At 37.0% G+C, this 144,179-nt stretch overlaps 8 protein-coding genes, 1 long non-coding RNA gene and 1 other non-coding gene across 20 annotated transcripts; 8 read left to right on the top strand and 2 right to left on the bottom strand.

The window, feature by feature from the left end:
- The first annotated feature begins 8,004 nt into the window (after positions 1 to 8,004).
- Osi19 (osiris 19) lies at positions 8,005 to 9,848 on the top strand. Of its 2 annotated transcripts, none has more exons than XM_012696173.4 (3): positions 8,005 to 8,704; positions 8,788 to 9,198; positions 9,457 to 9,848. In XM_012696173.4, the coding sequence occupies exons 1-3, from the start codon at positions 8,489 to 8,491 to the stop codon at positions 9,598 to 9,600; spliced, it is 771 nt and encodes a 256-aa protein (XP_012551627.1). In that variant the 5' UTR covers positions 8,005 to 8,488; the 3' UTR covers positions 9,601 to 9,848. The 2 variants fall into 2 exon arrangements, with proteins under 2 accessions (XP_012551627.1, NP_001129362.1); NM_001135890.1 differs by having other exon boundaries at positions 8,452 to 8,704; positions 9,466 to 9,848.
- A 7,956-nt stretch (positions 9,849 to 17,804) lies between these two features.
- Positions 17,805 to 19,030, top strand: Osi20 (osiris 20). The gene is given in 3 exon segments (NM_001135887.1): positions 17,805 to 18,248; positions 18,321 to 18,509; positions 18,589 to 19,030. Coding segments are annotated over 3 exon segments (882 nt in total). The 5' UTR covers positions 17,805 to 17,854; the 3' UTR covers positions 18,888 to 19,030.
- Positions 19,031 to 29,721: 10,691 nt separating this feature from the next.
- Positions 29,722 to 69,522, bottom strand: LOC101741989 (equilibrative nucleoside transporter 2). The gene is made up of 10 exons (XM_004933007.5): positions 69,351 to 69,522; positions 65,660 to 65,820; positions 44,093 to 44,197; positions 40,970 to 41,210; positions 39,832 to 39,977; positions 37,697 to 37,926; positions 36,326 to 36,524; positions 34,802 to 34,917; positions 33,468 to 33,664; positions 29,722 to 33,081 (listed from the first exon to the last, which is right to left on the bottom strand). The coding sequence occupies exons 2-10, from the start codon at positions 65,751 to 65,753 to the stop codon at positions 32,946 to 32,948; spliced, it is 1,464 nt and encodes a 487-aa protein (XP_004933064.1). The 5' UTR covers positions 65,754 to 65,820; positions 69,351 to 69,522; the 3' UTR covers positions 29,722 to 32,945.
- Positions 69,523 to 71,019: 1,497 nt separating this feature from the next.
- Positions 71,020 to 83,673, top strand: LOC101741692 (zinc finger protein 37A). 4 transcript variants are annotated; one of them, XM_062676295.1, is made up of 3 exons: positions 71,020 to 71,178; positions 76,633 to 76,858; positions 77,560 to 83,673. In XM_062676295.1, the coding sequence occupies exon 3, from the start codon at positions 78,015 to 78,017 to the stop codon at positions 79,002 to 79,004; it is 990 nt and encodes a 329-aa protein (XP_062532279.1). In that variant the 5' UTR covers positions 71,020 to 71,178; positions 76,633 to 76,858; positions 77,560 to 78,014; the 3' UTR covers positions 79,005 to 83,673. The 4 variants fall into 4 exon arrangements, with proteins under 4 accessions (XP_062532279.1, XP_062532278.1, XP_062532276.1 ...); XM_062676294.1 differs by having other exon boundaries at positions 71,023 to 71,178; positions 82,146 to 83,673; XM_062676292.1 differs by lacking the exon at positions 71,020 to 71,178 and having other exon boundaries at positions 76,638 to 76,678; positions 82,146 to 83,673.
- A 6,041-nt stretch (positions 83,674 to 89,714) lies between these two features.
- Positions 89,715 to 92,899, top strand: LOC134201473 (uncharacterized). Of its 2 annotated transcripts, XR_009976795.1 has the most exons (4): positions 89,715 to 90,475; positions 90,652 to 90,723; positions 91,177 to 91,297; positions 91,389 to 92,899. It is a non-coding gene; the product is annotated as an uncharacterized LOC134201473 (long non-coding RNA). The 2 variants fall into 2 exon arrangements; XR_009976796.1 differs by lacking the exon at positions 89,715 to 90,475 and having other exon boundaries at positions 90,482 to 90,723.
- Positions 92,900 to 93,420: 521 nt separating this feature from the next.
- LOC101741549 (zinc finger protein 888) lies at positions 93,421 to 95,234 on the top strand. The gene has a single exon (XM_038020584.2). The coding sequence runs from the start codon at positions 93,421 to 93,423 to the stop codon at positions 94,480 to 94,482; it is 1,062 nt and encodes a 353-aa protein (XP_037876512.1). The 3' UTR covers positions 94,483 to 95,234.
- A 41-nt stretch (positions 95,235 to 95,275) lies between these two features.
- LOC101741410 (phosphatidylinositide phosphatase SAC2) lies at positions 95,276 to 120,465 on the bottom strand. 2 transcript variants are annotated; one of them, XM_004933003.5, is made up of 18 exons: positions 120,245 to 120,465; positions 119,702 to 120,075; positions 118,659 to 118,943; positions 118,240 to 118,424; positions 116,753 to 116,864; positions 114,858 to 114,930; positions 113,901 to 114,093; positions 112,445 to 112,610; positions 111,510 to 111,671; positions 110,681 to 110,751; positions 109,872 to 110,010; positions 108,050 to 108,177; positions 106,470 to 106,638; positions 105,515 to 105,677; positions 104,756 to 104,862; positions 103,999 to 104,122; positions 100,790 to 101,580; positions 95,276 to 99,920 (listed from the first exon to the last, which is right to left on the bottom strand). In XM_004933003.5, the coding sequence occupies exons 1-18, from the start codon at positions 120,339 to 120,341 to the stop codon at positions 99,819 to 99,821; spliced, it is 3,441 nt and encodes a 1,146-aa protein (XP_004933060.2). In that variant the 5' UTR covers positions 120,342 to 120,465; the 3' UTR covers positions 95,276 to 99,818. The 2 variants fall into 2 exon arrangements, with proteins under 2 accessions (XP_004933060.2, XP_012551651.2); XM_012696197.4 differs by having other exon boundaries at positions 109,887 to 110,010; positions 120,245 to 120,464.
- Positions 120,466 to 120,694: 229 nt separating this feature from the next.
- LOC101741184 (zinc finger protein 391) lies at positions 120,695 to 128,501 on the top strand. Of its 2 annotated transcripts, none has more exons than XM_004933002.5 (12): positions 120,695 to 120,965; positions 121,151 to 121,322; positions 121,501 to 121,668; positions 122,232 to 122,366; positions 122,943 to 123,028; positions 123,936 to 124,138; positions 124,795 to 124,890; positions 125,239 to 125,373; positions 125,637 to 125,747; positions 125,913 to 126,112; positions 126,425 to 126,501; positions 128,142 to 128,501. In XM_004933002.5, exons 1-12 carry the CDS (start codon positions 120,846 to 120,848, stop codon positions 128,178 to 128,180), a joined length of 1,542 nt encoding a protein of 513 aa, XP_004933059.2. In that variant the 5' UTR covers positions 120,695 to 120,845; the 3' UTR covers positions 128,181 to 128,501. The 2 variants fall into 2 exon arrangements, with proteins under 2 accessions (XP_004933059.2, XP_004933058.2); XM_004933001.5 differs by having other exon boundaries at positions 123,933 to 124,138.
- Positions 128,502 to 131,774: 3,273 nt separating this feature from the next.
- Positions 131,775 to 143,673, top strand: LOC101741034 (zinc finger protein 391). Of its 4 annotated transcripts, none has more exons than XM_012696199.4 (12): positions 131,775 to 131,970; positions 132,093 to 132,258; positions 132,464 to 132,658; positions 133,735 to 133,872; positions 134,439 to 134,500; positions 136,240 to 136,406; positions 137,088 to 137,183; positions 137,888 to 138,022; positions 138,774 to 138,884; positions 139,502 to 139,698; positions 140,686 to 140,783; positions 142,533 to 143,673. In XM_012696199.4, the coding sequence occupies exons 1-12, from the start codon at positions 131,851 to 131,853 to the stop codon at positions 142,572 to 142,574; spliced, it is 1,527 nt and encodes a 508-aa protein (XP_012551653.2). In that variant the 5' UTR covers positions 131,775 to 131,850; the 3' UTR covers positions 142,575 to 143,673. The 4 variants fall into 4 exon arrangements, with proteins under 4 accessions (XP_012551653.2, XP_062532280.1, XP_004933057.2 ...); XM_004933000.5 differs by having other exon boundaries at positions 131,777 to 131,970; positions 140,686 to 140,777; XM_038020685.2 differs by having other exon boundaries at positions 131,834 to 131,974.
- On the top strand, positions 134,673 to 134,745 carry TRNAR-ACG (transfer RNA arginine (anticodon ACG)). Its single transcript has one exon. It is a non-coding gene; the product is annotated as a tRNA-Arg (tRNA).
- Positions 143,674 to 144,179: the final 506 nt, after the last annotated feature.

Genomic DNA, 144,179 nt, shown 5'->3' with positions numbered 1-144,179 from the left:
ACCTAGAAGCACCGTTAGTGGATCGGGAGGATCCGAGATGACGTGTTTTGGGCGACGTCGACTGCTTTCCATTCTGTCCGCAGGATCGGGAATGTAGTTACCGGCGGCCACGATGAGAGGGTTCTCGTGTCGTGCCGCTTTATCGAAGTGGTACCTAAGCTGATAGCCTTGAGAGGTTATGTCAGCGTCGCCTTAACTAGTAGGTGAGCTCACAGGGCTCAAACCTGGTGACGTTGCTAACATGAACCCTAGTAAGAGCCGCGCTTCGCAGAATCTACTTGAAGACCCACTGAGAAGATCCGGCGAGAAACTGTGGGCTGTGTCTGAGGGTTGTACGCAAACGATCCCATTCCGTAAAAATATGAGCTAACTTTTACGTTAGCGAGAACGTTAAAAAACTCGCATTAAGCACACCTGTCCGGCCGCGGCCCGCGATCATACGAAAGTCGTCGACCCATCTAGATGTTTGACGACCGACGCTCTCCTTACCTGGAAGTATTCACGATCAAATCGCCAATTAATGTTTTAATGCAACTTAATAAAATTGAAGTTAATGCGTTCGCAAGCCCCGAAGGTGCACGAAAATTCAAATTATATGCATAATATATACGGATATATTTATGATCTAATTTATCTCATCACGAATTTGTTTAATTCTGAACTAGCTGACCCGGTAGACTTCGTAGTGCCTCAATCGATAAATAAAAGACCTAAGCTTTTGTATAAAATAAACTTGAAACAAACAAAAGGAATCCGTCCGACGGGGGACACATCAAAGGAAAAACAAAATTGTTATTTTTATTTAATTCCGAGCATTTTCATATTTATCCTACCTTTTAAACCTTCTCTGGACTTCCACAAATAATTCAAGACCAAAATTTGGCCAAATCGGTCCAGCCGTTCTCGAGTTTTAGCGAGACTAACGAACAGCAATTCATTTTTATATACATAGAATAATGTTTTTTTTTCCTATTGCTTAGATGGGTGGATGAGCTCACAGCCCACCTGGTGTTAAGTAGTAACTGGAGCCCATAGACATCTACAACGTAAATGCGCCACCCACCTTGAGATATAAGTTCTAAGGTCTCAAGTATAGTTACAACAGCTGCAGCACCCTTCAAACCGAAACGCATTACTGCTTCACGGCAGAAATAGGCAGGGGGGTGGTACCTACCCGCGCGGACTTACAAGAGGTCCTACCATCAGTAATTACGCAAATTATAATTTTGCGAGTTTGATTTTTATTGCACGATGTTATTCCTTCACCGTCGAAGTCAATCGTGAACATAATTTGTTGAGTACGTGTTTCATTAGAAAAATTGGTGCGTCGCTCAACATGAATGCACCGGACGTCTTATCCTTTAGGCCACGACGACTTCAAACTTGATGGTAAGCCGTTAACAATTGTGATTGAGGCAACAATTAAGAAAGCAATCAAGCTAATGTCTATATCTCCTTTCGTTTTCAAACCTCGTCGAAGAAATAAGCAAAGAGTACCGATAGAAGAAAAAAAAGTAGAGAAAAAAAAAAAAAAAAGGACGCAATTGGAGTAGAAAGAAAGAAGAAAGAAAGAAGGAAGAAAATCTTTATTCGCCAGAAATATAGTTTATAAGATATTATGGATATAGGACATAGTTTCATATATTTCGCCTGTTTAGGCATGCGAAAATTTAACTTATTTTTACATTAATTCTAACACAAAATTTACTAAATCTATATATTTTTACATTCAAAGGTCAAAGGTCACACAAAATTGGGCTAACTTTTACGCTATCGAGAACGTTAAAAACTCACACTAAGCACACTGCACTTTTCGCCTTTCATCTTCACCTTTGACTCCTTCAAACAACGCTGTCGAAGAGTATAGGCTCTTCCCCTAGCATTGCTGACGTCTATAAGCGATAGTAACCAATTACCATCCGGTGGGTCGTCGCTCGTCTGCCTACAATGGAAATTAAAAAAAACCTTCAAAATACATAAGTAATGTAATCTCTAATGTCTAATGTTTATCTAATGTTTAATCTAATGTTTTTGCCAACTAAACTACAGAACATCACGGGGCTTAAATATGTTATCACAGATTATCATGCTCACCTAAACACTTAATTGTAGCATTTGTGGGCCCACAAATTGTGGGTAATTCGTGAACCAAACGCTAGTAACTATAAATTTATATAAGCGCCATCTACTGTTAGTACTTTGAATTAAGTTTTCAGTTTGTTCTGACATGTGTGAAATCCGGCACCAAGATTAAGTCAAGTTTTACAGAAGGCCAATAGATGGCGTAGATCTAGAAAAACAATGTTGTTCTTGTGGACACAATAAAATTAATCTATTTCTTCCATAAGCAAAAACGAATTTGTTTAATACATGGAATAATATTGTATGAAATCTTTTAAAATAAAGCAAAATATGTATTGGACTGTTATCACTAAGAAGCATGATGTTTTAAAAATGCAACACAATTTTATGTTTCACTTAAGTTTATTACCACAGTTAATTTTTTTGCCGTTAATCGCCCAAAATATCCGGTCAAAAGTGACCTAACTGACAATCTAAGGCAAAGAACAGTGTCAAAATGCCTACTTAGTTTACGATCACCGTATTTATTATTCTACGAAAACAAACAAAGGGGGCTACAAAGAACATCATTATGTTAGAAGACAATATGGCAGATTAATCCGCATGCTGCACATTGCTATCACCAAATAATGGAGTTATCGGAATGCACTCCAGCAACCACTTACCACTAGATAGGACTTCAATAGGTTGCTAATCTGCGCCAATAAAAAACATGACTAAAAGAAAAACAAAACCGATTCTTTTAGCTTTCTCTAATTCCTTACTAAAAAACCCTTAGATTTTTAAAGATATAAAAGAAAAGGCAAACGGAGGAAGCTCATGTGGCATGTGTGTTTGCTGTCGAACTACTGATAACATAAACGTTTAAAACAATATGTAAGTCAAGTAGTCATTAATAGTCATTAATTTCTTACATTACATTATTTATTAAGTCATTAATAAGTATACAGCCGCCCAGGCGCCCGTACGGCAATGTTATAATAGAAGAAATCCCCTGTAATTTCAATTATTTTGGTGCCCAATAAGAGCTTGAGCGTACTCTTTCTATTAAGCGAATCCTCAATCTAAAGCAAAATAAGCTCACAAACGCGGTTATTTTACTCCGTAAATCAGAATAACTGCGTTTACATTACGTGCAGTATAAAAACGGATTTTCAATCAAATTTTTTTTCGTTCATTTCTATAAAAAATCCTATGCACACGCACCGATTTCGCATACGGAAAAAGGTCCCTCACACCTGATATTTTACTGAGTAATGATCTTAGAAATCCACAGGTAATATTAGTTGTTTGCCCTCTAAGTCCTACTCAACGACGCCCACGATAAATATCTCAGTGCAACCTTGACCGACAAACTATTTGTTTGCATAGATAAAATGAACAAAGTCCTTATTTTAAGGTGGCCTATGCAAAAACCAAAAAACGAAAATTGTATAAAGATAAAAATATAATCGTCAGGAACGAATTTTCTTGTACCGAGACCATTTGAACACGTTTTAATCGACTCTAGTGATGATATTGATTTCCTGTACTCAATAATTCTTATTGTTACCGAAAAGACTATTCAAATGTTTGCAGAAAAATGGTACCGGTTAGGTTGTTTCTTTGCGTTGCGCTATGTCCATGAGCTATGATGACCGCTTATGATCACGTATTAAGCTTTAAGGGAAAAAAAATACAAATCTAAGTAATTTATTTGAAAGGTTACCATCATATTTATCATTATAAAAACCACATTTTTACACGTATATTTATTACACAAAAGAGCTTACAATATAATCAATTCTCGTCCAAATTATCAATACACTTAATGTTAGTATCATTTGTATCAACAATAGTTCCCACTTCATCATTTCCAACCGTTGCCTCGTTTGCTTCTTCAGAATTGAACACAACCGAGCTATCTTTTGAACTAATTTCATTTTCATCCATATCTCTACTGACATTGCGTGCTATATCCAATTCACTTTTCAACCTCTGTATAGATTGCACAACTTCACTTTGAAAATTCATATTCAACTTGTACAGCTGTTCCGAATGTTCTTTCTCTCTTCTCAAATCGTTTCTCAGATGTGTTTCTTTATATTTTTCGTACTCCGTCGCGATTCGGACTTTAGATTCGTAAACGTGCTGTACCATTGTAACTAATTTAAACAATTTTTCAATGACCTTTTCTTTGACTTCATTCGACATGCTAGGGTCAGATTCGAGATCTGTTTTAGCGTCCAGAGCCAAATCGTTCGCGGACGAAGGGAATCCAAGTAAAGAGGAACTGGATCTATTTGCGTTGCTAGTTTTAGGCACGGAAGACGCGTTACCAGTTTTATTCGTATTGTTATCTTTCACTACGTTTTTAGGGGAAAACGATCCATGAGTGACCACCTCAGTAAATACACCCGAGCAAGGCTTTTTCGCTTGATACTCAGCTGTTTTTTTAGTCACCTTTTTAATGAGCTCACTCTGTTTACACTTCTGCTCTTCATAATTTGATTTTTGTAATACTTCTTCATGAGTTACGATGCTGTCTGTATCTGCTGTTTTAGCTTGGAAAGGACTGCCTTTCCTATTACTGAAATTCGTGACGGTCAACTTCGACATTTCCTTACGCGGTAACACGAGCGTATATGGCGATGAAAACTTTTCAGGTCACCGAACTAAATTCTTCACTGACACTGATTCTGTCCACTCCGCGTGCAATCAGTGATGGAACTAAGCGTTCGGTTATATCAAATATCGAATGGTTGTCCTTTGAGCGCCAAGTGTGGGTTTCGCTCCATAGTTTTGGTCTGTCAATGTATCCTAGGCGTGGTAATGAATTTATAATGTTTTAAATACAGTAATGTCGGTCCGAATGCGCTTAGCGTTGCGAACAACGTAAATATTACAGCCAAATGTGCGATCATTGTGTCCACATTTCTGTATTAATCAGCGGTGACGCTTCTTTGGTGAGATCATAGTATGTTTAACCATAGGAAATTTGTCACACTACATTCTCTTAAATATCAGTTATAAATTGCGCAATATATATATTTAACATCAAAATAAATATTCTGTGTAATATTATATAATTTTTTTATTTTATTGCTTAGTTGGATGGACGAGATCACAGCCCACCTGGTACTGAAGCCCATAGACATCTACAGCGTAAATGCGCCACCCACCTTGAGATATAAGTCCTAAGGTATCAGTATAGTTACAACGGCCCTACCCTTCAGACCGAAACGCATTACTACTTCACGGCAGAAATAGGCGGGGCGGTGGTACCTACCCGCGCGGACTCACAAGAGGTCCTACCACCAGTAATTACGCAAATTATAATTTTTGCGGGTTTGATTTTTATTACACGATGCTATTCCTTCACCGTGGAAGTCAATCGTGAACATTTCTTTCTGGTCGTTCCCTCAATGCTGAGGATCGTGACTGTATGTCAATCTTCTCCACTCGGTCCGGTTCTGCGCCATATGTACCGCTCCCCATATCTGGCCTCCAGTCACCTCCTTGAGTTGGTCAATCCATCTAGCTGGCGCTCTTCATTATGAACATTTGTTGAGTACGTATTTCATTACAAAATTTGGTACCCGCCTGAGGGATTCGAACACCGGTGCATCGCTCAACACGAATGCATCGGACGTCTTATCTGTTAGGCCACGACGACTATTACTATTATACAAGTATAATACAAATAAATGATAATAAAATTTATTTATTTCTCCCTTAAAGTTTTAGAAATACAAAGCATAGTTGCCTCAGCTTAGAGTAAACTTTTGAAACAGCTGGAGTCTGTACGAGCTTCAAAGACTTGTATTACAAATCACCAAGCTCCAAGGCCAACCTTTTCCAATACCAATTATTCTATAAGAATCACAGACACAATCACAAAACAAGTCAGTCGGGTGTCGGGAGTACAAGATCTTTCAGTTGGTGAGCCTTTAATATCTTCAACCACCGAGTCCCACATATACCTTGATCAATAAAGCTAGGTAAAATGTTTATATATATTAGAAATAAAAAAGGGCCCAAGATAGGATAGATAGGAACCCTAAGGTACACCCATTTTCAACACGGTGCCTGAAGATCTATTACCTTTTACATCTACTGTTTGTATCCTTCCCCATAAATAGGAAGTAATAAGTTCCAATGCACCATCCCTAATACTATAGTGATGTAGTTACCTCACCAATGTCTCATGTTCAACAGAGTCAAATGCTTTGGATAAGTCACAGAAAACTCCAAGACAATCATGCGACTCCTCCCAAGATTGAAAGATATTTTTGATTAGATAATCACCTGCATCAGTTGCAGAACGACCCCTGGTAAGCCCGAATTGTTTATTATGAAGCAGGTTATTTGAATTGAAATGTTCTAAAATTTGTGTCAAAATTTATTTTTTTAAAGATTTTACTCAACGTAGGGAGTACTGAAATAGGTCTATAGTTAGAGGGGTCATCAGTACTACCAGATTTAAAAAGAGAAATCACTTTACTATGTTTCATTAAGTCAGGAAATACACCACACCTAATACAATCATTAAAAATACTAACAAGATGAGGAGCAACAATGTATATTACAGACTTCAAAACCTTTCTAATAATATTTCTCGTTCCTAATAAAATCTGTAGTGAGGATCAATATCAACGCCATTGTAATCTCAGCACAGCACACAGCAATGGGAGCCCCATTTTTGTGCGAGAAATAAAGGGGAACTCATATATATATACCTAACGACTGTGTACATTGCAAAATTCAAATTCCTACGCGAACATCATAAAATACTTGTTGCAACTCATTAATGTATAATTAATGGATTCGATTGTAAATGATCACTTTCACCCCGGCGGAACTGTACTGAGAATGGGCATCGATTTGTATTCCATCGCGGAACGTATTGCCGGATCAATAATAATAGTTATAGCAAAGAATTTGTACCACTTTTATGTTGGCGTCTTTGCACAGTTTCAATGATCGCCTTAACTTAAGTCGGAATGTGATTGTCTGATAGAAGTACCATTAATTTTGTGGACTTTTACTCTAACTTCATCTAATGCTTTTAGTAATGCGTTTCGGCTTGAAGGCTAGAGCAGCCGTTGTAGGTACTCTTAAAACTGAGACCTAGAATTTATGTCTCGAGATAGGTGGCGGCATTTACATCTCTTACTGGAATTTACATCACGGCATTTACATATCTTGGTGGTGGTAGGAACTCTTGTGAGTCCGCACGGGCAGGTACCACCACCCCGCCCATTTCTGCCGGGAAGCAGTAGTGCGTTTCGTTAACGTTGTAGATGTCTATGGGCTCCAGTAACCACTTAACACCAGGTGGGCTGTGAGCTCGGCCATCCATACAAGCGCTAAAAAATTTTTTTTTTTTAAAAAATGTCGGTTGTTACATCCAATGCCCCTTAGATTTCAACCTCACATCTCAAAGTGGATTTACCGTTTACCACCAAGGGTCCACGAAGTCGTTTATAAGCACCGAGGTGTGTGAAATAGAAGTGGAGAGCCGAAGACTGGACCCAGTACTGTGGACTACAAAAGGCCTATGTCGCGCAGTGGACAGCTCTGGGCTAACGATGATGATGATGATGATAATAGTCACTAAACCTCGCACTATAGAGTATCCACCTGACGTCCAGCGTACCAATACATTATCGGTTACATCAGTACAATACTTGTTTCACCCTCAACAATCCAGACTAACAGTTGACTCCACACCGATACAAAATTAGAACTAGAAAACAAAATTTAAACCTATAGATTCGAATACTACACGGTCCAATTCATACATTTTACTGAATTTTATTTCACAAAATGACGGAAGTGACCTTGACACGCAACGATATTTGTACTATAACAATTCAATCATAAACTGAAGCGATGATGTTATCTCCCAAGATACAAGTTCAACGATTTCATGATAAACGCGATTTGGTATGCAGAAGCGTGCGTACGCCAAGTTCGTTCCTCCATATCAAACAGTCTACTCGTTTCGAACGTATCGCATCTCGCTCCGACATACGGCCATCACTCTTAAGCGGAAAAGGGACAAACCATCTGGATCACAACTCCTAGAATCAGGGTACGGTGTCACAAACAACAGAAAAGGCGTTACCGCTTATCGTTTCTAAAACGCCTTAACAGCGAAAGACGATGCTGAGACTTGAGTCCTTTTAGAATCGACATTTCAAAAAGGATTCATATCAAATAGCTTTCCCTTACACTTGGATAGTGTGCATGCCAAAAGGACGCAACCGCCCGTTCGTCGCGTACCAAGAGAGACAATGCGTACCGGAACTGCACAATACGTGCTGAATTTGAAATAGCTGTATAAAAACCGAGGGGACCTTAGCGAAACTATCAGAAACTATCCATCCATCGTTCAATCAACACCAGTAGGAATCAGAAAAAAATGGTGTCCAGTAAAGTGGTGTGTTTGGTCGCCCTCGCCCTCTTCGGGAGCGTGGCAGCGCAACCAGCCAAGGATGCCTTCTGGAAGGGAACCCCTATGGACAGCATGGTCGAGGAGATGAGGTCCGGCTGCGCCGAAGGATCCGACCCAACTGCCTGCATCAAATACAAGGTCATGTCGCTACTGGACTCCATTTTCAAGAAGGACACTTTCCAGGTATACTGATTCCGCCCACGTACAATCCTCAAATAAAATCATGTACGGTTTTATGACGTTCTAATTCGCTGATTCTTTTGTAGATCTCTGATGTTGTCGAAGTGACGAAGAACGGCGCTGGCAACGACGTGACTGGCCGATCCACTGGCGACTTCTTCGACGGGGTCGAGAACTACATTCAGTCCCACGACGTGACCTTCAAGCTGCCAATCGCCGACACTCAGATCACCGTCAGCCCGAGGAACCTTGACAACGACGAGTTGACCCTCAACGTCAAGTTCAACAAGGAAGGCGCTCGTTCAGTTGGAGAAGCACGCAAAGCTAAGCTCAAGAAGATCATCGTCCCCATCCTGGTGTTCGTTCTGCTCAAGGCCATGACCCTCATCCCATTGGCTATCGGTGTCCTCGGTCTGAAGGCTTGGAACGCTCTTCAGCTGTCTTTCTTCTCCTTCGTTGTCTCCGTGGCTCTGGCTATCTTCCAGCTTTGCAAGAAGGTGAGTTAATTTTTTAAACACAAACTTATTTCAACAACAAAACCATTCTTAACTGTTGACATCACTAAATTTATTTATCCTATCAGGTTTTCTCCTTAACTATACCGCACGTGTTGCACTAAACGCTTAGAAACTCAAAAGCACCCTATATTGCACTTTACGTTTTTAATTTTACAAAATTTCATCATCGGTTCCTTATAGGAGCCGCCAATGTGGACTAACCTATCAGTTTTAATATCCATAAGTCTAATATTGTAGTTTACCCAGATCGCGGCCGACAACTCGCACCCTCAAATCGCTGCCCACGGTCCTTGGGACGCCGCCTACGCAGCAACCCGCCACAGGAGGGAGACTGAACCCCAGGAGCTCGCCCAAGAAATGGCATACAACGCTTACCATTAGACCGAAAACACGAACCAAAACCATCGATCTTCCATCCCGAAACCGTCCGCAACTGACGCTGTAAAAAAATTCAGTCTCAACTGCGAACGGTGCAAGACCAGACCAAAAAGGTTTCGATAGAAGCCGTTACCGTGTAAATATTATTTAAATGCGACTTATTTATTTAAAATAATTATGCATGTGTGACTGTGTGATTGTGATGTATGACCGTTATTTATTTTTTATTTTTAATAAAATCATTAATGAAACATGTGTTTTATATAACTCGATACCCGGATAGCAATTGTACCTTCCTATTTGCTAAAAACCTCGAGGGGTTATGCTACCTTCACCGAACTTTCTTTCAAATGTAATTCATTCATTGCTGAGCTTTACTACGAATGATGAATAGAACATTCCAGTATTTTCCTTTAACTACGGAGCGTTTGAAACGGCAGGCTATTTTCTGTTTTTTTATTTCGCCACCTAAAATGTATTACAGTGAAATTGAGGTGATTAGGTTTCTATAGGACACATTTTAAACACTTTCTCGTTGGCTAAATGAGAATGTTTCGCATTCGTTTTCCGATCATGTACAGATCAGCTTTCTATATTGTGTGCTTAGTTTGGACAATTGACGGTAGATTGTCAACGAAACATAATTATTAACACTACGGATGATACCACTAGCTACCTTAGTGCATTGAACGTGTCAAACAGCGTAATTCATTTCAAATATTAAGCTAAAATAAACAATATTTTAATTCATAGCTAAATAAATTTCACATAGCTTTTTATGGGTGGAAAACACTATGAATAATATTAATAAATGGATGTTTGGAAGTAGGTATACCTGAGCTAAGATGTTGAAAGCTAAGTATATACTTAATTGATCAGATCTTTAATACTATTCAGGCCATAATTTCCCACATTATCCTAAATTTCAAGATTCGTTCAAAAACACAACCGAAAAACTCTAATATAATTTTCTAAATGCAGTCATTACACCAAAATGGTCGAATACTTATTACAACACAAGCTCCTTATTCGCGCTTCCTTCAATAGCGTTTTCACTATTCGCGGATTTAAAAAATTCGACCTAATTCCTAGATTCGCGGCTAAAGATTTCTTTATTCGCGTATCTATCTAATCGGTACATCGGTACATACACATTGATAAAAAGAATTCCAATATGTAGGTATTCAACCGAATTTCCTTGGTAAACGCCAAATATACTAATACAAAAGAAAAATAGACCTTATTACAACCAGACTCAAACCTAGAAACGTACCCCTAAGTATAATCCCATATATGTAAATTACCATTACATAGTCATTCAGAGTTTCTGTACTCACGTCATATTTACAGAAGATATACAACGCGAATAAAGAGCTTTTACGGTATTTTAATTCATAAGCGATTCCAAAAAAGTAGAAAGTTATGTGTTCGATTTTTTTTAAATTTAGGTAGGTATGTTTACGGTATTTTCCGTCCCTTGTATACTATGTATAAAGGTTCAGAAAAAAAAAAAAAAAATCGGTGTAAAGGTATCATACTTCGAGTTTTAGGTCTGGGTTCTGTTCTGGTATCTACTGATAACTTTTTCTGGGAAACTTTTACTACAACATAACCTTTAACCCAAAATATAATTCAGCTTAATACGAGCTTAATAGTTTAATAGTGGGTACCAGGATGTTTGTTTTATGTCTACTTATTCACTGGTAGCCTATGGGGCTATTCCAGATACTCGCCGATGGGTAAGTGAGCTCACAAGCACAACCTGAGAGAATTTGCTAACACTGGCCCTAGCAAGAGTAGTGCTTCACAGAATCTACTACCGGATCGGAATCGCGACTCACAGAGACAATCCGGTAATAACTTCAGTCTATGGGTTATGTTGAAAGTCGAATCCTTCGTTGTATTCGACGATTTCAATAAAACCGGTGACGGGAGACCTGTGCTTGAAGGGACTAAAAGCAACAAGAGTGGATCCAGCGGATACGACAAGACGTTTCAGTGACGGCGGCTCTGCGTTTCCCCGTCGCCTGGGTCAGATATGTAATTAGCCGCGGCCACAATAAGAGGGTTATCGTGTCGCGCCGCTTTTTCAAATTAGAGTTCTGATGCTTCTTTAGACACATATCGTTTTGCAAAGAACGAACTAATGTTGATAATGACAGTAAAAAATCGCTAAATTGAGCCGTAAAATCGGACTTTGTCAGCGCATATTCTAAAATAAGAGTAGGTGTCAAGTGTCAATCATAAAATTATTAAAGCTGAAGCCCAGTATACTCCTAATTAGCATTCAACAGCTGTGCCAAGGATACGATTGGCAGCATACCTTCTTTACCCCGGTGACCCACTCGTTGACACATTATTACGGATCCGCATACCATAACTACCAAGTTATACGGAGTTGTGTAGTGGGATTATATTAACTTATTAATGAAACCTTAAAATGCTGTATGGTATTTTGTTCTTCACAACGTGAGCAAGCCAGGGTACTTATTTAATTTCATATATTGTTCATTCTCAATCCACTATCCAGAGGTTTCGACTCCTAATTACTCCGGCAATTAGTCTGCACCACGGTCCTATGTTTTTTTTTGCTTCGCTGCAATCCAGCTGAAATGTCTAAGTAATTATAAAAGTTAAGTGGGAGAGAGCAGAGTCTAAAACCTGCCACTGTTTATCAAATGAATCAGAAAAAAAACTTAATTTATTTAAGAACTTGAAGATTTTTGTTGATTTTTTTGTATTTGCTTGAAGTTTTTTTTTGATTGGAGGATGACTGGTGGCCCGAAGGCCTTTCCAGTTTCACCAGGACAGGTGGGCGAGCAAAGGCTCAGCCAGGAGGGGTGGAATTTGCTAACAGCTGTCCGAGCGCCTCCGAAGGAGACCTAACAACTCAAGAGCAGCTGCTTCACGAATGAATCTCCTGCGAGAAACTCAGCGGGCTGATGCATGGGTTAGGTTGCACATCGAACTCTTTGCCGAGTTCGACGAGTATGGGTTTTTTTTTATTGCTTAGATGGGTGGACGAGCTCACAGCCCACCTAATGTTAAGTGGTTACTGGATCCCATAGACATCTACGACGTAAATGCACCACCCACCTTGAGATATAAGTTCTAAGGTCTCAAGTATAGTTACATGGAGTATTTGCGTGAAGTTCAACGTGATAGACACTTCATTCACACATAAGTCAAAGTATATTAATAACTATTAAGATTATTAAAAACGAATATCCCCAAAAAGTTATCCTTGAAAAAAAAAGCAGTTAATCTTTTTCTTTTATCATAAGTTTCGTGACATAGTTCAAAGACCTTTTAAATGCAGTCACGCCATTATTTATTTTAAGGTTAATTCACCAATTTGTAGTGTTGTATCGAGGCCGTTATAAGCGTCTTATTTGTAAACACATTTCGAATGCAGACTTCAAATAGAAGTTTAATATAACTGTTACTTGTCCATGAATGATGTTCTAAATAAAATAAAAAACTGCTTCGTGAAAATTATTATAGTAAGAAAAAAAACTTTTTTTGTCTAAAATATAATAGGTTGATTGACTTAGTGATTTTTTTTTTAATTCTAGAAACAGACCTGGTACTTCGTTTTCATAAATTCCATAGACAATATGACTTCATTTCCTATTGTAAAACATCTTGTAAGCTGAGGACAGTCTTAATTGAGGCAGTCAGCGCAAAAGTGTCCTAAGCTTGTCATAGTTAGTTTTTACACTGCGTTGTAGGCAAAAACAATACGCGCCTAAATAATGTTTACAAACCCATATGTTCTCTATGGATGAAACTAGGGATAGGCCTGTTTTGCATCAAAATTTATAATGTTATAAGCGCGAATATGAAAAATTGTGGGTTAGGCCACTTTTACGCTGGAGTCATGGTCCAGGCGGCTGGCCGATCCTCCGGCTGGTCGTAGGACCGTCGAGGCGATTCGCCCGATTCTTGTGGATTGGGTGAATCGTGACAGAGGACGCCTCACTTTCCGGCTCACGCAGGTGCTCACTGGGCATGGTTGCTTCGGTGAGTTCCTGCACTGGATCGGAGCCGAGCCGACGGCAGAGTGTTACCATTGTGGTTGCGACTTGGACACGGCGGAGCACACGCTCGTTGCCTGCCCCGCATGGGAGGGGTGGCGCCGTGTCCTTGTCGCAAAAATAGGAAACGACTTGTCGTTGCCGAGTGTTGTGGCATCGATGCTCGGTAATGACGAGTCGTGGAAGGCGATGCTCGACTTCTGCGAGTGCACCATCTTGCAGAAGGAGGCGGCGGGGCGCGTCAGAGACGCACAAGCCCGCCGCCGTCGAGCGGGGGCCAGGGAGGCGGATCTCGCCCTAGCCCTGGCCCTCTAAGTGTTTCGGGTCTCCCTCGTATGTCGGTCTGGGGCCCGGCGAAGGGGGCCTAAGAAGACGACGTGCAAGCTGCTCTGCACGCGTTTTACGCAAGAGCATCCGGATGATGGAAGGCCGGCTATCCTCGACCCACGCTGGTTCTGACCCAGCGGGGTATTTCGTAGGATAACCTATTCAAACCGGCGCCATCGAGGCGGGCTTCGGACAGCCTGCCGACCGAGAGGGCTGGTGGTCGTGGCGCCGACGATCGCTGGCCCGGCGTCCCGAGGGGGAGGGTGATGGGAGAGATGTGCTCCGCACTAAACGCTTCACTCTCCTCCCCTTGCCTTTTCATGAGTTCTGTCTCATGCGAGGGTTGGACGTTGGTTGTTGAGCGACAGGAGGTTTTAGTCGGTTCGACTCCGACATGCCCCACCCTCCATCCCCAGTGGAGGGTGGGAGTCCGGCGATTTCCTCCTGACAAAAAAAAAAAAAAGGCCACTTTTACACTGGCGGTCTCAATTACGAAGTTAAAAAGGACTCTCCTAGGTAGGTACCTTTCACCGTGATCCCTAATGGTGACAAAGAAGAAAAAAATGATGTAATAAAATAAGATACGAGTTATAACGACTTATCCAAATTCTAGTTTATTTTTGTCGTTATCCCTTCTAAATTTATTAGTTCTTTTCAACGGACGTTTGACTTCTAATCGTCTCTTAAAATGATGCAATGCATTTTTTCAATATTTATTTAATTAGTCTAAACTTAGTTCAATTTAAATCATAATTAATCAATATCAATAAATATTGAATTAAATTCAGTCGCTGTGACCCAGTTACTATCACAAAGGACTCTTTATAACCTTTGTATACACGGGCTCCCATTTAAATTTTACACGAAATTCATTCAACACATAACCTAAAACAAAATCAATAATTAAATCGAACGGAAGTGAAACAAAAAATTTCACAATCCGGACATGGCCACGATGCAAATGTGAGAGCGCGGGCCGCATGCCCGATAGCTACCACCCTTATTGCATAAGTCACCGCCAATATAACACGCGGACTCTTTGCTAATTCAAAAAGATTTTCACTTTTCGTCGTAATGATGTAAGATGTTATTCTTTTTGTCTTGTTTCTGTTACCAATGATGGTGAAGTAATCGAATTAATTTATCAGTTAAAATAAATTAAGCGGTCCTAGAGCCCATTAAACCTTCAAACCAGACTTCAAACTAATCCAACTGTACTAATTAAGACATGCACTAACTTTGCATTACACATTTCAATTATTTAATATATTTTGATATTATAATAACTTCAAGTGTGTTTATCATTTTAATTTACTGCCTCTCTTTGGTTTACAAGATGTATAGGTACACCATTCCCAAATACGAAAACAGTCGGTAGTGCCTAACTAGGCAAAGGCTAATAATAATAACTATTGATTGCTACTATAAGAGGCGAGCTGAGATCTTTTATTCTCGTCCAGAGCGTATTTACTCTGGGGCCAAGAAGGCCATAACCCAGGGTAGCTGGCTCTGAGGGGCGGCACAACTGACGCAAGCCGCACATCCTTGCGCGGGTTTTGTTTCGGCTTTATGAACCGGAAATTAAAATAATAAAAACTACTAAACAAAACTCGTTTTCTTTTAAGATTAATAGACTATAAATAGTATTTTAGTATTTTCATTAATTACCATCATTCTCAGTTCACAATAAAACGCTGCAGGATTTTTATTAGGTAACTAGCTGACCCAGCAAACTTCGTAGTGCCTAAACTTAAGCCCTTGTATAAAATAAACTTAAAACAAACAAAAGAAATCCATCCGACGGGGGACACATCAAAGGAAAAACAAAATTGTTATTTTTATGTAATTTCGGGCATTTTCTTATCTACCATTTAAACCTTCTCTGGACTTCCACAAATAATTCAAGACCAAAACAGAGCGGCAAACCATTTAGGCACAGGGCATTGAATCATAAGATACTCTACTAATCGAAACAGACAACAATACATAAACTTGTATTGGCCGACATTGATCTATTATTGTTAAGAAATCCCTATACCTACTATCAGTATATTTAATTAATAAGCCAGTTACATTATAAAAATCTTCCGAAATCCATCGTTACGTCACAATTGCGTCCAAATTCAAACGGTTGACGTCAATATCTGCATATTACCAAATACTAATTGTAAACAATGGGAATACGTTAACAGAATGATCCTCGAAAACGTGCCACTTCATTTGTATGTACGCTGAGACGAGTGAGAGCATTACAAAGATACACATAGAATTGTAATAGATTTATTCAATGATTTATTGAATTCGTTCACACATTTGTGGAATGTGACGGTGAGGTTTTTTATTTTGTAGATAAGAATATTTGGGCATTTTATTAATAAAAATGGACATTGTTTGCTTATACTTCAGATCAAACCCTGAAGACCGACCACGTTCACTAAGCGCCCGTTGGATTAGCGATTTGACCATAGAACTTGAAGGGTTAATGAAGTCTTCGTGGCTTAAAGGATAAGACTCCATATACATTTTATTGTTCAAATACCTTGTTCGGATCCCGCAGATTTTTCTAATAAAATACGTACCTAACACATCATCATGATTGACTGAATGACTTCAACAATAAAGCAATAACATCGTCTACTAAAAATCAAACCGGCAAAATATATAATTTGCGCTATCATGGGTACCACCACCTATTTCTGCCGCGAAGTATGTACTGATGCGTGAGAACAATATATACCTATCGTTCCTACTACCTATATATCGTTCACCGGGATGTCAGTGAATCCACTGAAGACAGGAAAATAAACTAGACTAGGTCTATGTTTAATTAATTAGAATCAATTTAATCTCTAGATATTTGTGCAACGTTCTGTGTTCGTAATATTTTAATTAATACTAGTGATCCCGCAGTAGTCGAAATTCGACTATAATATAATTAATTGAAATTGTAAGTTTGTACACTATTATGATTCTATTTTCAAAGATTATTATACTTCTATAATAACAAATTTCGCCAAGACTACACTATAGAAAAATATTAATAAAGACAAACAATATTTGAGTCGTCTATTATCAAAGGTGGCAATCTGTGCATTTGGACAAAAAAATGTTATTGATATGTCAATACAGATTGATTTGAATATAATCGTCTCCTTCAAAGAATACGGTTCAAAACCTGCATTAAATAAAGGTTAATAGTTAACCTAATAGTTAACCTGTTATTTAACTAAGATGTCGTTCCGAAGAGTTTTGTGACTGCCAATGGAATACAAAGTCAATAATTCGTTTTTCTGATTTACCAATATTGTTCAAAAGTCAGATTGCCGGCTTTGATAATAGACGACTCATTTAATCTATTCTCAATTTGACCACAGACGTCAGGAACAAAAGTTTGACAATAAATAAATAGTATGCATGCGTGTGTGCGTCAAATACATGGAAGTGTGTGTAATGTTTTTTTTATTGATTTAATGTATTTTTTAAGCATAATTTAAAAAAATATTAACATTCCGCACTCCTTCTCTATATTCTCTCTAAGTGTGGGAAATTTCCTCCGTCCGCGCAATTTTCGTAAAAAGGGATACAAAGTTTTTCCTTCACTTATTAATAATATAGATTATTGATATATATATTATATTGAATAAGTATTTTACTGCGGAAATACGTAAGTCTCATCGAGCTGGACTTTCTTTATACGAAAATAAATAGTTCGCCAACTCGCCAAGTAAGATTGCAATTTGCATTCCGAGCACGAGTGTCGCCCGCGTGCCTTGCCACCCGAAGGACCACATATATAAACCAAGCCCATTGAAAAATTTAATCATTGTTGCACCATTAACCGGCCGGGTCGAACGTTTAATTAACCTTATCTAATGACAAAGTGATTAACGAAAATGAAACGCGTGTGCATCCTCTTAGCTTCGGTCGCCATCGCGACCTCCTACTCCATTAAGGACAACGAAATCGAACTGCCGAGGCTACGGACGAGTGATGATTTGCTGGACAGTGTTATCAGTGATTGTTCCGAAGCCGGATCGCCCATGGCATGCCTCAAAGTGAAAGTTCTATCATATCTGGACAACAAAGTCGGTGTAGGATCGGAAACGGGGAGGGCATTGGACGAGACAAACATCGACAAAGTCATCTATGATCGGGTGGCGAGGATTTTGGACACCAACGAATTCAAGTTTAAACTGCCGGAGTTTATGTTCCAAAACGCGGAGGTCTCTTACAGAGCCGACAGGGGATTCGATATTGAATTCCCTGAGAACAACGAGAACGGTGAAGGTATTATAAATAATATTAACTGAAGACAAATCGTTTCGAGAATTTGTTTAACTTTAAATTTTACTCTTGCAGCTCGTGGCCTCTTAAAGAAGAAGCTACTGCTTCCCGTCCTGCTGCTCTTGAAGCTTAAAATGAAAGCTATCATGCCGATCCTGGTTTCGATCATCGGTATCAAGGCTATCAAAGCTCTGATCCTCAGTAAGCTGGCCATCACTTTGGTCGTTGGATTCTTGGTTTACAATCTTCTCTTGAAGAAAGGAGGTAATCAAACACATCAAAACGACCACTAGCATTATTTAAATTTTGTGTAACATAAGACTAATATGATTTATCTGTTTAGGTATGCCAATGATGATGGCTCCGACTGAAGCCCCTCCTGCGCCTCAGTACGGCCCGCCGGCATCCCAATACGGGCCTCCAGCTTCGACCCCAGCAGCGCCCCAGGATTCTTATAGCCCGCAATGGGAGCCTGCAAGCTCTGGACCTTATGCCAGAGTATGGGACCCCTCGCAGCTGGCTTACAGCTCGTACTACCCCGGTGACTCAAGTTCCTCTGCATCAGCGAACCAATCGCCAAGCTACTCGAACGTCGCCTCCATCTCATCATCATCATCGTCATCATCAGCTCCCACCTATTAATCCAAATACCTCATTTAAAATACCCATCGGACTGTCTTGTACATAGCACGCACGTAACTAGGATAATTAGTTTATTTATTTGACGATTATTTATTATTATTTATTGAACACAAATAAAATAAAAAAACTGTTGTCTTTTTAATCATCGAATTATTTTTCGTATAAACCCTATTAAATGCTCATCCGTCCATAGCAAAAGTTTGAGAAATGATTGAAACGTAATTGGTCAAACTACACAAACTGGCGTGTGACCGTAAATTTAAATGAGAATAACACTAAATAAGATATTTTTTATTGCTTAGATAGGTGGACGAGCTCACAGCCCACCTGGTGTTAAGTGGTTACTGGAGCCCATAGACATCTACAATGTAAATGCGCCACCCACCTTGAGATATAAGTTCTAAGGTATTAAGTATAGTTACAGCGGCTGCCCCAAACTTCAAACCGAAACGCATTACTACTTAACGGCCGAATGGCAGGGTGGTGGTACCTACCCGCGCGGACTCAGCTTCTACTTCGGTAGGCAGCGGCTTGGCTCTGCCCCTGGCATTGCTGAAGTCCATGGGCAACGGTAACCACTCACCATCAGGTGGGCCGTATGCTCGTCTGCCTACAAGGGCAATAAAAAATAAAAAAACCTACCTACCACCAGTAAAATATAGAATATAATAAAAACGCGAAGTAGATAAATAAATCTATTCTAGATCAGCTTCGCATCTGAATCAGGCTCTCATCAATCTACTATCAGAGGATCCTCAGGTATTTCGGTCACATTGCCCGCCGACCATCAGATAGCTTGGACAAAGTGATCGTGACGGGCAAAGTAGAAGGAAAGAGACCCCGCGGCCGATCACCTAGCCGTTGGTGTGGCCCAATAACCACCCTAACTGGGCTGACAATCGCAACCGCCCTACGAGAAGTTGACGACCGAACGAGATGGAAACAGCTCACGAGACAGGCCAAGCTTAAGTTTCAGGGACACGACCTTCAGTAATGAAGAAAGCGACGAAGAAGAAGAGCTAAAAATAGAAAAAAAAATCAATAGGTAAATAAAAGTTATTAAAAAAATATATTGTAAGAATGCTTAGTGGGTATCAATAATATATCAAATACATCCGTATCGATATAAAATTTACGATCACTGCACGGTATTCCACTTTCACATAACACGTAGTATCTACATAACAATATTATTTAGTATTCATAAAAGAAAATCATACGTGAAGCCGACCTAAAATGAACTCCATGAATATTGGGGTCGGTTTTCACTCCTTTTTTGTAAATGTGTCGATAATTTCACATTCCATTTATACATAGATTCACGCGCAACGCCCGATGCTCCAAAGAGGAAGCTTCGTAAAGTCCTTAGAGGCCAAAATGATTTACACTAATATACTTATGTTTTATTGTCACCAGTCAGAAACTTGACTCAAGTTTGTCGCTTGTCTCTCATGGTACTTCAGTCGATTGCCATTTGGAAGTCCTAGTTAAGTTAGGTTAGCTTTGTACTCTTCTTCCCTCTCGGCGCCGTGCCGCCGCCGTCGAGCCGGGGTTCGGAGGAGGGCGTTTGTCCAGCTCCAGCCCCTATGAGGAGGCAGTCTCCTCCCGGTGATGGTCACGGGGCGACCTAAGGGGGTTGAGGCTGCGCCGCACGCTACCGTCACTCTAGCGCGCTGGCACCAGGAGGACGGGACGGCGCGTCGGCGGCTGCGGACTGCGATGCGGTCCGCATTTTCGTCGTCGCTGTCGTCGCCGAACATACTGTTGAAGAGCAACCCGGTCGGCGGTGTATCGCGTTCCGACCCGGCAGGCTGGTTCTGGCCCAGCGGGGTATCCTGGAACACCAGCGGCACCGCCCGGGCGGCCTGGTAGGGCCGCCGTACCGCGGAGACCGACGTCGTTGGTCGTCGACTATCGCCTCGACGACCCGTCGGTCGGGCGTCCTCGGGGTGGCGCCGCGTGTCTGGTTGTAGTGTTGACCGCGGGAACCCCCCTACTCTGAACGGGTTCTGACCCCGGACGGAGATCGGACGTCGGGTGTAAGAGTGCAGGGGAGTCGTTTAGTGGGTGGGCCCTAAAATCCTTGGGCCCGCGATCTGCTCTCAACACCTGCAGATCGTTGAGTCTCACATACCCCGCGCGCCCCCTAGGCGCGGGGACCTCGTAGGAGGTTCGGCCCCCGGCCCGAAAAAAAAAAAAAAAAAAAAAAAAAAAAAAAAAAAAAAAAAAAAAAAAAAAAGGTTAGCTTTGTACCCCGGGCGGCCTGTTAGGGCCGCCGTACCGCGGAGACCGACGTCGTTGACCGTCGACTATCGCCTCGACGACCCGTCGGTCGGGCGTCCTGGGGATGGCGCGGCCGCGTGTTGACCGCGGGAAACCCCCTACTCTGACCGGGTTTTGACCCCGGACGGAGATCGGACGTCGGGTGTAAGAGTGCAGGGGAGTCGTTTAGTGGGTAGGGCCCTAAAATTCCTTGGGCCCGCGATCTGCTCCCAACACCTTGCAGATCGTCATGTCCCACATACCAAGCGCGCCCCGTAGGCTAGGGGACCTATTATAGTAAGAGTTTCGGCCCCAGGCCTAAAAAAAAAAGAAAAAGCTTTGTACGAGCGATGGCTTCATTCAACACTACTGAATTTCGGCCATAAGTAATTCACGTTATGCCTTAAAAATATTTGTATTTAAATCCTGACAAAGCGAGTCAATTAATACCTAATTTTACCACGTAAACCTTATAAACTTAGGACCTATATTAATTTACCTAGTCAGAGCCATAAATTCTGTCACATGTTCAATATAAAATAATTGAAACAAGTTTATTCATTATGTAACCATTCATATACCAAAATGAACTTAACAAAACATAGATTCTTATGACACTAAAGTTTATTCAAAATGACCTCCGTGATTTTGAATACAGGCCTTCAATCTGCGCGGCCAGTCGTCTATCGCAGTACGAACGAGGTCCATGTCAATATCAGCTTCTGCCTTAATCAAGGATGTCTTGAGTGACTCCAAATTGGGATGAGGCTTTGAGCACGCCTTTTCCTCCAAATGTTGCCATATCTTGTAATCTAACGGATTCAAATCTAGACTGGAGGAGGGCCAGTCTTCGTGCCGGATGAAGTCGATTTCACGCGCCGCCAGCCAGTCTTGTGTGCTCTTCGCTCTATGAGCTGGCGCCGAATCTTGTTGGTATACCCAGTGCCTGTTATTGAACATGGTATGAGAAACAGGTTCCACAAGGTTCGTCAGGACTGTATTTTGATACACAACTGCATTCGTTTTTACACCTTTCTCACAAAAATGTACCTCTGTTAAGCCCCAATAAGAAACTCCCAACCATACTATGAGCGAGGATGGAAAATGACCTCGTTGGACACGCGGAATACGGTTGCTCGCTTCTTCACTACTGTGTGCGTACACCTTATCATTTTGTTTGTTGTAGCTCTCTTCTACGGTAAGAATTTTTTCATCCGAAAAAAGAATTTCCCGATATTTTTTTCCCGCGTACCGCTTCAACAAAGCGCGGCATCTCTTCAGTTTCAGGTCCATTAGACGAGCATTCAAACGATGTCCTGTTTTTCTTCGATATGCCCGAAGCCCTAAGTCTTTATTTAACACCCTTTTCACCGTGGTTCTGCTTAACCCCATCTGAAGGGCCAACAGTTTCTGATTACGTTTGGGATTTCTTTGAATTCGCGCCTTCACAGCTTTTATCACTGCTGGAGTCCTAACAGACCGAGGGCGACCACTTCTTGACCTGTCATCTACACTAGAGTCTTCATTGTATCGTTTGATGGTACGATAAACGAATCATTTGGTTATATTAAAAATTTTCAGTATGTTAAAAATTTGAATTGGCGCGTAACCGCAACGATGCAACGCAATAACTGCAACACGGTCTTCTTTAAGCGTCCACTCCATATTTAAAAATGAGTAAAATTCTAAAAGTATACGTTTTTATTTTCATGAACAATTCGAAATTCGAATTCAATAAACTTTTTTGTGGCCAGCATTCTAAAAGAAAAGTTTTTACTGTGTGACAATACTTATGACCTGACTAGTTATATGCATCGTGATTTCCCGATCTTCGAACATCTAAAGCAAAAAGAGGGCGCACAATTTGTAGCAAAAACTTTAATGACTTTCTAGTCATTAATATAATAATAATATAATATTAATATAATAATAATATAAGTGGTGTAGTTAATATAATAATACTAGCTGACCCAGCAAACGTTGTTTTGCCATATTAAGATTTCTAGGGAATTTCTAGTGTAGACAAAAAAAACTAACTTATTGTAAGTGTGTAAGGATGTGGTAAATGAGTGAAAGAAGCATGTAGGCGTTGTGAACGATGAGGGAATATAAAAATAACAAAACCTCATTCAACCACGTAATGCCTCATTATAACAAAAAAAAATTGTCCAAAAAATAAAAAATAAATGTTAGGGGTGGACAACCCTTATCACTTAGGGGTATGAAAAATAGATAATAGCCGATTCTCAGACCTACTGAACATGCATATAAAATCGGACAACCCGCTTCAGAGGTGTATCTAACATTGTGACACCAGGCGGCGGGGCGAGTGAGGGAAAGCTCTCCTCACTACGCAGAAACCCGCCGCCGCCGAGCAGGGGGTCGGGACCGGGGTCGTATCCGTGACCTGGCCCCCTAAGAGCTAGGGGTCCCACCCGTTTTGTGCGGGGAGAGATCCAGACGTGGGGTGGCGTGCTTTGCACGCTCACCCGCAGTAGGAAGCCGGGTGATGGTAGACCGCGTTCCCCCGACCGCTCTGGGGGAAGGTGTAACGCGGCGCCATCAAAACGGGCTCTCGGCCCGCTGAACGAGGGAACCGGTGGTCGTGTCGCTGGCGGCCGCCGGTCCGGCGTCCGTGGGACGGTGGGATGGATGTAATGTGCTCTGCGTCAACCCTGTCCCGCCGTTTCAATAGCCCCAACTGCGCTCCGGCCCGGTCCGAGGTAGGGCGCCGGTTGTGAGCGGCAGGAGTTTTTAGTGAGGTTCAACTCCCACATACCCCACCTGCCGCGCGGGTGGGGATCCGGCGATTTTCTCCTGTGGAAAAAAAAAAAAAAAACATTGTGACACCAGAATTTTATATATAAGATTAACAAATAAAAAATAAGGGTTGATCGTAGAGGGGTGAAAATTAAGGTTTGTATGTATTTTTGTATGCTGTATCATAAAAAAATAAAAACAAAAATTTTTGGATAAAAAATAAAAATAAAATTTTTTTGGGGTGGACCACCCTTAACATTTAGGGGAATGAAAACCAATTCAACAACAATGTTGTTTGATTCTTCACTCTGGCCGAAATGCACGCTAAGATTCGCGAAAATCGGTCGAGCCGTTTCGGAGGAGTTCAATCACGCACACCGTGACACGAGAATATTATATATTAGATGTAGGTACACCAAATATATTATACCTAACTATACTTGAGACCTTAGAACTTATATCTCAAGATGGGTGGCGAATTTACGTTGTAGATGTCTATGGGCTCCAGTAACCACTTAACACCAGGTGGGCTATGAGCTCTACAACCCATCTAAGCAATAAAAAAATAATAATAAAAAGTGGCGCTGCTGAAAACCAACCTGAGACGAATTAGAAATCTTGATTGCATAGGAGTTCATTTTACTAAGCCTTTACGCACATTATTGGCACGCACCATTCGCATGGTTACGGATTTCAGGAACCGACTCTATATTCAAAGTTTACCGAGACCTATTGCTAGCCAGATTTATCTGTGACAAAATAAAGGCTCTGTCCCTACCGTGATGCTCTTCGAGTTCTTCGTGACGTAAGAGAATATGCTGTCAATTCCATTTTCAAATTATTAAAACAAAGATTAACTCAATTGAATCGCATTTTCCCTTCCTTCTTTTTCGTTTTATTTGTGACGTCACTAACTATCCGGGAGTAATCGGACGTAAATTCCAAATCTTCAGCCTAGCTTTTGAATTTTTTTATATACCTAACCGAGTATGAACACTGAGCATTCATTGAAGTTATGAATATATAATATTCGCAAGGCCGTATGGCCGTTGTTAGTGGAATCACAGTTCATTCTCGTCCATATATCACCCGGACAAGTCACTTTGTTTCCTTATCTATTCGCTGGTAAGTAATTAAATGTATATATAGCTATTCTGGCTACGCTCTGGCTAGTAGATGAGCTTACGGGGTTCAACCAGAGAGTGTGCTAACACTGGTCCTAACAAGAGCAGTGTTTCGCAGAACTTACCGCACCAGATCGGAAACGCGACCCACTGAAAAGAACCGGCGAGAAACTCAGTGGGTTATGTCTATGGGCTAGTCCGCAAGTCAAACTCTTCGTAGTAATCTAATAGATCACGAGGACGGTGACGGCTTAGGTCAGATATGTATTTAGCGGCGGCCACGACAAGAGAGTTATCGGACCTTAAATAAGATGTGTGGAGACGAAATCACGGAGACACATATTTTTTTTATTGCTTAGATGGGTGGATGACCTCACAGCCCACCTGGTGTTAAGTGGTTACTGGAGCCCATAGACATCTACAACGTAAATGCGCAACCCACCTTGAGATATAAGTTCTAAGGTCTCAAGTACAGTTACATAGGCTGCCCCATCCTTCAATTCGAAACGCATTACTGCTTCACTGCAGAAATAGGCGGGGTGGTGGTACCTACCCGTGCGGACTAACAAGAGGTCCTACCACCAGTAAAAATTGTGTTGGGAAACTTAAAATGAGAAACGATTTCGTGTTAAATTTCTTTATTTCAGTTCATTAATATTATATCAGGTAAACGGGCGTTACATTCGATATACATACTTCATAATAATATGATAATGTGGAAAAGTGGAAAAATACTAGCTTGTAGGATATAAATTTGCTAATTATTGTCACGAGTGGATGTTGATTCTGTGCAAGAGCACTGTTCAAATACAAAAAAAAGAGATTTAAAAACTTACTCTATCAGCTTTTAGTTCAAATGTGCATCATCTCTCATAATTTGAATACAGGGCTTATTATATTAAAATTACTCAATGAACCTTTTAAATTTTACCCATTTTTTTTCGATCGTGTTAAATTTCTGGAAGCTATTTTTTTTATATTATTTTGCAATTTATCATATTATAATATAAGCAGTTATTAAATTTAATCAAATTGCATTAACATTTGATGCACTTCTGACCTGATATTTAGCTAATTTACTTTCGCAGAAGTAAAAAGCTATTAATGACTTAAGATTTCATATTCTTAATCACCGTATTACAACATTTCGTGTTTCATACTTATCTCAATACAAGATCATCTATTCTAGTGAAGTATAACAATATCATGTATTAATTTATTGTACTCTAAGGTGCAACAGCGTAATAACTTTAAAAAAGGGATTCAATATCTAATTAGTTACATAGGTATAAAAGTTTTGTAAATAGGTCAATATGCAAATTAAAAATGAGGAAATATTCCAGTAAATATGCGGAAATTGTGAAAAATAATAATTGTCGAATAAGGCGCTATCGATACCTTTATCTGAGATAATTTACCCAACCACTTGGTAAGAGTATTCAAGAGTATCTTACAGAGAAAAAAAAATTATTTATTTATTTATTCCACACACTGAACGAAGAACCGAATGAACGAAGTCAATATCTCAATTGCAATGTAATTATGTTTTTTTTTTCATCCATCTGTCTATGCAATAAATAATAATAAAAAAACTGACATCAAATATAAATGTCAAAACGTTAGTCCGAAAAAGCGAACACTTTTCCATGAATTACTTTTAATAATTAGATAGAACAACTTCCTAACAGAGGGCTTTAGTCTGTATTTAGATATTACCTACCCACTATAACTTCGAACAGGTTCTTGCGGAACACCCTGTATACAAGCCAAGAAAAAATCCCAGTCTCTTCATTGATAAGCGAAGACGAAAAAGTACAACATTTTATTCAATATATATCTACAGGTTTTTAATGCTACAAGGCAATGTTATACCAGAAATCACTCGTTATGTGTGTATTAAAATTAAATGATGCTATAACCAAAATACTAATAATAAATATAGGCTTTGATATAAGAGAAATAACTGAATGTATAATGTAATGATGTTACGAGGTATGACTATCTACAGATGGGAAAGTTAAAGCTATTATTTCACAGCCTTCGACTAAGGAGTGCTCCAATATACATTTTTATGTAATCTATTTAAAGAATCTCATTTGATTTTAGTGCATAAAGTACTATAAAAGGTGGAGATTAAAGTTAAGACATTTCTTTAGCAAGTGCACATTGAATACATAACGACAATATTTATATATAATATACGTGTGTAATAATATATGTACATTCAGTGTCTTAATCTAAGTATCCACCATGGTATGTATAATATTATGTTCCGAACAATTTAAGTAGAGGGAACTTTTCGTCTTAGCCCCAACAAACAGAATCTGATGGATTATCGTGTAAAGCCGGGTATCCACTAAACGCAATTTTTTTTTTCGTGTTGAAAGTGGAGACGCTTCCTCAACTCGAGGCACGCCGCGATACGAGGCAAATTCGTCGCCGCGAACCGAGCCATATTTTGTCGGTTTCTTTGCCGTGCTCAAAGGAGCCTCACTCCGAGCCAAATATATTAAGTGTAAGTATAATCTATGGTCCGAGCCGTGCATTTGCTGAAGACGGGCGTGTCCCCTCGGATCGCAATGGACAACGCGACTGCTATTAACCTGATAAAATTATATGAGCGCTCACTTTCATGTCGCGCTCTATTCCGGAATAATTATTTTATCCACAATCGTATCCTATTTTGTACAGCATTTTGTTGCTCCCTCTTTTTTATTATTATTTTAAGCAACAGCTACTTGACGCGCGTCTGCTGCCATCGCGTTTTGGCTTTAAACCTTAAGTGTATAATCTATGCTTTAAACTGCCGGATCAAGCTGAGGCGACTCGCCTCTAGTGGACACCCGGCTTAAGGTGTATTGATTACGCTTAAATCTCGACATTAGATACCAATTATAGTCTTAAAATTTTCGTAAATAACGTTGCTTATAAGAACGCTGCACACGGTTCAAAATATTATATATTGGATAATTTATACATTTTTTATATTTTCACCTTGAACCCTTAGCTTTAGAATTTTTTTTAACGTATTTTTATTTTTATTTTATTTCGATCGATAATAAAATGCATTCAATAAGTGATTAACGGCAACGATACATTTCAATAGATATTTTTTTATTGGATACGTACATATATTGAAATATTACAAATCTTAATAACTATTTCAGTAAATAAATCTATTACACCTAATAAATCTCTTGCATATAGCGTTTATTGTCTTGATTAACGGTGATATTACAACTTTACTATTTATTAGATCCAAGGAAATATATGAGTATAAGAATCGGTAATATCATAAACTTTTTTTTAACAATGAAGCGTATCTGCTTTTCAGGATTCACCTATAAGATTAAAACCTAAAGGTCGATACTAAATAAAAAATGTTCTTCGTCGTCTTTGATTCCAAAAGATGAACAAATTTTGAAATATTGAGACGACAAAAATACGTCTCAAAACTGTTTTAGGTTTTGAAGAGGAAACCGCGTCAGTATGTAATACAGATAGCCGTAAAAGTTTAAAGCTGAATATTTAGTTTTAATTCATACTTTTCATCTTTCTAAGCAGATTTTTAAACTTTATTGTTACATTCGAAATATATTTTAATAATTTATATCAACATTTGGACTTATACGATTCAGTAACTTACAATTTACTTTAAGTAAATCAAATATAAAACTCAAAAAAAACATTAAGAGAACATGAAATAAAATTCGTGGTACCGTTACGTTTTTCTATCGATTGATAATATTAAAACAATTCATTGTACTTACCCACGTTCTTATTAATTAAATGTCTACAATTCAAGAATTATTTATATTTTATCGTATGATTGAATGTCGGATAAGGCACCGGGGTATCTACACGATTCACGAGTGAACTAAAGAGGTTCCCATCCAAATTCCAATGACAAGCAATAGGCCAGAGGTGCGTAAACTTTTTTCGACTTCGACCTATTTAGTAGAGTTTTTTTGGCGAACCCCTGGATAGTGTAGATAAATATATTAGTGTGGTGGCGAGTGTAGGTAGATACATATATTACAAGCTGCTAAAGCGACTACGAAATATAAAAATTGGCACCCCCCAACAACTTTCTGGCGTCCCCTACAGGGATCTCGACCCCTAGTTTGCGCATTACTCCAGTAAGCAATCTAAATGTAATAACGAAACAATACGAAAAATTATATACAGTAATCTCTAATACGAGAATAAGAATCAATTTCGAGAATTTATGTTCCGGTAACTAACCTTTAAGCCAAGTCTTATTTCTTCTTATTTTCTGTTAAATGAAAAATGATATGCCGCCAAATAAGATGAACTTGATTAATTTGAGACTAATAAATTGAGGTGAAATTAAGTCACAGTAAACTTGGGTTACTTACTGAAGCCTTTTTAGTGGACTTTTTGGAAGAACCCGAAAAGCTACTTCCAGCTGCTTAGCTTCTTTTTCCCAAATTTGTGCACTTTCGCAGATGCTAAGCAGTTAATAAACGGCAAGCAAAAACCAAATAAATTATATTCGTGTGAAATTTTTCGAGACAATCTCTATCTCGCTGACATCAACTTACATCCAGGACAAAATGTAATTCATTAGACTAAAATTAGCTTTTAAATATAAAGCATCGATTACGCTCTACACCATCTATTCACATCACTACAAGGGAGGGAGAAAAAAGAAAAAAAAAGCAAAATAAAAACATTCCTCTATTTAATAAATAAAAGTAAACAAATGCTGAGTGAGGAGAAACAAAATCGTTCAAAGGTGAACAAAAATTTGGCTTGCGTCATGAACACACGTTTTTAACACTAGAAAAAAAAACCCACGAATGCGTCTTCAAATGCTAAAATATAAACAGTATCATTCATTGGGAAATATTTTTTGTTACGGAAAACGGTTCGTTTTCAACTTAATACGGAACTATTTCGTAGTCATACCTAGACATAATTAAACCTACTTAAACGGTTAAGTCTCGCAGTTTTTTTTTTCTATAACTGGGAACAAATCATGGACGACGGCCATCCGACACCAATTTAGGATGCCCTGCGTTATGGGTAGCAGAGACTGATAAACATACTTAAATACACATGTTTCAACATATTCATATATAAATAATAAATAAAAACACGTGTGGCACTCGGGGACAGCCGCGGTAAAGCTATTGCAAAGCATTTTTTATTAACTTATGCAATTAGTATTAGACAATAATAATTTAATATTAAAACAATAATAAAAATAAGACCACTCTATCTTTATAAACATTAAATGTCCCCTTCACACTCATAAGCTAGACCCCGTGAGAGAGAGATGGGCAAACTTTTCATGATGCTCATGCAGTGCGACGTCACGCCGCGCGCTTATTTACAAACACTACACCAGCGCAACGTGTGAATGTGTTGAACGCGAGATACATAGTAGGCGTAGTGGGGGTGTCAGGTTATTATCGTTACGGAATTTCTTGATTCAGTCGCCACGCTCAAAGCCCGCGATAAATGCTATGCAATAGCTTAATAAACACAACAAAGAGTAAAGCTATCTATCACACGAATGTTTGTTTGTATATTTAGGTTGATTAATTTAAATATGGTTTGAAAATGTGCAGTTTGCAATGACAACGCGTACTACCAGAGCACTCAGCGGGTCGCGATTCCTATCATTATTCATCATTCCGGTAGTAGATTCATTGGCGATGCAGTTACTATTGAGTTTTTAGGTCTACTATGGAGGCGCTCGGGCAGCTGTTAGCAAATCCCACCCCTCCTGGCTGAGCCTTTGCTCGACTAGGCCTCTGGGCCTCCAGTAAGCCCTCAAACATAAAACAAATATTACCTCACATATCTCCTACACTATCGATTTATACCTACAGTTCCCTTCTATAAATATAGTTTAATTTTAGCATTTGTAACGCATTACACAATTAACAAATAAGAACCCGTCATAATCGACTAAACTGTTGTTTACAATATCGATATCGATATGAATTGATGGTAGTTTGAAGAATCGATTTTTTTTTGTTGTAGTAGAAACCTTAAACAAAATTATCGAATATATACGATTAATAGGATGAACTAAAGAGATCGAATTTTAATTTTGTTATACATAATAATATATCGTCCATAAATTTAGTTTAGCAGCACGTATGTAGTTACTAAATACTTAACAATGCAACAAATTTATATCGATATCGATATCGATAAAATGACTTTCTAAATTAATGTTACGTTTACATAAAAAGTTATTTTAAATTAATTCAAAGAATTCACTAGCAGAATATTAGTCGCCTCAGTCTGTTAAATCTACAATACGATAAACAATATTCTTTCGATATCAAAATTTGGACAAGTCAGTATACTAAATAAAATCACGTCCAATACCTGATTTCAGATTACTGTTGCACTCAAGGATATAGGAAAGTTAGCATATTTTTAATTAGTAAAGTAATCAATTTTACGGCAAAAATTAGCATAATTTTACTTAAACTTTTAAAATTGTAACAAATTTATAAAACACTTAAACAATGACATGTTTCAAGATAAATTTGGAGATACTACAGTATTTAAATTTTAATAAAAAATTATTTTCAAAGAAATAGCTATTTAAATTGCTTACTAACTCGGATTAACTGTTTTTTTGTTTTATGATAAATAATATTAAATTTAATCAATTTTTAATATAAATATCTTTATCAGACATTCCAATTTGAATTTTTTTTGCAAAAATACAAATAAATATAATCCGATAAAAATCAACATGAGTACATTTATGTAACGTTTAATGTAAAATTTTACGTAGTAGGATAACAAGCTGTATTACTACGTCGATAATGATCATTTTCAGTTTTCTGATAAACATGAATATGTCTTATTTCGTTTTTTCAAAACACTAAATGTATTAATTTAGACTCACAATGGTGAGGCAAAAGTTTTGCTTGTCATTTTGTAGTGTCAGTCTAGTCTTAAGAAGCGAAATTCGAAAGGTTGTCATGATTTAAGAAATAAATAGTCAATTATTGAGAAAATTTTGAACAGAAATTTGTTTAAATCAAAGGCACTGATAAAACATTTTAAATAATGAAATGTTGCATTCCTTACTTTTAATTAAAAAGAAAATAATTACGATTATACATTCCTTATCTCATAACAAAGGTACATTTTGAAAGCTAACGAAATAAGATTGATTTTAATTCAATATGCAATTGCAATTACTTGAAACAAACAAGAACAACCATACTTAAAAAATTATATATATGTAACATACTAATGTACATTTTATTAATTTGGTTTTAAATGCTGTTTTCGTTACAAAGGTTTTTCTATGTTGATATTTTTATACACAACATAACGTTCAGCATTTTCTGTCTAAAAAGTATTTGAATATAATCTATTTTAATATCTTTCATCATTTTTGTCAATCATAAATTATTCTAGTAAAAAAAAAATACAAATTACTAATTGTCATTATTACATGCAAGTTAACCATTGTATCAATAAACTTTATAAAAACTTAAAACATATCAATGATTCCACTTTAATCATACAACATCTCACAATCTTCACACGCAACTCTCAAATAATGCAGTGTCTCAAAACTGCACTCGATTTTACACTTTCACAATTCGCGATATAAGTCACAAATTGCATTACGTTGATCTTCAAACACAATAACAATATTTCTCAATAATTTCAACGATCGATATCAACTGTAAACACTTTATGGTAAGTCACAAATTTCACTGCACTAACGATTCGGACACCGAGCACAGTGAGTCTCGATGTTTGTAATAATCTTTGAAACACACCAAGCAAAATTGCACTTTGACAGCTTTGTATCAGGGTACAAATTCCAGCGGCCCAGAGTTCAGAGGCCGAACCAATCGGCGGGCAGGGTCCAGCGGTAGTTGGCGTCCGTGAACATGTGCTAGATGCTCTTCCATAAGTCCATGGTGACGACGAGCGGACACAACCAGCTGAAGGTGATCCCCGACACGATGCCGGTGACGAGCATGGCGCCGCCCACCATGCCCGCAGTGGACGCGTGCTCCGGGGACACCGTGCTGCAACACAACACAGATCACACTCGCATTCCGCTTACGACATTACTTACAGATAAATTTAATTTTTTTTTATTGCTTAGACCGGTGGACGAGTTCACAGCCCACCCGGTGTTAAGTGGTTACTGGAGCCCATAGACATATACAACGTAAATGCGCCACCCACTTTGAGATATAAGTTCTAAGGTCTCAAGTATAGTTACGACGGCTGCCCCACTCTTCAAACCGAAACGCATTACTGCTTCACGACAGAAGTAGGCGGGGCGGTGGTACCTACCCGTATGGATTCACAAGAGGTCCTACCACCAGTAATTACGCAAATTATAATTTTGCGGGTTTGATTTTTATTACACGAGTTCCCCTGCACTCCGCTAGGGGTGTGAACTTACCCGCTGACGTACATCATCCCCAGGCTGCTGCCGTGGCCCGAGCTCCAGCCGAACAGCACGGCGATGAGCCAGTAGGCCCAGTCCGCGCGGACGAGCACGGGCAGCGTGCGCGTCAGCGGCTTGTAGTTGCACACGAAGTACAGCGGGATGAACAGGAACCGTAACGACGTGAACAGCGCCAGCCAACGTTTGTTAGGCTAGAAACAGAGGTTACAACATTAAATTATCTACACCATGTAACACCAGAAAATTTCCTTTCATTTAATTTAAACTTTTTTTTAAATTAACGCCATCTAGCGTTTCTACGTGGCGTAGTGTGGAGAATCCGATACCTTATTTTTTTAAGGTTCGCTCACTCGACACTGCATGTCGTGACTGTGCGTGATACTATAAAGCTGAAGAGTTTGTTTGTTTGTTTGAACGCGCTAATCTCAGGAACTACTGGTCCGATTTGAAAAATTATTTCAGTGTTAGATTTATTGGGGAGAAGGCCTTCAGAAGTTTCGGGTTACACCGACCATCAAGTGATAAAACGATTTGAACAATACAATTGAGACTTCGACCTTAGGCCTCAAGATGTGTGGCCGCATCCACCTTGCAAAACATATGGTCTCTGGTATATTATGTGTTTAATGAATATATGTATTATAATATTAATATTTTTATTTCGAAGCATTAGTCCATAGTTGCAAAATAAAAATAATGGGAATTATCATTTTTAATGCAAGGCAAGAAAAGTGGCAAGTGTCAGTAATGCACATTTTAAAATCTTGACTAAATGGGCCATTTTAAAAAAAAAACAATATTTAAAAACATAAACAAAATCCTATTTGTTTTTTTTTGCTTAGTTAGGTGGACGAGTTTACGATCCCCCTGGTGCTATGGTAGTTAGCAGAGACCATAGACATAAGTAACGTAATGTTGCCAGTGTTGCCAGTGTTGCCACCCACCTTGACAGCTGCCGCAGCCTTCAAGTTGCTTCACGGCATAAATAGTCAGGGCAGTGGTACCGTTCTTTTATTATTTTTTTGTTGCTTATATGGGTGGACGAACTCACAGCCTACCTGGTGTTAACTGGTTACTGGAGCCCATAGACATATGCAACGTAAATGCGCCACCCATCTTGAGACATAAGTTGGAAAGTCTCAAGTATAGTTACAACGGCTGCCCCACCCTTCAAACCGAAACGTATTACTGCTTCACGGCAGAAATAGGCAGGGCGGTGGCACCTACCCAGGCAGGTTCGCGAGACGCCCCACCACCGGCATTACGTGTATCCTCACAAATTGTAGCAGATACTGTAGATATTGTAGTAGATAGTAGTAGATACTCACAAATTGCCAGAGGCTGGCGGTGATGTTCCCCAGCATGGCGGTCACGTTGAACGTTATAAAGCACGTGATCGAAACGAAATTTTTACCGAGAAATCCCGGAGTCACTGGATCAATTTCTGGTGACAGAAAAAAAACAACAAATCTATACTAATAATATATAAATCTACTTTTTTTTCCCTACCTATGCTGATAGCCTTCAGAGGCTATTTCAGCTTCACCCTAACGTGTGTAGGTGAGCTCACGGGGCTCACCAACCCACTGAGTATCTCGCCGGATCTTCTCAGTGGGTCGCGTTTCCGATCCGGTGGTAGATTCTGCGAAGCACGACTCTTGCTAGGGTTAGCTTTAGCAACGTCGTCAGGTTCGAGCCCCGTGAGCTCACCTACTAGTTAAGGTTCCGCTGATATAGCCTCCCAAGGCTATCAACTTAGGTAGGAAAAAAGGGGCTCAAACCGGAGTGTTGCTAACACTGACCCTAGCAAGAGCAGTGCTTCGCAGAATCTACCACCGGATCGGAAACGCGACCCACTGAGAAAATCTGGCGAGATACTCAGTGGGCTTAAATCTACAGTAGTTTTTACGGATGTTCCGTTATAACTACTGAACCATGCGTCCGATTGACTTGAAACTTGGTATCCATGAAGAAAATACATGTACTTAATGGATAGGTTAATATTTATATGCGTGTTGTACTCCCTACACCAGTTGCGGTTATATTAATGATGAGAATCTTTGTGGGGGTGAGAAATAATAATGTTAATTTTAAATGCCCAGCGAAGCGGACGGATACAGCTAGTAATATTATATAACTATTCGCAGTGGATTTATGATTCACACTTGTACAACATTTTGACTAGCTGATCACTCGAATTCATTAAACTTGACAAATTTTCATGACTGTCACGGACTAGTTATGAATGGAATGATCGTTTCTTTAAGTGACTACTGATATGTTGATGATATATTACTCTCTGCACTACAATTATTGGGAATTTATCGAAAATAACTGTACATCTCATTGATGGCGGTAGAGTGTATGGTGATTGCATATCAGTCCCATCGGTCTAGCAGATAGTGACGCACCTCGGTATGAAGCGAGTTAGTTCTAATTCAAGACGATTTAGTTTCGGAGCAATTCACGTTATGCCTTCGAAATAAGGTAATAAATTTTGTATATATATGATGATGAGCTCGATGGCTAGACGAGCTCACGGCTTACCCGGTGTTAAGTGGTAACCGGAGCCCATAGACATCTACAACGTAAATGCCGGCACCCACCTCGAGGCATGAGTTCTAAGGTCTCAGTTTTTACAGTAAATTTTTATATTATCTAGGAAGTCTATTATAACACAGTTCTACTCTCTAAGTCGAACCCTATGATTGTATGGGCAGGCTCGCGACATTGACCAGTGTGGGTGATCGCATTACACTTCATCTCCATACAACAAAGACTGCGAGAGCTTAGAATAGGCACACAGATAACGAATTAAGCATAAAAATATAGTTTGTCTCTTTCTAACCCACCCGAATGCAAGCCGGGGTAGATCGCGAGCGTCACAAAGAAGGTAACGAATATGTTGTAGAGCTGAACCCAGGATTGCGCGAAGATCGTTCCGTACGGTATGCTCCTCTTGTTCGGACTCGAATTCTGATCGGTGGCTGCGAGGGCAGGGTTCACTCGCATCGTCCTCTCTTGCAGAGTATCGTGATAACGATAAAACCTCTGTAATTAAATAATATCGATAAGAAAAACGTTTCATGATTGAGACTCATCTCAAATTGAATACGAACATCGAATCGTTGGTCTAAAAAAAAAAATTATCTGTCACTGTCACTTTTTGGCGGGAACGCGAGAAGCAAACTTTTGTCAATTGTATTTATTTTGTTAATTTAGTTTTTCTTCGAGTAAATTGTAGGATTCGACGTCTGGATGCATTGTTGTTATGTTTGTTCTGGTCTCGTCCTTAACACAGGAAAATACTATTTAGAACGTTTTATGTGAAAGATCCTTGCAACTATAGAGGGAATCATCTATATGTACTGTATGTACGATTTAATATATTTCTTTGGTATAAAACCTTTGCTTCCTAAACAGATATTTATTTGTCTAAAGCACTTTCTATATATTTAATTGACTAAAGTTGACTCATAGCCCAACTGTGCTAATACCACCATACGATAGACACGAGATCAAGAAATTCCTAGATTTAAAGAGGTAATTTTTAAGGGATTTCATGACCTGGTAACTAAGACCTTTAGGTCAAGTCTTATTTTAATTTTAATGAAAACTTTCTTGTATGAAAAATGATAATAATATTATGAAATGAAATGAAGTTGATTAATATGAAACATAGCATGAAATCGAAATGAAATGAAAACGGAATGTAATGAACTGAAATGAGATGTTATGAGATGAAATATAATCTCAGTAAAATGGAGGTCATTTACTGAGACGTTTTTCAGTGGACTTTTTGAAGGATCCCAAGAAGTTACGTCCAGCGGCTTTGTTTTATTTTGCCACATTTATGCACTTTCACAGATACTAAGCAGTTAATAAACCACCGTTATTACACATTTAAACCTGAAGAAACACTAAATAGAAAAAATAAAACGTCGCGTTCCCGCAAAAAGTCTTAAAGAGGTAATAAATAAGTCCTTAACCAATTAAAATTCATGGTCACACTTGTGGCGGGTAGCCATCATACAACGCAAGATATTTGACAGATGCCTGAATCTCGCTTACGACATTTTCAAGATAAGTTCGCATATATATAATATACAAGTTCCGAACAACAAAATTCGGACCGTCGGTCCACCTAGCAATATCACCAGCTCGGTGGAAGATCTATTCTTTCGTCGTAAGCCTACACACTAATCAGAGTATTTGTTACTTACATTAAGCGGCAATGCGAAATACGTGTCGAAGCATATGAGAAGAACGAACATTCCAGCGATGAAGTAATATATGGCGGATGTACGTATGTTGCCGAACATGTCAGAAGCCCACTGCAGTATCGCGACCAGGGTTCCACATATATTGGAGCCCAGGACCACGGCACCGGTATATTTGGGCGGGAGCTTCGCGGCCAGACCGTAAACTGAATTTTGGAACACCGCGTTGAATGCTGAAAGAATATGATTCGATTTAAAACGCCCGTTTTTTTTTAACTTTTGTTATGAGCCCTTTGAGCGTAAACCGTGGATAAATCGACTGTCTATTAATGCGTATAAATTCCGAAGCGTCGGAATAAAGACTATTTGGCCGTTTATACCTGTACGAACGTGTCGTTTTTATTAAGTTCATAAGATTAATAAAAAAATATTGCTGTGAATTTAGCATTGATTTTAGTACTTTTTTTAAGTTAAAGTATTTTTAAATAAGGTACTTTTTTTTCAAAAATCCTTAATTCGATTTCGGTGAAATATGTGTTAAAATAAGCCCAGCACTAGAAGGGTTAAAGTTTAAGAATAACGGCATCTATAGACGTCGAAACGTGAATGTTGCCAGTAATTGCCGATTCGACGATCGCAACGCACTAGTAGATTGTATTTATTGTCTCAGAGAAGGCTGTTGCCCCAGTTCGAGGACGCGGCTGCGTGGCACAAGAACCCTCTCGTCGTGACCGCTTCAAATTATACCCAGAAGACGAGGCAACACACAGCCGGCGTCGCCCTAAGCATTTCAGTTTGGATCCTCCCCCGATCTTAGTGCTTTTAAGTATTCCTAGCACCGATAACCCACAGACACAACCGACTGCCTTTCTCGCCAGATCTTCTCATATGATTGTCTTTATTGTTCGGTTACGCATCAACTTCACATTGTTTGGGTAGGTATGCTAACTAAAATTATTGTCGCGATTATTTGATGCACATAGACTTAGGGATGAATTCCCCGTGTGTTTTATTATAGCTTTTTTTTCCTACCTACGCTAATAGTCTAGAGAGATCATATCAGCGTAACCTTAACTAGTAGGTGAGCTCATGGGGCTCAAACCTGACGATGTTGCTAACACGAATCCTAGCAAGAACCGTGCTTCGCAGAATCTAACACCGGATCGGAAACGCGACCCACTGAGAAGATCCGGCGAGAGACTCATCGGGCTGTGTCTGTGGGTTAATTTACTCTCCGAGCCCTTCGTCGCATGCGACGGGTTCGAGGAGAACGATGATCGGTGCTTGGGGTACCTAAAAGCACCGATAGCGGATCGGGAGGATTCAAAATAAAGTAGGATTATAGCATTACTATTCGCACTCGTTGTAATACGTCAACATACACTTATGTAATGTTACCACTGCATTGGGTTGGGAGGTCCGGGGGAGCGAGATCCCAACATTTGCTGCAATTCATCAAGATTGCTTACCGTTCTTTTTTTTCCCTACCTATTCGCTGGTAGCTTCAAGAGGCTATTCCAACTACGTCCGGACGGGTAGGTGAGCTCACGGGCTCAAACTGAGAGAATATGCTAACACTAGCCCTAGCAAAGAGCAGTGCTTCGCTGAATCTAACGCCGGATCGAAATCGCAGCTCACTGATAGGATCCGGCGAGAAACTCAATGGCGACGATGGTTTCGCGTTGCTGCGTCGGTTTGGTCGGATACCTATGCCTCATGTGTACTGTACTACTTAATATATTTCTTTGGTATCAACAGATATTCATACTTACCAGTACTTTCCATATATTTGAATTGATTAAAATTAACAGACAGACAGACTCATAGCCCAACTGTGCCTATAGACACAAACCACTGAGTTTCTCGACGGATCTTCTCAGTGGGTCGCGTTTCCGTTCCGGTGGTAGATTCCGCGAAGCACTGCTCTTGCTAGTGCCAGTGTTAGTAACACTCCGGTTTGAGCCCCGTGAGCTTACCTACATATTAGGGCGAAGCTGAAATAGTCTTTCAAGGCTATCAGCATAGGTAGGAATATTTTTTTTACCATAGACATAACGTTATCAAGAAAGTCCTAGGCTTAAAGAGGTCCTAGATTTAAAGATTAGTCCTTAACGAATTAAAATTCCTTTTTTGCTTACCGTTCAAAAAGAACACGGATGCTATTGTGAGTCCGAAGAATGTCAGTGTCCATTCGGTGCTGTCCACCATCGCCAATATCACGGTGAAGACAAATATGCACACTTCAATACACAATGACCAAACTATCCTCGTGGTTAAATTCCCGCTGAAATGCAATGCACAAATAAATACATACTAGTGGTCCCGCAGTAGTCGAAATTCGACTATAATTAATTGGAATTGTAAGTTTTTACACTATTATGATTGTAGTTTATACTTCTATAGTCACAAATTTCGCCAAGACTACACTATAAAAAACATTAACAAAGACAAACCATATTCTATTCTCAATTTGACAACAGACGTCAAGAACAAAAGTTTGACAATAAATAGTATGCATGCGTGTGTGCGTCAAATACATGGTATGTAGTGTGTGTTATGTTTTCTTTATTGAATTAATGTATCTTTTATGCATTATTTAAAAAAAATATTAGCATTGTGCACTTCTTCTCTATATTCTCTATAAGTCTGGAAAATTTCGTACTCCTCCGTCCGCGCAATTTTCGTAAAAAGGGATACAAAGTTTTAGCTTCACGTATTAATATATACATATTTTTATTGTCATTATATAATTTCAAACGATTCAGTTCTAACTCAGTGAGTCAGTAAAAGTTGTTTTAAATTAAATCCGCGACTCAGTAAAACAAATCAAAATCTTATATTTTTATTATCAGTAGTAGTAAAAATGTAATTTAAAGTAAGTCGTCGTGGCCTAAAGGATAAGACGTCCGGTGCAATCGTATCTAGCGATGCAACGGTGTTCGAATCCCGCAGGCGGGTACCTGACTTTCACGTTGAAGGAATAACATCGTGTAATAAAAATCAAACCCGCAAAATCATAATTTGCGTGGTGGTAGAACCTCTTGGGGGTCCGCACAGGTAGGTATCACTACTCCGCCTATTTCTGCCGTGAAACAGTAATGCGTTTCGGTTTGAATGGTGGGACAGCCTTTGTAACTATACCTTAGAACTTATATACCTCAAGGTGGGTGGCGTTGTAGATGTATATGGGTTCCAGTAACCACTTAACTAACACCAGGTCGACTGTGAACTCGTCCACCCATCTAAACAATAAAAAATAAAAAAAAATTAACATACCCCAATTGGAAAAATATATTAAACCAGCTGAACAGCAAATTCGGTATCTGACTCGCCCAGCCGATGTACGTGAGGAAGTTCTCGGACAAGGCCGGCTCCGAGGCGAGTTTGTACGTCTCAAAGTACGCTTTCGCTGTTATGAACATGTTCCAGGCGGTCAGCGTTCCCAAGCCGTGAAGCACCAACGTCAGATAAATGAGGTTCCATTTATCTTTCGGCGGAGTCAGGTCCATTGCTATACCTAAAAAAATTATTAAATGTAGTACAGGACTTTTTGGCGGGAACGCGAGGAGCTAAGTTGTGGGATTTGTTTTATTTTGTCTATTTAACGTTTCTTCAGTTTTAAATGTGTAATAACGGTGGCTTATTAACTGTTGAATATCTGTGAAAGTGAAAAAATGTGGGAAAATGAAACAAAGCCGCTGGGTGCTAGCTTCTCGGGATCCTTTAAAAAGCCCATTGAAAAAGTCTCAGTAGTAAGTAAATAACCACCATTTTACTGAGACTATCTTTCATCCCATATCATCTCATTTCATTTAATTTCATCTCAGTTGATTAATGCCTCAAATTAATCATCTTCATTTCATTTTGCTCCATATTATCATTTTTCATAAAATTAACTATATAAATTAAAATAAATAATAGTTTAAAAAAACTTAAAAAATACGCTTTTAAGTATGCCAAATTTCGAGTTAATCCGACGTTTTGAAGGGGTCAAAATCATGTTCAAAGATTCCGTTACATACTAACATACATACGTCTGAAGCTAATAAAAGCGTATTAAATAAGACGACCTAAAGGTTTAGTTACCAGGTCATAAAATCCCTTAAAAAATTAAAATCTAGTACATATATTTTTACCGCTAAACGAAGGTTTAGCGGTCGCGGGCTCTTGAGCTATACAATCCAATCAAATATGCAAGAGTGAGAGAAGCAGTTGATTATAGGGCAGAGAATGCAGGGAAAGCGCTCCAGGAGACAGACGGATTCCAATACGATAATGAACACAAGATCAAATGAAGACAAATCATACATAATCACAATCCTCATTAGTGAGGGAACGATAAAGAAGAAGCAAATTATCTGGCGCCACATTAGTGACCCCGATATGTGGTCTATATAAAAACAACTACTGGTGAGGTGGTAGGACCTCTTGTGAGTCCGCACGGGTAGGTACCACCGCCCTGCCTATTTCTGCCGTGAAGCAGTAATGCGTTTCGGTTTGAAGGGTGGGGCAGCCGTTGTAACTATACTTGAGACCTTAGAACTTATATCTCAAGGTGGGTGGCGCATTTACGTTGTGGATGTCTATGAGCTCCAGTAACTACTTAACATAAAAGCCGAATATTCGCTATCCTACTACGATTCACGTGATATCAATCCACCTTGAGACATACGAACACAATAATTCATCCTACCTCCAGTAATTGTTCGCAGTGAACTTAAGATTCACATAACCGGATTCAAACGCGGAGACGTCGCTTAGTTATGACAACTATATAAACGGCTATGTGTTCTAGATTCCTGGACAGCTTGACCGAACAGGATCTAAAGCCGTTTAATCTCCCAGCTTATTTACTAATGCACATACTTTCAAGCTTATCGTATTCATTGTGAACCAACCACCGGAGCCCATATTTGTGAAAACTCCTTGAAGAAACTAACGCTTATTTAATCTGACAATTAATTTCATACTTCGTTACAATTTAGATGTATAAGATATTTTTACAAATTAAATATATACGACTTATATTCAATTAAGAATTATATTTTGGTAGGCAGCGGCTTGGCTCTGCCCCTGGCATCGCTGCAGTCCATGGGCGACGATAACCACTCACCATCAGGTGGGCCGTACGCTCGTCTGCTTACAAGGGCAATAAAAATAAATAAAAAATAAAATGTATAAAAAATATTAATTAAATCCAATAAAAAAAAACGATTCATTCTATCTACTCTCTATCTATCTTTCATCACAATAATTTCGCAATTTAATTATGTAATTTCGTACTTAATAAGAAAATACTAAAATCAAAAACTGTAGCAAGACTTAGGTGCACACAAATTTATTGATGAAACCTGCATGTGTTTTAGTAGAGCGCCTCGTTATACCCACATTGTTATAATGTGATCAGCAGTCATACAAAACCGAGAACACAGCGTTGAGTGGGAAGAGTGACTTCAAATGCGTTGACATACGGTTTATATATATGCTACGAAACGTGAAATTTTTGTTAGCGCGATTCAGGTTTTATGAAGTTTCTAAAAAAATTATAATACTTAGAAAGAGAAAACTATTCTATAAGTGTTTCAGGACATATCTAGATAGATATTAAATAAAAAGATTGCTGAAAAAAATATTAAATCACTACAGAAATCGATTTCTAACAGTTTCTGAAGATACGGCATGCAAGCGGAAGGAGAGGGGAGAACACTTATCATAGTTTGCTATTTCCATAGTACTACACAATTTGCCTCGATATAAAATGTATTTAAACTATGACGAACATTATTTTCTTATTACTTTTCTTGCGTGTATATTTTATAAAAATGTTCTTTTTTTCTTACTATAATGTATCTTTAGACATTTTAGTATTCAACTTTTTTTCTTTTTCTTTTCTACCTAAACTGATGGTCATATCAGCGTCACCGGGCTAGTACGTGAGCTCACGGGGCTCAAACCTAATGACGTTGCTAACACGAACCCTAACAAGAGCCGTGTTTCGCAGAATCTACCACCGGATCGGAAACGCGACCCACTGAGAAGATCCGGCGTGATACCCAGTGAGCTGTGTCTGTAGATTTATTTACTCGCCGAGCCCTTCGTCGCAAGCGACGGGTTCGACGAGAACGATGACCGGACTATTCAACAATTTCGAAGGCGGTTCATTCACAATGTTCCAGCGACATGTCAATCTCAACCAATCTATAGTGTATGCGGTAGATCTCGTGTTGTCATATAAAACAAAAACAGAATAATTAAAGGTTCACTCTTCAAAGTCGGTTCACACTTTTCTTACATTCGGACCTACCTGACCGCGTTCCGATTGATAAACAAATAAATAAATAAAAGATCTATCGAGGCAAGTCGTGTTACCCGTTTATAAGATATTTCACGCGCGATTACCTTTCAAGTTGAGCGTGTCATTGGGCAGGTTCGTGGCCTCCCAAGCGGGTGTCAGTTTCACCGGCTCGTTACGTAGGAACGGAGCCTTCTCGCCATCCTCCCAGCCTGTCGACAAAACCAACATGAATGCTCACGACAACTCGTTCTAAAATAGAGAGACTACCGACAACCGTGATATAGGTTTCGATGCACCAGAAAATAAAAGTAGAAGATCGAGGGGTGAAAAGCTATTGAGTGACATTTTTGCAACTTTACACTAGAATCATTTCAAGTTTAAAATTTGAAAAAAATATTAAAACAAAAAAAAACTTCTTCAGATCTTACAATGGAGTTAGCTTCATTGAACTTTAATTAAAAACGCCGACCTGTTCATGCTAATACCAAATAAAACGCACCTTTAATTTTCAAAGATAAAGGTTGCGTAATAAGCGAAATTTTATTGAAATAGCCTTCCACTTCTCGATATAATATTTCCTCGCCTATTTAGTATCGGTCAGGTATTTGGAATGAGACAAGCGTTATTTTAGTTAAAAAGAACGTGATGATGCCAATGACTACGGTCTTGTGATGAGGAGAAGTCGTATAACCCTCAAAGTAAGGGCCGGGGTCGCAAACACCTACCTTCAGACAGACTATTATTGAGAGACATCCTCTGGTCTAACTGTCAGATGTACAATCTTGACCGCAAACTTTGCACGCAATTAATTAATATAGGTATGATAGAAAAAGTATATTAATAAAATAATAACATTAAGAAAACAAAGTTTTTTTTAGAGTTTTTTTGTGGGTATTGCGTTACGCGGTTGCAGGCAAAGCTGGCCATTTATTTTGAAGCTTCAAAATCGTCACCTATGATTTTTAAGTTGACAACAATTTCCCCAAATCGACAAACGACGACAATTTCCCCAAATCCAACCCTGATCACTGAACTTAATTCGACAACATAACTCGGCAATTGAATATATAAGTGTTATTATTTTCAGAATGAAGATAAGCAAATATCTAATCATTTGCTAAATGTGGTATCTGTTCTATGTATCTGTTCTTGGTAGGCAGCGGCTTGGCTCTGCCCCTGGCATTGCTGACGTCCATGAGCGACGGTGACCACTTACCATCAGGTGGGCCGTATGCTCGTCTGCCTACAAAGGCAATAAAAAAAAATAAAAAAATTATCTGATCGGTTATCTGATGGTACACAGAAAGATTTGTGATACAAGCGTTGCCTATAGCCGACCAGAACAATGCCGTGACATTTTTTTGATGCAGCCCCCACGTTTTGTGTTTTTGCTGTCTTCTTCAAATTAACAGCAACGCAGAACTTAAGTGCGAGAAAGACTAAATTCGCAGTCAAAAAACACTTTTAAATTTTAATTTGTAGATTGAACAGCTTCGCCAATCGATATAAATGTAAGTGCTCTCAATAATTTAAAAGAAATCTCTGAAAACCGTGTTCCATTTAAAAAAATGGCCAAACCAAGTGTAAACTGTAATACCAAATATTAAAAAGCGTATAAAACTCGTGGTAGTCGTGTTTTTACTATGCGTCTTCAACTTAACTTATCTGTTTAGTGGCACTGTAGTAATTCTGTAATAAATTATGCCCGAATTCTTAGCTAGTTTTTGTGACATTTAAGAGATCCTTAAAAACAAATGTGTTTTATAAAAATAAAATTTGTTTCTACAAATTATTTCTTTGGAAATAGTGTTATAATAATATCGAAAAGATCAAATTTTCAGTATAAACAATTTAACTTTCTAAGAAATAAATAGGCTTCCAAAAATCAAGAAACTCATTTCCCGTTTATGTTATCATTTATGCGGTATCTACTTCTTTACTTAGTATTTTCTGTTAGTACTCATTTTCTTATTGCAACTAGGTATTTAATCCGCAAACAAACCGTAACCAACTAGAATTTTGTCCTTTAATTATTGTGGCATTATAATGTTCGTAAAAAAAACAATTAAATCCAAAAGCCAAATGCCCAGACCAATCCGACGGGAATCGAATCCGAAGCCCGGTTCAGTAGTCAAGGTCACTGACCACTCGCACGCGACGAGGCGATCGGACGTGCTTGAACATTGAACGTATGCGCTTGAACTCAAAACACCGATTTGTATATTGTTTAACTGATTAATTGTACATTTCAACATCACGTAATATCTATATATTAATACGTGAAGCAAAAACTTTGTATCCCTTTTTACGAAAATTGCGCAGACGGAGGAGTATGAAATTTCCCACACTTATAGAGAATATAGAGAAGTGCAGAATTCTAATATTTAAAAAAAAAAAATTGATTAAAAATACATTAAATCAATAAAGAAAACATTACACACACTACATACCATGTATTTGACGCACACACACATATACTCTTTGTTTATTGTTAAACTTTTGCTAATGCTTAAAGTCTGTAGTCAAATTGAGAATAGGTTAATATTGTTTATCTTTAATATTACGAGTATTTGTTTATAGTGTATTCTTAGCGAAATCTGTAACAATAGAACCATAATAATGTCGAAACTTATAATTTCAATTAATTATAGTCGAATTTCGACTACTGCGGGATCACTAGTCTGATTAATTGCACGTTTCAACATCACATAATATCTAGATTTTTTTTTTTATTGCTTAGGTGGGTGGACGAGGTCACAGCCCACCTGATATTAAGGGGTTACTGGAGCCCATAGACATCTACAACGTAAATGCGCCATCCACCTTGAGATATAAGTTCTAAGGTCTCAGTATAGTTACAACGGCTACCCCACCCTTCAAACCGAAACGCATTACTGCTTCACGGCAGAAATAGGCGGGGCGGTGGTACCTACCCGTGCGGACTCACAAGAGGTCCAACCACCAGTAAAAACAAAATTTCGTGGCTGTGGAGTTAAACACATAATAAGTACGCATATAATGTTGTTAGTCTTTAATATTAGTAGATTAATCGTAAGTAACCTCTGAAGATTGAAATGAATCATGTATGTAAAGAACCGGATTCTTTTGCTAGTCGGGATGATGTAATGTTAACGAGTTACAGTACCGTAAAAGAATTTAGAAAAAAAAATTGATTTCCAAGGTTTTTTTTTAAATTGTGTATATAGTTGGACGAGCTCACAGCCCACTTGGTGTTAAGAGGTTAACGGAAGCCCATTAACATCTACAATGTAAATGCGCCACCCACCTTGAGATATAAGTTCTAAGGTCTCAGTATAGTTACAACGGCTGCCCCACCCTTCAAGCCGAAGCGCATTACTGCTTCACGGCAGAAATAGCCGAGGTGGTACCTACCCGTGCGGACTCACAAGAGGTCCTACCACCAGTAATTAACCAAATTATAATTTTGCGGGTTTTCATTACACGATGTTATTCCTTCACCGTGGAAGTCAATCGTGAACATTTTTTAAGTACGTATTTCATTAGAAAAATTTGTAACCCGCCCGCGGGCGGTATTCGAACACCGTTGCATCGCTACATACGGATGCACCGGACGTCTTATCCTTTAGGCCACGACGACTTAATCACTTTTGACAAATAGTAACTTATCAAATAGTTTTTACTAGAGTAGAATAACTGTTTTGTGCTCCCAAAATATTGTATTACGAATGATATATCTAGGTGTGAAAGGCTCTATCTATGGTATAAGCGGCTTTTTTACAACTTTACAGAAGATCCGTTTAAAGTTTAAAATTTGGAAAAAATATCATAATATAAAAACTTATTCAGATATTACAGCGAACTATTGCTTAAAACAAATAGCCTGTCACCTCTCGAATGATGCTCAGAGTACAAACAAAATCTTCCAGGCACATTTAAATATAATAGAAGATACAAAAAAAACAATGAAAGCACTAGTATTTCCTTACGTTTTCACAAGTAAGAACACTTATACAGTCCAATGTTTAATATGTAACCGTTTAAAATTCAAATTACACTTTTCGCCATTGCGAATCGAATACAAATTTTCAATTTAATTTCGTATATTGAATTAAATAAAAATAACACAGCACAGCTTATTCACTGCCTCGTTGTTTCATTCGACAGCATTAAACTTATCGGACTACTACAGTTAAAAATTTCTTCAAGTAAACGAACAATACATTTGTTATCGTCAGATTATAAGGGGCGAGTTAAGTTTTTATGTTTATTCTTTATCGCTTACAAATTGGTTCGTGTGGTGCAACAACCAAAACGGTTAAAGTTGGAAATTGGAGAAGCAGATAACATCTTTGATAATGTTTTTATGTTGCTCGTATTGAATGTTTTCACGAAATTGTTATTTATTCTTATATATAATATTAAATGTAACACATTGCACGAAGGTCTTTGTGTGCATATTACTGATGTGGTAGGACCTCTTGTGAGACCACGCGGGTAGGTACCACCACCCTGCCTATTTCTGCCGTGAAGCACTAATGCGTTTCGGTTTGAAGGGTAGGGCAACCGTTGTAGCTATACTTGAGACCTTAGAACTTATATCTCAAGGTGGGTGGCGCATTTACATTGTAAATGTTTATGGGCTTTAGTAACCACTTAACACCAGGTGGGCTGTGAGCTCATCCACCCATCTTTGCAATAAAAAAATCATTAATTGGAAAATACATTGATAATATTGTCAAATTAGTAATTGCTTCGTCAGATGACCGAAACGTTGCTAAATATTCATCTATTAATTAAAATTAAATATAATCTGAGAAACTCTAAAATAGTATAAACAATAAAATAACATAGAAAACATGTCGGTATTCTATACCGACCAGAAGCAATTCTATTAGAGTTAAAAATTTAATTTAGTTCTCTCATTATCGTACACTATCCTTAACACTAATTATGTAAAACAAAAAGGATTTTGTTTTACATAATTAGTGAAGATAAACGTTGAAGGAATTTAACTAACTAGTGGTCGCCCGGTAGTCGAAATTCGACTATAATTAATTGAAATTATAAGTTTGTACACTATTATGATTCTATTTTCAAAAACTATTATACTTCTATAATCACAAATTTCGCCAAGACTACACTATAGAAAAATATTAATAAAGACAAACAATATTTAATCTATTCTCAATTTGACCACAGACGTCAAGAACAAAAGTTTGACAATAAATAAATAGTATGCATGCGTGTGTGCGTCAAATACATGGTAGTGTGTGTAACGTTTTTATTTATTTTTATTTAATGTATTTTTTAGGCATAATTTAAAAAAATATTAGCATTCTGCACTCCTTCTCTATATTCTCTATAAGTGTGGGAAATTTCATGCTCCTCCGTCCGCGCAATTTTCGTTAAATGGGATACAAAGTTTTTACTTCACGTTTTAATATATAGATAAGTATACAGAAATTAGTTATACAGAAATAATTAACAATTTAGCGATGATTTAATTACATACGAACATTAAACGAGTCGTCTATTATCAAAGGTGGCAATCTGTGCATTTGGACAATTTTTTTTTATTGATATGTCAATACAGATTGATTTGAATATAATCGTCTCCTTCAAAGAATACGGTTCAAAACCTGTATTAAATAAAGGTTAATACTTGACCTGTTATTTATCTAAGATGTCGTTCAGAAGAGTTTTGTGACTGCCAATGGAATACAAAGTCAATAATTCGTTTTTCTGATTTACCAATAATTGTCCAAAAGTCACATTGCCGGCTTTGATAATAGTCGACTCAAATATTAGATTTCTCATAACATTAGATTTCTCAGAATATAACTATCGTCATTAACGATGTAATAAGTGTCGGGGTGTAAGTTGGTTACAAAGTCCCTGACTTACAGATGACCTCTTGCAACTCGTCCTCTTTTTAGCGACACTATAAAATATACATTTTTGCTATATTTGCTTTTATACATGATATAAATACGCAACATCAAATACTATTAAAATCAACCAAACTAAATTGCACAGATATACGGCAACATCTAGCTTTCTCTTTCGCACGCATAGATACTACTAGTGTTTACGTCATAAAACAATTATGTGCCACAATAATACAGATTAAATACTTAGTCTGGCCATAAATACTGTTTCAATTAAAAATAAACAAAATATTACATTTGAATTTGGAATCTGTCATTTTTATATGAAACATCTAGCTTTCTCTTTCGCACGCATAGATGCTACTAGTGTGTACGTCATAAAACAATTATGTGCCACAATAATACAGATTAAATATGTACTTAGTCTGGCCATAAATACTGTTACAATTAAAAATAAACAAAATATTACATTTGAATTTGGAATCTGTCATTTTTATATGATTGCTCATTGAGTTTTCTCATTTTGGCGCCAATACATTGTACAATATTTTGCGATATTCAAATGGAGTGGGGTGATAAAGAGAACCGAATCGCTGTGATTGCATTACACAAAGTAGGTATGGAGCCAAATGCAATTTTTAAAACTCTCAATACACTTGATATTAGTAAAATGTTTGTGTACCGGGCTATTAATAGGTGCAATGAGACCTCCTCTGTTTGTGACATAAAAAGATCTAGCCGTCCACATAGGGTTCGTTAGAAAAAGGTGGTCAAAGCAATAAGGGAAAGAATTCGAAGAAATCCTGTCCGAAAGCAAAATATTTTATCTCGGGAGATGAAGATAGCACCTAGAACCATGACGCGTATTTTAAAAGATGATTTAGGACTTGCAGCCTATAAGAGACGTACTGGTCATTTCTTAACTGATAATTTAAAAGAGAATAGGGTGGTAAAATCGAAACAACTACTGAAGCGGTACGCAAAGGGAGGCCATAGAAAATTTTTGTTTACGGATGAGAAATTTTTTACAATTGAGCAACATTTTAACAAACAAAATGACCGTATTTATGCTCAAAGCTCTAAGGAAGCTTCCCAATTAGTCGACAGAGTGCAACGTGGGCACTATCCGACTTCAGTGATGGTTTGGTGGGGTATTAGCTATGGAGGAGTGACTGAGCCATACTTTTGTGAAAAAGGTATCAAAACAACGGCACAAGTGTATCAAGATACCATTCTTGAGAAGGTAGTGAAGCCCCTTAACAACACCATGTTCAATCAGTTCATCAGAGCTGAAGACTGGCCGTCGTCTAGTCCCGATCTTAATTCGCTGGATTATGATTTATGGTCAGTTTTATAGAGTACGGCTTGCTCTAAACGCCATGATAATTTGGGGTCCTTAAAACAATCCGTACGATTGGCAGTGAAAAATTATCCCATGGAAAGAGTGCGTGCTTCTATTGATAATTGGCCTCAACGTTTAAAGGACTGTATTGCAGCCAATGGAGACCACTTCGAATAAGCTTTTTATACTTTAAATTGTTTTATATTTATATATTAAACTAACACACTATAAAAGTAATAAATGTTATTTGCAATCGAATTTTGTTTATTTTTAATTGTAACAGTATTTATGGCCAGACTAAGTAGTTTAAATTTTTTACTATATAGTCCCCACGTGCCGAACACGAATGCGTATTAATAAATAGAATACTTCTAGACAGTTTTTTAAGATATACGATAAGATATATAATAGTAAACGACGCAAATGGATGGTCGGCAATTTAAGTAAATACAAAAAGTTGGCAACCTAAAAATCTAAAAATCTAAATCTAAGGAGCTAGAACATACTGCCCAAGATCGATGTAAATGGAAGGATTTGATTCGAGCCCTACTACACCCACCCCAGCAGATGGTAATAGGAAAAAAGAAGAAGAATCCTAAAAATCCTATACCTAGGCTAGATTTTTCTCTGTAAATAACATCAAATGTTTCCTATTACTTTCAAATAGACCGTCACAGATTCTCACATTGCCTAAAAATCAACTTAATTAGTATCTGTATAAATCAATGTTTTATGAAAACTCAACATGATCGGTTATAGATACTTAAATGAATTTACAATGTATTGTAGAAAAAAAACCTATGCAATTTGCAATTATGCCAGACATAAATCCTACTGACAAGAGCTAACCTAGTTGGGTACACAAATTAATCATACAATAACAATAGCAGGATATGATAGCAAACTTTCATCATCATCATCATCGGCCTGCGGCAGTCCACTGCTGGTCATAGGCTTCCCCCAAAGCTTACCACTGAACCTAATCTTTGGTTCGGACTGGCCAAAACTGGATATGTAGAACCGAAAACCGAACCGACCGCAAATTTTAATCTAACAAAACTTTGTAGAAATATTTCCTAATTACTTCCTTGGGACAACGTCTTGTCTTGAACTTTCATGTAATTTGTCACAAAGATAACACGTTGGTCTTAGCCAGGATCAACAGTTTTCGGTACCCTCTTATCTTGCCAGTGCAATAGCCCGTCATCGATAAAATTACGAGATTGAACCTCGAGATGGCACCCAATAAGTTCTAGGTCCTGGGTTTTAGGGACCTGGACGGATATCCCTATGAAAGTCCGAATGCAGTACTACGGCCTTTCCCGCCCCAAACAGATAATAACAGCCAGCTCACAGAGTCGAAAATAACCCAACTAATCGAGCAAAGAGAATAAGCACCAACGGCCTAAAAGCTGTTGAAAATTGGTAATGATTGAGACTGCTAATGATCCAATATACTTCATTCAACGTTGAATTATAATAACAGCATAATTTTATAATGTCCATATGTTATCCATTTACCATTATGATTACTTGCAACACACCACTTGAACTATACGGGAGGTATTTAAGATAACATTCCATTACACGTGTTTCAATATTGAACATTCATTACCACTAAATTATTATTATTATTATTATACGCAAATTACACAGCTGTGGTTTACATAATTATACATTTTGTCACACATTGTATCTAAACTATTACTATTTAGGCAGCATATTATGAGACCACACGGACGGGCACATAACATTTTACCTATATCTACTTTGATAATCGTGCGTTCCGTCTTGAACGATACATGCCATAACCTTAAAAAAAATAACCTGTGAAGTAGTACCGAAATAATAATAATAGAAATAGCAAACAGCATGAACGAGATTGAAGTATCTGGTTTATTATTTGACTTCAAGCCGGAAAGTTTGATGGCTTCGCGACAGAAAGAGCCCTTGTTATAATACCTGCTTACGTACATACAGACTTCTGGTATTCCGAATAACAGTAAACATTTGCGGATCTTTTAGAATTGTGACATTACCCACTGAGTTTCAGATAGAATCTTCTCAGTGGATCGCGTTTCCGATCCGGTGGTAGATTCTGCAAAGGACTGCTTTTGCTAGAGCTAATGTTAGCAAATTCTCTAAGGTTGAGCCCGTGAGCTCACCTACCAGACCACGCGAAACTGGAATAGCCCCATAGGCTACCAGCGAATAGGAAGGTGAAAAAACGTATTCAATATTTTTAGGCACTTTCAAAAAATCATTCTTCGAATTGTAATACTTGTGACGTCACGTTATGATTTATAAATCCGCACCCTAATTATATAATACCTTTAGATTTTCCTGGCCCCCGTGTGTCTAGATTAAATTTCGAATCATGCCATTAAAAATAAATCAACTTGAGAACACTTTTACAATCTGGTAGAAGTCATTCCTTATATTACACGTATAATGTGTAATACAGTCCATAGGAAGTAGCAATCAAGTTAATTGGGTTATCGCAAAGCATTGTTGTCCCAAGGTAAGTAAGTAGGTACGTGCTTATCTGAGGCAAGTGCAGCTATTGCCTAAACTAACAAAAAAAACCGCTACGCTATCAACCTACATCTTCAAGAAAAACGTTAATGTAAGCTAATTTGAATGTTGAAATACTTTTTTTTAGAATCGATTCGATAGATTATATTTGGAATCGTGTTGTTTGAACGTGTTTGAAGCTATGCCTGTTACTCCCACGTGGTGGAGCGTCACCATATTTTGTTCCTACGCATTATCATAAATATTTATTAAGAGTTGAGGAACCGGTAAATGTGAAAGAGTTTTTAGATAGTTACCTAATTCGGATAGTTCGAGTCTTAATTGAGTTATGTGTTAGCACTTCAAAATCGAATTCTAAAAAAAGTTAATTTAATTTGCTTTTCCATTGTATATTCTTCGAATAGACCGGTCTCTACATTCGCTTTCCTATTCAGTTTTATTTTATTTTTAGTGACACGGATAAAGTTAGAGAAACGCAAAAGAAGGTTTAATTTTTCATGTTGTAATTATGTGCGTACTGGCCTCAAATTTTATTTAAAAAAAAGTTCCAGATTATTTCTTTTAATTGCGTTATTACATCCGACGATGTTTCAAACATTATTATCTTGATTTTGTTTCAATTTTCGGGACCAAAGAACCAAACTTCTGTTCATTTCTGTTCGTGGTTTTATGAGAAGTCAGATGATGGCAAGAATAAATATTCATACTCAGTGGCTGCAGCATCATCGAAAAATGTACGTATGGTGGGCGATCTGTTGTAGTATGCGCCGCATACTGTGCGGAGATATCTCTATGGGAGCAATTACGAAACTTTACGATATGTGTATCTTACGCATCTTAAAAACATATTGCGGGAAGAATGGAATGCAATTTCTCAATATTTTATTAATACGATCAGGAGTGTGTATGGCAAAGATTAGAAGAAGTATTTCGAAAAACTAAAGGAGTAACAGATTTTTTGTATTTTGGTTGTTTGTTTTTTCGACGTTAACAAACTTCCAATCCAACTTACAACGTATAACCAAAATCCAAATTCAGCATTTTACTAATATGTATAAATAAAGCTACAAATATCTATTTCGTTTTATACACAATTTCCTGTTACGTTCCACTAAATTAGTCCTTGACCTTATTAGTATTGTAGCTAATAACTACCCGCCTCCTATTCAATCTGCGAGAAAGTTAATTTATTTATCATGCCAATTTACGCAAAACTGATTTACTTTGAATTGTGATGTCTATTGATTCCGATTAACCCTTAACATGAAGTGGGGAGTGAGCAACCAATTTCGTGCAATAAGAACTTTAAAAAAATACGATCCTTGAAGGCTCTACGGATCTACGACTAAGTGCCCTAAATTAACAAGTTTGGAGAATAGGAGCATCAAATAATAATGTTTGTTTGATGCTCAATAAGCACTCGGCCTAATGTAAAGCTATAATACCATTTATAAAATAATTTACATTCTACATTGCTTTCTTGACCACACAACAGATATATTGAACGCTTGTGCCCAAGCTTGAACCTGTCACAATATGTAAGTGGCACGTAGTCCATATGTACAATCCATATTATTATTCATGTAAAAGTCGTATATATCTATTTGATTCCCAACGTCTTTCACATAATAGCTGCCTTATCAAAACCACAACTTTCCTACCGAAGATTTTATAATTAGATCCGAATACTTTACCGAGGCTCGTTGTACTGCAGAGACTTTGGTCATACAAACTTTCCCTTATTTCGCTAACCAACGATTCCGCTGGCCTTTTCTATTGTTAGAACAGAATTACTTGAGGTATTGATTGACCAACTTTTATGGCTGAAAGGGCGCCTCCTGAACAAGTTTTAGCTCTCCAATACAATAAAGATCGTTCACACAATGATTCCGAATCTTTGTTCTTTTGACAATGTCACTTACACCTTTTCATTATCGACCGTAGAGCTTTATAAAGATAAAAACTCTTCAATAACAAGATGTCAAATTTTATATTTGATTCTCTCAATAACTATTTATAAAAAAAAGAATTTATAGCTTATAACATAATACACAGAAGATTGGTTCATAGCTCTAATGAAGTTTTTTCTCCTACCTATTTGCCCGTAGCCTAAGGAGCTATTCCAGCCACGCTTACTGGTAGGTGAACTCACGGGCCATACCTCAATTTGCCAACACTGGCCCTAGCAAGAGCAGTACCTCGCAGAATCTACAAATGGATCGGAATCGCGACCCACTGAGCAAATCGGCGAGATACTCAGCGAGTTGTGTGGGTTGGTTCACACCTCGCAACTCTTCGTCGTGATCGACGAGTTCGATGAGGATAATGACCGGTGCTAGAAGAGCCTAAAAGCATCAAGACCTGATCCGATAGGACATGTATCGGGAGACGGCGGTTCTACGTTACCGTTAAGTGGATAAAGTAGACCACATCGCTCACGTCATCCATCCGCTTCAAAACATTAAGACAGTCGAATACTTAATTTAAAATTCTACGAAAAACAAAGAGTACAACAAACAAGCAATGTAGAGGCATACATTAAAAAGAATTTAAATGCTTAAATACGAAACAATCGTCATTGTTCGCATCGATATAAAATGAATTGAAATGAACCCTTGTGATTCGTTTCAATGCTCTGCAACCGCATTCGCACTTTTGCAATTCAAATAGCCTTCACGGATTTAGTTCTTTGTTCGAACTTAACCGACTATACCGACAAAACATGAACGAAAAATAATCCAGCCGAGTTGCTTATAATGAGGTCGACATATTATTAAATCGCATTACATCACGTACCATCTGGTTCTGGAATAAACTTTCCTCCTGGATGTTCACCGAACATATGACATGTCACAGCCAAACAAATAAAAAAAATTATCTTAGCGGTCTTAACAGTACGTGTCCCGTGTTACTTGTATGGTTAATGTTTTTTTTAGATGTGCAAACGAGCTCACGTCCCTTCTGGTGTTAAATAACATGCGTGGCCCATAGACATTAACAACGTAAATATAGCTACCCAACTTCAGACATGAGTTCTAGTCTAAGTTTCCAAGTTCAACAACAGCTGCCTCACCCTTCAAACCGAAAGAATTACTGCTTTACAACAAAGCTCCGTACCTACCCGTGCCGTCACACATTATGCCCTACCAGTAAGTAGTAAAAAATAATGTGCGCAAATTTATTTATTTTTATTACCAGAACGGTTAACCCACCTTGCAAACTGGAACGCAAAACACTATAGAAATACGTTATAAAAAGACAGGTGGTATCAACCCCTGTCACGGGCAAAGATCGGGCGTCGGGCCAGAGTGCAAAGGCTTCGTTTTGTAGGTGAGGCTTTAACATATTTGGCTATAAAGTCCAATATTCTGTGCGCTTCCTAGGCGCGGAAACGTTGTAAGAGGTTTGGTACCGGCGAAAAAATAAATTGGCGATATTAATTTTTTTTTGGCCTTTCCAGTTTCACCAGGACATGTGGGCGAGCAAAAGGCTCAGCCAGGACGGGTGGTATTAGCTAACAGCTGCCCGAACGCCTCCGAAGGAGACCTAACAACACAAGAGCGGTGGCTTTGCGAATGAGAAGGCGACATCTACCCGCATCTAATGTACGTACTATAACGCCCAACCTTTGTATTTCAGACATTCCATTTTATTATTATTCACACTCTTATTTATTTACGGTAAGAGTCAAATTATTCTGTCTCCTTTTTTTTTATTACCGTCTACTAAGGTAACGGTAACGGACGAGCACACGGTCCACCTGATGGTGAGTATTTGGCAGAGCCAATCCGCTGCCTAGCACTAAGCCTGCGAAAGCCACTTGAAAATCCGTTCAATAACTTTGGAGATCGCGCGAACAAAAAAACAAGCAAACAAAAAGCAATCGCCGGTTTATATTTTATTACTTTACTCTAGTTACCTACTTTATATTTTTATTGCTTTTCTTGAATATACAGATACACCGGGTTCTACTATTTTATTACACGTATATTGATAGATTATTACATGCTATTCTTGCTTGATTCAATGGCAAACATTCTTCCGGGCTACTTCACGCTATTTTCCATTTCTCGTTAGTTGCAGTATAATATCATTTTGCTATCGAATTCTTGCTTTACCTAGTTTTGATGTATACTTGTAGGCAGTCCTAAGGGACTTAAAATGCTTCAAGGTTTTTTTTTTTTCCTACCTATGCTGATAGCCTTGAGAGGCTATTTCAGCTTCACCCTAACATGTACGTGAGCTCACGGGGCTCAAACCAGAAGCGTTACTAACACTGGCCCTAGCAAGAGCAATGCTTCGCAGAATCTACCACCGGATCGGAAACGCGACCCACTGGCAAGATCCAGCGAGAAACTCAGTGGGCTGTGTCTATGGGTTTATTCGCTCGTCGAGGCATTCGTCGCAAGCGACGGGTTCGACGAGGACGGTGACCGGTGCTTGTGGTGCCTAAAAGCACCGTTAATGGATTGGGAGGATCCGTAACGACGTGAAGGATTGATATCACTGGAACGTCGAAGCAATAAAACGTTTAGTCCTAAATGTAGAATAGCTATTCTAATACATTTGATACTTCGACTTTTTAGCTAGGCTTGGGGGTGGGATTTATCTTATAACGTCTATGGATTTCCGTAACAGCTTAACTCCAGATGCATCTGCTGGTATTCGTTAATAATAAAAAAATATGCAAATGAACTTAGTTGAGTTCATGGGCATTGACAATAAAACAGTGAAACCTTAAATTAATCCTTATCTTTGTTACTGTTAAGCCTAAGTGACACACAGTAGTCCCATTATAGTAAAATCGCGTGTAGTAATTGGACAATTCTACGAATTTTGTTACGTAGCATCGAGTTGATTGTGTAAGTGTGATGAATGATAAAGTGTCAGAGAGCGAATTAAATAACATCGACCTCCGTTGGACTGGACATTGAACGGGTCAAGTAGCTAAACGCGTTGACTATACATATAGCTGATCAAAGATAGAACTATGCAAATAAACATAAACATTTAAAAAATAAAGAAAATATTTGAGAAAAAAACAAAAAAAAACCCGCCGAGTTTGTTTCGCCGGTTCTTCTCAGGACTGTGGCTCTTTTTGGAACCGGTGGTAAAGTTAACATTGTTATTTATATTTCGACATTCAACAAGTGTGTTTTGCTGACATCTAAGTTAAAATAAACGATTTTGAATTTGAATTTGTAACATACTATTAACATAATTTTTGACGAAGCATGTTGCTGATAACTTTATTTCTGTAATCTGACGAAGCATGTTGCGGATAATAACATGTACTTTTAGGTTAGGAATATTGTGTTCTTTTTTTTTTATAATAAATTAATTATGATTTTTTATTATTATTTTTGAATTGATCGTGCTCTATGTTCTACACTCGGCGGCAGATAGGAACAAATGACGTAGAGTGATCCACAATAAACTCTTGTTGCGAGGAGGTGATCACGATCCTCAGCATCGAGGAAACCGAAGCGAGGAGGAGGAGACCGTTTTCTAAGAATTTGCCAATCGTTTCCCAAAGTTACAACTTTATTCAGTTTTCATTGGCACTTCGAAGGTTTCTGGCAAAGCAGCAACAATACACATTACAAGCTAAAAATAAATTTTATGATATCTTATTCGAAATAATAGCTCGTCATACACCTTTGACCTCGTATAAATATAAAACTTACCCTGTTTGGTTTAGTAAGCCCCTAATTAATTGTATAATAAACAAAAACAAATATCATAAAATGTAAAAAAAATATTGGAAATCCACGTGGTTATGATGTGTTTTCCATGTTACGGAATCGCTGCAAAATGTTGACCAATGAGTGCTATAAATATATAATCGATTTAAAGTCGATTCTATTAATGGGTAGACAGGAAATGGACCTCTCATTATTTCTCAACTTTCAAACTATCTGTAACGTCATTAGGAGTCAAAACAATCGATAAGTTAATCATAGATCACACAGTAATACGATAATCTACGATAAGCATTACATTAATGTGAGTGACACGCGGTGAGTGCTAGGATTTAATCTAATTAGGATTCAATATAACTACGTTGTAGAATGTTGTTATTGGTGTCCGATTGCCTATCTGTTGTTTCAGACGGAGCCAGTTGTAGTTGTCAAGCAATGTAATCAATGCAGGTCAATTGATAATTTTTTTTTTTTATATAATATCAATTTGTGTATTCAATTCGAGAGAAAATTTATTAACACATCAATTTGCAGTTTGTCAACACATTCTGGACGATATCCATGAATAACGGTTTAGTAGATAGTGAAAAAAGTAATTTTAATTTTGTCTACGGCTCGGGACAGTATTATGGTAGCAGTATTAAATGTTGCTGTGAATCAAACTTGCTCATAAGTTTTTAAAGTAATGTGAATATCGTAATTTAGGCAACGCACTGGCGCCATGGCGTCGCTGGTGACCGTGGGCGGCGGTGAATCACTTACCATCAGGTGACCCGTCTTGCTCGTTTGCCTCTTAGCTGTTATAAAAATAAAATAAAAAACCATGACTTATCTCTATATATATAAAAATGAATTGCTGTTCGTTAGTCTCGGCTGAACCGATTTGGCTAATTTTGGTTTTGAATTATTTGTGGAAGTCCAGAGAAGGTTTAAAAGGAAGATAAATATGAATATGCTCGGAATTAAATAAAAATAACAATTTTGTTTTTCCTTTGATGTGTTCCCCGTCGGTCTTTTATTTATCGATTGAGGCACCACGAAGTCTGCCGGGTCAGCTAGTACTCGTAATAAAAAAAACGAAAGTATCCAATGTATTTCTAACTCTACTAAGTAATTTCGGAGGAAGTTTTTTTTTAAACGGTTTTGTCGGTAAATAATAACAAAGTTACTCGATTTCCGGTCAAGATTAATCAATTAAACGTGATTAACATAATTTAAAATCAATCTCAAAGAACAAAAAACAAAAACACTTTATTCGTACAATGTGAAACCCCAATGAATAGAGGTGATGCTTTAGACAACAATAAACCAGCCCCAGTATAACCGACCACGAATGATATTATCATAAACACATACCGCAATACGATACCATTGTTTTACGACAACAGTCCGTATGCGAACGGATGAGCGAGCAAGCTTATTAATTATCTATACTATAATATTATAAAGAGGAAAGATTTGTTTGTTTGTATTGAATAGGCTCCGAAACTACTGGACCGATTTGAAAAATTCTTTCACTGTTTGGAAGCTACACTATTCCCGAGTGAAATAGGATATAATCTTTTTTGGAAAAAATTAGGGATCCTTACTAAAAATCCAATAATGTAACCCAAGGTGTAAAAAATTACCTAAAATATTCGTTACATCTCGTGCCCTGCAAAAACTATTGATTTTTTTGCTGACCCGAGAGGAGCCGGAGCGGGCCGCTAGTTATTCGAATATACATATTTACTCTCGTTATAAAATACAGGTCTAATTACTCGATACGCTTGAACGTTTATCGTATAGCTACGATAACACAATATTAACATATTATTACACGATGCCATTCCTTCACCGAGGAAGTCATTCGTGAGCATACGTTAAGTAAATAATCCTAAAAAAGAAACAGAAAGGAAAATTATTACTGAGCAATTGGGATACAAATTTAAAAAGTGCAAGAACGCCCGTGGGGTCTTAATACTAAAACCCGATAACGCTATATTCTAATGTACCTATGTATAATATATTGTTAAAAACAAGAAATGCAAAGTAAAATCTAACAAACATTTGTTTACATTTTTAAAGTCATAGCATGTAAAGGTGGGTGGCGCCTTTACGTTGTGGATGTCTATGGGCTCCAGTAACCACTTAACACCAGGTGGGCTGTGAGCTCGTCTACCCATCTAAACAATAAAAAATAAATTAAAAAAAAGAATCCTTTTTTCAGACTGTACCTAAGCGGCAGTGTGACGTAATCGATGCGAGGTGCAAACTTAGCTTGGTCGAGTTGTACGTATTTAATTGAAAAAATTGTAATTGCCTGTGGGATTCGAACATAGTTGCATCGTTCAAAACGAATGCACCGGACGTCTTATCCTTTAGGCCACGACGACTTATAAAACTTTGGTTAGTTGTAGATAAAACCACATCCAAAAGTCTCCTACCTCAAAGTAATATCCAACTTACGTCCCAAGGTCACATTTTATATCTCGAGGAACGACATTATCATAAACTAGTTGGGTCTGTCTACGCTAACAAATTATCGACCAAACAATATTTGTTTAGTACAAACGTTCAATGTTATGTCATCCTTTTTATTCAAATTTAACTTCAATAAGTTACTCATCCGCGAACAATAATGTACCCGTAGTCTATTATAACAATGCCTATGATTTTTGATAGAGCACATTTAAATTTTACTCTCTAATTTCTAATTAATTTCTTTATCATAAATTGAAATTAAGTTCTTATCTATACAATAATATTAATACGTCAAGCAAAAACTTTGTACCCCTTTTTACGAAAATTGCGCGGACGGAGGAGTATGTATGAAATTTCTCACACTTATAGCGAATATAAAGAAGGAGTGCACTATGCTAATATATTTTTTTAATAATGCATAAAAGATACATTAAATCAATAAAGAAAACATTACACACACTACCATGTATTTGACACACGCACGCATGCATACTATTTGCTTATTGTCAAACTTTTCTTATTGCATAAAGTCTATGGTCAAATTGAGAATAGATTAAATATTGTTTGTCTTTGTTAATATTTGTCTAAAGTGTAGTCTTGGCGAAATCTGTGATTATAGAAGTATAATAAATAATCTTTGACAATAGAACCATAATAATGTTCAAGCTTATAATTTTAATTAATTATTTGAATTTCGACTACTGCGGGACCACTAGTTTTTATTAAATATGTATATTATTATGTAGAATATATTCTGAATATGCCATGGAACTTTTGGATCTCTACGACAAAAGGAAGATCTACCGAGCTGGTAATATTGGTCGGTAGACCGACGGTTGACAAATGTTATTCGGAACTTGTATATAAGCAAGCTTATCTTGAAAATGTGGTAAGCGAAATTCAAGCATCTGTTCCGTATTTTGGGTTGTATGATGGCCACCCGCCACAAACTCTTTGGGGAACAAGGCTTGCTTCGTAAACAGTGATATTGAAAAAAAATTACCTAAACGACTCTACTTACTCAATAGACAATCCTAAAAATACTATCTATAGAAATTTTGAATAATTTCAGGAATATCGGATCGGATTTATCGGAGTCTATCCATATATAGTCTCTAAAAACTAAAGCACTGTTCTCACCCAAAACACTTATAGGAAATAAAAATATGGTGATAAAAATTTATATTTAAATAACACTGCTATATACATACTTTCATTTTGCAAGTGACATTAGTGGTCACTTAAATCTAATCTATCATTCGGTGTCGAGACCCTTGGTCCGTGGGGTCCTAGCGCTATAAGCCTTTTTAAGGAAATAGCAAAAAGGTTAGTCGACATCACAGGAGACAGAAGAGCTGGCAGCTACCTCGAACAAAGAATTAGTCTAGATATTCAAAGGGGGAACGCTGCCAGTATCTTCGGAACCTTGCCTAAGGGGACTCCTTTTAATAATATATTTTATGTAGTTATTATATGATATTTTTTAAGATTTTTACTTTTAGGTTTATTGTTCTAGTATATATTTTTTAATTTCTGTAATTAAATATACATTTAAACATATAAGTCTTGCATAGAGATAAATAAAACTAATCTAATCTTAACCTTAACCTTAAATCTAATGTAGCATGGTCGGAAACAAGTACTAATAAGGCCTGCCGTTCCCGGTAGACTTACAAAAAGATAAAAAAATTGAGTGTGTGAACCCTTACACCTCGAAATTGTTAAGCCATGTTATAATTTGTTTTACTTAATGAATCATGACGTATTTTATTAAACCTTTCCAATTACTGTAACAAAAACATACTCACTTATTGTTCGATAGTGGGTACTTCTCGAAGCTGTCAAGAACAGTAAATCTAGTGAGTGTCTAATATATTTTTTTTCTTTTTATCCTCATTACATTTTATGTAACAACGCCTACGTCACGATGTGCGATCGAAATAATTTGAATAGATGAATACATAATGTGATTGGCAGATTTGTTTATTGCACTAAAAAGACTTTTCGTAAAAATAGCACAGATATACTGTTAACATTTAGTCTCCATAACATTAAAAACACGAAAAAAAAATAACAGGTACTATTTACATAGTTTAAAATTGTTATTTTTGTGTTTTTAAAATCTTTAAAGGAGTTATATAGATAAAAGTTTTAAAAGAAACCGGAAAGTATGTGTTACGGCCAGTGATAAATTAGTTTTTTTTTTTTATTAGCCTGGGTAGTAAGTAGCCTAGTATGTCGCAGCCCAACGGACATGGGCCGGTTGTCGGAGTTTTTCATAACGTGCTTATCGTCATCCACATGAGACCATAGATGAAAGTTTCATATGCATTGGGAGCACAACTATCCATCGTTCAGAACGAAAAGCGTGACTACTTGGCGGAAAAATAAGTACAACAGCAGTACCAACCGATGCGTGATAACACGCCCTACCACTGCGAAGCTACAATACTAATACAGTAAAAGCTGCTTATTTGCGGGTATATCTAATATATAAAATTCTCGTGTCCCAATGTTAATTACAATACTCCTCTGAAACGGTTTGACAGATTTTTATGAAATTTTGTATGCATGTTCAGTAGGTCTGAGAATCGGCTACTATTTACTTTTCATACACTTAAGTGATAAGAGTTGTCCGCCCCTAACATTTATTTTTTATTTTTTGGACATTTTTTTTTGTTATAAAGAGGCATTATGTGGTTGAATGAGGTTTTGTTATTTTTATATTCCTACATCGTTCACAGCGCTACATGCCTCACTCATTTCACTCATTCACCATATCCTTACACGCTTACAATAAGTTAGTTTTTTTTTCTTACACTAGATTTTCCCTGGAAATCTTATATATGGCAAAACAACGTTTGCCGGGTCAGCTAGTGTTCCATAAATGTGTCGCAAATACAGAAATCGTGAATGTGGAAAAGCGCGTTTACAAATAATATTCGGTTGGATATCTACATATTGGAATCATTTTTATTAATATGCATGTATGGATATACCGATTAGGTATGCGAATAAATAAATCTTTAGCCGCAAATCTAGGAATTGAGTCGCATTTTTTTCATCCGCGAATAGTGAAAACGTGAATGAAGGAAGCACAAATAATTAACTTTTACTGTACTGATTATTTATTACAGATTAGTTTAAACCATAAACCAAAAACCTATTTATATTTTATAGTAAGAATTAAGCATTTCTTACTAAGTGATATTAATTTTTTTAACACCTCATTTTTCACGTGAAAATAAATCACTTTAACCAGTTATTATAAAATCAACGGATCAATAGAGATGTGTGTTTTAAATCGATTAATCAGAGCCGAATAATTTATATTAGAAACTCCCGCCTTAGCTTCGGTAATTTATGTTCGGAAAAAACCTTCAATATCACCTGGGATCAAAGAAGGATGATCAAAAATCATATTATAATAATATAATATGTGTATAAAAAATGTTGAACAAAAATATAGTTTATTTCTTTACCCGAAGGTTCACAGATTAGTGTGTGGAAACAAACAAGAATGGTTGTCCATTTGTAAAATTTATCATATAATAGAGTATTTAACAATTAGCAACAATTAGCAACAATTAGCAACAGTTAGCAAATAATTGTTAATTATAATTTTTGATTTATCACATTAACCGTAACATATACATTAAAACTTGAGTTTTTCTTTTAACTCGCAAAATACGGAAAGAAAAATGAAAAAAACAAAAAGAAATTAAACGTAAGTAATTTTTTAAAGTTCTTTATACTCACGTCCAGTCCGCTGGCCGGGCATGACGATGGCGCTCCTCTGGTCATGTCTTAGGAGGCTCTCGGCCTCCGCCCCACCTTGATGGCTCATCTCCATGTTTCCGACGTTGGCCTATATCATAAATGTGATACGGACATCTGTGCAAGGCACCGGCTTCGGAGTTCTGGCAACAAAAGTTAGACTTATAACAGTGGTCATTTGAATTGTATTTTTGGAAATAGGTCTTCGGGGCAGACGACGATATGTTATGTCGATTTATTTCGAAACGTTTCAGTGATTAGCATTCAATTATACTTGAATTTAGACTTTTTGTTTTTAAATTATTTTTGTGAATTTTATTTGACGTCTCTCTACGTCTGATTCTCCACTTACTTCTACTATTCACGCTACCGATTTTGATACGGTTTTCGGTCGTAAAACGAGCAATAAATGAGGAAGATCAGTGTTTAAATTTAAATAATCTGTGACCACAACGATAATTGTGTCCGAAAACTGCTTTCGTAGTCTTACATTGCTTTTTTCCCTACCTATGCTGATAGCCTTGAGAGGCTATTTCAGCTTCGCCGTAACATGTAGGTGAGCTCACGGGGCTCAAGCCGGAGTGTTGCTAACAATGGGCCTAGCAAGAGCAGTGCTTCGCAGAATCTACCACCGGATCGGACACACGACCCACTGAGAAGATCCGGCGAGAAACTCAGTGGGCTGTGTCTATGGGTTAATTCGCTCGTCGAGCCCTTCGTTGCAAGTGACGGGTTCGACGAGGACGGTGTCCGATGCTTGAGGTACCTAAAAGCATCGTTAATGGATCGGCAGGATCCGTAATAACATGTTTTGGGCGCCGTCGACTATTTACCATTCGGAGTTACATGGCTAGTGCTGGCCCAATCTTAAGAAAAAGCGTAGTCAACGCAGAGCGAATCTGTGGTCAGATAGCTAGTTTATTACAATAACACATGATATATGATTGATATAAAAATAAAGTTCACGTGTGAGCAATGCCTCGGATTGTTTTGTTAAGAATTAGCACTGATACATAGTTACGACGCAGAAGCATCACCCTAAAAGAGCGAAGAAATTTCAAATTTAGATTGTATAAAAAAACCTGTCTATATTGTTTTACATAACATTACAAGCTTATAAATTACACAAAATATTTATCTATGCACATAATCCGCCATCCCTTTATCTTGTACTACTGTTTATCGTTGGTAACAAGATAGCATTGTTATGTAGGTAAGTAACTAAATTATATTTTACCAGTTTGATTTCCACTTTATCTCATTGTTGTTTATATTTCAAGATAATAGCACGGAATATGGAGCGATGTTACGCTCGGATCTTGTGGAATGCACTGCTCAGTCGCATATTTGTAACATTCAACATAAATACTATACTATAGTTGAACCACCAAAATTCGGAATCATATATTAATGATATTATGTAAAATGCATTGTTTAGTATTTGTGGATTAAATCTATACTAATATTATAAAGCTGAAGAGTTTGTTTGAACGCGCTAATCCCAGGAACTACTGGTCCGATTTGAAAAATTATTTCAGTATTAGATAGCCCATTTATTGAGGAAGGCTATATAACATCACGCTATGACCAATACAAGCAGAGCACTAATAAGGAATGTTTCAAAATCGGGGTTTTTTTTCCCTTTTGAGAGCTTCCGCTGCGTGCGCTGCAGAAACGGTTAAAGTTTCGCTAAAAAAATGTATGACAGAATTATTTCCCTTTAAAAGATCTAAAAAAAAAGTCCGCGACACCATATGTCTATATGTTAAGGTTGGCTCACTATAACGTTTTTTATTCTAACCGAATTTGTTCTAAAATAAAGCATTATTTGTGTGAACTATTCCACGCGGAAGTCGCGGCCAAAAGCTAGTATAATATATTTCCATGATTAGACAGAAGGCATCAGGTGAGCCACTCAACCCACCAAAGTTCGATGCCCTCGTAAAGCCAAAAATGGCGGGACGTATTTAGGTGAAAAAAATATTAGAATACAAAAATCTTGTTTTACGTATTCCCTAGCGAGTTGATTCTGTGGAGCTGATAGGCAACGACCAAATCAAAGATCGGCCGATAAGGCGGGTCGAATTTAAGGAGTAAAATGACATTTTACAGAATTTGATGTTCAGTCTACAGCATGAAGCATGAATACCACCGCATAACTCGAGACGTAAGGTCGAATTTTAAATTCAGTTGCATATCGACTGTCACCCCTACAAGGCGGCACAAATTATCAGGACGATGATACCAACCAATGCGAATTTACATCACGCCCTAATTCCGCAAATTTATTTTGCCACCCCGCCCCAAATTCAAGTATGCCGATATACATTCACAATGGAATATGAATGAATTGGAATTTATATCCGCGGAAGCGCTTACGTATCGCTTTTTTGAATCGTAAACAGTTCAAACCAAAGAAGCTCTGTATTTGTGGGCTCTCACTTTAATAGGACTATTGGCCAAACTATATTGGCCTCTTGCATTCTATGACTTTCCTATTTTATTCCAGGTGAGCAGCCATCACCTTGGTATGAGTCTGAGGGAAAAACTGACTAACAATTTCTCTTATATACTGAATCGGTCTGAATTCATATTTTCACAACCTGAGCCGTAAGCTAAATGCAAATTTGATTCCGGAAAAATGGGAGTACTCAACAAAGCAAAGCAGAACACTGTCCTGATGTGAATCGAAACAGAGATTCATGCTTTACAATGTTGTGGTCTAGCCTTATATGAGAAATTACTGCTATTGGGTATACTTTCAGATACTATCATTTGACTTGACCCATACCACCAAGGCAATGCACTCCTCTCATTAGTGTTTCCAAAGCACTGTGACAATTCCTTATTCAAATGAATTCAATGAATTCCAGTCACATCTTGAATTTTTTTATATTAATTATCTTTTATCATCACACATCAAAAATAATTAAGTACTATATTTAGTAAATATGGATCATGGCTTGTTAGTTTTTGGCAAGCCGTACTAGTCTTTAGTCTCTAGACCGAACTAGAGACAGGATGATCCAACTATAAAATTCAGAGACATGTATGTATAAGGTTTCTGTGTGATACGTCTTTTTGTCAGATATCTTGATCTCTACTTTAATTTTAAAAGTTAATTACAACATGAACATTTTTTTTTTTTTATTTATTGCTTAGATGGGTGGACGAGCTCACAGCCTACCTGGTGTTAAGTGGTTACTGGAGCCCATAGACATCTACAACGTAAATGCCACCACCCACCTTGAGATATTAGTTCTAAATGTCAGTTTATAGTAATTGTTAAATAATGAAAATATTTAGGCAAGAATTATTTTTTTACCTTTGTTTAAATATTGGATTGATTCCATTTTGTATGGAAAAATATTGAAATGATATTTCCATTCCTGGACTTCATACATTCATACTGTATTAAATAGTTTTAATAAAAACCATTTTAACTGCAAATATTAGGTAGGTACCTATTTGTAATGTTAAAAATTGGTTTTTGCACACTATACATTATAACTATGTAAGTAATATGATTATTGTCCAAAAGAGCTAAGAGTAAGCTTTTTAAGAATCGTATGTTAAGCTTTTATTACAAAGGATTATGAATTGAAAACTAACTATATATATTTTCGGAAACGTGCTTCGTTCAACGCGTGGTTACCATTTACTTATCACTTACCGTCCTAATTTTACTGTGTCCTAAATAAACTTTTCAAGAAATCTATTAAGTTTTCACTATACACAAACTTTTTACTATTAATAACTACACTTTTATTTTTAAAGGGTTAAGCACGTCCAACACGCGCGCGTCTCAATGTTTCCTTAACACTTGTGATTTATATCATTCATTTCATTGTAGTAAGTTTATTATCTATGTTCATTGTGTGATTGTGTGAATGTATTTTTTAGTTTCACAGACTATATAAGGATTACAGAGTATACAGAAATATAATAGTCTAATAACCGTGTTATTTATTAGTACTCATTGGTTTATCTTAATATATTAATTTGACTCTAATAAATATGTTAACTAAAAATAATAACCGATATTCTGATAGGGATGCCGATTTACATTAAGATCGAGATCGAAAACATTTCTTAGAAATCTTTTTGAAGTAAGTCAAGTTTTGATTTACGTGATAAATACGAGTTAATAATTTACGTCACACAACACTTGATTAATCAGGATTTAATCGATACAAATTTCAAAAACATCAATACCAGTATAGATGTCGTCGTAGCTTAAAGGATGAGACGTCCGGTTTATTTGTATCAAACGAGGCAACGCAACGGTGTTCGAATCCCCAGGCGGTACCAATTTTTCTAATGAAAGACGTAGTTAATAAACGTTCACAACTGACTTCCACGTAAAGGAATAACATCGTATAATGAAAATTAAGCCCGCAAAAATATAATTTGCGTAGTTACTGGTGGTAGGACATTTTGTGAGTCCGCGCAGTACCACCACCCTGCTTATTTCTGTCGTGAACTATAATGCGTTTCGGTTTGAGGAGTGGGACAGCCGTTGTACTGTTACAACAAGGACCTTTACTTTATCTGTCGTGATAGGTTAAATATAATATCGAGGTTGTAATTTATTTATTTCTTATTTTAATTATATAATATGTATTTATGTAATAATTTTTGTGTTTGATTGAATTCAATTCACCTAATTTTTTGGATGTGAAACATCTATAGCCGCACGTAAAACCGATTTCTGGCGTGGCGACGCATGCCGTGGCGACGCGTCACCACGCTACATGATGGTATATATATACAGTCTATATGCAGTAGTGTGTACGGTGTGGCGACGCGTCGCCATGTGCAATCGACTGTGCGATTCTCTCCCACTCGATCCGGCGTTATGCCATCTTTCTCGCTTCACTGAGCTCGGATACCTATAGTGTATACTCCGTAGTGTATAGTGTTGTTTACTACAGTACACATAACCTGTGTTTTACTTCAAAACAAATTATTTTTTCGTAATATTTTCTTTTATCATTATGACATATTTAGTTACTATCACAATCTTATCTTTTCTGCATATTACTTTTACAAAATAATGTCGATGTTTCACATCTGCCAGGCGTCCCGTGACTGCTCACATTTTTTTTTACAATTCATTTGTCGATATTAATTGTTTATAAATTTATAATAATGCGTTCTAGACGAAAAAAAACCAGATCGAATCATAAATTTTTACTGTCTAAAATCGATTTCCAGACTACCTGAAATCGATTTCAGTTAAATTAAGTAGGTATTTGAAAAATCAATCTCAAATTACCATTCAATAATATGATTATTAAGGGTATAATCTATGCTTTGTTTGTTGAAGTTGAAATTTGAGGACTTTTTGGCGGGAGCGCGAGGAGTGAAGTTGTGTGATTTGTTTTAATTTGTCTAGTTAGTGTTTCTTCAGGTTCAAATGTGTAATAACGGTGGTTTATTAACTATTTAATATCTGTGAAAGTGCACAAATGTGGGAAAATGAAGCAAAGCCACTAAACGTAACTTCTCGGCATCTTCCAAAAAGTCCACTGAAAAAGTCTCAGTAAATGACCACCATTTTACTGAGATTATATTTCATCCCATATCATCTTATCTCATTACATTTAATTTCATCCCAGTTGATTAATGTCCCAAATTCTTCATTTCATTTCACTGCATATTACCATTTTTCATAAAAATATCCCATATCACATCATCTTATCTCATTTCAATTCATTTCATTTCATGCCGTGCCATGTTTCATATTAAATTGTCATATTTCATAAAAATATACATATAAAAGATTAGGCTGTATGCTATGATATCTTTGCCTTTCCATTTGGCAAAATAAAACTACTACTACTCTTTACAGATTCTGAAATGTATGTTTAATATTCGCAATTATCATCAAAGAATCGAAATAAGTAAATAATAAGTAACAAATAATAAAATAAGTAATAAAGTAGGTTCGTCATTTTAAAGTGAAATTTGCATTGTACTGTAATTTCAGTTTTTAAAAATGTTGGCATTATTTTATCAAATGAAAATGGCTCATCGTCAATCCAACCGAATGGATGTAGATTTTATCGATTACTATCGTAAAATCCAACGGAACTTTAGTACAACAAAAGACAATCTCGCTTCGAAATGCAGAATTTGCTTAAATTCGGGCTGTGTACTAATCACAGACAACGATAACACTAAACAACTGTTGGAGACCCTACAAGTTTTAGGCGATATAAATATAGATGAAGAAAAGGCATGGCCCAAATATTTGTGCGAAATGTGCTATAAATTTTTAATGATAGTAATCGAATTTAGAAACGTCGCAAAACAGTCATTAGAAATATTAAAACTACCAGTCAAAGAAGAGATATTTGAAACACAAGAATTAAATATTTTTAATGATGCTAATGACAATCACAATAATGATGCTGAACAATGGTCCCACGAACAAGCCCCCGCTTGTGAAGAAAACCCCCCAAAGAAAACAGGAATGAAGTTTTCACAAAAAATAACATGCAAAGTATGTAGTAAAGTAGTCACGAAATCATATTACAGAGACCACATGACTATGCATGATCCTGATCATAAAAAGTATGTTTGTGATAAATGTGGAAAATCATTCCGATTACGATGTGCATATCACAATCACAATCGTAGACACACAAATGACTTCTCATATAAATGTCAATTTTGTCCTTATAGGGGTCGATATCCAGAATTACTCAAAACACATTTAAGAACACATACTGGAGAATACCAATTTATGTGTACTGAATGTCCTGCTCGTTTTTTGTTTAAAAGTAACTTAAATACTCACATGTTTAAGCATAAAATACCACAATTTAAATGTGACGGGTGCAAGAGAGCTTTCCACTCAAAATTATTGTTACAGAGACATTATCAAGCTGATCATGTGGGTATAAAAAATCATGTATGCAACATTTGTGGGAAGGCTTTTGGTTACCGAAACGCTATGATGAAACACCAAAGACGTGTTCATAAAAGAGAGAAAATGCTTCACGGACGAATGCCATCTTATTTGATGGCTGTGCATGACAATGCTGAACAGAATTTTGATTGAAATTTTTTTCAATGTAATATGATATATTAAACTTCCTGATACCAATAATTTCTGTCTGTTTTTAAAGAAATTATTAAATTAATTTAAACTCACTGAATGCTGTTTCAGGGTGGTAATTGCCATTGGGTTTCTTTGTATTTAACATTACATATCTCATAGGTTCCCCTAAACAGAATTCTTTAAAATGACAGGGACACGGTCAAGCTGTTGAGAATTAATAAAAACTATTTGAATCTTGTTTGAGGAAGGACACCAGTGCTCAGAAAAAAACACCATGGTGCGTGTTCATTACAAAGTTGAACATTGTGTAAAGATTTCTGGGAAAGCACTATTAATAAATTTTGCTCCGATAGGAGTCTGTGAAACTTAAAAGATAATAAAGGGATTATCTTTATTAATTGCTCAAAGCACTCCCTGTCCTCATTTTAAGTGTATTTGTTATTTATGGATGGCATTTTCTGTGATAATATCTTATTCATCCTGTTTTTTGTTTTTGTTTTATTGCTTAGATGTGCGGGTGAGCTCACAGCCCACCTGACGTTGACGTTAACGGAGCCCGTTGACATGAACTCTGACATGTAAGCAATCTCACAGGGGTTCAAACTGAGAGAACTTGCCAACACTATCCCTAGCAAGATCTGTCTTTTGCTTAACCTACCACCGAATCGGAATCGCGATTCACTGAGAAAATCCGGTAAGCAACTCAGTGGGTTGTGTCTATGAGATAGGTTGCAAGTCGAACCTTTTTTTTTTCGGGCCGGCGGCCTAACCTACGAGGTCCCCGCGCCTAGGGGGCGCGCGGGGTATGTGGGACTCGATGATTTGCAAGGTGTTGGAAGCAGACCGCGGGCCCAAGGAATTTTAGGGCCCACCCACTAAACGACTCCCCTGCACTCTTACACCCGACGTCCGATCTCCGTTCGGGGTCAAAACCCGGTCAGAGTAGGGGAGTTCCCGCAGTCAACACTACAACCAGACACGCGGCGCCACCCCGAGGACGCCCGACCGACGGGTCGTTGAGGCGATAGTCTACGACCAACGACGTTGTTCTTCGCGGTACGGCGGCCCTACCAGGCCGGCCGGGCGATGCCGCTGGGCCAGAACCAGCCTGCCGGATCGGAACGCGATACACCGCCGACCGGGTTGCTCTTCCACAGTATGTTCGGCGTCGACAGCGACGACGAAAATGCGGACCGCATCGCAGTCCGCAGCCGCCGACGCGTCGTCCCGTCCTTCTGGTGCCAGCGCGCTAGAGTAACGGTAGCGTGCGGCGCAGTCTTAACCCCCTTAGGTCGCCCCGTGACCATCACCGGGAGGAGACTGCCTGAAAGTCGAATCAAACTCAACTCGATAAGACGGTAACGGTGCTTGGAGAGCCTAAAAGCACCGATAGTGGATCGGGAGGGTCCGATAGGACACGTTTTGGAAGTTGACAGCGGCTTTGCGTCGCCCCGTCGCATGGGTGGAATATATGTAGATGCGACCACGATAAGAGGGTCATCTTGTTGTGCAATTTTTTCCAAGAACCCGTCTGACGCTGTCCTCATATCGTATCGATTCCAATTGGAGGACGTCGTGATAATCTACATTCCTCACATAGAACTGAGCTGGGACGGCTGGTCTGCAGAAACGGGATTGGAAGACCTGGAAAGGGCTTATGCGGGCCGCGTGATCGAACGGGTGATAGTCATGGATCGTTTGGAACCTATGTCTGCGGAGGGACTTCGCTTCTCTCTGTATTTTGTACCGTAAGTTCCATGGGGAATACTCCGATGAATTGTTTGAGACGATCCCATCATATCGTTTTTACCATCGCACCGCCCGCTCCATGACATGCCCTTCAAACGAGGCTTGTGGAGAGTACTTAACCGTGGGCAACGGCTTGGCTCTGCCGCTGGCGTTGCTGAAGTCCATGGGCGACGGCAACCACTCACCGTTAGGTGAGTCTTAAGTTCGTCTGTCTACAAGGGCAATAAAAAAAACAACGCTTGCATAAAGTCATGACTGAACGTATGTAAGTTTTGTAGTGTCACCTTATTAATAGGTGTCAATTTACTTCGTAAAAATGATCCAATTACTAAATACAGTCAAACCTGGGTAAGTGAGAACTGGATAAGTAAGAAAACTCTATAAGTGAGAGTAATAGCAAGGACCCGTCATTTTAAGCTCCCAAAACCTCTATTAGCGAGAAACAGAAACCTCTGTAAGAGAGTCGTTTTTTCCTCATGGATCTCCGTAAGTGAGACTGCTACCTATCTATACCTCTATAAGCGACAGCCGAGCTTTATTTATTTATTTATATTATTTAGGAGGAACAAGTGACAAAACAAATTACAAATTTAACATTGCTATTTTATGACTCATTTTTAACTTTCGTGGAACTTCCTATCATTGTTTTTGTATTGTTTTCTCGTGAATATTGAACCTATTTTATTTCGTGGAACTAAATAACGTTGTTATTTTATCGTATTCTTTTATCGCATTATTTTCGAATGGACACGTGTGCCTTTTTTTATGATTGAAGGATTACTGGTGGCCCGGAGGCCTTTCCAGTTTCACCAGGACAGGTGGGCAAGCAAATGCTCAGCCAGGAGGGGTGGGATTTGCTAACAGCTACCCGAGCGCCTCCGAAGGAGACCTAACAGCTCAAGAGCAGCTGCTTCGCGAATGAATCTACTACCGGATCGGAATCGCGACCCGCTGAGAAGATCCGGCGAGAAATTCAGCGAGCTGATTAATGGGTTAGGTTACATGGCGAACTCCTTGTCGAGTTCGACGAGTACGGTTACCGGGGTCCCTAAGCCTGCTCCTAGTGTTAGAGCTAAAGGCGTCTAAAGCAAAGGTTATTGGATCTGATGGATCCGTAAGGACGTGTCTAGGGCGTCGACGGTGACTGGCTCCTGCGTGATCAGGATTCGGGGAGTAGTCAGCGGCGGCAACGATAAGGCGATTATCATGACGCATAGCCTTATCGAAGTACCGTTCCGACGCTGACTTCATGTATTTCTGGATAGATTCCGAGGCCCAGGTCGTCGTACACGACGACAGTTCAGTTGACCTACAGGTCAACGTTCCTCACGAACCACGGAGCTCCGACGGCTAACCTGCAAAAGCGGGACTGTAGAGATTGGAGGGTGTCTATGTGTGTGCGGGCCGCGTGAGCGAACACCATACTCGCGTAAGTCATGACGGGCCTTATGCAAGTTTTGTAAAGTGTCACCTTGTTCCGAAGGGACATTTTACTCCGCTTACAGATCATAGGGTAAAGTTTACCGAGAATAAACGCGGCACGGTCACGGACTGATTTTATATGCGGGCGGAATGTCATCGATGCATCCAGGGTAACGCCCAGGTACTTGACCTTCCTGGCCCAGGGTATGGGTTGTCTAAAGAGAGTAATCGGGGGTGACACGTGTGCCTGTGTACCGTCCTGTTTGTCGGACTTACTCAGTTTATTGTTAATCAATTGTGAAGGAAAGTTCTGTTCTGCATCATGTAAAAACGGAATATTAAAGTACTGTCATTAAAGTCATAAACTTAAAATAGTGAATGCATTTGAATGCGGAAAATCGCGAATCGAAATTCAGAGGGAGCATTAGCGAGAAACTCGGGTTAGTAAGAAACCTCTATAAGTGAGAATGAGATTGAACTCTCGCTTATCCAGCTTTGACTGTATATACACTGCTAAATGAAAAATGATAAGAATGAGATGAATTTGATTAATTTGAGACGGAATGAAATTAAATAAGACGAGATGAGAAGGAATAAAATGTCTTAGCCTAGGTGACTGAGACTTTGTCAGTAGAATTTTTGGAAGAACCCCCAGGAGCTACGTCTAGCATTATGATAAACCCATCAATGATCCGCGGTTCTTTTTTGTATGAAGGGAGAATTACTGGTGGCCCGGAGGTCTTCCATTTTCACCAGGACAGGTGGGTGATCAAAGGTTCAGCCAAGTAGGGTGGAATTTGCTAACACCTGACCGAGCGCCTACGAAGGAGACCTAATAGTTCAAGGGCAGCTGCTTCGTGAACTGCCGGTGAGACTCAGCGGGCGCAGTGGAGTTCTCTCGCGAAAATGGTATACTTTGAAATTGATATATACTCTGACTGGTGAGTATTGTGGGTGTCACGTGTTTTTTCCGTGTAGTAAAATTGAATACATTAGCCATCTTTTTAATTGAATTACCTACTTTTTTAATATAGAGTGAAGCCAACAGCGTAGATATCGTATAAGAAAAAATGTAATTCCCTCACAGTAAACTAAAGAAATATACAATTCGAAACACATCCTGGGATTAACTTCATTTCGAATATTTATGCTTATTTTGAGATAACGGTTGTAAAAAATGTTTGGTAAATACGTATAACGATGAAAAAACGCTAGATACAACAACAAAAACAAAGATAAAATAACTAGGTACGGTACCTATTCACACGTTGTGATTACTACTTGCTCTGCCTGTTCACTTAACTTGACAAGTTGACACCTCGCGTTCCCGCCAAAAAGTCATAATTACAGAGACAATCGGTACCTGTACCCACTACCTACATCATTGATCCATTGATTGTTATGCCGGCCACTGACATGCGCGCAAATATTCGTACATTGTACGAATGTTTGCGCGCATGTGAAAGGCCGTCAAACATTAATTCGCAAACCTAGCGGCTGTGCAAATGGGTTCGCATACTCAATTTGCGAACCCGTTTGCGCTTCCTCCTACACTTGTTTACGAATGTCTCACGAATTTCTCCTTCTTTTTAATTCGTCAATAGAACATTGAAAAGAAAAAGATTTTTGAATTCTTTCCCAGACATCACTAACAGCCATGCTGTTTTTATGGGATTTCTTTTGATGAAGATACGCTACACAGTAGACGTCACGAACTATGAAAATGGCGATACGTCCGTTACCTTCGCAATCGTCGGCGCAACCAAATATATTAAGTGTATAATCTATGGGCGCAACTGGGCAAGCCAATGTGTGGGAGACTACGCGAAAGTTCGAGGTTCGCGCGCTTTGATGTCTGTTAAAAAACCGACACAGCTTGGAAAACCACGAATGCAGCGAAAATTTTGCATAATCATTCGCAAATGTCGTCCTACACGTCTTGCGGGTTTGCGTATTCGTGCGCATGTGAGTGACCGGTGTTACACGCTCAGAGAAGTCAGAGATGTGGAACGTTTCCAAAACGAAGTAGATAACTAACTACTAAGTAAATAGTTTAAAAAGAAAACAGTGAGGTACCTATTATAGAAAGTACACCTAATGTCTTCATATATATTCTTAAAATTACTAAGGAAGAAACGTAATGTCAAATTATCCCAAAAAGAAAGGCAGAATTCGCAATCACCTTCGAACTCTGTACATGGCGACAATATCTGCAGAATTTGCCTTAAGGAGGGATATCAATATATTTTTTCTAGTAAAAATACCTTTAATATACAAGACGCGATAAAAACAATAACAGGTATCGAAATATGCGAAACTGATTCCTATCCCAAATGTGTTTGTAGCAACTGCTTTGCCCTTCTCCAAGGAGCTGTTAAATTCCGAAACACTGCTATTGACTCTGATAAACTTCTTCATCAAGCAGTAACAGCAGACTTCCAAATCGATAATGCAAACGATGAGGATAGTAACCAATCAGAAGAAATGCCGCTTGTTGCATATAAGGAGAAAAAAAAACTAAGAATCCAATGTAATCTCTGTAAAGCGATAATCAGATCTGACTCATACCAAAAACATTTGATGCGGCATCAGTCAGCAACTCACTTCGTATGTGAAGTGTGTGGCAAACTATATCGGAAAGACAACCTGATCAGACACTTACAGTTACACAGTGATTATTTACCACATGTGTGCCAAATATGTCCATACCGAGGCAGATTCTATGAGTCATTAAAAATACATTTACGTACCCACAGTGGTGACAAGCCTTTTTCCTGTGACAAGTGTAGTCTAAGATTTTTGACACGAAGCAACCTCAACAGGCATCTTCTGACTCATAAAAAAGAAAAACCCTTTAAATGCTTGGAATGTAGTCGAAGTTTCTATTTGAAGAGAGACATGGAAGCACATTTTAAAGCAGATCATACAGGTGTAAAGGATTTTGTATGTGATGCCTGCGGCAACAAGTATGGAACAAAGAAGGCATTGATGAGACATGAACTTAGAGTACACAAAAGAGACAAAATGACAAAGGGGCGAACACCTCTGTACTTATTAAATAACAGAAAATGCAATGGAGTCCAATAGTAATTAATGTAGTACATCTTTTAACATTTCACTGTGCTTGATCATTCCATTTATTTTCATTATACCTGAATTATTTAAGAATGTTGTTAACTAAAATGTACATACTTAATCTATTAATGAAATTATTCAGTTGATCACCAAAAATTTAAATAAAAAACATTTTTTTAATACCATTTATTGCGAATAAACAAATCAAGCAAAAAAATAGTACAAATTAATGTTTAACTAGCCCTGATAATGTTGGCAAGGTTTTAAGTAGAAAGAAGAAAATTTATTACCATTTTATTCAGAAATTAAACCTTACCCTATAAGCCATATTGATTCTATTAAAAGCTTAAAATTCTAATGCGTCATGTTTATACAAGTATAACTGACCCTCATTAGTAAGTTTACATTTTGCTAAAATAGGTCCATTGTACGAAAAGACAAAGTGCCAGTATTATTCCGCATATAATATATTTATCTTTGGTAAATTGAGTATGTTTATAAGTGACTAGAACCATATGATTACAAATGTACAAATCATCATATTTGGGTAAATAAATTAAATAGCAGTAAAAGTAATAAATCAAAGAAATTGCATAAATACTCTTTTAAGAGTTTGCTTGCATACATGTACTATGTTGATTATAATTTCATTGTTCTAATAATACATATTCTTGTAAGTATATTTGATATTCCAATTTATTGAATTGTAACATCCCTCTTTTCCTTTTTTGGTTTCAAATTGTCATTTAAATATAAATTACAAATCTTATTTATAGACATCTACTTGACAATGGAAGATTCTTTTATAAATATATAATTTACATTTTGTATAACAACATCTAAATAAAGGCCACATTATCACTTATGGTTACACAACACTGAACAATTTATTGAACATCATTAATTTGAATTAAGATTCATATTTTATTTAGGTATATTCATATTTTAGTATACACAAATGAAGGAAATTAATAACTGTTAGAATTTCATACAAAAATTTAAAATTATTTTTTTAAGATTTCAATTAAATTAATAGTTTAACTCTGGTTAACAACAATAAATATGATTATAATATTGGCAGTTAATATAGAGTATATATTTAAGTATAATATTTAAAGACAAAAGACATTAAACACTTCACTTAGCAGAGATAAAACATCAGTAAAAAAATGACTAGAAATATATCTTTAAAACATATAAGTTAGTATTTTATTTTATAGTTTTTTGCTCAGTTTTGTGCAAAATTTACCTAAAAATATTTTTTTGCATGATTTAATCATATGATGGTCCTCTACACATTGTAACTATGAACATAGAAGCAAATATAAATTCCAAAACCTGTAAACACAGCATTAGAGTGCACCAGATACACTCTATACGGAGCACCACCACTTGGAAGGCCAGGAGATACAATACCCCCATGATCGATGGAATTGTCAGTAGTACTGAGAACAATACTGGTATATCTGTGAAAGTTGAAAAAGTTTAATTTTTCTTTGAACTTTTTTAAAATATTAATTTTGTATCAAGGGAAATTAATAGACTCTATTGGTATTATTTTTAGTGCATTAATAGTTGTGTAGAAGCAGATTTTAGGTATTTTGTCTTTAAGATAATATACAGAATTTGTTAATAAATAAAATTGAAACTTACCTTTTTCGCTAAGACTGCCTTTGCGCCCCAACAATAGCCTCAGAGCTTCAACCACAAATAATCCAAATAGAACGCCATAATCTCGACCAAGTTTAGTCGGATCTTGTCCAACGTTGTACTTTTCAATAATAAGTACTGATTTGAGAATGAGAGTTCCGAGCTCACAGGTTGCGAAGAGACCAAAATAAAACGAATTTATATATAAAAGGATTTCGTAAGCCAAACTAGAATTCACCATTTTTTTTAAATATAACTATTTATTGTACCATTCAATCAGTGGAAATATATTTTATGAGTTTTTAATAAAAGCCGAACAATTCTCGTTCAATTGGAATTTGGAATACTTTTACGAAATAAAAATCACTTCTTGCGATGGCCATAGATAATCTATTGCGGCAACAAGTGTTTTTTTAAGGGATTTTATGACCTGGTAACTAAAACCTTTAGGTCAAGTCTTAATTTTAATGAAAACTTTTTAATGTAAATGTAATTGTGAAATGAAATGAAGTTGATTAATATGAAACATGGCATGGCATGAAATGAAATGAGATGAGATGCTATGGGATGAAATATAATCTCAGTAAAATGGTGGTTAGTTACGGAAACTTTTTCAGTGGACTTTTTGGAGGATCTCGGGAAGTTACGACTTTTTTTTAATTTTTTTATTGCTTAGATGGGTGGACGAGCTCACAGCCCACCTGGCGTTAAGTGGTTACTGGAGCCCATAGACATCCACAACGTAAATGCACCACCCACCTTGAGATTTAAGTTCTAAGGTCTCAAGTATAATTACAACGGCTGCCCCACCCTTCAAACTGAAACGCATTACTGCTTCACGACAGAAATAGGCAGGGTGGTGGTAACTTGTTTTATTTTGTCTATTCGGTATTTCTTCAGGTTTAAATGTGTAATAGCGGTGGTTTATTAACTGTTTGGTATCTGAAAGTGCACAAATGTGGAGAAATTAAACAAAGCCGCTGGACGTTGCTTCTCAGGATCCTCCAAAAAGACCACAGAAAAGTCTCAGTAAATGTCCACCATTGTACTGAGATTATATTTCACCCCATATCATCTCATCTCATTTTATTTCATTCCATTTGGGTTTTTTCACTTCATTTTATTACATGTCATGTTTCATATTAATCAACTTCATTTCATTTCATAATATAATTTTTCATACATAAAAAATATAAATATAAAAGATTAGGGTGCATGGTATGATACCTTTGCCTTTCCAGCTGGAAAAATAAAACTACTACTATTGATATTTAAACAAAGTAAGGTAAATTAATGTCAATAAAGGAAGATGGTTTAATGTTTTCATTAAATAAGTGCAGAATATGCTTAAAATCGGGAGAAATCTTTATCCCAGGGATTGAAAATCTTTTAGAACAAGTTATTGAATTCGGTGGTGTGAAAATAACGGAAGATGATTTATTTCCTAAACATTTATGCGATTCTTGTTACTCGTTACTTAAAGCTGCCTTACTTTTCCGACAGAAAGCGCAGAATTCGGAGAGGATTCTCAATTATAAGAAGATGACTCTAGATTCTGAGGTAGCCAGCAGCGATTCAAAAAGTTCAGCAGACGAGGAAGACTTACACAATTTTAATGAACATAGCCAAACATATAGAAAGATTCAGCCAAAGCTCCAGGTTTGGGAAAACGACTGTAATGACAAATTTTCTGGTGATGAATCAACATCTCGTAATGGCGATTTCCAAATCGAAGACGAATTGGAAAGCTCTGGGTCAGAAAGAGAATATTTGGAGATAAATGATGACACTGATGATTTTCTGAGTACTAATGTAATGTGTGTAATAAATCAAGATAGTGAAATTAATTTAGTTTCTAATAAGGATAACGAAAACTATCATATAGAACAATACCAATGCGGTATGTGTAGTATGATTAGTGAAACCCTAGATAAGTTGGAGATACATTGTGAATTGAATCATAACATTAAGGTAACTGATACTATGAAATGTGATGTGTGTAAGGAAGATGTTAGTGTCGCGATTCAACACATACACATGAAACAACATAAAGATGAATATAAACGAAAAAGAAGAAAAGTAGGAAAAATAGAATGTAATATTTGCAAAAAATATATTATGAAAACCTATATCAAATATCATATGAAAATGCATGGTCCGGAAACAGAAAGAGCCGAAAGAAAAAAATATTGCCGTTTGTGCCAAAAGCCAATATCGTTACACTATTTTGTCAGTCACCTGAGAAGAGTACATCAAAGAGGGCCAAATGAGGAAAAAATAGACCAAGCGAATTTAATTAACGTTAACAAAGATTCATTTGAAAACTGTCCAATATGTGAAAAATTGGTGCACAAATCAAAGTACAAAGAACATCTGGCTGATCACGGTAAGCCTCCAAAGAAATATGTATGTGAATATTGTGCAAAAGAATTTAGATATCAATCAGCCTTTAAAACACATCAGTTGACTCACACAGATGAGTTTAAATACCAGTGTCAGTTTTGCCCATACAAAGCTCAATATTTAGGACTCATTAAAGTGCATGTTAGGACTCATACTGGAGATTATAACTATAAATGTCCACATTGCCCATCAAAATTCATAACAAAGAGTAATCTCAACCAGCATATCCAAAGGCATAATGTTCGTGGGAATATTAAATGTCATACATGCAATAAATATTTCTATCGTAAAAGTAATATGGAAAAACATTACTCAACAAAACATTTGGGCGTACGTGATGTAATCTGTGATATGTGCGGTACAGGCTTTAGCCACAGAGATGAAATGCTAAGTCATCAACTTAGAATGCACAACAGGGAGAGGTTACTTCGTCGGGTTCCGACCTATCTGAGAGTAGCTAGAGAAAAGGAAAAAGATGAAATTGACATTAAACAACAGCAGTTGCAAAAATTATGATAATTTTAGAAGTGATAGTAGTAAGTAGTGTTTTAATTGAACCGATTATGAGTTTTAATTATGCTGTAAGAAGTGGAATGGAAACATGTAATACAAGATATTTTTTATTGAATTATTATTTAACTTTATTTTGCCTTATTCAATTCACCTTAAATTAAATTAAGTAGCTAACAATTATAATGTAAGCTTTATCTTGTTACCACCATTGCTTAAGCGTAAGCTCGGTGAGTTTGTGACCCAAATAAAAATTGTCTCAACGTTATGGTCATGCAACCTATAAACCAGGGCTGTTAAAAGCATGGCCAGTCTCATATTTGAGAGGTCAGTGGCATGTTATTAAAATTGTGTTGTGTTAGATAGAAAATTAAAACTCCATGTCAAGTCATTTATGCCAGATTTATCATTCAGACCATTTGCTCATTTGACAAAGGATTGTTATGAAACCACCCAAAACTTTTGATTATTTTAAATATAACAAGTAAACAATCTAATGCATGTTGTTCTTTACTATATTTGTTTATTTAATAATGAACGAGAGGGCTCTGTGCTCTTTCTTATGTTTACATTGAACTAGTAGACAAAGGTTTTTTTTATTGCTTAGATGGGTGGACGAGCTCACAGCCCACCTGGTGCTAAGTGGTTACTGGAGCCCATAGATATCTACAACGTGAATGCCGTCTGAGGTCTCACTTTTAACAGTACTTACAGTAATTACGATCCCCTCATTTCCTTTATATGATTGCATCACGCACCATAGTAGTGATGACATCTGTACTATTTGGAACAAATGTATTCATCCAGTGTGTTTCCAAAGATATTTTTTACCACATACCCTAAATGGAATCTCTCCTCCACAGTGTTTCCTAAGAACTGTGATGCCTTTCTTCAAATAATGTTTAAGGGAAGCCCCAGCAGTAGGGAGTAGCTTTGCTCTGCCCCTGCATTACAGATGTCCAAGAGTGACTGCTTACCAATAGATGGGCTTAATGCACCTTTTGAAGTCGTCGTGGTCTAACGGATAATACGTCCGGTGCATTCGTGTTGAGCGATGCATCGGTTCATCATTTTTAACAAACCCATTACTTTCATCTAACAAATTGTCAGCAATTATTCCACGCTTTCAAGTTACCAGGATGGGTGTCGTGAGACAAATTCCTGTAGAGTGGTCTCTTGAGGACCTAGTCTCATGGATTGAGTATCGGTCTGTTTCAACCACCGTCATTAAAGCCAGAAGAATGAATAAGAAAAAGAAAATAGATGGAAAAACAGTATGGGAACCGACGGGTACAGTTGTCCTCTCTTTTCTTGGGCAAGTTCTTCCTAAACATGTATATTGTCATACTCCGTCAACTTCATACAAAAAAACTGTTTTTATTGAAAAATCGTCTAAACCAATACTTTCCAAGTCTTATGATCGTCATGCTCACAACGATATTATTAGCCCTCCTAACTCTTGTTTACCCAATGGTTGTGCTCTTAGCACTCCCACCCCCTGTGCCCCTGCTACAAATGATAATCTCGCGGAATTAATGTCAATGCTGCTTCTAAATATTTTATCAAAATTCAATGATATACTACCGAACAACGTCTTGATTCAGATTCACGCTTTAATCTCTAGTCTCGTCAACTCTCAACCAAAGCATAATGACGAAGGTCCTACAATGGAACTGTCGTAGTATCAGAAATAAAAAACAAGAAATAATTTATCTATCTAATCAATATAACCCTGTCCTCTTTGCTGTTGCGGAGTCATGGTTGAGACCGGATACTCTGCTTAGGGTGCCCGGGTTCTCGTGTCTCCGCGATGACAGAGACGACGGCTGGGCAGGAACTGCTATCTTGGTCAGAAGAAATATATCTTTTTCTCGCATTACCCTTCCTCCTCATTCCTCAGCAATTAACATTGTGGCAGTTCGCTGCTTTAACATCACAGTGGTCTCAGTGTACATCCCTCACCCTAACAGTAACCTTATTCAAGAATTTTCGACACTCTTAACCTCTCTTCCATGTCCTCTCTTAGTCTTAGGAGATTTTAATATACGCCATACAATGTGGGGTTCTGAGTTATGTGACTCAAATTCCTCATTATTTCTTGATAAACTTGATGAATTAAATTTGTGTCTACTTAATGATGGAACTCCCACCCGTAGAGTATCCCCATCCCAAAGTCCAAGTGCCCCAGACCTGTCCTTGTCCTCTCCCTCTTTAGTTAACTCGATTTCTTGGTCTGTTCTGTCCAACTCCCATGGCAGTGATCATCTTCCAATATTACTAACTAGCCGATTCCTCCATCCCATCTTCAATTCCATATGAACCCCTTTTGAAATTCAGACTTAACAAGGCCGACTGGCAAAAGTATTCATCTTTAGTTCAAAATAATCTTGAATCTCTTCCTGATGCAAATGATGAAAATACTCTATTTTTGTACCTAGAATTTTGTTCCATTTTATCCTCCGCAGCCGAACTAACCATTCCCTTAAAGAATTCAGCTTCAAATAAAATTCCCTCACCAGCATGGTGGGATGCTGAATGCTCCCAAATAGTCCAAAAACGCAAGGAGGCTGAGTCTGAATTTTCTAAAATTCTCTCTTTAGAGAATTTCCTAGAATTTCAGAAAATTTCGGCCATCTCTAAAAGATTTTTGCGACAAAAGAAATCTCTTGCTTGGCGTAATTTTTGCGAGTCTCTCTCCCCAAGAACTCCTGCCTCCTTGATTTGGAAAAAAATAAAAGCATTTCGTAAATCACAATCTGATAATAATATTAATTCTAATTCCTTGTCTTGGCTTCCTGATTTTATCTCCAAACTCTGCCCACCCTTTGTGCCTTTTAAACCTTGTCCCTTAATTCCCTCCTCCGCCTCTAATGACCCCATGAATTCCAGCTTCTCATTTGCAGAACTATGCTGTGTTCTTGACAACCTCCGAGATTCAGCCCCAGGTATAGATGGCTTCCCGTACTCTTTTATAAAAAAATTATCTGACTCTTCTAAAAAAAATCTTTCTAAATCTTTTAAATCATATATTTCTCTCCAGTTCTATTCCAGCCTCATGGAAAACTCAATTGATAATCCCAATTCTAAAACCAGGCAAGGATCCAGCTCAATCTTGTTCATATAGACCTATTGCTCTCTCGAGTGTGCTAGCTAAAATTATGGAACATTTGATAAAAAATCGTCTAGAATGGATAGTTGAAAACAGGTCTATTCTCCCTAATAGTCAGTTTGGCTTTAGACGAGGTTACGGAACATTGGACAGCCTGAGCCTCCTCACTTCAGATATTCGTGTTGCATTCTCTCAAAATCGTCATGTTATAGCAGTTTTTCTAGATATTTCCTCTGCATACGACAATGTCGACCTTCATTTACTTAGACAAAAACTTATTAACCTGAATATGCCTCCTAGAATTGTGAATTTTATCTTCAATTTGTTTTATGACAGATCTATTATAGTTCGCATCTTAGGTGAAAATTCTTCTCATCGGACCTGGAAAGGTCTGCCTCAGGGTTCTGTTCTCAGTCCTCTGCTTTATAATATTTACACTGCTATTTTAGATACTACTGTGAACCGTTTTTGCCGTATCCTCCAAAATGCTGACGATATTGCCCTCTATACCATATCTAATTCTTTCTCACAAGCTTGTAATTGTCTAAATTCTGCTTTGTTTAACCTGAATTCTTGGTTGAATGATCACTGCTTATCCCTGTCCATCCCTAAATGTTCTGCGGTTGCTTTCTCCCGTAAGAGAGTTATCCCTGAAATAAATATTGAAATTTGTAACCAATCTATTCCAGTCTTGAGTAAAGTTAAGTTTTTGGGCATTCTCTTGGATTCTAAACTCTCCGGTGTTCACCATTTAAACTATATCTGCAATAAAGTTGAGAAGAGCATCAATGTTCTACGCGCACTCTCCGGTGTTAAGTGGGGTTCACATCCTTACAGCCAGAAGCTTCTTTATAATGCTTTAATTAGAAGTCACTTTGACTATGGTTGCTTTGTTTTGGAGCCTTGTAATAAAATGGCACTTACAAAACTAAATCGTATTCAATCAAAATGCCTCAGAATCATCTCTGGCGCCATGAAATCTTCCCCTATAAATGCCCTACAAGTTGAATGTTTTGAACCTCCTTTAGCCTTGCGTAGACAGTTTCTAGCTGATAGATTTTTCTACAAAGTAATTTCTCTCTCAAACCACCCCCTTTTAGCTCTACTTTCCCAACTTGCTCAACTGACCGAAACCTCTAGATACTGGCGTCATAAATCTGTACCTCCTCTTGTCAACTCGTATAAGAAACTGCAAAATTTAGCTTCTCCAATTTCTCAATATGATAAATTCCCCCTCTTTCTTTTCTCTTTTGACTGTCTTTTATTTCGTCCCACTACCTTCTTGAATATTGGGATCCATAAAGACTCCCCAGGAGCAAATTTACAATTTCAGAACATAGTACAATTACAATGGCCTAATCATTATCACCTATTCACTGATGCATCTAAACTATCCCAAAATGGACCTGTAGGTGCTGCGGTATGGATCCCCAAGTTTAAAATCTCCCTAAAATTCAAACTCCCTCAGACTTCCTCTGTGTACTCTGGTGAAGCTGTTGCTCTTTTAGAAGCAGCTCTTTTTATTAAAACCCGCGGTCTAAGTAAATCGGTAATTTTTTCGGACTCCTTAAGCTGTCTTCAAGACATAACTAAATTTCCATCGCATTCAAAAGTCAATTTTGAAATTATATTAAAAATTAAAGAAACTCTGTTTCAATGTCACTGCTCCGGACTTGATGTCACTCTCGTCTGGATCCCAAGTCATAGCGGAATTTGTGGGAATGAGCTTGCTGACTCCTGTGCCAAGGAGGCTGTTGTTATGGGCTGTAACAAGTATAACAAAATTTTTCCTCGAGATTTACATTCTCTGGCAAAATCTGATATGCTTCAATCTTGGAATGAAAGCTGGCAGATTTCTCGTCAGTCAGTAGGTAAGCATTATGGTAACTTGCAACCGACCCTGCCCTCTAAGCCTTGGTTTTCCTCCCACTGCCATCTTCCTAAAAAAATTGTCTCAGCTATAATCCGTCTTAGACTTGGCCATGTTTGCTCCCCTGTTTTTCTTGCCAAAATTAGAGTCCGTGACCATTCTCTTTGTGAGTGTGGATTAGATGAGGGTACCCTGGATCACATTTTCTTCGACTGCCCCAATATCGTATCCCCTCTTTATGATATCCTTCCCAATGACATTCCCCGACCTATTAATATTAATTGTTTATTAACTTTAGTCTATTCTAAACATGTAAATATTCTGTGTAAATTTTTATCTGCTAATAATATTTATCTCTAAAGTAGTCAGTCTAACATATATTTGTTTGTGCTGTTCTTAAAACCACAGATTCGCGTATGGAAAAACCGACCAAATTTACTTGTATTTAGATTTAGTAATTTTTTCCCTCTCTAAGCACCTGTCATTTTTGTAAATACTTTGACATTGGCAAAATCAATGCCAAAGGCGTTGGAGCCAAATTATCTAAAAGAAGAAGAAGAAGAATCCTCGTAAAAATGATGATCTTATCTATTAGCAGAACTTTGGAATTATTTACAAAAATTAAGCAGATTTTAGCAGTATTTATACAAGTAACTGGCATAATGTTCGATTTAAATCTGGTCACACTGGCGATATGTCAGTAGCATGTCAGTTGTCTTGTCAAAGCAGTTCAGCACATATTAGCAGGGGGGTGCAACTCCCATACAAAGGAAAAGAACATTCAACTAGCGTCATCTTTAGGAACCGGCGAGGTCATTTTTGAAACGTTTTGGCCTTAATGAACTAATAAACTCACTAGATGGCAGATACGAGTTCTGACTCAATAAAAAAGGTTAGCGTACTTTGAAGCAGTGCTTCCACTTTTAGGGAATTCTCCCTTTTTTAGGGAAAAATAGCTGATATTTTGGATGATAAAGACAATTTAAAAAATACCAGGATTTAGGATATTTCGGGGTAAAAAGCAAAGCCTATACTAGTAACTGTTGTGAATTTTAAAATAAACGGTTTTTAAAGTAAAACAATGAACATTTTATTTTATGGAGAGAGAATGACATTAAGTCGAGTTGACAAGTAAAAGAATAAAACAGAGTTGTGTATAAAAACTATTAAGAAGGTTTGATTCAACAGTAACCCTCTAGTAAAGTAAATCATAGATTAAGCCACTGCTTTTTTCTTAGGGATTCCCCAGAATCCCAATAAGTATAATCCGCCAAACTTTTATTTACCTATTTTCGTTGATGTCACCAGAACTTACTTGTATTGTAATATACAGGTACTTCATGTACCATGAAAGATTATCATGGTAATTTCATTTACGAAAACCTTGTAATTGTCATTTCACTTTTGCTAGCAGTTCCTTCTTCAAAGACTGAGGTGGAAAGATTATTCAGTGTTCTCAAATGTAAAAACTGACAAAAGAAACAGGCTTTCTAATGAAACCCTGAACGGCTTGCTTCATAGAAAGTTCCCAACTTTGCCAGCAAACAATTGCTCAATTTTAGAACCGAACAGTGTTAGGTTGCGTGCAGCAAAAGAATATAAAAGCAATGCGTCGACTTCCTTGAAAATTCTAATCCTATAGATCTATGATCTTCTGGGGGCGTTTATATTATATATACCTACATTAAATAATATGCTGTGGTTTATTTTCTGTATTTTATTTATGCTTTCTATATAAAGGATTTATGAAAGTTGTCTAGGAAATTTTAGGGATAAATTCAAAAGAAACTAGGGTAAAATGTGTTAAAAAAAACTTAAGTGGAAACACTGCTTTGAAGTTTTCAAAATCCCAGGGCCGTAAAACAATCTCAAAAAAAAAAAAAAAAGTTTTCAAAATGTCGTAACGATTTAATTTTTTAAATCGTTTTTTTTGGTCTTGGTGTGAGTTATTTTACGTTGTAGTATTAATTTAGAGCATCTTTTAGCTTTATGAGAATATTAGACGATTAGACATTGAGAAACTCTGTTTTGAATTCTCTTTAGACATAACTTGGTTCCAATACTTTTTTCTTCGTTAGCGTTTCGTAAGCCTGTGTAACTATTTTCGTTTCTTACAGAAAGTTTATTATTAAAAATCAGCATGCCTCGAAGATCGAAAATGAAATGCTATTTCGGATGCCTTGATAACGGTGAGTTTACACTATTTTCCCGGTATATTATTTGCTAACAGAATTATTATTCATAATATAATTAAATGAATTAGCACCAACTAATGGTCCTTCCTATTTCTGCTGCCTAGCTATCATATATGTTAAGTTTGATTAAAACAGTCGGTGTTAAGTCTCGTACTATCACACACACCTCAGATAATAAAATTGTCTCGAGTGGGTGGAAGTATTTATGTTTTGCAACTCAGCGTATTATATGCTTATTGTCAAGTGGGCCCGAACTAGTTTTTTGGAATGATCAATCAGTCATGCTTTCCTGTTTAAATAAAATACAGCACAATTGATCTCACATCCAAAGTTAGATGATGGCATTCACATTTTGTTTCCTGGTGTTTGATAACCAAGTTACACCAAGTGGCCTGTGACCACGTTCATCCTTCTACCCAATATAAAATAATGTTTTTATTTTTGTAGACAAAGGTTTGATAATGACAAAATTTTATGGAAAAATTATAAGGAGCACTAAAATGTCTGAAACATGAAAAGATTGATGCACTATATTTGAACCAGAACGTGTTATGTAATATATTAATTTGTAAGTATGATTACATTAACACTAAATTTTTCATGGTCGTATTTTTTCAATATTTGTTACATACTTAAGATACTTTGTTTCTCCGTTTCAGAAGAGAAACTGATTCAGCAAGGAATGTGAACTCACAAGGGATCTTAATTTTTTTTAAATATGTTTATAATTTATAAATTAATAATTGAAATAGTTCATAAGAACTAAATTGATGCCAATTTTGTTTTAAAATAGGTTGTTTAGTTCTTATAGTTATACTATTACGTTTGAATAGTTGTAATTAGTAAGTTAGTAATATATGAAAATACTGATATAAATTTTTGTAAATGAGCTTTTGTAAATTCTACGAGAAGATGATTTTAATTAATGATCAAAAGTCAACGATCTTCAAAAGCATTATTTGCAATTATTTAGATTAACTGTGGAATATATTTGCTAACTTGTGTTTTCTGTATGAGCAGATATAAATGAAAATGCCCAAACATGATAATGTTTCTTACATTTTCATTGTGTGAAATCAATATGCTTGTGACTGAGTATATTAATAATTTATTAAAACTTAAGTGATAGACAGCAACCGCTATGACACTGCTGAAGTTTATAATCACTGGTGACCACTTATCATGAGCCGGGTTGTGTGCTCGTCTGCTGTTGAGTGCAATAAAAATTTTCGAGACCCTTTCTATTATTTAGATGTAATATTAATGTACATTTAATTTGGATTAAAAGATAAATTTACATTTTATGTTTGCATGTGTATGTTTATAATTCATTTGCATGTAACGAACATCAGTTTCTTTTGTAACAAAATGCAAACTAATGGTTTGTAATGAATGTAATTAACTTTAAGATGATTTTCTTTCAATCTGCTGTTTGTTTCATCTAGTATTACCAAAGCTAAAGCATCAGAAACGTCAGAATAGAAATAATTTAGTTAAAGAATAAAAGTATAACTATTGTAATCATGTCTAAGATTACTATAAGTGTCATTAAGTACAAACTATCAATATTTAAGAGTACTTTAAATCATCATTACATTTTTTAAACATTTTTTGTTTTTTTTTTTTGTTTTTCAAATCATGTAACAAAACGTTTGTGCAGAACAAAATGTCACATGTTATGAACATGATTGTGGGTTAATCGTTTCTAAATGTTTATAAGAATGCTAAGAATAATTTAGTATTCACTTTAGTGTGTGTATTATCTCTACAATGCTAGTTTAAATGACAATTATTGTATGACGAAGCATAGGTAGTATTTATAGATGTAATATTTTCATACAAGGTCATGATCTGTCACGATCAACTTTAAGCAAGAACTGCTATCATTAAGAAACAAATTTATTAAATTTAATTCAAATTGTCTACTATGTTTATAATGGAAAGCTGACATGTTTATATTTCGCACAAATGACTTAATTGACATTGAATGATTTGATTATCTAGACTTAATTAACTTTTAGATAACTTTCGATTTAATGTTAATAAGTACGCTAGTAGGATTAATCTAGAGGAGTTATTGTTATTCGAAGTTTTATACAATTGTACGTTCATACAATCTTTTAACCGAAAATTGTTTGTAATATAGGGAAATTAAATAGCTTACAGAGAATTACAGCTTTTTATTTTAAAAAACTGTTTTCTCTCTGTATGAAAAGATCTTATCGATTAGAATGCTGAACACAATAAAACATTCCTTAATATCTCATAAGTACTACCGGGAATTCCAGCGATTCTAAACGATAAGATTTTTTCATAAAGAGAGTTATTAAAAATATTAAAATTACTAAAAAAGCCACCTGGTGGGGGGTAGGGAGACTAATAATCGACCGTAGCGACGCCTGCTGGACCGGGCTTTAACTAAAGCAAAAATAAAAATGAGAGTTGCGCATCTATCTCTAATATATTAAGTGTATAATCTATGCATATTAGCAAGTTTCTTGAAATTATGTAGGTACCATATCTATTGTATTTTAATATATAATATGTAACTATAATAAATTATAAGTTATTGTCCTGTGTTTGTCAGGATTACATATTTTCAGCGGCATAGTGATAAAGTTCAAATGTGAAGCTTAATTATGTGTACTAACCTTAAGCTAAACGTAGTAATATGTACAATCACCATAACGAATGAACACAATCCAGAAAACTACAATAATAAATCATCATTGTGAAATGGCTGAAACTAAATCCATTACAAATTTTACTAAATGCAGAATATGTCTAAAAGAAGGCGGAATACCCATTTATGGACCTGACTGTTCTACTGATCTATCGTACGATGTGAGAACATTTGGAGACATCGACATCAGCGAAGATGATGAGTTTCCTAAGTATTTGTGCAGTGCTTGTTACAAACTTTTACAATGTGCGATACTATTTCGAAAGGCAGCTAAACAATCCGAAATACTCTTGAGTGAATCAATTTTGAAAAACAGTTCTGTGTCTGTATCGGAGTTCAGTTGTAGTACGGAATCAGATGAACCTCAGAATGATTATTGTGAAAACAATGCAAATAATGATAGACCCACTCAGTGGTCATCAGTGCAACAGTATTTCTTAGATTTAAGCAACTGTGATCTCGATAACATAAAGTTACCTGTTTGTCTCAATTTAGCCAGAGGTAAAAAAGTCCAATGTCGCATATGCAAGAAAGTTGTTAGCAAAGGACATAGTAGAGATCACTATGCTATCCACGACTCTACTTTGCCTAAATACATTTGTCACATTTGTGGAAAGTCATTTCGTCAACAAAGCGCACATGCTAACCACAGGTTTACTCACAGTACAGATTTCAAATTCAAATGCAAGATCTGTCCATACAGAGGACGCAGTTCAAGTCTGCTTAAAGGTCATATGAAGACGCATACTGGAGATTATCGTTATTTGTGTACAGAATGTCCTGCCAGATTCTTGACTAAAAGCAATTTGAACAGACATAGTCTTCGGCACAAAGAATCGGCGTTTAAATGTGATACTTGCAAAAAGGCTTTTCATTCAAAACTATACTTACAAAGACATTATGAAGTAGATCATTTAGGAGTGAAAAACTACAGCTGCAACTTGTGTGGCAAAGCTTTTGGCTACAGAAAACAAATGAGGAGACACCAAATAGATGTACACAAGCAAGAAAAGAAGTCGCCTGGCCGAATGCCTTCATATTTGAATAATAAATTAAATGCAGACATTTAAGAGAATATTGTGTCAATTGTAGAGTTTTAAGAGTTAAGAATCTTTAAATTATTGATACTTAATTCTCTGCATTACCAGTTGACTGATAGTGAATGCCTTAGGATTAAAGTTTACCACTCCACATTATACAATTCCTATGCCAGGTTATAGTTATCAACTGAAAGACATAGATTTCTCTATACAATCCTCCTTTATCAAGTGCATTCAAATATGCTAACCTAAAAAAAATAATGCATTTTCAATTCATTACATTAGTCAATTATAACATTAAAATATTTTTACTGACTTTAAAATCACTTTAACATAAAACTTTTGTAGCTATTGTTATTTTTAGCTGTAACCTGCATTTGTTCATTATTAAAACTGAATAATATAGGGTGTAATTAACCTGATCATGTTTGAAGTGCCATAAAAATTGATCTAGTACTTTAAGAGCCTGTTTTCTGAGAGAGAGTAACAAAACAAAAAAGAAAAAAACCTAAATATTTCTTCTGTTACAGTAAAAGTTCTGTAAATATGCTGTGAATACAGAAAAAGCAGGATATTCGGCTTCGCAAATGAGTTGCTTTTACTGTATTCGATTTTTTCCACATCTTGTTTATATAGTGAATTCATCACGTTAGTATGTAATAAGGTACTTACCAAAGAAGTTACTTATTCATAGATAAACCTAATAAAATATAATTTGTATGGTCCTAGGAACAATGTTTAATTTTGATTTCCTAGAGAAAATAAAAAGGGCAATTGAAGAAGACATTGTTGTTATTTTAAAGGAAAAACTAAAACTATAAAGTTAAAGCATCAATAATTGTTTATTGTAAATTTAAACAAATCACGTGACTTAACTACATTCTCAACATAATCTTATTATATGTGACAGATTCAATTATTTATAATACATTTAAAGTATGAACAACTTTTTATCCATGGAAATGTAGTAAATATATTTGCTGCTGAAGAAAATGAATCTTAGTTGGGTTCATTACATTACATGAAGGAAGCGTTGTGTACGGCACTAAGGTTTATATTCAAATATTTCTATCAGACTACCATCATAAATTGATTAAGCTGGGTTTAAGTTGGAACATTTTTTAAAGTTTAAATAGTTTGGTTTCTAGTCTTTTTAACCGTTTATTTTAGAGTAAGATTAAGTAAAGAGGACCATAATAAAATGGATATTGAATATTCTTTTATAATAATCATTTAAAACTCAATGAAACGGAATAAAATGAGAGGACAACTAAAATAAGCGTCTCGGCAAAATGCTGTGAATGTAGTGAAATTTAAATAAACTTTTCGGGTGACCAGAAATAGGGTGTTGTGTTAGACCTTTACCCTAAACATTGCCAATTAGCACTAGAATAAATAATTGAAAGATCAAATTGACGTACCAACTTCATTATAAAGATATCTTTATAATTCAGCATATAGTGTAATGTATTTCTGTATTTATAACAAAGATATTAACACTACTTTGGCCCTAAAACGTTCTTCTCTCGGTTACAATATACCATACTACCCACAGAACACTATTACTTCTAGTGATTCTACCGTAGTTACGTACGTTTTACGTAGGTATGTAGTATCTTAGTTAACATACCGGGCGTCGAAAAAACTTTGTTTCGCGTACCTAATGACGCATTTAACATTTCCATTACACAATCCATATAGCATGAATTTAACCGGTCACCGTCCTCGTCGAACCCGTCGCTTACGACAAAGGGCTCGACGAGTGAATTAACCCAATGACACAGCCCACTGAGTTTCTCAGCGGATCTTCTCAGTGGGTCGCGTTTCCGATCCGGTGGTAATTCTGCGAAGCGCTGCTCTTGCTTAAGGTCAGTGTTAGCCGAATCCACGTCTACCAGTTAAAGGCGCTTCAGTAAATGAGTTAATATGTAACGATTTCACTTTATCTACTCATGAATTTTCGCAGGATGTCAAGAGTACAGAGCACGATTTAAATCAATTCAACCTGCCCCTCCTCTCGTTATATTGTTTCCACATTGAGCCACAATATCGCATTGATAGTTCACCCGTCTTGTTTTGCTTGCTTTATTCTAAAAATCATTCCATTATCTAATCGTTATCCAGAAATGTTTTTTTTTTATATCACTAAAACAATAACATTCGCTTCATTTTATTAGTTTTTATTTTTGGCAATTCTAAAACAATATATAATTATTGTACATCGCAGTTTATGAATAATTGAATACAAATGTCTATAAATTCAGCAAGAACAGTTTTTTTTTTTTTTACGTACATATTGGAATGTCAATCTACACAACAGTTTCAATATAGTAACTATTAATGTAACATTGCACTAAACGCTACCGTCTGTTCAATATACCTACATCACTATCTTTTTTAATAACAAATAAATATTTGTCGTTAATACTGTTTATTACGAAACACATTGACGATTAAAAAAGCTAAAGAGAATATTTTTAAAAATAATCACAATATAATTTTTTATTGTTCGTCATAATTCATTTCTACATAAACTTATTTTAAATTAAAATTTCGTACGAATATTACCAGCGTTTGATGTATTTCACATTTTTAAGAAAGGATTTTGTTTTTGTTTTTTTTGAAAACAAAAAAAATTGAAGATCTTGAATACCATTGCCTAAATTGCAATAAATATTTTTTTTTTCAAAGCACTCAAATTGTAGTATTAAACGGATTTAATATTGATTTATTTAGATACAGAAAATATGTGTACGAACATATACTAACACTGATTAGTAAATTTTGTTCCATTATTTATTTAATAAAATTGAAGCTGAACAAAATGGCCGTTTTGACACAATCGCGATTTGTCAGTTTCCAAAAGTATTCTGCTAATATTTGACTGGTGTATCTGCGTCACTTAAGCGTTATACCTTTCTAAATTTACTAGCTAGCTCACAGTCTATTTGGTATTAAATAATCATTGGCCACACTTATGTGACATGTCGTGTTTAATGAGGAATTCATAAAAACTTATATCGAGGGTTGAAAGATCTATTTGGTTTAAGCAACAATTTTGCAACATTGCACGAGAGCGATTTAAAGCTAAAACTTTGGAAAAAATATTATTACAAAAAAAAACATTTTACTAATCAGCAATTTGAATTGGTTAAACTTAAGTTCAATTGAAAACATCGATTAGTTGATGATAATACCAAATAAAACGGACCTGTAATTACAAAGATAAATGTCGCGTGTTATGTCGCTTAAGCCAAATACCGCCGGTCACCGTTCTCGTCGAACCCGTCGCTTGCGACGAGTAAACTAACCCACAGTCACAGCCCACTGAGTTTTTCGTCGGATCTTCTTAGTGCGTCGCGTCTCCGATCCGGTGGTAGATTCTGCGAAGCACGACTCTTGCTAGGGTTCGTGTTAGCAACTTCGTCAAGTTTGAGCACCGTGTGCTCACCTACTCGTCCGATAACGCTGATGTAGCCTCTCAAGGCTATCAGCATAGTTAGGAAAAAAACCAAACAACCTTTTACCCCTCGATATGGTGCATAAATACTTCGCTGAATACGTAACTACGAAGGATTTACCCTCTTCATGGTAGCACAAGTCTTCGGACCTCAGACGATTTCGACCCGCTTCGAGGCTGTTTCTAATAAAAATCTTACATCACAATCGTTCGGTGAAACACAGAATGCGTTTTAAAAAAATCAGGAATATGCATGGGCCTTGCGTATTCAAATTTATAGGCGTGTCATTAATTAGGCTCGATATATTATTATAAGGGACAACATTCACGTAATTGACTTATCATAAATATAGATCTAGCGGCAGAATGTCAAAACCCTGCTAATATAATTCAATAGAACCTATTTTATATACGATTTTGCTAATTTCAATGATTAAAGCGATCTCTATTTTTAAGACCCGTTCTACATTTTTTTTCGAAAGACAATATCTTTAATTGGTTCAAATCCCACACGTTTTTTTCTACTTTTTTTAATTACTAAGCTTAAAATGTAACCAAATAAATGTTAATCCACAATCACTGACCGAAAGATTTATCATAGTCGCGTGTAATACGTATGAGAACACAATACAACCCAGACTCTGATTATCTAAAAAAAATACATATGTGTATTTCACACAGATAATCGAGATGATTTCAATCTAGGAGGCCGCGTCGCAGTCTTCAAGATACCCAGTTGAACACGGGACATTTATTGGACATACATTATTCAGAATTAACGTTGGCAACTATTAGTCTTCGAAGACTACAACCGCCCATAGAGACAAGAGCATAAGAATGATCATACCGCAAGGCTGATTTTGTAATTTGTGTATGGCCATGATGTTACTAAATACATTCAATTTCATGAATAATAATTTTCCCGCATTTTACTATTATCAGTATTCAAACGGGTCTTTATTTGCGAATATAAACATATTATAAATACTATCTGATTAAATACTTCGTAACACAAACTACACTATTTAACTAATTGGTTAATACAGTAACATTTTTTTATTTATTAGGTGGGCAACATTATTGTGCTCGTTTCATCAATAAAAGGATATTATCAATAAATAATTATAAATAACACTGGAATATTAAACATTAATTACATTTGGAATTTAAAATTGTAGACTATTTAATAAACAAATAAATAATTAACACAGATAATAATAAATTCGTTTTTTTTGTCAAACAAAATAAAATACTGTACTATTTTTCTTTAACACTATAAGAATACCTAAAGATCTCAATTGAAATACGAGCATGCAAACGCATCGAGCGGAGACGTCTTAAAACGAACCCATTAAAACATAAAAATAGTATTCGACTGATACACTAAACGTGTCTATTCATGTCATGATCATTACACCATTCATTCACTCATTCTTCATTGATCATTCATTCATCATTCATTCATTCACTAATGGAACTATTTATTATTTTCATTACATTAATTTTAATTTAACTTCATATTATAGTAAATTTAATAACAGTCACCAAGTATTGTGGCGAAAGTAAATAGTTTCTGAGATAGAATTAGCGTCATAAATTTAAACGATCTTTAAAATGAAAATAAATATCGTTTTTCTATATAGTTCCAATCAATCACACATTTGTCTATAATTAATACGAGATGAATTAAAATACGTTCTGGAATTTTCGATTTTCACACAGAATATTTAAGATGTATTGGGAATGTAAAGTCATTATTATATAAAAAAAACACAAAATTTCAAATAAATTAGTCAAATCGATATTCACTTTCCACGCAACGTTTCCGCTCGTAGCGCGTACGTAATAAACGAAAAAAAAAAATTTTTTAAAATATGTCAAAAAAAAGCTTAATTAATTATAATCGTTACAACGCAACGAGTCTGGTGTTACAGTCGCGCCATTTCTCCTGCAACTTCCTATGTTCGACATACTGTTGTTCCGTTACATGCTTAACTGCCGCTGAACCCTGAATCGAACAATTGTGTCATTGTTATTAATTCAGATTAGGGAGGGTAGAGGTAAGGAGCATCATCTTGTATAGGGGAACTTTTTGGCGGGAACGCGAGGAGTGAAGTTGTGTGATTTGTTTTATTTTGACAATTTAGTATTACTTCAGGTTTAAATATGTAATAACGGTAGTATATTAATTGTTGAACATCTGTAAAAGTGCAGAAATGTGGGAAAATGAAACAAAGCCGCTGGATGTAGCTTCTCGGGATCCTTCAAAAAGCCCACTGAAAAAGTCTCAGTAGTAAGTAAATAACCACCATTTTACTGAGACTATCTTTCATCCCATATCATCTCATTTCATTTCATCTCAGTTGATTAATGTCTCAAATTAATCATCTTCATTCTCTTCATTTCATTCATCTTCATTTCATTTCACTTCATATTATAATTTTTCAAAAAAATAAGAAAGTAAATTAAAATAAGACATGACTTAATAAGACATGATCAACTAAGCCGGCCCTGTAGGTAGCCGCTTGGCTGGGCCCCTGACGTTACTGATGTCCGCCAATGACGGTAACCATTCATTATCATGTGCTTAGTGCGAGTCCCTGTAAACATCGTCATACGGTCTCCATCTGTGCTTAGTGCGAGGTTTTTTTTAACGTTCTCGATAGTGTAAAAGTTAACCCAATTTTGTATGCAGTTGGAACAGCGCCCCTAGCGGCAAACGCAGGCGAACGATCCCATTCCATACAGATATGAGCTAACTTTTACGCTATCGAGAACGTTAAAAAAAACCTCGCACTGAGCACACAGATGGAGACCGTATGACGGTGTTTACAGGGACAATAAAAAAAAACACCTAAATGATTAATTCCAACCTACCTTTATCTTCCTCGGATCTAAATTAGCACCAAGATTTTGTACTCCTTTAGCCAGCTTCGTTAAGGGCGAAAGCACCAGGTCTTTGGTCGTGCTGGTGCTGGAAACTGGACTGGAGATATAGTTGAGGTGCCTCAAAGCGGACTCGCTGTGGGACGATGCGATATTCAGCACGATCTCGTGCTGGGAGTTCGACCTCACGTGGTAATTGACCCCATCGCTCTCCCCATAATTGACATCGTTCGAGCTGTGGGACAGCTTCTGCGAGAGCATCAGAGAGTTCGGTGGTGCCGGTTTTCCGGAACCTTCCGTCTCGATTTGTATTTCGGGCGCCCTCTCCGAATTGAACGGGTTTACTTTGCCGATATTAGTCGGCGTTTTCGGCAAGTTGACGGCGGGCGGTGTTTCATTCGCGATGAAGACTTCTTGGTTGTCGTTTGGTTCGATTTTCGATGAATACAGTGGATTCTCGATAAGTTCGCAGTCGTTTTCGTTTCCCGAACTGTTCGGTTTCCCGATGTAGTGCTGCGTGTTCTCGAAGTTGTCCAGGGTCGGCTCGAATATGTTGGTCCGGTTTTCATCGTCCGACGAGTAATCGGAGCTCATGCCGTCCGATAGGCTGCCCTTCTTCTTGTTGTCGCTTTTGTTTTGACCTAACGTGAATAATTTTTTCGTTTTCGTCGTGTTCTGGTCGAACTTTAGCTGGAGGCTCGGTCTAGCTCTGGCGTTCAGAGAGTGACTGAGTTTGTTTAGTTTGCTGAACTGTTCCGTCATGTTGTTGAACGCCTTCGATCCTGCGACGACGAATAACCTTTTTAGATATGCTTAAGTACAATAGCTGGTGATTTTTTTTTTTATTTTTTTTTTGCATAGATGGGTGGACGAGCTCACAGCCCACCTGGTGTTAAGTGATTACTGGAGTCCATAGACATCTACAACGTAAATACGCTACCCACCTAGAGATATAAGTTCTAAAGTCTCAGTATAGTTACAACGGCTGCTCCGCCCTTCAAACCGAAAACTGCTTCGCGGCAGAAATAGGCAGCTTGGTGGTACCTACCCGCACGGACTCACAAGAGGTCCTACCATCAGTAAATAATGCGCACCGAATAAATACGGCTTCTTGGAAGGTCGGGGCAGCCGTTGTACTATAGAACCGATACTTCGAACTGATATTACAAGGTGGGTGGCGACAGTAGCGCTTTTGTTATCTAAGACCCCTGTAAGATTGCAGTTTGGCCAGGAGCTCTTTCGTCGGTATAAGCCAATGGCCGGCAAAGAGCGGCTCTGCATTTAATGCACTACATATTTAGTGTAATAAAAGTTTACTAAACAAGCAGATTTGGCTCCGATTTTATTATTATTATTATTTTAATGTTCATATTTGGCTCTTTGGCTAATAAGTTTGCCGTCCACTTGTCTAAGCAATAAAAAATAAGTTCTACTTATTGTATGTACGCAAATTAAAATGTCTTGACGTGTACATCACGACAGTGACACGGTCGTGTTTTGTTATATCGATTTCCGCTGTCGCAGGCAAAAGCCACGACATTACCAAGCTTTTTTATTTTTTATTGCTTAGATGGGTGGACGAGCTCACAGCCCACCTAGTGTTAAGTGGTTACTGGAGCCCATGGACATCTACTACGTAAATGCGCCACCCACCTTGAGATATAAGTTTTAAGATCTCAGTATAGTTACAACGGCGACATAGTTACAACAAGCTTTACTAGAATTCGACAAAAGTTCTCCCGAAGCTTATGGTCACACTAGTCGAATATCAATAATCGTGATGTACTTTCTTGAACTACGGATCCGAAATACGAATTATTAAGTTAAATTTAAAAATCAAAATACATAAAGAAATTATATTCAAACTAACGAGATTTGAGGGAGAAACGTGAAGGATTCTGTATTGTGTTGTTTGCGTTGACAAGAGTACAAGTTGTTTTAACACCGAACTTGTCGAACCACGAGGCGGCTCTGAAGACGAAACGTCGTAACATGAAACGTGAGTTCAATTAAAAATAGCCATTAAAATTATACGCATAAAGGTCGGACTAGATTTTCATTCCTAAATCAAGTTGGACATTCTATTCGAGTTCTGTTTGTTAAATACCTGTCTATGCGACAATTTTTAACGTGTTTACGTTAATTCGTTCTTTATCTATATTTCGTGGGTAGCTGCCACTGTTTCAAAGTAATTTTCATATTACTTCAGAAGGTGGGTAGGTATAAGTTGAAGGACAATATAATAATTTTACTATGTACTACTATGACCTAATATTCTTTTTGTTGCAATGAGTGTTTTCAATGTGTTTTTCCGTATTAAGTACTTATTTTTAAACCTTGTAATAAATCATGAAAAATAATGTCTTTCCTGTTTGTTTTTTTTTTCTTATTAAAACATTTTTATATACATACTCCCAAAATCGTTATGCAATTATGTAAAGGGTTCAGACCCTCAAAGAAAAGTCTGCACGGGAATCGATATACAAGCATTTTTCCAAGCAGCAGTCAGTGATCATGATTCAAAAACTGACAATAGTTTATTACAAAGTATGACGGTCAAGATGTTATGATTTATCATAAATTAAGATTATTTTGCATAAACAGGACTTATTGATAATACGGACGCCCTACTAATTTACCACTAAGCATTAAAGAGTTATGTAATTAAAAATTCAGTGAACAAATAAATTCACGACTAAATCTTGCGTTAAACATATCTATACTAATATTATAAAGAGAAAAGATTTGTTTGTTTGTTTGTATTGAATAGGCTCCGAAACTACTGAACCGATTTGAAAAATTCCTTCACTGTTTGAAAGCTACACTATTCCCGAGTGACATAAGCTATAATCTTTTTTGAAAAAAATTTGGGATCCTTACTAAAACTCCAATAATGTAACCCGAGGTGTAAAAAAATTTCCTAAAATATACTTTAAATCGCTTGCCCTGCGAAAACTATTGATGATAGAATAAAATAATGTACTACGACTTTGTAGAACACATTATTATTTACAAAAATGGTCGAGACCGCATATATCTAACTACTATAGTTATGCCGCTATAAGTGTTCTTTTATTTAAAAAAATAATCTTCATAGAAATTTGTCATTGTAAAATGAACCTTATTTACTTTAAAATACGGTCAACTTGATTCGTGACACACTACCCCCTATCTAGACGTGGGTAAAGTTGCAGACTCACCGACGCTCCGAATGTCGGCCACCAGTTGCGTCTCGCTGACGTTCCTGGTGAGGGTCGGCAGACGAGAGAGGTCCAGGTAAGGAGACGCACGGGCTCCCCCGGCTTGAGTGTGATTCGGATGTACCTGTATGTACAGTATTCTCCTTAATATAATTTCCAGAACTTGAGGGTAGTTTGTTTATAACGTGGATGCAGGATACGAATTTGAAATAACTTAATTAAACAAAATAAGAGTTAAATACATATTTATTTTTTATTGCTTAGGTTGGTGGATGAGCTCACAGCCCACCTGGTGTTAAGCGATTACCACCTACCTTGAGATATGAGTTTTAAGATCTCAAGTATAGTTACAACGGCTGTCCCACCCTTCAAACCGAAACGCATTACTGCTTCACGGCAGAAATAGGCAGGGTGGCGGTACCTACCCGTGCGGACTCACAAGAGGTCCTACCACCAGTAATTACGCAAATTATAATTTTGCGGGTTTGATTTTTAGTATGCGATGTTATTCCTTCACCGTGGAAGTCAATCGTGAACATTTGTAATGTACGTATTTCATTAGAAAAATTAGTACCCGCCTGCGGGATTTGAACACCGGTGCATCGCTCGATACGAATGTGCCGGACGTCTTATCCTTTAGGCCACGACGCAATTAAATATTTAAACACGTATGTCCTAGTGGCATGAATGTTTAATTATATTGTAAGGCGCTCTCGATGAGGTAACTAATAGCGCATGAGAATAATTAAGCGCATACCTTCGATTTCCTCTTTTCCAATTTGATGCCATCGTGGAAGGGTATCGGCGGCAGCTTGGCGACCTCACGGGCCACCACCATGGATTCGCATATGGAGTGCAGCGATTCTGAGAAAAACATAATTAACATACTGTTACGCCGTTAAGAGTAACGCCATCTATCGCCGAATAGTCGAACGAATATCGAAGGATTTAGCAGCACCTAGAACGCTCAAGAAGTACAACGCCATCTATTGTCGGATAGCGGAAGCACAATACTAGAAATGTGTGGAATGTTCTCGAGAATTCTAGGGATGTGGTATCGGCTATAAAAGCGTTGTAGAGATGGCACGTAGTCAGTCAGTAATCGGAACGACTCGAAGCGAAACAGCGAACAGATCACCTGAAGCGAGGCGGAAGAAGCGAAATGAGAATTTTAAAGTGTTTGTGAAGTGTTTTAAGTGTTCTAAGTGTTGAATACAGTTTTTTGTTTTACTTTGGTGGAACTTTTTATTTATCCCGAACCCCAGCGCGTAACAGCATTAAACGGTAGGCAGCGGCTTGGCTCTGCCTCTGGCATTGCTAACGTCCATGAGCGACAGTAACCACTTACCATCAGGTGGACCGTATGCTCATCGGCCTGAAAGGGCAATAAAAAAATTAATTTTCTTTACAAGGATGGTGATGACACTTATGTTATTCATTACCATGGCATCTGGTAACCACTGAACCTGACATAGGGCACTGAGAAGGGTTTTAATTACATTATAAATTTACTCACCTATCATCTCGTCTCTGGTGTTGATTGCGACCGCCATGTTGTTGAAGAACCGAAGCGAGGTCGACCTGAACATGTGGAAGTATCCACTATCGCCGTTGTAACTGTAATTGATGCGCATGCAGTATACCGTCTCCGAATTTGACTTGCGACCGACGCCGAAAATCTGAAAGAATTACATCTTTGGTTTAACGACGAAAGGGCAGATCTTCCATCGAACGAGTGATATTGCTCGGTAGACCGACGGTCCGAATGTTGTTGTTAGGAACTTGTATATATGCAAGCTTATCTTGAAAATTTCGTAAGCGAGATTCTGGCATCTGTCAAATATCTTGCGTTGTATGATGGCTACCCGCCACACATCCATCCGGTACATTTGACCATGATTCCGTTGTTTGTTTTCATTACGTATCTATCGTCTTGCGCAATGTATAATAAATAAATACAGCGGTCCGTGGACACAAGACTGAGCGACGCACTTCACTCTGCCACTGACCGACATGAGAGACTATAAATGACGAGAAAAGCGTGCTTAGTGCGAGTTTTTTAACGTGGTCGATCGCGTAAACGTTAACTCAAATTTGTATGGAGTTGGAATAGCGTCTCTAGCGGCAAACGAAGGGAAACTGTTCCAAGGGAAATCCGTGCAAATTTGAGTTAACTTTTACGCAATCGAGAAGTTACAAAAATCGCACTAAACACACCGATGTAGACATAAATTACACGTGAAATGTCTATATACTAAATGATTAATTTATCCTCTACGAATTTGTAAAAAAAAACTATAACATAATTACCACATTTACATGAGATCTTTTAAAATAGACTAACTAAATTCCAGTTTTAAACCCATTTTCGGGTATTTGGGTTAGTGTTAGCATCTTAGGCGGGCGTTTCAGGAGGCTCAGCAATGAGCGATCGATTGGAGGAGGGAGAGGACTGTAAGGGTGTTACTCACAGTGGAACTTGCGTCGAACGTTCCCAGCTCTATGGAGATGACGTCACGCAGCGGCACCCTCTGCACGGACAGCAGCCTGTCCGACGTCTCGTCGTAGTCCGCCACGTAGTAGGCTTCACTAGTCAGAACTAATACGCTATCCATTTCCGTTTCGTGGGGATCGCCCGTGCTACACAATGTAAATACATATATAAATGTTTGTCGTCGTCGTGGCCTAAAGGATAAGACGTCCGGTGCATTAGTATCTGCATGGGACAGTGTTCGAATCCCGCTGGCGGGTACCAATTTTTCTAATGAAATACGTACTTCACTAGTCAGAACTAATACGCTATCCATTTCCGTTTCGTGGGGATCGCCCGTGCTACACAATGTAAATACATATATAAATGTTTGTCGTCGTCGTGGCCTAAAGGATAAGACGTCCGGTGCAGTAGTATCTGCATGGGACAGTGTTCGAATCCCGCTGGCGGGTACCAATTTTTCTAATGAAATACGTACTTCACTAGTCAGAACTAATACGCTATCCATTTCCCTTTCGTGGGGATCGCCCGTGCTACGCAATGTAAATACATATATAAATGTTTGTCGTCGTCGTGGCCTAATGGATAAGACATCCGGTCAAGTCCGGTGCATTGGTATCTGCATGGAACGGTGTTCGAATCCCGCAAGCGGGTACCAATTTTTCTAATGAAATACGTACTTAACAAATGTTCACGATTGATTTCCACGGTGAAGGAATAACATCTATAAATCGACGCTTGAAAGGCAAACGTGACTAAGCGACAATAATTGCTTTGTACATAAATGATAGGCAATAACCATATTCGATGCGCAAAAAAATATATATTTCTAGGTCTATTAAAATCATTTCAATCCTACAGCTAGATTCGTTAAAATATAATTTTTCAGGTATTTCAACTTTAAATTAGTCTACTGTAAAGTTCACGCATTGTTGCTTAGTCATGTTTACCTTTCAAGCGTCGATATATAAAAATGAATTGCTGTTCGTTAGTCTCGCTAAAACTCGGCTAGACCGATTTAGCAAATTTTGGTCTTGAATTATTTGTGGAAGTCCAGAGAAGGTTTAAAAGGTAGAAAAATATGACAAAGCTCGGAATTAAATAACAAATAACAATTTTGTTTTTCCTTTGATGTGTTCCCCGTCGGACGGATTCCTTTTGTTTGTTTCAAGTTTATTTTATACAAAAGTTTAGGTCTTTTATTTATCGATTGACACTACCAAGTCTGCCGGGTCAGCTAGTATAAACATATAAATCTACAGTGGTTTTTACGGATGTTCCGTTATAACTACTGAACCATGCATCCGATTGACTTGAAACTTATCCATGTAGACAATACATGCACTTAATGGATAGGCTAATATTTATATGAGTGTTGGACTCCCTAATAATAATGACAATAAATAATAATGTTAATTTTTAACGCCGTTTTTTTTAAATATGCTATATACGTAGTATACGCGTCGAGCCCGTATTTCATTGCTAACAATTTCTATTTGTCTGCGATATTTGAACATTTCATTTGATGTCCTCATATCAAGTACAACGATGTTTCCTTACTGTGGATCCGCGTCGATCAGACCCCACGATCCAAGTATCGGTTCTGTATCGACCAACATTTTCTTGCAGTCGTCGATTAGGGACTTGACGTGTTGCGCCATCGCAGCGGTGTCCGGGGCAGCTTGATCCTTTTTTTGGAAAGAACAAAACTTTGAGAATCATCGATCGAATTCAATTAAATGTCAAAGTTTCGATATTAAGTCTAATGCTATTACGATATTTCAGAGTTTAAAATTGCTCAGCTTTTGCTGGCGGTAGGACCTCTTGTGAGTCCGCACGGGTAGGTACCACCACCCTGTTTATTTCTGTCGTGAAGCAGAAATGCGTTTCGGTTTGAAGGGTGGGGCAGCCGTTGTAACTATATCGAGACCTTAGAACTTATATCTCAAGGTGGATGGCGGCATTTACGTTGTAGATGTCTATGTGCTTCGGTAACCACCACCGACATATGCAATTTAAAAAAGGTGCGCTATGATATGGACTATGTTCGGTGTTGTATTGAGGAATCATATCCAAAACGAGGTCATTCGCCAGAGAACCAAAGCTACCCACATAGTTCAAGGCATAAGCAAGTTGAATTGTCAATGAATCCGGTCATATCTGCCAACAGCCAATAATCGATGAGCGGGATGAGTTCTGGAGAACGCTGACCGGTAAAAGTAGTGTGGGACGGCCAGTAATTAGAGCTACGATATACGCAGAATATCGGGCAGCCGATGGAGACGAGTGGCTGTGGCGAGGATCGGGTCGCATGGCGAACCATGGACGAGGCCTATGTCCAACACTGGACTAAAATAGGCTGTTAATGATTCTTATGATATTGGTTGAAGCTGGATGGGATTGCGGTCGTTGGTCGCTTCGTTTTGCAAATATTAGCGAGGCAGACGTACGTTTTTGTTTGAAGGCTATGATTTATGAATGCTTTTGATATTTTGATTCAATAACATTAAGGTCTTGGACAGTAGACTGTCTAAAGCATTACCGAGCGATGTTAACCTCACACCTGTGGATTCGATGTACGCTTGTCTACCTTCAATTGTCCACTTACATTCACGGCCGGTCATTAAGTTACTTAAAATTTCAAGACCCAATTTAAGTGCGACATTTTTGTCCCTGAGACAACGAACTTAAAAGAGACAATTTAAATTTGTTCAACATACATTGCGTCTTTAAGTAATAGGTTGGGGAAAAATCTTTACGCATTATAGTATGTCTGAAATTGTAATAAAATCTCTTTGGCTATACTATTGGTATCTGGCTGGTTTTGGTATCATTAAAAGTTTAAATTTTAAGGAAGATAATTAACCAAATTCAAATTAGGAAAATGTGTGATTTTTATTTAGTTTTCGTAATGTCAAGATGTGTGAATCTAATGAAGAAACTCGATACATTTTAAAATTTTACTACAAAAAAGGTAAAAATGCAACGCAAGCCGCGGAAAAAAATTGCGATGTTTATGGACCTAGTGCATTGTCTGTGAGAGTAGCACAAATTTGGTTTAAGCGTTTTCAATCCGGAAATTTTGATGTATTACATTGCGTCTTCAAGTATTTATTTTTTATTGCCTAGATGTGTGGACGAGTTCACAGCCCACCTGGTGTTAAGTGGTTACTGGAGCCCATAGACATCTACAACGTAAATGCGCCACACACCTTGAGAAATCGAATTCGAATTCGCTAAAACGACAAGCTTTACTTAGCTAATGTTTTTTTTGTTTGTTAGAGCAGCAATGTATTCCGCTTTCAACTTCGGAAACGTCTCATTAACGTCGTATTTCAGAAATTAGTTTAGGCCTATATCGAAAGCTGATTCATGCACGCACGTCAAACGTGAGCACCTTAACGGAAGTGCATCGGCTGCAGTCCGGCACGATCAGTTGTTCCGGTATCGTTTTCGATTCGCCCGTCATTACGTCTATGGCCACTTGACGCAGCGCATCCTTGAAAGTTGACAAATAATATCTGGAATATTAATAAATTTAATAATATATAATAATTAAGTACATATCGAGGGCTGAAATGCTATTTGGTTTAACTGTATTGCAACTTTACATGAGAGCCATTTAAAGTTTAAAAAAATAATAATAATATAACTCTTTATTTAACACCACATGTACAGAGTAAGCATATAAAACAAAAAATAGACGGTGACATAAATTGGCGGCCTTATCGCTAAAAGCGATCTCTTCCAGGCAACCTTGCAGGGAGAGGAATAAGCAAACTAGCACGGACGGTGCTATATCTTAATAAACTTACTTAAAAATATATACTTATTATATACACATGTGAAAAATAAATACAAAATAAGATAGACTTACATACGATAAAATACAAATAAATACTAAAAATATGCAAGTAAATACAAAATAAGTAGCAACTTGTACAGTTATATCGTAGGAGCCATGAAACTTGAAAATGCCAACTTGAAAATTTCCGGCGAGAACGGTTTTTCATAAATTTAATCATTAAAAAAATCTTCTTTAGCTTCTTTAGCACAGAGAGAGTTCATACACAATAATCATGTTTTAATGGTTTCCGATTATTTAATAATTGCCATTATGAAATTGTAGATATTCTACGTACTTTGTAAACATTGAATATTAAAGAGGTACACGAAAATCAACAAACTTACCGATTTGCTGATGCAACGCCGTCCTTCATCATTCCCGTGATCTTTCGTTCGCCTGTACGTGTGTAGTCCCCCTTAAAATCATACGACGCTATGAATATTTAAAACAACAGAGTAAGGCGCGCAATAGAACAAAAATAGGGATGTACGTATAATAAATGTGGAATTCGACTGTGTTGCCAGTACAATTAAATGTGTAATTAAATTACTTATGTTGCCATAATTTTTTTTGTACGCATCGGTGTCCGCGCGTGCAATTTTTTTTTATTTCTGTCGTACACGGCTCTTCGCAAAACCTTTTGAAAATTTAAACAGTTCAACCGTTTTGTCTTAATCTCATCCTGTCACGAGTCGAGAGTTCAGAACTATTCCCTGTACGCTGTATAAATAAAAGTCAATGCATGTATACATTACCTGGTGGCGCAGCAATTAGTCACTCGGACTGCTAGGTTGGTCATGGCTTCGAACTCTACATTGGACATAAAATACGTGTGCCGAACAGCTTTGCTATCTTCGAGTCTTGTTTTCTTTATTTTTATTTTTTTATTGCTTAGATGGGTGGACGAGCTCACAGTCCTCCTGGTGTTAAATGGTTACTGGAGCCCATAGACATCTACAACGTAAATGCGCCACCCACCTTGAGATATAAGTTCTAAGTACTCAAGTATAGTTACAACGGCTGCCCCACCCTTCAAACCGAAACGCATTACTGCTTCACGACAGAAATAGGCAGGGTGGTGGTACCTACCCGTGCGGACTCACAAGAGGTCCTACCACCAGTAAAAAATACCGGGGAACCACTAGTTATTATTAATTTATTGTAGTGACAAACCTTGAGGGCCTTCGTTCCGGCGTATTGCCTCGACACGACATCGCCGTTGTCCGCCCACATGGTGAGGAACGCCCTCTGAAGCGGCGGCGGCAGACCACAGCCAGGCGTGCCCAACCCCAGCCGGCACAGTTGCAACTCCAACACGTATTTAGCGATAGCAGTCTATACGAGCGATATATCTATGCTTAATATCATAAATGTGAAGAGTTTGTTTGTTTGAACGCGCTAATCTCAGGAACTACTGGTCCGATTTGAAAAATTCTTTCAATGTTAGATAGTCCATTGATCGAGCAAGGCGATATGCTATATAACATCACGCAATAATATTTCAAATTAATCAACTTCCCATCATTTCGCTCCATATCATTTTTCATAAAAAAGAATATACAAAAGATTAGGCTGTATAGTATGATACCTTTGCCTTTCTAATTGGAAAAATAGAACTACTACTACTGACAGTTTACAATCACAGATAAATGTTTATAAGCCGCGCCAATAAAGAAACGAAGGTCAGCAAATAGGGTCAACAAAAAAAAAGAAAAATAGAAAGAAAAAGTAGTTTATTGTAAAAAAATATAAAAAAATAAATGAGAATGTACTTTAGTTTACTTTATGCCCTGGCAGAGGGGGGGGGGGGGGGTCGCACCTGGAATGCAACTTCCATAGATACTTTTGCTGCCAGTCATCTAAGTCGCACAACTCGAAAGTGAAAAAACTCGAACTCAGTAACAAATTCAGAATTGATATTTTTTTGCATGCAGTACGCGCCGTGTGCGACTAAAGACAGCAATAGTTTAGAGTGAGAGCGCATGATCGCAGCCGCGATTTTAGATTCGTTTCTTTATTTGCGCGGCTTATAGATACTTTTAAGGTACCGTACAGATAATCTAATATGATGATTGACAATATCACTTTTTTTTTTTCGATATACCCACTTGTACGACGTTCGTTCTATCCAGACAATCGATGCAGTTGACTCTGAAGACGCCGTTCTGCGTGCATATAACGCCGCGGTCGTCACGCCAACAGAAACGCATGTCGGTTATTATGTCCGCTATTGCGTTGATGAGGATGCTCACGTTTTCGTAGTGCATACCGCGGCTGGAATTTAAATGGACAGTCATCAAATCCTCCGCGCGACTGCTACCACAAGACCCTACAAGATCCACTACTGTTAGGCAATGTGGTTTAGAATAGCATCATCATCTGTTCCCGTGGATGGCTTAAGGAGGCTAAGGAATGTACCGGAAATTAGATAGCAGCGTTCCTTTTTTTTTCCTACCTATGTTGATAGCCTTGAGAGGCTATTTCAGCTTCGCCCTAACATGTAGGTGAGCTCACGGGGCTCAAACCGGAGTGTTGCTAACACTGGCCCTAGCAAGGGCAGTGTTTCGCAGAATCTACCACCGGATCGGAAACGCGACCCACTGAGAAGATCCGGCGAGAAACTCAGTGGGCTGCGTCTGTGGGTTAATTCGTTCGTTGAGCCCTTCGTCGCAAGCGACGGGTTCGACGAAGACGGTGACCAGTGCTTTTGGTACCGTTAATGGATCGGGAGGATCCGTAATGACGTGTTTTGGGCGACGTCAACTATTTATCATTCGGTCTACAGAATCGGGTATATAATTTCCAGCGGCTACGACAAGATGGTTCTCATGTCGCGCCGCCTTCTCAAAGTGCCAGCCTTCTATGATTACACCAACGAATTGCGATTGTCAATTGGCATTTATCGATGATACAACATATTAGAAGCTCGGGACGGTTATCGTAATTCCACCTTTATGTGCCGCGAAGCAATAATGCATTTCAGTTCGAAGGATGTGACAGCCTTTACAAAATGCAATTGGCACTTCCAGCTTATGTCCAAAGATGGATGGGGACATTCAGCCCATATCTATGGGCTCCGTTAACCACCTAACACCAGATAACTAACGCATTTACGAAATAAATAAAAACAGCCTACACTTTGTTTATTTTACAGTTAATTGTTTTTGTTGCTATAGCTTCGGAGCACTAGACCCAAATGCGTAATTTATCTCAAATCAATATTTTTATATAAAAAACGCGCGAGATGTCGATAGATCGACTCTCTATTAATGCGTACAAAATACGGACCGTCGGAAAACCGACTGTTTGCCCAGTTTGATTATAGGCCTTAAGTATCGACCTGTACGGACGTGTGTGAACGCGCGTATGTATAACGTTTCTAATAAGTTAATAAGATTAATAATTAACCATTAAAGTTATTTTGCTGTGAATTTAGCATTGTTTTTTTGGGGTTAATGTTTTTAAAGGAACTCTTTTTCAAAAATCCTTTAGCAATTCCTGCAAAATATTTGTAAAAATTAGCTCAACCCAAAAAGGGTAACAAAAAATTGTTGGTACACTTACCAGTACTCGTGGAAGTCAAAGGTCGCATATATGAGATTAGGGTTGTCGTATTTGAGGACGTGGTTGCCGTACGCCTCCCATATCACGCGTTCTCTGCCCTGCTGCTCGACTAAGTTCACTATGCACACTTGCTTGTAAGTGTTCAGTTGTTCTTCGAAATGCTTCTTGAAGGCGGCATGGGACTCCTCTTCGGCTGTACGAATTTTGTACCAATCCATATAAAAAATTCAAGGGAAGTGTGTTCGTTTGTCATTCTATGAAATCGAAACGAAGCATCGAATTGGCATAATTATTGTACATACACTTACTGGTGGTAGGACCCCTCGTGAGTCCGCGCGGGTAGGTTCCACCACCCTGCCTATTTCTGCCGTGAAGCAGTAATGCGTTTCGGTTTGAAGGGTGGGGCAGCCGTTGTAACTATACTTGAGACCTTAGAATTTATATCTCAAGGTGGGTGGCGCATTTACGTTGTAGATGTCCATGGGCTCCAGTAACCACTTAACACCAAGTGCGCTGTGAGCTCGTCCACCCATTTAAGATCAACAAAAAAATACATATAAAAGTGTCAGTTTTAAGCCAGGATTGTGATATAGCCTACCTTTTATCCCGAAAAAGGCATTTCATTACCAAGGGAATCTGTTTTATTATCTTTAGAAAATTTAAGTGGCGCTTCAGAAAATTTCAATTGCCACTTTTCCTTGCCCACGCGGGCGAAGCCGGGGCTAACGGCTTGAGTAACGAAAATTCCAACAAATATTTAACGGCTAGGGCAACGATGACAAAAAAAATATGTTTGCTATTTAAATGAGGACGGTAACCACTTAACATCAGACGGGCTGTGAGCTCATCCTCCCGTCTAAATAAACAAAAAAATGTAGCGGTAGACAGCGGTTTGAATGTGCTACTGGCATCTCTATTTCCAAGTAAAAGTTAGTCCAAGCGCAAATTCGTACATACTTTTATCAAGTCGTGGTGGCGGACGAAACTTGTATTCAGGCTGGCTCCAGAAGATTGGAACCGAACCTCGTACCTGTGCCCAAGGAACAAAATTAATATTCTACATTCAATACAAATTTATGTATGTGGCGAAACCTTTGGTTACGACACGCGCATGCGCGGCTAAAAAAATCCAGGAGGCCATGATCCCCGCCATAAAAAACAGATCGTAAATTTTTTTCATAAAAATTAACATTCTATTATTTTGTTTAGAGCCGCTTTTATTTAAGCATCCTAAAAGTACATGTGGTAGATCTTCCACCCGTGCGGGCTTTTTAAATGTCCAGTTTTGCGCGAATTGCGAATCTTCTCAATGGGTCACCACTGCGTTCCGGTGTTAGACACGGCAAAGCACTGCTCTTTGCTAGAGCAGATGTTAGCAATTCTCTCAGGTAGAACGCTACGAGCTCGCCTATCAAGCAAAATGAAACCCGAATAGCTATACCCTCAGAATACACTTTCTGTTTTCTGATGCCATACCGTGGCTACCGGCAAAAAAAAAAAAAGAAAGATACGTAGGCAAAATAAAAAGATCCCAAACATTGTTCAGTCATGTACAGTTACTACAAAGTTAACAGTGCATGACCGTTGTCAGTTTACTGCCCAAAAATAACAGTTAACTAAATTGACGTTATGTGGATTTAAAAACTTGATATTTTATAGTCTTGTGTTGTGACGGATTCAATTGACGATTCTGAAATTTATTCATTTCCCGATATTATGTACTGCGATCCTAGTAATTTGCGTGGATCATGATCACGTAAATTGAGGAGGTAGGACGTTAGGGGCAGACGAAATATTGGGAGATAATTGGATTTCAATATAAAAATTACTTTGAATCGATACTAAGTTAGATCGAACTTTTAAAAAAGGAAGTTGCTCTTAATTAACTGTATTTTGTGTTTTGTACTGTTAATTTATTACTTATTTCTAGGTATAACTGATTTTGATGAATCTTTTTATTTATTTGAAAGCTGGTGCTTTTTTTTTATTACTTATCATGTGGTCCCATTTAAATTTTATCAGGTTGTTTTTGTTTTATTCTTAATAGTGTATATTTAATTGCGTTCGACTACACGAAGTAGTCATTACGGTTACTATGTTACCTACGTTATTGATACGGCTTCATATACCTTTTGTGGGACACCCTATATATATAAATATTTAGTATTTTCCCTACAATTTTCGCATCGGTATTATGCCCTAAGGTCTTACCCAGCTGATTGTAGATTAAGAGCCTGTTTTAGTACCTCTTTGCAGAAATCAAGTTGAGTTTAAGCTCTACTATTACATGAAAGAAGGACGACCCGGCTAATGTATTTGTTTTCAAAAAGGGAGTGAACTTGTCTGCTCACTTAGATAATCTTTAGGTATCACGACAGTGCAAAACCGGTGCAGTAAGTTTATAAGATTTATTTTGATTTTTTTACATTATTCGAAAAATATATTGGGTACTAGCTGACCCGGCAGACTTCGTAGTGCCTCAATCGATAAATAAAAGACCTAAACTTTTGTATAAAATAAGCTTACAACAAACAAATAAATCCGTCCGACGGACGGATCAAAGGAAAAACAAAATTTTTATTTTTATTTATTTCCGAGTATTTTCATATTTATTTACCTTTTAAACCTTCTCTGGACTTTCACAAATAATTCAAGACCAAAATTAGCCAAATCGGTCCAGCCGTTATCGAGTTTTAGCGAGACTAACGCACAGCATTTCATTTTTATATATATTGGGTATTGGGTATGGGTATTTGGGCTAGTGTTTACTGAGTAGTTCCTATTGTAACAAATAGATGATGCTAACATTCAAGCTGAAAGTGATAAAAGCATGACTCTAATAGTGAATTTACCTGTACAAATGAAGCCCTGTGGATGCTATCCGAACAAATTATCGACACAATTTGCTCGGTTTCAACATAATTAGCCACTTTTCCGCTTTGTTCGATACCGCGTCGATTGTAACTGCAATTATAAATAAACTCGATAGGTGAAAATGACAGCTTAATTTTATCTTTATTTTGTACAAATGAAAAATACTTTAAATACATTTTAAGCTTACTATTTAAATCACTGGTGTGGTGTTATTTAGAAACATCTAATTTTATCAAACTTTTTATGAAGTCAAATACGTATTTTCTACTTGATACTCATTGGCAGGGACGGGGATAGTGTGGGCATTTTTTTATATTTTTTTTATTGTCGTATAGGCAGACGAGCATACGGCCAATCTGATGGTGAGTGGTTAGTGTGGTTACCGTCGCTTATGGACGTCAGCAATGACAGGAGCAAAGCCAAACCGCTGCCTATCAAATGGTTTGCCTATGCATTAAATATTTTTACATTTGGGTGTGAAAACCCTATGATTATCTTTCCTATAAAACTTAATCACTGTTGGGAGGTCTAAAGGCGCCCACACACACACATGTCTACACCCTCATTTGCACTACTACTGTCACAGTTGTTCACAGATCAATCATTCATATTCCGGCTCTACACTCGCGTGTGACGTCGCGCTGTGAATCAACCGCCGTGATCCGCGCGAGAGCTGTGTCCCTCCACACTCGCAAAGCTTCACAGTCTTCTTCTTTTCAGATCAAGTTCCCGTACCGCAAACCCTTTGCCGCGAGCCAAAAAACCGACACTCATCGGGGAAAGCGCGAACGAGATGGCGTGTACAACATCTACTTTTGAAGTCGTCGTGGCCTAAAGGATAAGACGTCCGGTGCATTCGTGTTGAGCGATGCACGGGGTGTTCGAATCCCAGGCGGGTACCAATTTTTCTAATAAAATACGTACTCAACAAATGTTCACGATTGACTTCCACGGTGAAGGAATAACATCGTGTAATAAAAATCAAACCCGCAATTTTTAATTTGCGTAATTACTGGTGGTAGGGCCTCTTATGAGTCCGCGCGGGTAGGTACCACCACCCTACCTATTTCTGACGTGAAGCAGTAATGCGTTTCGGTTTGAAGGGTGGGGCAGCCATTGTAACTATACTTGAGACCTTAGAATTTATATAACAAGGTGGGTGGCGCATTTACGTTGTAGATATCTATGGGCTCTAGTAACCACTTAACACTAAGTGGGCTGTGAGTTCGTCCACACATCTAAGCAATTAAAAAAAAACAGTCGTGATTCGCAGTTGTCGCGGGCTTTCGCGGCCCTTCGTGCCACGAGTGTAGAGACGACAGATATTTACAGATAACAATAATGTTGAAGTTATGTGCGTTGTTTCAAGATAAATAACCTACTTTAATATTTTGCTTCAATAAGCTCAGTGTCTACATTGTATAAAAACCAAGATTGGTCTCCTTTTTGAACAATAAACTCTTACCGAGTCCCAGCTTGATATCTTGACCGTCTGGATATTAAACCGAGAGTAAATGTTTCATCACATGTGCTCGTGTTTGTGAGAGATTCCGTGTTCAATGGGTTAGAATCAGCTGGATCCACGGCTATTTGAGACAGATGTACGAATCCTTGAATTATTGGCAATATCCACTGATCACAATCTGGACTCTGAAAAACGCAATAGAGTTCATTCTACTGTGCAGAGAAGCGTCAAAAATTTCAAATTTTATATTTTCGAAATTCTTAAATATATTGTGTTTCAAAGAATATTTTAAATATGAACAGTTCAATACATTTATCTATGACAATAATATGGGTCACTGAGCATTGTTATTTGTTTTTTTTTTTTTCAAATAAAAATATAAAGTTCCAGAATATGAAAATAAAATATAATAAACACACCCCAAGTGCAATAATATCTTTCAACATATGTTTATTCCAGAAGAATCTATCATCAACATGTTTCCACCATCTCGTTATGTCTGTGACCGGTCGTCCGGTACCTTCTTCAGTTTCCAACATCTTTTCTATCTCATATTGTCTTTGGAGGCTGTTTGTCAAGTCCAATGTTCTCGAATAATAAAAGTTGTGTGAATCATCGAAGATTTTATGCAATTCATCCGTGAGCCGCTTCTCAAAACGTTCTGCCACTTTAGGATCTCTTTGCTTTTTTACTGTTTGTTTCACCTATTTAAGAATTAACAACAGTTCATTTAATTTACTTACATTACATTTACGTTATTGAAATCATACCTTATTATAGATCATTTATAATTAAAACTAGTTTTAGAATTCAATTTCGTTTTTATTGTTTCAGCTATTCTTGACCACAAAAACCATAGAAAAAGAGCAGAAAGAATAATATTAAAATTATCAATGCATGACTGAACTGTAATAGCAGTTTTATTTATGTTTATGACTTGTAAAGAAACAAAGTAAACACTATATATATATTTTTTTAAAGTAACTTAAACATAAATAAAAAAAAAATTTAAAAGATTTTATTTTTGTAGATGTCATATTATATGATGATGCATGGTACACATACATTTATCAAACATCATAGTGTAGTACACTTAATACAAAGGAAAATTCCATTGTTATTAATGATGCTACAATTTTTCCATTAAATAATTTTAATGGTGGTAGGACCTCTTGTGAGTCCGCACGGGTAGTTATCACCACCCGCCTATTTCTGCCGTGAAGCAGTAATGCTTTTCGGTTTGAAGGGTGGGGCAGCCGTTGTAACTATACTGAGACCTTAGAACTTAAATCTCAAGGTGTGTGGCGCATTTCCGTTGTAGATGTCTATGGGTTTCAGTAACCACTTAACACCAGGTGGGCTGTGAGCTCGTCCACACATCTAGGTAATAAAAAAATAAAAAAAATGTACTTTATAATGTGGTGTACTTTAAATTAGCAGGATAATATAAAAATGGTCTTGCCTGTGTAGCTGCTTGCTGTGTAGTTGTTTTAATAGTGTTGCTTACATTCTTTACAGCTCCAACAGTTTTATTCAAAAATGCTGAATTTTCAAACAGACGACTGCCTATTTTTTTATTAGAACTCAGCACAGATGTGGAAGAGCCATGTTTAGTGCAAGGACACAGTTCAAGTTCTTGGTTTGCTATGCCCATGTTTAAAAAACATATTGATTTTACTTTATGAATGGTGTGATGAAAGTATATGTTGCCGACGGGAGCACTTTCTTTGATTATCATTAAGCGGGGTTCGAATATATTGGAATGCTCGACCTTTCCAATAATACCTTCAGTTATACCGAGGCATTCTATATCTTCTATGTCAGACATGTCCCAGGCTAGAATAATAGAATCCTGTATTAAATATTACCTAATATTAACTATACAATAAATACTAGGACTATATTAAAGTAAAAATTTTAAAGCAATATTTTATGACAGTGGCAAGGCAATGAGAGCAAATTATAATAAAACAAAACAAAGAATCAAAAGGAAATTAAATCATACCTGATCGCACAGAAAAAGCCCCCGATAATCTGTTCCACCACAAACTTGACTCATTTCTGACGAAAATGTAATAGAGTTCCGAACGAAATAATTCCATTTTTGTTATTTTATTTCAATTGTTATATTTTTAACATTAATTTCATTCTGTTTACTGTTTTTTTAATTTGGGTCAGATTGACGTCTAAAAGAGGAGGGGGCCGTGTGTTAGTGACAATAGTGACATTGAAAATCAGGGCCCAGTGACAGTTAGGTTCTTGTTGTTGGTAGCTTGGATTGAATTCGAACAAAAGTTCAATTAAAAACGTTTAAAGTTAATACAGCGTAACATTGTTGATATTTTTGTAGTTATTAACTCAAAACAATGTTAAATGTCAGTACTGGTGGGAAATACAATTAAAAAGCGAAACGTTAAAAGTTTCCTTATGCCTGTAAATTCTATGGTACTCTGTGGTCAGTCGCTGCCATCCTCAATTTCTGTAATGTTGGTAGAGAAAAAAAAATCGTTTCCGCTGAGATCAGAAAAGGAAACGCTACCAATAAAATAATATTGGAATTGTGATTTTTGAGTGAATACAATAAAATCTATGTACTTTTCAGTAAAATGGATTGGCAATTAACTTGTCGAGTTTGTTTAGAAACCGGTGATATGGTTTCTATTTTTGATTGGGACGAAAATAATGAACAACTAAGCGACAAATACACGTTTTGTTGCGGCGTAGAGGTATGTTAAAATTACCACACCAAAATGGTTGCTATGGCCACCCTATTCAATTTTGTTGAGATAATGTTGCTGTGGTGTCTTTCATGCTAGTGAATATTTGTGCATTTGTGATTTTTTTATTGACATCCCAGAACTGTGTATTGCAAAAAATTAATCTTCCTACTAATTCTGAGGTTATATTTTAGGTTTCTAAAAACGACACTTTGCCAACACTTATCTGTTTGAATTGTGTGGATCGACTTACATTTGCATATCAATTTAAGCAACAATGTTTATCTTCTAATGATACCTTGAAAGAATGTTTGGAGGAATTCAAGCAGAGCTCAGCGGCCGCTTCTGCTACAAAAGCCTCGAAAGGTCAGTGATAATTACGTGTACTTTAATAATTACACTCAAAACTTTTTTTTTTGGAGATTATCAGCTTATACAAATACAGAAACATCCTTATATCCATAAAAGAAATATGTAATTTCAAAGAATTAGTTTATTTGCGTAGTTAAAAAAAAATCATAACACATCCATTTTCCAATTTCAGTTGTCGATGTTGAAACGATCACAATAAAGCAAGAAAATGGCTTGCTTCTTCAATATGAGCTGCCTGTCGAACACGATCCTCAGGTACAATGGTCTCGCGCTTCATCCACCAGGCACTCGAGTAAATCTAAAAAGAGAGGACGTCCTAGGAAGTATGTCGATGAACAAGGTGAATTGGGGAAATTATCATAAAAACTTAGTAGTGTCCTGTTCGAACTCAATGTAACTTGTTTTTTTTTTGGGTCTCATAGAAACTTGCTGATAAATATGTTGTAAAGCTTTTTAATTGTTCAAGGCTATTCTTGAAGAATTTTAACTTTGGGTCAAAAAAAAAATCTGAAGACCTATTCAGCAGTTTATGGCTTGTTAATATGCTCAACAAGTTCATGTATCTCCAATTTAATTTTGTAATTCTTTCCTTTTCCATACTTCCAAAATCATGGCACAAAAGGAATCATTGAAGCTTGATCTGAGAACACTTCTTTAAAAAAGTCAACACTCAAAATATTGCAAACTGATGTAAAAATCAAATTAACTTTTAATATGTAGTGGAATGTGAGCTTGCACAGGCACTGCTACCTTGCTTATTTGGAAGGGATAGTCATTTTGATGCAGTAAAATTAAGATTTCCCTTAATGTTTGTGGTGTTGTATTGCTACCTAGGTACAATAAATAAAAATAAACATTTAAGAAAAAAATATTTGTATCTAAATAAATAAATAAAAATAACAGGGTTGTCATTGTACCGACGAAAGAAGGCAAAACAGTCTAAAGAAAAAGATCCTGAAGAGTTGACCACTATGATAACCAATGCTACCATTGATATGAAAGAAGAGCCTGTTGATGAAGAAGAGCCTTTTGGAGGTGGTGAGTATTTGAATGCAGTTTTAAATCATTATTTCAAAATTAATAGACTGGAGACAAAAAACGTGTAAAAAGACTTTGTGGTCATTATAATGTATTTTTAAGGCCTGACAGCATCTCCCATTTCCTTATGAATTTATCTTACTGTTGATAGTTCTTGGGTGTACCATTCAGTACAAGATATATTTCAATGTTAAATATTGCTTTAAAAAAAAATGTTTCTGACCAAATTGGAATCCAGGTTTTTTTTTTGTTTTTTTCTTATTGCTTAGATGGATAAACGTGCTCACAGCCCACATGATATTAAGTGGTTACTGGAGCCCATAGACATCTATGGCATAAATGGGCCACCCTCCTTGAGACAAGTTCTAAAGGGTCGCAAGTATAGTTACAACGGCTGCCCCACCCTTCAAACCGAAACGCATTACTGGTACACAGCAGAAATAGGCAGGGTAGTGGTACTTACCCGTGCAGACTCACAAGATGTCCTTACCACCAGTAAAAACATCAAAACATCCATTTTTACTAGTAAACAAGGTATGTTGTTGTTTTAATATCGGTTTTATCAAATTATTTTAGATTTTGCTGATAATGACCCTGATTATGCACCAGATGATATTGATGAAAAAATTGAAACTGAAGCTGAAGTAGAACCAGAAAAATCAGTAAGTGATTGTTCTCTTTAACATTACAAACATTGGAAATCCAAACTTTTATCTAAAAGATAAAATTAATTATCCAGTAAAAAATCAATAACATCTTAACCACTAAATCAATAACAACTTTACTGGTGGTAGGACTTCTTGTGAGTTCGCGCGGGTAGGTACCACTGCCCTGCCTTTTTCTGCTGTGAAGCTTTAATGCGTTTCGATTTGAAGGGTAGGGCAGCTGTTGTAACTATACTGAGATCTTAGAACTTATATCTCAAGGTGGGTCGTGCATTTACGTTGTAGATGTCTATGGGCTCCAGTAACCACTTAACACCAGGTGGGCTGTGAGCTGGTCCACCCATCTAAGCCATAAAAAAACAAATCCACAAATTTTGATTGTAGGCTGTAACCTAGTTTTTTTTTTCTTTTTTCTACTTATGTTGATAGCCTTGAGAGCCTATATTAGTGTTACCCTAGCGTGTAGGTTACCTCTCAGGGCTCAAACTGGAGGTGTATAGTGATATTGATCATCGTTAGATACACAGCATTTATGAAAAGCGATAAAAAAGTATCTACGAGATACTACCTATATAAATATGATAAATATTTGATAGAAAAAAAAACCTTATTTTAACCAGTGAATTTAATGAAATGAGTTTTTTAATGAAAAGTCGACTGACTTTTCATTTGAAATGACTGCAATATTTATAGTTGTTAAATATATTCATAAATTGTTGCTTTTACTGCACTAGATACAATGTAAAAAGTATAGTATAGTAAAGAAATATAATAAAGTAATAAGCTATAATTATGAAAATAATACATGTGCCTCATTCATTTTGGCACTTGTCTTATTTCTTAAAAAAATAGCATATCTTTCTATTGCGGAAACACATTTTATATTAATATAATATTTTAGCAGTCTCCACCCAAGAAACGTGGCCGCAGACGTAAGTCAGAGTCTAAATCAAAGCCCAAAGAGACTGTAAAGGAAGATGATGGAGAAGATGTATTACTCAAGGAAACGATCTTGGCATTCTCAGAGCCCATACCGGAGCACATTCTTAATCCAAAACCGAAGAAGAGATATACTAGCTCTAAGAAGAAATATGTTTATGAGAAGACGTGAGTATTTTGTAGCTAATGTGGTCCTCTGCATACTCTTGGAACTGTAGTTATGTCGGCAAATTTCTGATTCCCGGTCTAATGTTCTTCTATTGCGCCAAATGCAGATGTATACGTTTTCCAATGTTTTTTATAATTAATATATATCGTCGCAACCTTGTTATTTAGTTAACTGAGATGGTTAGAGGTAACGGTGTCCTGAATGCTAAAATTGTTGGATAACTGTTGTAAGTCTCACGCAAGTCAACAGTTGTTTGAAGACGGTATTTAGGAAAATTAATGAACAAACAATCCCACTGTTCTACTATAAATATGAGTTATTTTTGTCGCACTACAGATTCTGGCTCGAATAGTCGAACGAAGTTGAGCTCTCTGTTGTTGTACACTTAAAATGTAATAATAAATGGAGTTCATTGGAAAAGTGAGTCTTAATTAATGTCACTATGGAAGGCAATGATAAGGATGTAAAAATAGTGCCAGCAACGCTGACGTCATCCTTTTAAAAATGATATTGAACCAGCTAATCCTTCATATATAATTATATAATTACCAGTTACTTTAATTCACCCTGTTAATACAAAAACATACTCTCAGAATGAATAGATAGCTTTTAAATTTGAAGTTAGTTTTGTTGTGAATAATATGTTTTATTTCAGACATACCTGTGAGACATGCGGAACATCGTTCACTTCAAACTCAGCACTGCAAACGCACATACGAAGACATTTAGGCATCAAGCCATTTGTATGTAGGTTAGTATATAGCTAAGTATTACTAGTGGTAGGACCTCTGGTGAGTCCGCACGGGTAGGTACCACCGCCCTGCCGTGAAGCAGTAATGCGTTTCGGTTTGAAGGGTGGGGCAGCCGTTGTAACTATACTGAGACCTTAGAACTTATATCTCAAGGTGCGTGGCGCATTTACGTTGTAGAAGTCTATGGGCTCCAGTAAACACTTCACACCAGGTAGGCTGTGAGCTCGTCCACTCATCTAAGCAATAAAAAAAAAAAGTATGATAAAATGTACATACACATTTTCTTATACAATCTCGCGAACTCCTGTTACAAAATTGGTACATAATGTTTAATGGTTTTGTTTCAGTGTTTGTGGTTTCGCGTGTGTTATGAAAGAACCGCTGAAACGTCATATGTTACGTCATACTGGAGAGCGCCCGTACAAATGCCGAATATGTGAACGTCGATTCGGAGATTATGGTACTAGACAAAAACATGAACGGTGTGTATGTTTAAAAACACTAACAGATGACATGTACTTTGCTTAAAATTGTTAAAAAATATATTTTTAAAGTGGCTCACAAAGCCACTGCCGTATATTTTACAAAAGATTATCAGTATTAAATTATGGAATTCAAAAAAATATATTGACTCTGAATGAGGGTCAGACTGTCTTTGTTTTACAGTACATTAAACAAGCTCACTAACAATAAAACCAATGAGGCTTTTAAGATGATAATATTCAAACAATATGTTATTTTACAGATTACACATGGGAATCCGACCATACCAATGTACATTATGTGGTAAATCATTCACATACTCTTATGTTCTGGCTAACCATATGCTTACACATACTGGAGAGAAAAAATATTCGTGAGTATGAAATTAATAGAAATATACTTAAGAATTAAATTTACACAAAAAGCACAAAATAGATAATATTCAAAACTCAATCTCAAACTTGAGATCAAAGCACAAGGGAGTGTTGTTTGCCTTTGATACATAAATACATAAATATTTTGTGATTTTGGTTTATAGTTGTGGTCCATGCAATAAGAAGTTCACCAAAGCTCACCACCTGAAGTACCATAACAAAGTCCACCACAAGGAGCTATATATGCAGCAACAGATGGAGCTTGAGGCCAAGAGAATGAGACAACAGATGAACATAACTAGCCTAGGCGGTGTTGCTGGACAGGTCATTGATGGGTCCTTGCAGCTCATACAAACTACTGATGGTAAACTACATTATGGTCTATTAACTATAACATAACTGGAAACATAACTTGTTTAGTAACCCTATCTCGTAAGACTTTGAAATATCAATATGCTAACATGTAAGAGAAATTTAATACAGTAACAAAAATATTTCCATCAAATAGCATTTTTATCTTTCACCTAAGCAATAAAAAACCCAGAAAGCTGTTTCGGGATACAAAATTAAACACAATTTAATCACAAGAATTCTTCCTTCATAGATATTAATTAATATAAGAATTGTTGTGTCTTGGTTGTCAAAGTTTTCACAAATTATCTAAATCGATTTTTAGATGCTGAGGAAACCCAGATGCAAATTGTGCAAGATGATGACAAAGAAACGAATCGTGCTGTAGCAGGCATGCAAGGGGTGAGTTTTAATTAACAATATTGTTTAAGTACAACTTCATTGATTTACTTTAAATGTGTACTGACGAACTTACACTCTACCTGATAGAAATTGTTGTATCGGTACTATAGAAAAATGTGATTCTCATTTGCATGCATGGTCATCCAGCCCCAATTTAGGATTCCCTGTGTTATAGATTCCAAAGGCTGACATACAAAGTATTTTTTTTCAAATCAATACATATATAAATAATGAGCTCCCAGACAAAGCAAATAAACACGTTCATCACATGAGTCGTCTATTATCAAAGGCGGCAATCTGTACATTTGGACAAAAAATTTTTATTGATATGTCAATACAGATTTATTTGAATATAATCGTCTCCTTCAAAGAATACGGTTCAAAACCTGCATTAAATAAAGGTTAATAGTTAACCTGTTATTTATCTAAGATGTCGTTCCGAAGAGTTTTGTGACTGCCAATGGAATACAAAGTCAATAATTCGTTTTTCTGATTTACCAATCATTGTCCAAAAGTCAGATTGCCGCCTTTGATAATAGTCGACTCACATGTATGTTTTCCTGATATAGGAATCAAACCCACGACCCCCGGCGCGATAGTCAGGGGCGTTAAATAATTAACTACCGACTCGTTCCTAAATATTTGAAATGTCTAATTTTGTATTTAATATCATGTGTACAACTCATGAAAAGTGAAAAAAGCAATTTATTTAAAAGACAAATTATTATCTTCTCTAAATATGATTTTTTTTTAAGAGATTTTATGACCTGGTAACTAAGACCTTTAAGTCATGTCTTATTTTAATTTATGTTCTTATTTTTATGAAAAATGATAATATGGAGTGAAATGAAATGAAACGAAGGCAATTAATTATTATTTGTGACATTAATCAACTGGGATGAAATTAAATGAAATGAAATGGAATGAAATATAATCTCAGTAAAATGGTGGTCATTTACTGAGATTTTTTCAGTGGACTTTTTGGAGGATCCCGAGAAGTTACGTCCAGCAGCTTTGTTTCATTTTCCCACATTTGTGCACTTTCACAGATATTAAACAGTTAATAAACCACCATTATTACACATTTAAACCCGAAGAAACACAAAATAGACAAAATAAAACAAATCACACAACTTCACTCCTCGCGTTCCCGCCAAAAAGTCCTCTCTAAATATGATCTGTGGAAAGACCATAGATAATACACATAAGTTTTAGGCAACGCAGCGCTCAAAGAAATTCTTACGGACCTCTGCCACTAGATGGCTTCGCTTCGATTAGTTTCTCGTTGCTCTTGTAGATGGCAGTAACATTACTTATCCTATATTTTATTTTTAATGAAGAATTCTGTAAACAGAAATCACAAATTGATAAAATTTAATTAGTTTGTCAATAGGAAATAAAGACTTGTAAGATTTATAATATTTTTTTATATTTTCTGTTTAGTTATACCTTAATTAAATGCCTTAAATTTAACGACATATAAGTTTAAGGGCATCCGCTACTAGATGTGGCCAGTTTTCATACAGAAAAAAATATTTGTCTTAAAGTATTGTAGTTTCAGGGCCCTGGAAAGACTATGAATATATTGGTTTACAGAATTTAGTGCTTTGCTGCAATAACCACAAATTTGATTGTTACAGGTGGTCCTGGATAATGATTTTTGTATTCAAGATGAATAATTAAAGACCTAAGATTCAACTTTGGCATTCCCAAAGATTATATGAATATGAACATTTAACACATTATGACTTAATTTTCCAAATAGTGTGATGTTTTCAATCAAACTGTTCTAGTAAGTGCAAAAGAAATATTTTAATCAATAATTCGAAGTGCTAAAATTCTGACCTGTTATCCTTTGCCAATACTTATGAAGTAATCTCATGAAATACATCTAAAAACTAAGTTATTATAGTTACTATGTTAAATCTAATAAATTATGTACATACTTATCTATTGATGGCGAAATGAATAAGGGTACCTAATAAAGTGTTGAAAAATAATATTGTTTTCTTTCTCGGTAATGAGATAAAAAAAACCTATGACTGAAGATGCGTATACGTTTTATCGTATTTATTTGCTTCTTGTACTACGTATACCGAAAAAAGCTGACGCACCTACAGTCCGCGCGCGAGCTCCGAGGAATTTTAAGTAATGTTGACGTAATGAGCTAGTGTTGTAATTAGTTGATATTGCGCTATCGATTCTAACACATCTTAAGCCTCCGTGCGAGTGTAAATTATAAAATAGTTTTATGAGGATATTATGTACTTCAAATAAAAAAATTACAATTGATCACGTATGAATTTAATTTAATGAACTCATACTTGAGTCGTCTATTATCAAAGGTGGCAATCTGTGCATTTGGACAAAAAAATGTTATTGATATGTCCATACAGATTGATTTGAATATAATCGTCTCCTTCAAAGAATACGGTTCAAAACCTGCGTTAAATAAAGGTTAATAGTTAACCTGTTATTTATCTAAGATGTCGTTCCGAAGAGTTTTGTGACTGCCAATGGAATACAAAGTCAATAATTCGTTTTTCTGATTTACCAATAATTGTCCAAAAGTCAGATTGCCGGCTTTGATAATAGTCGAGTCACTTATTGAACAAAATGAACGTCAAATCTTATTAATTACTCTCGCAATCAGATTAATCAGTAGTTGAAGAATTTGATGTACTATTGTCACTCTCCTCACGTACTTCATTAATAAATGATTCGACAACATCCTCCATTAAGCCATCCTTTTGCCAGTTCTCTAATGCTAAGATATGTTTATTATGCTAGTGCTCGCCATTCCTTTTTATCAAATTAAATAGCTATTTGTGCAAACAAAAAGACCTATAAGTGTAAGGCTATTTATATTACAAATCACACGTAATTAACATTGCTATCGCAAAATTAAAAACGGCGAGTCGGTAAGCGTACTCTCACGTTAAGGTCGACACTAGTACTGGAAGAGTGCAGGGTATGAAGCGACGGTCGGGCGCGGTGCACGCCCGCCCGCTTCCTCAGCCTCCGAATCCTCGGAGCTCGCGCGCGGACTGTATTTTACGGGTTCAAACCATAGTTTCCTTTTTTAGTAGTTGCAAAGCTTAGATGATAATAAGAAAAAAATGTCATAATAATATAATGTATATGTACCTTTTCATCGGTGGAGGAAGCGGCAATAGATTTTTAAATTTGTAAAAAAAACTGTTGCAAGGACATACTCAAGCGCGTCAAATATTGATAGCATGAATGTCCTACGTATTTTTAATAGTGTATGTATGTTAATCTGATCGTTTGCATGATGGGTGTGGTCGTAGGTTAGGGGTGAAAATGAAAAATAATAATTATCAAGTGCGTCAGATTTTCTTAGGGGGTCTTAAGTGATTAAATAATAATCTGACGATTTCGATGTGACGCAAACTCGCGGCCATTATAATATGAAAAATTTTTATCGCTATTTTGAAATACTCAAGCGCGTCAGATTAAGATATAGGTATCTATCTAAGGCTCATCTTTATATCATAGCCACTGAGCAAGTAATCACTACGTTATATCCTAGCTGACGATTATTTACAGGGATTCGTATAATGCCGGCCACTCACATGCGCGCGAACATTCGTACAATGTACAAGGAAAGGAACAGACATTCATTCGCAAACTTAGCGGCTACGGCTGTGCAAATGAGTTCGGTATTCAATTTGCGAACCCATTTGCGCTTCCTCTTACACTTGTTTACGAATGTCTCACGAATTTCATTTGTTTTTTAATTCGTCAATAGAACATTGAAGAGAAAAAGAGTTTTTAACTCTTTCCCAGGCGTCATTAACGGCCATTCTGTTTTTATGGGATTTCTTTTGAGGGTTCCATATGGGCGATTCATTTTGCAGGAGTTCAATGAACTCCATCACCTTGGTTTGTTCCAATCCATGATGAAAGTACGCTATACAGTAGATGTCACGAACTATGAAAATGGCGAAACGTCCGTTACCTTCGCAATCGTGGGCACAACTGGTCACACGAGTGTGTGGGAGACTACGCGAAGGATCGCGGTTCTCGCGCTTTGATGTCCATTAAAAAACCGACACAGCTTGGAAAACCACGAATGCAGCGAAAACTTGCATAATCATTTGCAAATGTCGTCCTACAGTTGTGGGTTTGCGTATTCGTGCGAATGTGAGTGACCAGTATAACAGTAGTAGTTTTATTTTTTTCAAATGGAAAGGCAAAGGTATCATACCATACCGTCTAATCTTTTATATATATATTTTATGAAATATGATATTATGAAATGAAATGAAGTTGATTAATTTGGGATATTAACCAACTGGGATGAAATAAATGAAATGAGTTGAGATGATATGGGATGAAATATAATCTCAGTAAAATGATGTTAATTTACTGAGATTTTTTCAGTGGAATTTTTGGAGGATCCCCAGAAATTACGTCCAGCCTCTTTGTTTCATTTTTCCACACTTGTGCACTTAATAGGTATTAAACAGTTAATAAACCACCGTTATTACACATTTAAAACTGAAGAAACACTAAATAGACAAAATAAAACAATTCACACAACTTCACTCCTCGCGTTCCCGCCAAAAGGTCCCGGATTCATATTATATAACATTCATATCGCTTTGTTAAATGGAAAAGCTCAGGCACTAGCATGCAAATAAAGAAGTTTATGTTTTTAAGTAAAATCCTTATATTTGCAAGAAAATAATTTAAAAAAACATGGTCTAAAAAATGCGGAGAGGGCTATATATAATAGACATGTCTAAATTCCCCTCTCCTGCGTCATGACGCAGCTGCACACATTCAACTTTATCGACGAATTTTTCTTATTTCGGCTTTGGAAATCGTCAGATTATATATTTTTCGTTATCCTTGAATTATTTCCTCCAAAATAAAAAATAAAAATTGGGCCACGCTCGAGAATGTCCAAATGACGTTTTTCTTACAACTTTGTAGCAAATGGATATGGTCTTACTAGATTAAAAGTATTACTAGAAAAGTGGTACTAGATTAAAAGTACTAAATAAAATGTGGGAAAATGAAACAAAGCAGCTATACGTAGCTTCTCGGAATCCTCAAAAAATCCCGCTGAAAAAGTCTCAGTAAATAACCACCATTTTACTGAGATTATATTTCAACCCTTAACATCTTATCTCATTTCATCTCAGATGATTAATGTCTCAAATTAATCGTCTTCATTTCATTTCACATTACAAAATAAGACTTCACCTAAAGGTCTTAGTTACCAGGTCATCAAATTCTATAAAAAAAATAAAAAACAGTATTATTTTATTAGAGTATTGAAGTTTTCGTTACATATTTTGTAAGCTTCATTAAATAAAAATGGATTGGCAATCAACGTGTCGTGTATGTCTAGAAAGTGGAGAAGCCGTTTCTCTATTTGATTTAGATGAAAACGACCAACAGTTCAGTGAAAAATACAAATTTTGCTGCAGCATAGAGGTTTGTAAGTCATGAAAGATTATTACTGCTAATGGCCACACTGTATTTTGTATTAAAAATGTTGCTACTTTACTTAATTGTATTTGTTTTGAAAATCTCGACGTTTGTAACAAACATTCTAGATTAACGAAGACGATCTATTACCTACGTTAATATGCTTAAATTGTGTGGACAAGTTAATAAATGCATATGAATTCAAGCAACAATGTCTTACATCGAACCAAATGCTTCAAGAGTGCGTAGAGGAGTACAAAAAGTCTGTAGATTCTGCAGAAGAGAACATGAAAGGTAAGATAATTGCGATCCTAAATAAAATTTGATGATGCCATTTTTAAGACAGCATGTAGGTAAGTTAAGCCTATCAACCTTATTTAATGAACAAAGCAACCCATCTCTATAAAGGTTTAACAAAAACATGCAATTCTTGCCACGCTGTCACCTCTTAGGCCGATACTTAAACTTCAGCTTAAAGTGCAATATTATTATGTTACAGATGAGTTAGATGATCTAAGCACAAAACAAGAGAATGGTATCCTGTATCAATATGAACTACCGATAGAACAGGACAGTGATGGCCAGTGGACTCGGACACTAGTGAAGACTCCCAGTAGTTCAGTTGTGACCAAAGCCTTGGGTCCAAGAAAGAGAGGGCGACCAAGGAAATATCCTAATGAACAAGGACAAATTGGTAAGTAAATGTAATTTAGACACAAGTAAGGAATATTTAGATAAAAATATGTTTTTTTTTTTTTATTGCCTTTGTAGGCAGACGGGCATACGGCCCACCTGATGGTGAGTGGTTACCGTCGCCCATGGACTTCAGCAATGCCAGGGGCAGAGCCAAGCCGCTGCCTACTGTAAACAATACACAACTTTGTAAATGAACTGAAGTTAATAAACCTAAATAAAAATATTTCCATCACTAAATTAACCACTTGAGTGCTGAATATATTTTTAATAATGTGCCTTAAGTGCTGAGGCTAAAATTAAGAACTAATTTTTTTTTATGTATAAAGTACAATTTTAATTACAATAATACGAACTAGTCAAAATATGTACATGTACTGAAAACTCTCAATTTAATCAGTGCTGCATTGCAATGTTCAATTATTCATTGAATCCTTATTGTGCTCCATAGCACCATATTTATGCAACATGAATAGCTTATTAATTAGTGTGAAAACATATCTGTAATGAAAAAGATGGTAAATGTATTATATTATCAGTATTTTTTATTTCTACTAAAATTGTTTGCTCTGCCGCGGGCCGCAAAATATCGTCCACTGGCTGCAGTTTGATGACCATGGGGTTAGGGTGTATACTTATGGCTTAGTTACTTATGGCTTAGTAGTTAATATAAGAACAAAAAAATATAAATACTCTTTATACGAGCAAGTTACAGTTTTGTCATTACTGTTATGGTCTTGTTATTTATATCTACTATAATAATAATAATTACTGTACATAGTGTCTCACTTTAATATCTTATCTAGTTTCCTTCATTCTGCCCCTTTATTTTGAAGAGTAAGGGGTATGTAAGCCCAGGCAGGTTAGTGTCACTAAAAAATATGGCACACTTGTTAATCCAATAAAACAGAAATATGTTTCAATGTTGGAGATAAACCTCGCATTCAGGTGTTTTTGATAATCACAGACTGAAGAATGCCATAAACTTATGTTTTCACCTATTAGGAATCCTTATATTAAAGGTTGCAATGAGGCCTTTACAATATTTTCAGCGAATACAAAACAATTATTTTATAGATGTTTCACCGTATCAGCGGAAGAAACCCAAACCACATAATCCTGAACCTGAGGCAATAACAACTATGATAGCAAAAGGCTCTTTGAATATAAAAGAAGAACCTTTCGAGGAGGAAGAAGACCTGTTCACTGAAAATTGTATGTACTTGAATGAATGATAACTTGATCTAAATGGCTTTGAATAGCTCTTCAGACCTGTACACACAGTTGTGTAAACATTCTCCAAGGCTTGAAGGTTTGAAATAAAATTAAAATATATTCTTGAAAGCTATTTCTAAATGACATCTGTTAATTGATGATAGCTTGCACTGATTGCAGTTCCCATTTCAATTAATCCTTTTTAAAAGTAAATGATAACACTAAAATGCAGTTGATCTCAATGATACTGATGCATATGGAATAATTTTTTTCAAAAATAATTACCTTTGCTAGTATGGATGATATGGATCTTACTTATCGACATACATACTTACTAATGTATACCTAAAAGAAGATGTGATAAAATAAAAAGCTGGACATGGGCGGTATATAGAACACTAATAGCAATTACATGTTCGGGTATGATATTTTTTCATGGCAGTGTAATAAATTATAGTATAGAGGTGAGGAACACAGGGAATAGACAAAAAATTTATAACTACAGTAACAAAAGTCTGAACAATATAATAGATAAGCATTAAAATTAATTGAATATTTTTCTGCAGCGAACGATTGTGATGATCCAGATTTTGACCCAAATACAGCACCTGAGTCTCTCCTTGAAAAGGTAAGCTTATAATAATCATTTATATTTTATATAATATGAAACGCATATTACTTAGATAAAGCGAGGTAGAAAACAAATTGATTTGTGGAATTACATATCACAAAAGTGATATTTACATTAAAGCTAGTAAATCTCAGAATAGATACATATAATTTCATCACAATGTCTGTAAGGCCCTGTGGCGCAACGGATAACGCGTCTGACTACGGATCAGAAGATTCCAGGTTCGAATCCTGGCAGGGTCGCGACTTTTTTCCTTTTTTTAATTTTACTCTGATCTCACAACATATCTGTTTTTACAATTAAAAAAAATAAATTAAGTCACTATATCTTTATTCGTATAAATGTTAAGATTTTAAACTACATTTTGTTTAGGGTATGTAGGCAAAAATTGTCATCTTTGTTTTTATTGATTTTTCGAGTTGCAAGTAAAACTTGAATGATTCAGATTAGTTATAGTTCATCGTTTAACAATTTTTCAGTAAAATCTACGATTATTTCACTCTGTATTAATCTAAGCTTCTTACAAAACCCATCTCAAAAAAAGAAGTTTTTTTCAATGGAAATAATCACGATTTTGTAACTTCCAAATATTCTAACCGATGCGTTCATTCATATATTTATCGTAAATTTTAATTATTGTTTTTAATTAAGAAGAAATAAATGTCAGGCAATTCTCTCCGGTTTTTAGTTCAGATGAAGGTTCAGATTATTTTATCTTTCGACTTCTAGGGCACTCGACTTAAACTTGTTTGCAAGTTTTATTTATTCATTTTACATTGCATAATCGGGTGATCCAGTTCCCGGTTCCTATGGTGTTAAGTGGCTATCTTTGTGATATGAGGTATAAATCTCAATTGGATATTACAGAGATTGTACCACCCTTCAAACCGTATGATTACTTCGCGGCAAAAATAGGCAGCGCAGTGGTACCTACCCGGGTGGGCTTACAGTACGTCCCACCACTAGTAATGTCATTGGGTGAATGCTGTTTTTTTTTTTTAAATATATAATGTAGAATCCCGATATAAAAAGACCTTCACCGAGATGTTTATTTGACGAAACGTATTTTACATTCAATTTAATATGTCAATAAATATATTGCATATGGATCCTCGACTGGTAACGACTTCCTGGACGATATCCTGAACTGAAATTTATTAGGCAACCCGTATGCAATATATTTATTGACATGTTAAATCACTACATAGTATAAAACAAAGTCGCTTTCTCTGTCCCTATATCTGTCTGTCCCTATGTATGCTTAAATCTTAAATCTTAAAAACTACGCAACGGATTTTGATGCGGTTTTTTTTAATAGATAGAGTGATTGAAGAGGAAGATTTATATGTATAATAACATCCATTAAATAGTGGAGAAATCAATAGTAAATTACAGTTTCCGAAGCGAAGCGAAGCGAGGGCGGGTCGCTAGTCTATACTAATATTATAAAGAGGAAAGATTTGTTTGTTTGTTTGTTTCGAATAGGCTCCGAAACTACTGGACCGATTTGAAAAATTCTTTTTCCATTAGAAGCCGACATTATCCCTGATGAACATAGGCAACTTTTTTTTTTAATTTTTTTTTTTGTTATGTTTCATGTGTGTTTTAATGTTTCCGAAGCGAAGCGAGGGCGGGTCGCTAGTTGAATATAAAATACGTTTCATCAAATAAACATCTCGATGAAGGTCGTTTTATATCCGGGATCTTAGACTAAAATGTTGTTACATTTAATTCAGCCAGCCGCACACAAAAAATACGGCAGAGCACGCAGAACGCAAGGCTCTCCGAACGAGGATCTGTTGTTGAGCGAGACCATATCGGCGAACACGCAGCCTCTGTCTGAAGACGTCACGGAGCCCCGGAAGAAACCGGCCCCGAGAAAAAAATACGTATACGGAAAGACGTAAGTAATTTTTTTTTTATGGCCTTGATGTGTGGACGAGCTCACTGCCCACCTGGTGTTAAGTGATTACTGGAACCCATAGACATCTATAACGTAAATGCGCAACACACCTTGAGATATAAGTTCTAAGGTCTCAGTATAGTTACAACGGCTGCCCCACCCTTCAAGCCGAAACGCATTACTGCTTCACGGCAGAAATAGGCAGGGCGGTGGTACCTACCCGCGCGGACTCACAAGAGGTCCTACCACCAGTAAGTCCTAGTACCAGTTGTTTTATTTTGTCTATTTAGTGTTTCTTCGGGTTTAAATATGTTATAATGGTGGTTTATTAACTGTGTTTAATATCTGTGAAAGTGCACAAATGTGGGAAAATGAAACAAAGCCGCTGGACGTAACTTCTCGGGATCCTCCAAAAAGTCCACTGAAAAAATCTTAGTAAATGACCACCATTTTACTGAGATTATATTTCATCCCATATCATCTCATTTCATTTCATTTAATTTCATCTCAGTTGATTAATGTCTCAAATTAATTATCTTCATTTCATTTCACTGCATAATATAATTTTTCAAAAAAATATGAATATAAATTAAAATAAGACATGACTTAAAGGTCTTAGTCATAAAATCCCTTAAAAAAATCGACTAAATTAGAACTGTGTTGTTTTTGTTGACGTTACAGACACAAGTGCGAGACGTGCGGCAGCTCGTTCACATCCAACGCGTCGCTGCAAGCGCACGTGCGGAGACACCTCGGGATCAAACCCTTCGTCTGCAGGTTTGTTTTCTTTATGGAGGGGAGAAACTTTTTTTTTCTACTTAACTGATGGTTTTAAGAGAACATGTCAGCGTCGCCGGGCTGAGAAGTAAGGAGCACCATCGGGCTGTATTGAAAAGTGTCCGCTGAATGGGAGTCAATTGAGGTGCCGCCATTGTAGCAAGTGGAAAGATTTTAAAAACATCGCCATGAACTATATTCGAGTAGGATATTAAATACTAAAATTTACAAGAGGTTTCATGCACACGTTAGTATTAAAAAAATCTCATAGATGGCGCTGTATTAAAAAAAAACACTACACTTAGAACGTCTAATGTCTTCTATCTTATTCTCTCGCCGGCCTGAATCCTATACATTTATTTATGTGTTTGTGTCTCTATGGACTTATTTTTTCGATTCATCGAGTTTGATATCACAACGTTATTACTGGTGGTAGGACCTCTTGTAAGTCCGCACGGGTAGGTATCACCGCCCTGCCTATTTCTGCCGTGAAGCAGTAATGCGTTTCGGTTTGAAGGGTGGGGTAGCCGTTGTGACTATACTGAGATCTTAGAACTATATCTCAAGGTATGTGGCGCATTTACGTTGTAGATATCTATGGGCTCCATGTAAGCAATAAAAAAACGATTTCAAAGAAGTTTCTCTTCAAAAAGTCTCAAAACGCGCTAATATAAAGTTGTTTACATAACGTTTATGCGTCGCAGTGTGTGCGGGTACGCGTGCGTGCTGCGCATGGAGTTGCGGCGCCACATGATGCGGCACACCGGCGTGCGCCCCTACAAGTGCCGCGTGTGCGACCGCAGGTTCGGCGACTTCGGCAGCAGGCAGAAGCACGAGAGGTAAACCTACCCATCACCCTGGATACACCCATGACCTTCCCTCCCCTTATATATATATATATATATATATTTTATTGCATATATGGGTGGACGAGCTCACAGTCGACCTGGTGTTAGTTAATTGGTTACTGGAACCCATAGACATCTACACTGCTGCTTCTACTGCTTCACGGCAGAAATAGGTGGGGCGGTGGTACCTACCCGCGCGGACTCACAAGAGGTACTACCACCAGTAATGTTATACGGTACTAGCCGTACTCGCCCGCTTCGCTGGACATTTAAAATTAACATTATTATTAAGGAGTCCAACACTCATATAAATATTAGTATATCCATTAAAGTACATGTATTTTCTACATGGATACCAAGTTTCAAGTCAATCGGATGCATGGTTAAGTAGTTATAACGGAACATCCGTAAAAACCACTGTAGATTTATATATTAGTATAGATAATGGTATACGATCAGGATTTTACAATAACAATTTTTTCCGTTCCACCATAAAAGGTGTCATTAGTGCTATCGTCTGTCACACCCAGTATAATATATACATTCGTCATCGATCTATATATATATTTTTTAATTTTTTTCATTTATTTCAGATTTTGCATCCATATTACACTTCATTACACTGCATTAACATTTCATTTATATTAGAATTAAATAAAAATAATAACTACAATCTCGGACTAAAAATATAAAATATGTATTTTTTTTTTCGTATAAAGTTAATTTGTTGTTTTGTTTGCAGGTTGCACTTGGGCATCAGGCCGTACGAGTGTCCGCAGTGCGGCAAGTCGTTCACGTACTCATACGTGCTCACGAACCACCTGCTCACCCACACCGGCGAGAAGAACTTTGCGTAACTAATCTCTCTTTTTTTTTTATGCCGCATAGGCAGTCGAGCATACGGCCCACCTGATGGTGAGTGATTACCGTCGCTCATGGACTTCAACAATGCCAGGGGCAGAGCCAAGTCGCTGCCTACCGCTTAATACTCTCCATAAGCCTCGCTTAGAGAAGGAATGCAAGGAAGCATGGGCGACGGTAACTACTCACCACCAGGTGCGCCGTATACTCGGTTGCCTACACGAGCAATAAAAAAATAATAGTTGTAAAATAATTTTTAAGCTCATTGTATAATTTGGTTTTTTTATTTATTCGTCTCATTTTTGCTTAAGTTGGCTCATAAGTTTCTATGCTACTAGCCGTACTCGCCCGCTCCGTTAGGCATTTAAAATGAACATTGTTATTTATTGTTATTATTATTAGGTAGTCCAACACTCATATAAATATTAGCTTATCCATTAAGTATATGTATTTTCTAGATGGATACCAAGTTTCAAGTCAATCGGATGCATGGTTTAGTAGTTATAACGGAACATCCGTAAAAACCACTGTAGATTTATATATTAGTATAGATACCTAAACAGTTCACTAGCAAGGAGTATGAGTTCAATAATTGTCTCATTCGGGCAGATGTGAACCATGCAACAAGAAGTTCACGAAGGCTCACCACCTGAAGTACCACAACAAGGTCCACCACAAGGAGCTGTACTTGCAGCAACAGATGGAGCTCGAGGCTAAGAGGACGAGACAGCAGATGAACATCAGCGGCCTCTCGGAGGTGCTGTCAGGGAAGATTGTCGATGGGAAACTGCTCATCTCTGGGAACTGTAAGTGTTTCTCTTCTTTCTTTTTTTTTAAATAGTAGTATAGATGGGAAGACGTTTTTGGACAAACGGTCGTAGTTGATGGTTAATTTAATTAAGTGAAATGTCTTCTCTCGAGATTTTGCATTTTCCCCGTTAATTCGTTAGCTCGACGCGGTCTGGCAACACCGACTTGTCTATGTCTGCCGCGGACCAATAACGCATTCCGGTTAGACAGTTCGAGTCGAGGTGTGCAAGGTGTTACCGGGGCTTCCATTACGTGTAGCTTCGCTACGCCCTCCCAACAATATACTGGGATTTAGACTTTTTGGCGGGAACGCGAGAAGTGATGTGTGATTTGTTTTATTTTGTCTATTTAGTGTTTCTTCAGGTTTAAATGTGTAATAACGGTGGTTTATTAACTGTTTAGTATCTGTGAAAGTGCACAAATGTGGGAAAACGAAACAAAGCCGCTAAACGCAACTTCTCGGGATCCTCCAAAAAGTCGACTGAAAAAATTACAGTAAATGACCACAATTTTACTGAGATTATATTTCATCCCATATCATTTCATCCCATTTCGTTTAATTTCATCCCAGTTGATTGGGTGGCGCGTCTACGTTGTAGATGTATATGGGCTCCAGTAACCACTTAACACCAGGTGGGCTGTGAGCTCGTCCACTCATCTAAGCAATAAAAAAAAAAAAAATAATAATAATAATGTCTCAAATTAATCATCTTCATTTCATTTCACTCCATAATATCATTTTTCATAAAAATTAGAATATAAATTAAAATAAGACATGACTTAAAGGTCTTAGTTACCAGGTCATAAAATCCCTTAAAAAAAAATACTGGGACTTATGTGTGGCTAATTGAAGATTGTCAAAATGCTTGAACTATATAGGTATATATTGACAATCACAATCGAAAATTTCATCTCATATCTGTATGTAAGTATAGGAACGTTGTGATTTTCCCCTTTTATTAAGGAATGGTCATGTTTCGCAGCGCTGAACGAAGGTCAAGAGACGCTGATCATTGAGGAGGAGAACGTCGACGGAGACATCAAGGAGACCGGACGAGCGGTCGCCGACATGCAGGTCACTGTACGCGCCACTCGGTTACAACTAACCCGACTCGTGTCACGTAGTGATTGCTTAGAGGCTTTTAAGATTGGTTTTGAAGTCGTCGTGGCCTAAAGGATAAGACGTCCGGTGCATTCGTATCGAGCGATGCACCGGTGTTCGATAAGCCTTTGAGCTGTTGTATTTTAATTGTACTCTGTAAACAAGGCAAAAAAAAGAACACTTTTAGTTCCAATGGCTTCCGTCTGAGTCGCCACTGTCGATTTTCTCTCTTCACATTCAATTTTTTTTTATTGCTTAGGTACGTGGATGAGCTCACAGCCCACTTGGTTTTTGAGTGGTTACTAGAGCCCATAGACATCTACAACGTAAATGCGCCACCCACCTTCAGATATCAGTTCTAAGATCTGAAGTATAGTTACAACGGCTGCCCCACCCTTCAAGCCGAAACGCATTGCTGCTTCACGGCAGAAATAGGCGGGGTGCGGACTTATAAGAGGTCCTACCACCAGCTTTTAAGTCGTCGTGGCCTAAAGGATAAGACGTCCGGTGCATTCGTATCTAGAGATGCACCGGTGTTCGATAAGTCTTCGAGTTGTTGTATTGTACTCTGTAAGCAAGGCTCACCACCAGCGACTCCGGTCAAATGTCGTTTCAGTGTTGCTAAGAAAAAAAAAATAACGCGTTTAGTTCCAGTGGCTTCCGTCTGAGTCGCCACTGTCGATTTTCTCGCTTCACATTCAAGTTGAAAACATTAATGGCGTGACAAATTTATTAATTTATGTGTTGGTCTTTAGTTATTTGCTATTGCCTTGGTACAGATATTAACGCATTTAAGGTTTAGGTACAGTAGATTGGGGAGAATCGGGACGCGTACTAATAAAATTGAGATTGAAATTGTTTCGGAGGTTTCAATTTTCATATACAATGCATTATTATACATAGTTCATTGAAAAATATACACAAAAACTTAAAAAACTAGCTTAACCTGATCCACCTTGGCTTTTGGGGGGAATCGGGTCACGTATGGGGACAATAGAGTTTTTCAATAGGGCTGGCACTGTTTAGTTGTTAGGTAGGTACTTACCTTTAGGTAATTAACTTTTCAATATCTTTAATCAGTTACAAATCTCTGATGACTAAATTAAACTATTTAATATTGTTAAACAATAAATAAAAGTCCTTTTCAATTCAACAAATTTGAATCTCACAAAAACCTTGTGACAACCAAGATTTGTGCCTATTCTACATCTAGTCCCTATTCCCCCCAATCTACGGTACATAGTATGTAGTTCGCATTCTCTGCTTATCTATATATTAATACGTGAAGCAAAAACTTTGTATTCCTTTTTACCAAAATTGCGCGGACGGAGGAGTATGAAATTTTCCACACTTATAGAGAATATAGAGAAGAAGTGCATAATGCTAATTTTTTTTAAAATAATGCGTAAAAGATACATTAAATCAATAAAGAAAACATTACACACACTACATACCATGTATTTGACGCACACACGCATGCATACTATTTATTGTCAAACTTTTGTTCTTGGCGTCTGTTGTCAAATTGAGAATAGATTAAATATTGTTTGTCTCTGTTAATACTTTTTATAGTGTAGTCTTGGCGAAGTTTGTGATTATAGAAGTATAAAATACAATCACAATAGTGTACAAACTTACAATTCCAATTAATTATAGTCGAATTTCGACTACTGCGGGACCACTAGTAAAATATTCAAGCTTGTTAATAAATTTGTATCTCTTCAACAGGTCGTGTTGGACGAAGACTTTTATTTAGAACAAACAAATTAGAAGGAAAGAAATATTTGTATACTATTATTATATTATTATATTTAAGCAAAGATTCGAAGAAAAAAATAATCCTATTTTTACTATTTAATTATCTATGTCTAAATATTGTCTGTAATACAATCTTGAATAGTCTTTGACTTTATGAAATAAAAAATTAAAGGCTCTTTACACTGAATTCCTTTAAATCGAATATCTTTAAATTACTTATTGTATGTTAGTCGAGGGATGAAAGGCTATTTGGTTTAATGGACATTTATCTTTGTAATTTAATGTGCTGTTTATTTGGTATAGCCGTACTCGTCCGCTGTAGCTGGGCATTTAAAATTAACATTATTATTTATTGTCACTATTATTAGGGAGTCCAACAATCATATAAATATTAGCCTATCCATTAAGTACATGTATTTTCTACATGGATACCAAGTTTCAAGTCAATCGGATGCATGGTTCAGTAGTTGTAACAGAACATCCGTAAAAACCACTGTAGATTTATATATTAGTATATATTAGTATCAACAATCGATGTTTTTAGTGAACTTCAATTAAGTTTACTCCATTGAAATACCTGAATAAATTTTTTTATTACGTTATTTTTTCTTAAATTTTATACTTGAAATGGTTTGCCTGTAAACTTGCAAAAATGTCGCTTAAACCAAAAAGCCTTTCACCCTCGCCCTTAATATTTGTACTAGTAAAATATTGTGATATATATTTTCAGTAGTCACTTGAAACGTTTCATTGAGAGGTAACTTCGATTACTATTTTAGGAGAAAATATTGTTGGTTAGGCGATACACATACTCAACCAGTCATATTTTAACATTATACAATAGCATTGTGACTAACAACCTCATGTCCCGGTGATGGGTGCCCGATGCATTGCGGTATCAACTAACATCAAGTGGACCGTAAGCTAGGTCATCTATCTAGTGCTATATAAAAAAAAACATAAAAAGTTGCTAGACTAAAAAATCTATGTTTGGTTTTTTTTTTTTTGTTACTAAGTTCGTTACGTAGCTGAGTAATTATTGTAATTGGTAGGGAAAAAAAGCAGAGGTGATAAAGTTCGTCAGTAATAAACAATGTACATATTAATTACATTAATGTGTTTTATTTGAAATATCTTAAATTTTATCCCCATAGTCACAGCCCACGATTCCGATCCGGTGGAAAATTCTACGAAACGCTGTTCTTGCTAGGACAGGTGTTAGCAAATCCTCTCAGGTTGAGTCCGTGACCTCACCGACCCGTCCGGGCGTAGAATAACCCCTTAGGTTACCAGCAAATCATCATAATCGGTTGCTCTTAGCAGAGCAGTCGTGGTCATGTGGAATTCTTGCTCATTAAAGCCTTGACAGATGTTTTTCACAGTTTGCGAACGGATTCCCGGCGCACACACTCGCTAAGTGGGGTTTCAGTAAGGTCTTTCACCTGATCAGTCCAACGCATGTGGATTCGTCCACGAGATCTTTTACCATTAACCCTACCTTGAACAACAAGTTTCTCGATAGACTCTGCTGGCCGTCGCGATACGTGTCCAAAATATCGAAGAATCTTGGATTGCACTGTTGACGATAACCTGTGAGAGATATTTAGTTCTTTTAGG

The sequence above is a fragment of the Bombyx mori genome, chromosome 26 (assembly GCF_030269925.1).
Source record: "Bombyx mori chromosome 26, ASM3026992v2".
Classification (NCBI taxonomy): domain Eukaryota; kingdom Metazoa; phylum Arthropoda; class Insecta; order Lepidoptera; family Bombycidae; genus Bombyx; species Bombyx mori.
Note: the sequence above shows the minus strand (reverse complement) of the source record. Positions and strands in the feature narration are given on the sequence as shown.

Excerpts from the sequence above, each read along its gene's own strand:
- Osi19 (XM_012696173.4), top strand. The coding sequence starts at position 8,489 with ATGGTGTCCAGTAAAGTGGTGTGTTTGGTCGCCCTCGCCCTCTTCGGG. Across the intron at positions 8,705-8,787 it reads TCAAGAAGGACACTTTCCAG|ATCTCTGATGTTGTCGAAGT; the intron begins GTATACTGATTC and ends ATTCTTTTGTAG. Across the intron at positions 9,199-9,456 it reads TCTTCCAGCTTTGCAAGAAG|TTTACCCAGATCGCGGCCGA; the intron begins GTGAGTTAATTT and ends CTAATATTGTAG.
- LOC101741989 (XM_004933007.5), bottom strand. The coding sequence starts at position 65,753 with ATGGAGATGAGCCATCAAGGTGGGGCGGAGGCCGAGAGCCTCCTAAGA. Across the intron at positions 44,198-65,659 it reads GCCCGGCCAGCGGACTGGAC|GCTGGGAGGATGGCGAGAAG; the intron begins GTGAGTATAAAG and ends TTTTGTCGACAG. Across the intron at positions 36,525-37,696 it reads ATTTCGCATTGCCGCTTAAT|AGGTTTTATCGTTATCACGA; the intron begins GTAAGTAACAAA and ends ATTTAATTACAG.
- LOC101741692 (XM_062676294.1), top strand. The coding sequence starts at position 82,185 with ATGACTCTAGATTCTGAGGTAGCCAGCAGCGATTCAAAAAGTTCAGCA.
- LOC101741549 (XM_038020584.2), top strand. The coding sequence starts at position 93,421 with ATGAACACAATCCAGAAAACTACAATAATAAATCATCATTGTGAAATG.
- LOC101741410 (XM_004933003.5), bottom strand. The coding sequence starts at position 120,341 with ATGGAATTATTTCGTTCGGAACTCTATTACATTTTCGTCAGAAATGAG. Across the intron at positions 114,094-114,857 it reads GCCACCACGACTTGATAAAA|CCGAAGAGGAGTCCCATGCC; the intron begins GTATGTACGAAT and ends AAATTCGTACAG. Across the intron at positions 112,611-113,900 it reads TTTGACTTCCACGAGTACTG|CCGCGGTATGCACTACGAAA; the intron begins GTAAGTGTACCA and ends TTTAAATTCCAG.
- LOC101741184 (XM_004933001.5), top strand. The coding sequence starts at position 120,846 with ATGGATTGGCAATTAACTTGTCGAGTTTGTTTAGAAACCGGTGATATG. Across the intron at positions 121,323-121,500 it reads TGCTACAAAAGCCTCGAAAG|TTGTCGATGTTGAAACGATC; the intron begins GTCAGTGATAAT and ends TTCCAATTTCAG. Across the intron at positions 125,374-125,636 it reads ACTAGACAAAAACATGAACG|ATTACACATGGGAATCCGAC; the intron begins GTGTGTATGTTT and ends GTTATTTTACAG.
- LOC101741034 (XM_062676296.1), top strand. The coding sequence starts at position 131,851 with ATGGATTGGCAATCAACGTGTCGTGTATGTCTAGAAAGTGGAGAAGCC. Across the intron at positions 137,184-137,887 it reads ATCAAACCCTTCGTCTGCAG|TGTGTGCGGGTACGCGTGCG; the intron begins GTTTGTTTTCTT and ends TATGCGTCGCAG. Across the intron at positions 138,885-139,501 it reads ACCGGCGAGAAGAACTTTGC|ATGTGAACCATGCAACAAGA; the intron begins GTAACTAATCTC and ends TCATTCGGGCAG.